This window comes from Pituophis catenifer, unplaced genomic scaffold (genome assembly GCF_029215685.1).
Source record: "Pituophis catenifer annectens isolate HBS135680 unplaced genomic scaffold, rPitCat1.0.hap2 SCAF_12, whole genome shotgun sequence".
NCBI classification, from domain to species: domain Eukaryota; kingdom Metazoa; phylum Chordata; class Lepidosauria; order Squamata; family Colubridae; genus Pituophis; species Pituophis catenifer.
Window position 1 is genome coordinate 23,828,595 of NW_027256892.1, and position 121,824 is coordinate 23,950,418.

The 121,824-nt window shown below is 41.2% G+C and overlaps 1 protein-coding gene across 3 annotated transcripts; it reads right to left on the reverse strand.

Annotated features, from left to right (window-relative positions):
- Window positions 1-43,991: 43,991 nt before the first annotated feature.
- On the reverse strand, window positions 43,992-110,567 carry ARHGEF12 (Rho guanine nucleotide exchange factor 12). Of its 3 annotated transcripts, none has more exons than XM_070952533.1 (41): window positions 110,021-110,567; window positions 90,739-90,762; window positions 90,327-90,415; window positions 87,833-87,889; window positions 82,279-82,377; window positions 81,841-81,890; window positions 80,953-81,010; window positions 79,969-80,147; window positions 79,444-79,521; window positions 76,808-76,927; window positions 75,865-75,996; window positions 73,920-73,991; window positions 72,104-72,196; window positions 71,347-71,457; window positions 70,833-70,931; window positions 70,037-70,079; window positions 69,410-69,515; window positions 68,794-68,931; window positions 67,693-67,725; window positions 66,995-67,109; window positions 65,630-65,732; window positions 65,277-65,483; window positions 64,883-65,015; window positions 64,580-64,615; window positions 63,780-63,934; window positions 62,743-62,889; window positions 61,818-61,903; window positions 60,883-61,008; window positions 59,389-59,503; window positions 58,666-58,766; window positions 58,409-58,486; window positions 57,553-57,628; window positions 57,086-57,253; window positions 55,200-55,287; window positions 54,411-54,500; window positions 54,159-54,238; window positions 53,564-53,776; window positions 52,644-53,111; window positions 51,551-51,858; window positions 49,833-49,902; window positions 43,992-44,283 (listed from the first exon to the last, which is right to left on the reverse strand). In XM_070952533.1, the coding sequence occupies exons 1-41, from the start codon at window positions 110,050-110,052 to the stop codon at window positions 44,138-44,140; spliced, it is 4,722 nt and encodes a 1,573-aa protein (XP_070808634.1). In that variant the 5' UTR covers window positions 110,053-110,567; the 3' UTR covers window positions 43,992-44,137. The 3 variants fall into 3 exon arrangements, with proteins under 3 accessions (XP_070808634.1, XP_070808633.1, XP_070808635.1); XM_070952532.1 differs by having other exon boundaries at window positions 65,277-65,486; XM_070952534.1 differs by having other exon boundaries at window positions 44,190-49,023; window positions 65,277-65,486.
- Between the last annotated feature and the right edge of the window lie 11,257 nt (window positions 110,568-121,824).

The window sequence follows — 121,824 nt, forward strand, 5'->3', positions numbered from 1 at the left end:
TCCAGTCATCCATCCTTTTATTCCCTTCCTCCTTCTTTCTTTCCTTCCTCCAGCATCGATTAGGATGTGTGCCATTACGCAGCTGTACCACAAAACTTTTAGTGGATGGGAACATTTAAGAAATCCAAAATAATCAACCTTGCTGCTTGTATCTTTACGATTTATATTGTTTTATTTAGTTTCCTACTATGATTTTGATTGCTTATTTAGTATCCTATGACTATCACTAAGTGTTATATTTTATGATTCTTGATGAATGTATTTTTTTATGTACACTGAGAGCATATGCACCAAAGACAAATTTCTTGTGTGTCCAATCACACTTGGCCAATAAAGAATTCTATTCTATTCTATTCTATTCTGTTCTGTTCTGTTCTGTTCTGTTCTGTTCTGTTCTGTTCTGTTCTGTTCTATTCTATTCTATTCTATTCTATTCTTCATTCCAATATCTATTCTATTCTATTCTATTCTATTCTATTCTATTCTATTCTATTCTATTCTATTCTATTCTATTCTATTCTATTCTAATCTTTCCAATATCTATTCTATTCTATTATTCCAATATCTATTCTATTCTATTCCATTCCATTCCATTCCAATCTTTCCAATATCTATTCTATTCTATTCTATTATTCCAATATCTATTCTATTCCATTCCATTCCATTCCATTCCATTCCATTCCATTCTAATCTTTCCAATATCTATTGTATTCTATTCTATTATTCCAATATCTATTCTATTCCATTCCATTCCATTCCATTCTATTCTATTCTATTCTATTCTAATCTTTCCAATATCTATTCTATTCTATTATTCCAATATCTATTCTATTCTATTATTCCAATATCTATTCCATTCCATTCCATTCCATTCCATTCCATTCCATTCCATTCCATTCCATTCTAATCTTTCCAATATCTATTCTATTCTATTCTATTATTCCAATATCTATTCTATTCTATTCTATTATTCCAATATCTATTCTATTTCATTCCATTCCATTCCATTCCATTCCATTCTATTCTATTCTAATCTTTCCAATATCTATTCTATTCTATTCTATTATTCCAATATCTATTCCATTCCATTCCATTCCATTCCATTCCATTCTTCATTCCAATATCTATTCTATTCTAATTTCATTATTCTATTCTATTCTATTCATCATAATAAACATATCATCCTCATCAAGAATGGGGAAAAAATGCCTTTGTAGCATAAATCTTTCTATTTGTTATTTCTGGTCGGTTTTGAAAGGTGTATCCAGAACTAATGACTAACACACTGTTAGATGTTTGTAATGGCCCAAATAATGGAGCCATAAAACGTGAAGTCCGATGAAAGTAAAACCCTAATGGAGGGTAAGAAGAGAAGAAAAAGAGACAGAGAGGATGCAGCTATAGAAAAACGGGATCGTAAAAATAGGCTAAAATAGGTGGAGGAATACGGAAACAAATGGGAAGATATAAAAACTGTGGAAAGGAAATTAGGTACCTGTTTATGTTAAATGTAAATAAAATATTTAGATTAAGATTTAGACTAAGCAGGTATATACAAAAGGATGAAGGCTATTGCTTAATGCATTGTAAGCCGCCCTGAGTCTCCGGAGAAGGGCGGCATATAAATCGAACCAATCAATAAATAAGAGAATGTATTATAACGGTATGTGTATGATATACTAGAAATATATGTATAAAAGATATATTATGGTAAGAAAGAGAAAATGTATAAATATGGATTACTGATGCGAAGATGTTGAAAAGAAGATGTAAATATTTGTTGTTGTTGTTGTTGTTTTTTTTGTTTTAAAATTTGATTTATATGCCGCCCTTCTCCGGAGACTCAGGGTGGCTTACAATGCGTTAAGCAATAGCCTTCATACTTTTGTATATTTATACAAAGTCAGCTTATTGCCCCCACAAACTGGGTCCTCATTTCACCTACCTTAGAAAGGATGGAAGGCTGAGTCAACTTTGAGCCTTGGCGAGATTCGAACCTGCAGTAATTGCAGGCAGCTGGTCTTAATAACCAGCTTAATAACAGGGTGCCTTAGACCACTGTACTACCAAGTACAGTGTTTTTTGTTTGTTTGTTTTTAAAACTGTTTAATAAAAATTATTTTTAAAAAATAATTTATATAAATTATTTTTTTAAAAAACATTTTATTTTATTTATTTTTTAAATAAAAAATATTTATTATTTTTTTTAATAAAAAAAGAAAAACGGGATCGTAGAAACGGAGCTGGGTGTGAATCAAAGCTACGGATCCAGGCATGGGCCGAGAGACGGGTTGTTTCAGATCTCCCATCAATCTTCCCCCTCCTTTGATTGGACTCCAAGCCCCAGAAGCCACAGCCCACATTTGCTTGGAATCACAGAGGCTGGGACATCGCGACCAAATGTAATTCAATAGCGACCTCGCTACGACATGACTGTGGCATCTTGATAACGTAGTCCTCGACTTATGACCACAGTTGAATACAGAATTCTTGCTGCTAGGCAAGGCGCTGGTTAAGTCGTGCCCCTTTCTACGACCGTTGTTAAGCAAATTGTCGCAGTGGTTAAATGAATCGAGGTCATTAAGCCAATCGGGCTCCCCCCCACGGGTTTTCCTTGCTGGAAGCCAGCTGGGAGAGTCGCAACTGGCATTTACGTGATTCCAGGACTCTGCAACTGTGGCAAATACACGCCAGTTGACAAGCACCCAAATCCTGATCACATCATCGTGGGGATGCTACATCGGTTGCAGGTGGGAGAACTGGGTGTAACTCACTGTTTTCAGTACCGCTGTAACAAGGTGCCCAGAATTGCTTTGAAGTGAAATAGGAGAAAGGAAGGAAGGAAGGAAGGAAGGAAGGAAGGAAGGAAGGAAGGAAGGAAGGAAGGAAAGGAAGGAAGAGGGAGGGGAAGAGGAAAAGAAGGAAGGGAGGGAGGAATGGGGGAGAGAGAGAAAGAGAGAGAAAAAGGAACAAGTGATTGAGGTGGGAGGGAAAATGGAAGGAAGGAAGAGAGGGAGGAAGGGAGGGTGGAAGGAAGGAAGGAAGGAAAGAAAGAAGGAAAGGAAGGAAGGAAGGAAGGAAGGAGGAAGGAAGGAAGGAAGGAAGGAAAGGAAGGAAGGAAGGAAGGAAGGAAGGAAGGAAGGAAGGAAAGGAAGGAAGAGGGAGGGGAAGAGGAAAAGAAGGAAGGGAGGGAGAGATGGGGGAGAGAAAGAGAGAGAAAAAGGAACAAGTGGTTGAGGTGGAAGGGAAAATGGAAGGAAGGAAGGAAGGAAGGAAGGAAGGAAGGAAGGAAGGAAGGAAGGAAGGAAGGAAAGGGAGAGAGAGAGAGAAAGAAAGAAAGAAAGAAAGAAAGAAAGAAAGAAAGAAAGAAAGAAAGAAAGAAAGAAAGGAAGGAAGGAAGGAAGGAAGGAAGGAAGGAAGGAAGGAAGGAAGGAAGGAAGGAAGGAAGGACGGACTTTGAACACTTACTAAGTGAATGGTTGTTAAGTCAAGGTCTACTTGCATCACAAAGGACAACCTGGGCTGAACTGCCTTATCCGAGGAGAACCTCAACGCCAAGAAGAAGAGCCATGTTCCCAACCCCTTCCCTGCGCTGCCTGTGGCTTTTGAGAGCAGGCCTGGCAGCCTGTGGTGCCGCCTTCGCTTATCTTGTCCCTACACCTTCGGATTTTAATTACGGGCTGTGCCGAGTGGGCTCCTCTTCGGCCCAGAGATGCCGCGGCATCTCCACCCAGCCTCCGCGCTGCGAGGGATTCTCCCCACAATAAGACAGTTGTCACCGGCTGTAAGTGGATAAGCGTGTCAAGATGGGGGGGGGAATCATTTCTTCTTACTTCTTTTTTCCCCCACTCTCCCCCTCCTTCGTTTCCTCTCCAGCAAACCAAAGATATGATTGGAAATGTCAAGCTCCAGGCATAGGAGCTCTATTCAACGTAGTTATCATTCTCCATAAATTGTTCCGTCGTTTGTACTATTTAGAAGCCCTTCTCCAAAAATCAGACAAGCTGAAAATGCTAGGAAGGCCTGAAAAACGCCAAATGGGATGTGTCATCTTGGGCCTTGTGTGTGTGTGTGTTTGTGTGTGTTTTTGCACTGCCTCACCGTTGCCTGCCGGAAGCGTGCACTGTCTCCTTCTGGGAAAAGGAAACACGTGTGTGCAAAGAACTCTGAACCTTCTCCAGGGGTGAAATGTAAAATGTGTTACTACCGGTTCTGTGGGCGTGGCTTGGTGGGTGGGTGGGTAATGTGACGGGGTGGGCGTGGCCAACTTTTTTTTTTTTTTTAACTTTTCAAAGCATTTTTTCTAATGCTTTGAAAAGCCTCTCTGGCGATCAGGCAACTCAGCTGGGATCGTCAGAGACTTTTCAAAGCGTTTTTTTTAACCACCTCTTCGGCCAAGAGGTTGCAGAAAAAAATGCTTTTAAAAGCCTCTGAGGATCCCAGCTGAGCTGCGCAATCATCAGAGGCTTTTTAAAAAACTTTTCAAAGCATTTTTTGTAATGCTTTGAAAAGCCTCTCTGCCGATCAGGCAACTCAGCTGGGATCGTCAGAGACTTTTCAAAGCATTTTTTTTAACCACCTCTTCGGCCAAAAGGTTGCAGAAAAAAATGCTTTTAAAAGCCTCTGAGGATCCCAGCTGAGCCGCACGATCATCAGAGGCTTTTTTTTAAAAAACTTTTCAAAGCATTTTTTCTAATGCTTTGAAAAGCCTCTCTGGCGATCAGGCAACTCAGCTGGGATCATCAGAGACTTTTCAAAGCGTTTTTTTTAACCACCTCTTCGGCCAAGAGGTTGCAGAAAAAAATGCTTTTAAAAGCCTCTGAGGATCTCAGCTGAGCCGCGCGATCATCAGAGGCTTTTTTTTTTTTACTTTTAAAAGCATTTTTTCGTTGGAAGAGGTTGTAGAAAAAATGCTTTTAAAAGTAAAAAAGAAAAAAAAAGCCTCTGATGATCATGCAACTCAGCTGAGCATGGTAGGGGGGCACAGGGATTTTTGCTACCGGTTCTCCGAACCACCACCGTCATCCCTACCGGATCGGGCAATACGGTCCGAACTGGGAGCATTTCACCCATGACCTTCTCCTTCCAAAAGGCCATTTTTCTCGCACGTGGGAATATTCCCTGTCTCTTTCTGACGGAAATCTCCTTTTTAAAGCATCTCAGCCAGTAAGGACACCCCATACTTTAGGGAAGAACTCCCTTTAGCATCCTTAACTTAATGAGTGCAGTTTTTCACTTCACAACTCTGGCAAGAAAGATTATAAAACCGGTGGGAAGGGGGGCAACAGTTAATCAACCGTTGTCTCGCTTAGCAACAGAAATTTCAGGCTCAACTGTGGTTGTCAGTCGAGGATCAACTGAATCTTTAAAGTAGGTGGACTTCAGCTCCCAGAATTCCCCAGCCACCATGTGGGAGAATGGACAACGCAACCTGTGCTGAGTTCAGTCAAGGTTGCACAAAACCCTAATTTGATGAGATGACCCCAGAGCTCACTGTAACAGCATTGCCAAAAAGGCATTCAGAGTTGTTAACCTAATTTTGTAAAGCTTCTTCTCCAGTAACATTGTACTGCAAACTAAGGCATACAAAACCTTTGCCAGACCAATTCTTGAATACAGCTTGTCTGCCTGGAATCCACATTGTATATCGGACATTAACACAATTGAGCGAGTCCAGATGTATTTCACAAGAAGAGTCCTCCACTCCTCTGTTCCCAATAGAATCCCTTATGCCACCAGGCTTGAAATTTTGGGTTTAGACAACTTAGAACTATGCCACCTTCAGTCTGACCTAAGCGTAGTACATAAAATTACCTGCTACAACATCCTACCTGTCAATGACTACTCGCAATAATACACGAGCACACAATAGATACAAACTTAAAGTGAACCGCTCCAAACTCGATTGCAGAAAATACGACTTCAGCAACAGAGGGGTCAATGCCTGGAATGCACTACCTGACTCTGTGGTTTCATCCCCAAAACCCCAAAACTTTAACCTTATATTGTCCACTGTTGACCTCATCCCATTCCTAAGAGGTCTCTAAGGGGCGTGCATAAGCGCACCAGCGTGCCTACCGTCCCTGTCCTACTGTCCCCATTTATTCGTATCCTTATCCTGTATTCATAATCATGTTTATACTTATATCTGTTATCTTATACGTATTTGACAAACAAACAAACAACCCGTGAAGATCAAAATATCTCCTTCCGCCTACTTTCCTCTTGGGTGATCCATTTTCCCTCTCTTACGTCATTCGCTCTTGAAGCACACGCATCTGAATTTTCATCCTATTATCGGGAATAAATCCATCAGAGCAAATGACATCTTGACATAATGAAAACAGAAAGATGCAAATTTGGGCTGCGGCTTTGCAAAACATATGCCGGAAATGCATTCACGGAAGCATACGGAAAGTCGGGATTATCCATTTGCAAAACATCAGCTTCTTGAGCATGCCCACAAAACGTGTCTACCAAATGCTCAGAAATGTAGATTAATTATCTGACACGTTAGAACTACTCCCACCAGTGTCTTTCAGGGTTTTTTTTAAAAAAAGAGATACTACAAAACAAAGAATGAGAAGTGAGCCTTAATATATTTTTTAACATATTTTTTAAATATTTTTTTAATTGGTTTGTTATCTTAAATTGGGGCCAAATTAATATATATCCTTTTAATTGTTTTTAATGTTTGTATTGTATGTTTTTATCTGGCTGTACACCGCCCTGAGTCCCTCGGGAGAAGGTGCGGTATATAAATTCAAAATAAAATAAATAAATAAATAAATATAGATACACCTTATTTCTTCTCTGGCCAAACCAAGTACGGAGGGGGAAAAAAAATAGATTCTTGTAAAATGTCCACATCTGAGACTAATTTCTTAAGTTTTTTGGGGGGGGGGTTAAGTGTAGAGAAAATAAAAACCACGGACCTCTTTCTGAATTTTGCGTAATTCACGGGATGATCTTAATAAAGAGAAATCTTTTGAGACTTCTAGGAAATGTGACCCCACGGACAGGCAATATTCGAGAGTTTAGTCAGCACAAACCTCACAAATTTGTGGTGTTAATTAAACAGTCTTTGAAAGGACGCAGCAGGAAAGGCTTATGCAGAGGTGGTATTTAGCTGGTTTGGGCCGCTTCGAGCAAGCCGGGAGCGGAGATCGCGGGTAGGCCCACCCCCTCCTGCCTCCTCCCACCCCCTCCTGCCCCCTCCCGCCACCTCCTGCCTCCTCCCGCCCCCTCCTGCCTCCTCCCGCCACCCTCCTGCCTCCTCCCGCCACCTCCTGCCTCCTCCCGCCCCCTCCCGCCCCCTCCTGCCTCCTCCCGCCCTGGCTCTATGCTGTCCTATTTAGGCATGTTTTTAAGACTGGGCGCATGTAAGAAGGTGCGCGAGTGAGCAAACTCATGCGCAGCAGGCTGGGTTCATGCGTGCACGGCGAACAGTGAAACCTACCTCTGGGCATAGGGATTAGGAACACTGGATTTTTGCCAAATACACCTCATTCAGGTTTTTTTGTAAAGCTTTTTCATCCACTTAACCATCCATTTAACCTCCTGGCAAGATCAAGAGGGACCAAAGGAGATAGAACCAACTTGAACTGCCAATTGTTAACAATGCGTTTTCAAACGTCTCTCGTCTTTCATAAACAGTGAAAGCGTTCAAAGCAACAATGTCAACAAGTCATCAACTTATCCCTGAATTACCTGGTTGGATTTCCTGCTGTCACAACAAGAAACATCTGGAAATATTGAGAGCACCATCTGAACCAAAATACTTGGTCAGAGAAAGGTACGATCCAGTGGTCCCAAAAATGCTTTTCTTCAAGAGGCCACTGGACTTCCTGGTTTTTCTTTGAAGATGTTTCACTTCTCATCCAAGAAGCTTCTTGGATGAGGCACTTCTTCAGAGCTGAAGAAGCTTCTTGGATGAGAAGCGAAACGTCTTCAAAGAAAAACCAGAAAGTCCAGTTGCTTCTTGAAAAAAAGCACTTTTGGGACAACCACGACCTGGATGACTGAGAATCTGCATAGATGTGTGATCAAGTGTAAAATTTAGATTGCTTGGAGTTTTTTTGAAAGTAGTCAAGACTCCTGTCTTGACTACTTTCATTAATGACATTTAGGAGGTACACCTCTTCATTGTTTTAATGCCGCAGCCATTGCAAATAAAGACGGGTTCGGAGGTTCAAAACTGAGCCAACATGGTCAACCTAATTATGATGGGTCAAGAAAGGCATTTGCTCTTGACTGAGATGGTTGGGAGCTGTAGCCTTCTCACATCTGGAGGTCACCAAATTGGGCAACGCTGAGGGAGCACATGGGTCGTGAAAATCAAAGGGGGACATTCACACGGAGCAACCTGTGCAAGGGAGAAGTTGCCTCCTGACCAAGAACCGCTACCAAATAGACTTTGTGTGCGTATCCATGACTTCTCCAATAGCCATCAATTGCAAGGTGAGAAGAAAGCAAAATAACAGAGTTGGAAAGGACCTTGGAGGTCTTTTAGTCCAACCCCCTGCTCAAGTAGAAAATGCTAGACCCATTTCAGACAAATGGCTGTTCAATCATTTCTTAAAAACCTACAGAGATGGAGCACCCACAACTTCTGGAGACATATTGTCCCACTGGTTAATTGTTCTAACTGTCAGGAAATTTCAACTCTGTTGGAGCATTTACAACTTCTAGAGGCAAGTTGTCCCACTGGTTAATTGTTCTAACTGTCAGGAAATTTCTCCTTAGTTCTAAGTTGCTTCTCTCCTTGATGAGTTTCCATCTGTTGCTTCTTGTCCTGCCCTCAGGGGCTTTGGAGAATAGCTTGACTCCCTCTTCTTTGTGGCAGCCCCTGAGATATTGGAAGACTGCTGTCATGTCTCCCCTTGTCCTTCTCTTCATTAAACTAGACATACCCAGTTCTTGCAACCGTTCTTCATATGTTTTAGCCTCCAGCCCACTAATCATCTTTGTTGCTCTTCTCTGCACTCTTTCTAACATCTCAATGTCTTTTTTTTGTATGGTGGAGACCAAAACTGGTCCAAGAGTGGTCTTGCCAAGGCATCGAGCAAAGGTTAAAGCACTCCGTTAATAGCAGCTTCTTCAAATATTAACAATATTAACAGATGGTCTTTAACTTCAGCAGAGGTTAAGACCATTTACGGGGGCTTTTTAGCGCAAAGAAATATAGTGCTCCAGCAAAAAGGCAAACGCTATTACTACTTCCGTGGTTTTAATGGGGCTCTTTCTTGACGCCCAGAAGATAAAAGCAAGAACGCCAGCTGTGCTTTTCATGATCAAAGCCCTCGGTCCAATTTCCACTGACCCCAGAGCAAATTCATTACAACTAATGGGACAATCCTACTATGGGTTAAAGAAATCCCATTGACTGGGTTCTATTCGAAGCGCTGAAATGGCCAGTTTCTAACCAGAGCTACTCTAATCCTATTTCTTCCAAGCACACCCGTAAGAATCGGAATAAAGTAATAACTGTGAAAACAGGAGAATGGATTTTTCAAAAAATCCGTAGCCGCCAGCAAAATGTGTCATTTTTCTCTGTTATATCCTCTCTGCTCCCCAATGTTTCATTCTCACTCGCAGGGCAAATGTTCTCTTCAAGATGAGGTCAGCATTTTCAGGACTTTGCTGTAAAAACTAGTAGTATTGGCCACTAGGAGGCAGTATAGGACAGAATTCATCCTACATTGGCCTTGTCAGGTGTTCTGGACAGATTTCTCTGGTACCAATAAAGGAGAATATTTGTAGCTCAGGGTTGAAATGAGGGGTCCTGGGTGCTCTCGGAGCTTGCTTGTTTTCTTGCAGATGTTTTATTACCCAACTAGGTAACATCATCAGTGCTAGAAGGGAGAGGTTGCAAAGAGGAGGAAGAGGAGGAGATAGATTGGATGGTTAGATAGATTAGGTAGATGATAGATAGATAGATAGATAGATAGATAGATAGATAGATAGATAGATAGATAGATAGATAGATATAGATAGATGATAGATGGATAGATAGGATGATAAATAGATGTAGATATAGATAATAGATAGATAGATAGATAGATAGATAGATAGATAGATAGATAGATAGATAGATAGATGGATAATAGATAGATAGATAATAGATAGATAAATAGATAGATGATAGATGATAGATGATAGATAGGATGATAAATAGATGTAGATATAGATAATAGATAGATAGATAGATAGATAGATAGATAGATAGATAGATAGATAGATAGATAGATAGGAAAGAGAGAGAAATAGGAGAGGGAGAGATTATAGTAGATAAATGATAGATAGATAGATAGATAGATAGATAGATAGATAGATAGATAGATAGATAGATGGATAATAGATAGATAGATAATAGGTAGATAAATAGATAGATGATAGATGATAGATGATAGATAGATAGGATGATAAATAGATGTAGATATAGATAATAGATAGATAGATAGATAGATAGATAGATAGATAGATAGATAGATAGATGGATAATAGATAGATAGATAATAGATAGATAAATAGATAGATGATAGATGATAGATGATAGATAGGATGATAAATAGATGTAGATATAGATAATAGATAGATAGATAGATAGATAGATAGATAGATAGATAGATAGATAGATAGGAAAGAGAGAGAAATAGGAGAGGGAGAGATTATAGTAGATAAATGATAGATAGATAGATAGATAGATAGATAGATAGATAGATAGATAGATAGGAAAGAGAGAGAAATAGGAGAGGGAGAGGTTATAGTAGATAGATGATAGATAGATAGATAGATAGATAGATAGATAGATAGATAGATAGATGATAGATAGATAGATAGATGATAGATGATAGATAGATAGGATGATAAATAGATGTAGATATAGATAATAGATAGATAGATAGATAGATAGATAGATAGATAGATAGATAGATAGATAGATAGATAGATAGAAAAGAGAGAGAAATAGGAGAGGGAGAGATTATAGTAGATAGATGATAGATAGATAGATAGATAGATAGATAGATAGATAGATAGATAGATAGATAGATAGACAGACGGAGATATCCTTAATGCTCTCTGAGCTTGCTTGTTTTCTTACAGATGTTTCATTACCCAACTAGGTAACATCATCAGTGCTAGAAGGGAGTGGGGCAGTGGTGGGTTTCAAAAATTTTTACTACCAGTTCTGTGGGTGTGGCTTGGTGGGAGTGGCATGGCTTGGTGGGGCGTGGCTTGGTGGGGCGTGGCTTGGGAAGAATACTGTAAAATCTCCATTCCCTCCCCAATCCAGGGGAAAGACACTGCAAAATCCCCATTTCCTCCCGATCAGCTAGGACTCAGAAGGCAGAGAATAGATGGGGGCGGGGCCAGTCAGAATTTTTACTACCAGTTCTCCGAACGACTCAAAATTTCCGCTTCCGGTTCTCCAGAACTGGTCAGAACCTGCTGAAACCCACCTCTGGAGTGGGGATTATGGAGAGGAGGAGGAAGATTGTGGGGTCCTTGGTGCTCTCTGAGCCTGTTTGTTTTCCTGCAGATGTTTCATTACCCAAAAAGAGCCTTGGTGGCGCAGCAGACTAAAGCCCTGTTAAGTAACACCAGCTGCCTGCAATTACTGCGAGTTCAAATCCCACCAGGCTCAAGGTTGACTCAACCTTCCGAGGTAGGTAAAATGAGGACCCGGATTGTGGGGGCAATAAGCTGACTTTGTATAAAAAAAGAACACAGCTTGGGGGGGGGGGCAAAAGCCCTACTAAGCAGGTATATACAAAAGTATGAAGGCTATTGCTTAACGCATTGTAAGCCGCCCTGAGTCTCCGGAAAAGGACGGCATATAAATCGAACCAATAATAATAATAATAATAATAATAATAATAATAAGAAGAAGAAGAAGAAGAAGAAGAAGAAGAAGAAGAAGAAGAAGAAGAAGAAGAAGAAGAAGAAGAAGAAGAAGGTAACATCATCAGTGCTATCCAGTGTCCATGATGAATGAAATCTGTTGAGCACTTTGGGGCTGAAAAGAGATTAATAGTTTCTAGGTGGGTAGGGAGGGGACGGAAAGCAAAGAAGCCTCTTATCTCGCAGCTCCAGCTGATCGGTCAGTTCCACCCACGATGTGTTAAGAGCCACAATGTGTTTTTTCGCCTGCCTTTGTCTTCGTCTATCACCCCAAACCAACTGCGAAGCCTTATTCAACAAACCACAATTAAGTCAACTCCAGCTTTGTTGCGACGCCTGGAAAGTGACAGTGTGTTTTAGGCATCTCATAAATATTAGCTGTTCGCAAAACAGGAGAACTGAGCATGGACTTTTCAGCAAATTCTTCCAGCGTTTCCAGAAATCCCCTTCAGAAGATCAACCGAGAAGGCAAGTTCTGAAGGTACCAAGGTAGAACCTGGCCCAAGTTTCTGTCTGGCATCTTCTCCTTGCCTCAAGCGAACGTCATGGACATCTTCTTAATCTTTTCCAAGCTCTCTCCTCCTGCCAACGCTTATGATTGCCTTCCTTCTAAGCTCCTCTTGGTCTTTGCAACATGCCATCACCTGTCTCAGGAAAAGTCAAAAATCCCATTTGTCAACTGGATTGACCTACATTTTTATAATCTTTAAGGCTCTGTGTGTTTCTCTCCTGCCAAACACCCTAGAAAGTTTAACATTTCACCTGGTGCCAACATGTCTTTTACTCTTTGTCAATGAGCTTAAGGAGGGTGGGAAGAGAGAGAGAGAGAAAGAGAGAAAGAGAGAAATTTTTTAGCCGGAATTACCGTATTTTTCAGAGTATAAGACGCACCTTTTTCCTCCCTAAAAGGGGGTGTAAATTTAGGTGCGTCTTATACACCGAATGTAGCCTCGCCCACCCACTGGCCCACACCCTTTGGCCTCTGCCTTCCAGCAATTTACCTTCTTGCAGCAAGCAGCAAGAAGAAACAGCTGCTTTCAGCTTCAGCACAGCCTAATTAGCACAAGTTGATTGGATCGGCCTCCCGACTCTCAGCTGATTTGCTCTCAGCTGTTTTGCGCGGGCCTCTGCTGCTTGCTACAAGAAGGTAAATGGCTGGGAGCAGATTTTTTTTTCCTTGTGCTAATCAAGCTATGATCAAGCTAGATTACTTTCATTTTCGTTTTCGCTAGAAAACGAAAATGAAAGTAAAGCAGGCTATTTGCTGCAATGAGGCAAAATTGCTGGGAGGCAGAGGCAGATTTCTTTTTCTTTTTCTTCTTTTCCTCATCAAAAAAGGTAGGTGCGTTTTATACTCCAGTGTGTCTTATACTCCGAAAAATATAGTACATTCGCCCAAAATTGAAAGCAAGAAAACACTCCACCAAATGCAATGATCATAAAAAAAAGGTGCTAGAATGCGCAGAAAAAAGATGTTGAGACTCTAGAAAGGGTGCAGAGAAGAGCAACAAAGATGATTAGGGGACTGGAGGCTAAAACATATGAAGAACGGTTGCAGGAACTGAGTATGTCTAGTTTGATGAAAAGAAGGACTAGGGGAGACATGATAGCAGTCTTCCAATATCTCAGGGGCTGCCATAAAAGAAGAGGGAGTCAAGCTATTCTCCAAAGCACCTGAGCGCAGGACAAGAAGCAATGGGTGGAAACTAATCAAGGAGAGAACCAACTTAGAACTAAGGAGAAATTTCCTGACAGTGAGAACAATTAATCAGTGGAACAATTTGCCTGCAGAAGTTGTGGATGCTCCAACACTGGAAGTTTTTAAGAAGAGGTTGGATAACCATTTGTCTGAAGTGGTGTAGGGTTTCCTGTCTGGGAAGGGGGTTGGACTAGAAGACCTCCAAGGTCCCTTCCAACTCTGTTATTCTATTCTATTCTATTCTATTCTATTCTATTCTATTCTATTCTATTCTATTCTATTCTATTCTATATGTATAAAACGATAGGCCTATAGATAAGTTGAAATTAAGAAAAAATTCCAATAACGGAAAGCTGTAACAGTGCAACTGTGATTTTTAAAGGTTAAAAATGTTGAATAAAAATTTAAATTAAAAAAAAAAGAGAGAATTTTTTTAAAAAATATATCTGTTCATTAGTCAAAAATCTGGCTCTTTCCTCCGCCTCTACAAGAGAGAGCAAACTTTTTTTCCCTCCCTCTCTCAAAACACATATCTGAAAACCGCTGAACCTTAGCTCATTTTCCAGAAAAAAAGCAAAATAATGCCAGATCTGTATTCAGGCACACTTCCAAAAATCTACAGTTGAGCAACTACTATTAGTGCGAGACCGACTTGTCATAAAATAGGAAGTCGGGAGTTGAGCAGGTTGAGGGGAAGAGGAGGAGATGGCTATGAAGTCTCCATTCGGTCTGGGGAAAAAAAAAGAGATCTTCATCGGATGCTCCTTGGTCTAAAAAAGATTCCTGCTGTGATTTTTGAATGTTACATCATCTAGGGGTGATTTCTCTCTCCTATATTTTGACTAGCAGTCACAACCAAACCTGAACTCGCCACATCTTCTTTCAAACCTTCTAAACTGGTGGTCTTTTCCACCTCTGGTGGTGGTAGTGGATTTCACAACTTAACTCTAGGCTGGGTACCTATAAGACAAACCCAACTTATTAACAGAGTTGGAAGGGATCTTGTAGGTCATCTAGTCCAACCCCACCCCCAAGCAGGAGACCCTACACCATTTCTGACAGATGGCAGTCCGGTCTCTTCTTGAAAGCCTCCAGTGATGAAGCTCCCACAACTTCTGAAGGCAACTTCTGTTCCACTGGTTGATTGTTCTCACTGTCACGAAATTTCTCCTTATTTCGGGGTTGAATCTCTCCTATTGTGGTTTGTGAATCCTTGGTTGTTGATATAGTGGGTTGGTTGAACCCAACTGACATCAATAGAAGAGAATAACCCAAGTAGACTTTTCCAAAACCATGGTTAAGTAACCATGGCTAAATGTTCCTGTTATTCTCATTTTCTATGGTTGCTACTCACTGCCTTGAGCTTAGGAGAGACTTCCTCAGTTACCATCGGTGTAGCTACTCTTCCTGATTTTATTGTGTGCACTCCTCACCCCCCACACTTTGCTCTACCCAGTTACAGTCGGGAGGTTGAACAACTAACCTCGTGGTGCGACCGGAACAATCTGGAACTGAACACTCTCAAAGCCGTAGAAATGGTGGTAGACTTTAGGAGAAACCCTCCCATACTACCACCTCTTACAATAATAGACAACACAGTATCAACATTAGGTTCAAATTCCTAGGTTCTACCATATCGCAAGATCTAAAATGGACACCTAACATCAAAAATGTCATCAAAAAAGCACAACAAAGAATGTTCTTTCTGCGCCAACTCAGAAAGCTCAAACTGCCCAAGGAGCTACTGATCCAGTTCTACAGAGGAATTATTGAGTTTGTCATCTGCACCTCTATAACTGTCTGGTTTGGTTCTGCAACCCAACAAGACAGACACAGACTTCAGAGGATCATTAGAACTGCAGAAAAAAACAATGGCTACCAACCTGCCTTCCATGGAGGATCTGTATACTGCAGGAGTCAAAAAGAGGGCAGGGAAAATATTTACAGACCCTTCACATCCTGGACATAAACTGTTTCGACTCCTACCCTCAAAATGACGCTATAGAGCACTGCACACCGGAACAACTAGACACAAGGACAATTTTTTCCCCAAAGCCATCACTCTGCTAAACAAATAATTCCCTCAACACTGTCAAACTAGTTACTAAGTCTGCATTACTATTAATCTTCTCATCATTCTTATCACCCATCTCCTCCCACTTATGACTGTATGACTGTAACTTTGTTGCTGGTATCCTTAAGATTTATATTGACTGTTTCCCTATGACTATCATTAAGTGTTGTACCTTATGATTCTTGACAAATGTATATTTTCTTTTATGTACACTGAGAGCAGATGCACCAAGACAAATTCCTTGTGTGTCCAATCATGAGTTACCAATCTCTAGGTAGGCATCAAAGCTAGTCTTTCTTTAAAAAATGGTCTTATTAAGATCATAATTTGTTGCTCCAATCCAGACCTAACGTAGCATAAAGCAAGTTAATATCAGGGCAGTTAAAAAGACTCATTATAAGTGAGCCGAATTTGTAAGTCCTTTAATATCTCAGAGTGTGCCAATTTCCTAAGGCATGGTCTAGAGCTCTGTGTGCAACTCCCCCAATTAGTATAATATTTTCATTAGCAGGATTTATAATCGAATAAATTGGACTTTTGTCATCTCTTCGTTGCACAGAGAGAACCTTACAAAGGAACCAGCAACTCAATTTTATTTCCTTCCAAATAGGTCTCAGGTGTCTTGAAAGTTACAGTATATATACAGTATGTCAGACTTCGATGCTATCTCAAAATAAATGAATTTCCAAACTGCCAATCTTTAAGGAAATCTTTACTTTAATTGAGCATAGCCACCGGATCGTGACTCGATGTGGACAAGACTGACCTTTTGCCCCCCAATCCCTCCCTTTCCGATCCCCAAATCTCTGCTTCTCATTGGCTATCTTCCAAGTCATTCTTCAGACTTCTTGTCTCGTCATTTCCCAGGAATGTCCCCCCCTCCTCATTTCCACGACAACCCGACTTCAAAGGGATTTAGCAGGCAAAAGTTCAGAGCTTATCTCTCTCTCCTCTGCTCTCTATGCCAGCATCGAAGCGCTGACACAGTATATAAAAAAATCAGTGGGACCCATTTCAAAGACCTCATCTGGACCAACGATTGGTCAAGCATCCCATCATCCAGAGCAGCTAAAAATAGCCTTGGCCTTCATAGACCTTATCTATACAATGATAATCCTCAACTGTGTTGGCCAAAAAAGCCAACACAGTTCTAAGCTGCATAAACAGAGGGATAGAATCAAGATCACGTGACGTGTTAATACCACTTTATAATGCCTGGGTAAGGCCACACTTGGAATACGGCATCCAGTTTTGGTCGCCACGATGTAAAAAAGATGTGGAGACTCTAGAAAGAGTGCAGAGAAGAGCAACAAAGATGATTTAGAAGCTAAAACATATGAAAAACGGTTGCAGGAACTGGGTATGTCTAGTTTGATGAAAAGAGGGACTAGGGGTGACATGATAGCAGTCTTCCAATATCTCAGGGGCTGCCACAAAGAAGGGGGAGTCAAGCTATTCTCCAAAGCACCTAAGGGCAGGACAAGAAGCAATGGGTGGAAACGAATCAAGGAGAGAAGCAACCTAGAACTAAGGAGAAATTTCCTGACAGTGGGAACAATTAATCAGTGGAACAACTTGCCACCAGAAGTTGTGAATGCTCCAACACTGGAAGTTTTTAAGAAGGGATTGGACAACCATTTGTCTGAAGTGGTGTAGGGTTTCCTGCCTAAGCAGGGGGTTGGACTAGTAGACCTCCAAAGTCCCTTCCAACTCTGTTATTCTATTCTAACCTATGGCCAAAATTGGGACTACAATATGTGTCATAAATCATTGAGGTTTAAATCATAATCCTCAGCTTGACCTCTTGGGCAAAACAAAGGGAAATAAGAGGAAGAGAAGAAAACTTTCAATGGTCCATGAAGTCAACTACAAATACCAGGTTAGACAAATCACTTCTACATGCCTGTGTTATCGGGAGAAGGAAGCACTACGGAATCCTACCTAACTTACCTACCTACCTGCCAGGTGAAATGGACGTGCAGAATTTCCTTCGCTAGCCAACTCTGTTAATTAAAGTCTTCTTAAATACCCATCTGGAAGCCGTTCTCCAGTTAATTTTAAATTGCCCATGGTATCGATCCTTCTCACTCTTGTTTAATTCTCTCCTTTGTTTTCGATTCTTTTGTGTTAATTTCCAACCTGGTCCGGTTTCTTTTCAAAGCTTAGTTACCTTCCTCATCATCATCCCCGCTGTCAGCTTTTCTTTCTTTATTTAACGTTCCCGCAAGGTTCATTCTGTTAGTTGCAAGGAACCACCTGTCCAGATCCTGGAGAGTTCTCACAGGTCCAAGGTGTGAAATCCTGAACGATGTTTCTCCTCTTTCTACTGGATCAGGAATGGGGGGATTTTGGGGGGAACCACGAGCTTTGCTTAATAGATACACCCTGGGAGATTCTAGGGCCGTGATGGCGAATCTATGGCATGCGTGCCCAAGAGACATCTTTCCAGGCACGTGAGCTGTCGCCAAACTCACTTGCAGCTGTGCAAGCGTGCGCGCCCCAGCTAGTGTTTGGGCCTCTGGTGTGCATGCGTGCAATTCAGGGGACCCAGCTGGTCTTCGGAGCTCTCCTGCGCATGTGCATGCATGCACAGATAGTGTTCGTGCGTGTGGATTGCATGTGCGAAAACCATGAGCACGTGCAGATGGTGTGATTGCGCAAGCAGTGCACCGGGGGGTGGGGCACTGCATGTGCAAAAGCTATCCACATAGGGTGTGGTTGCGCGCGTGGCACATGGGGGATGAGTTGTGCATTAGCGTGGATGGCGCGCAAAGCGCATACCTGTTCGGCAGTGAGTAAAAGGTTCGCCACCACTGGTATAGGGTTTCCTATACTTGAGCAAAGGGTTGGACTAGAAGACCTCCAAGGTCCCACCCAACTCTGTGATTATGTTATGTTGTTTTCCTTCCTTCCTTCCTCCCTCCCTCCCTCGCTTCCTTCCTTCTTTCCTTCCTTCCTTCCTTCCTCCCTCCCTTCCTTCCTTCCTTCTTTCCTTCCTTCCTTCCTCCCTTCCTTCCTTCCTTCCTTTCTTCTTTCCTTCCTTCCTTCCTCCCTCCCTCGCTCCCTTCCTTCCTTCCTTCCTTCCTCCCTCCCTTCCTTCCTTCTTTCCTTCCTTCCTTCTTTCCTTCCTTCCTTCCTTTCCTTCTTCCCTCCCTCGCTTCCTTCCTTTCTTCTTTCCTTCCTTCCTTCCTCCCTCCCTCGCTCCCTTCCTTCCTTCCTTCCTTCCTCCCTCCCTTCCTTCCTTCTTTCCTTCCTTCCTTCTTTCCTTCCTTCCTTCCTCCCTCCCTCCCTCGCTTCCTTCCTTCCTTCTTTCCTTCCTTCCTTCCTTTCCTTCTTCCCTCCCTCGCTTCCTTCCTTCCTTCTTTCCTTCCTCCCTTCCTTCCTCCCTCCCTCGCTTCCTTCCTTCCTTCTTTCCTTCCTTCCTTCCTTTCCTTCTCCCCTCCCTCGCTTCCTTCCTTCCTTCCTTCTTTCCTTCCTCCCTTCCTTGCTTCCTTCCTTCCTTCTTTCCTTCCTTCCTTCCTCCCTCCCTCGCTCCCTTCCTTCCTTCCTTCCTTCCTTCTTTCCTTCCTTCCTTCCTCCCTCCCTCCCTTCCTTCCTTTCTTCTTTCCTTCCTTCCTTCCTCCCTCCCTCGCTCCCTTCCTTCCTTCCTTCCTTCCTTCTTTCCTTCCTTCCTTCCTCCCTTCCTTCCTTCCTTCCTTTCTTCTTTCCTTCCTTCCTTCCTTCCTCCCTCCCTCCCTCCCTCCCTTGCTTCCTTCTCCATCAGAGGAGGCTGTTAAGAAGAGATTGGACAACCATTTATCCGAAATGGCATAGAGCAGTGATGGAGAACCGTTTTGACACCAAGTGCCGAAAAGGGAGCACACTTGTCTGGGCTGCAACCTAGAAGAGGAGCTCCCCAGGGCGCATACGCACCAGTGGTGAGTTGCCCCCGGTTTGCACCGGTTCTATAGAACCGGGAGTAAAACCGGCGGGAGGCTCCGCCCACTGACCCTGACGTCATCAGAAGCGATCTGCACATGCGCGATCCCATTGCGAACCGGTCGTAAAGGTAGGTAAAACCCACCCCTGATAACGCACGCCCGAAAATGAACTTCCGGTGTCTGGCGCGAGCATGCACGCCGGCCAGGTAACTCTTCCGAGTTTCTGGCGGGCACGTGCGCGCGACGATCAGCTGGCTGCCATACGTGCTCATGCAGGAAAATGGAAGACCAGCTTTTCCAGTTTTCTGGTACTGCTGCAAGCAAAAAAGCCAGTTGATCATCGTGCGCGCATGTGTACCTGAAACCCAGAAGACATCATGTGTGCCAGGCAACATGGCTCCGGGTGCCACTTCGGGCAGACGTGCCATAGGTTTGCCTATACCATTTCAGACAAATGGTCGTCCAATCTCTTCTTACAGAAGACAAAAAAAAAAAACAACCACCCCTCAAGCAATTCATAGTGAATTTCACCCAGCGTCCTTTTGATCCTGGTAGAAGAGAACTGATTGTCTCTGGAAACCCCCAGGCCGAATCCTCTCACCTCTCATCCTCTGACCCCAAGAAGGAAGGGCTGTGTGGTTGTTTTAAACACAGCTTTGGGGAGAGAAAGAAATAAGTTCTGAATAACATTTCTCATTTCAATTCTCTCTCTCTCTCTCTCTCTGTGTGTGTGTGTCTCCCTCTCCCTCTCTCGCTCTCTGTGTCTCCCTCTCCCTCTCTCGCTCTCTGTGTCTCCCTCTCTCTCTCTCGCTCTCTGTCGTCCCCTCTCCCTCTCTCACTCTCTGTGTCTCCCTCTCTGTCTCCCCCTCTCCCTCTCTTGCTCTCTGTGTCTCCCTCTCACTCTCTCACTCTCTGTCTCCCTCTCCCTCTCTCGCTTTCTATGTCTCCCTGTCTCCCCTCTCCCTCTCTCACTCTCTGTGTCTCCCTCTCCCTCTCTTGCTCTCTGTCTCCCTCTCACTCTCTCACTCTCTGTGTCTCCCTCTCCCTCTCTCGCTTTCTATGTCTCCCTGTCTCCCCTCTCCCTCTCTCACTCTGTGTCTCCCTCTCCCTCTCTCACTCTCTGTGTCTCCCTCTCCCTCTCTCGCTCTCTGTCGTCCCCTCTCCCTCTCTCACTCTCTGTGTCTCCCTCTCTGTCTCCCCCTCTCCCTCTCTTGCTCTCTGTGTCTCCCTCACTCTCTCACTCTCTGTCTCCCTCTCCCTCTCTCGCTTTCTATGTCTCCCTGTCTCCCCTCTCCCTCTCTCACTCTCTGTGTCTCCCTCTCCCTCTCTTGCTCTCTGTGTCTCCCTCTCCCTCTCTCGCTTTCTATGTCTCCCTGTCTCCCCTCTCCCTCTCTCACTCTCTGTGTCTCCCTCTCCCTCTCTCGCTCTCTGTCTCCCTCTCTCTCTCGCTCTCTGTCGTCCCCTCTCCCTCTCTCACTCTCTGTGTCTCCCTCTCTGTCTCCCCCTCTCCCTCTCTTGCTCTCTGTGTCTCCCTCTCCCTCTCTCGCTTTCTATGTCTCCCTGTCTCCCCTCTCCCTCTCTCACTCTCTGTGTCTCCCTCTCCCTCTCTCGCTCTCTGTGTCTCCCTCTCTCTCTCTCTCTCTCTGTCGTCCCCTCTCCCTCTCTCACTCTCTGTGTCTCCCTGTCTCTCTCTGCCTCCCTCTCTCCCTCTCCCTCTCTGTCCTCTCCTCTCCTGCCTAAACAAATAAATAAAGCTGATTGCATGGTTGGATCACAGAGAAAACGAGAAATATATCCAATTAGATCTATGCAAAACTACTTAACTTCATCTCATTTATTCTATTCAAATAGCTCTCTGCATTTAGCCAAGTTTATTCTGTGCATAACAAGAAAATTCACTCCCCATCCCACCCCTCCTCATTTTCCTTGGGCCCCTCAGCATTATCCCGCCAACTTGTGTGAGTTTCCGCAAATTAAGGTGCCTTTGGAGCAAAATCTGGTTTCTGGGGGAAGGGCAAATCTATTCCACAATTAAGGTACCTTTGGAGCAAATCTATTTTTGGGGGAAAGGCAAATCTACTCCACCGATTAAAGTAGCCCTCAGTTGATCTATTTGGGCTCTATTCAGCCCCAGTGACCCTAGGCCCAATTCAGTGGTGGGTTTCAAAAATTTTTACTATGGGTTCTGTAGGCGTGGCTTGGTAGGCGTGATGTGGCTTGGTGGGCGTGGCTTGGTGGGCGTGGCAGGGGAAGGATACTGTAAAATCTCATTCCCACCCCATTCCAGGGGAAAGATACTATAAAATCTCCATTCCCTCTCCAATCCAGGGGAAGGATACTGCAAAATCCCCATTTCCTCCCGATCAACTGGGACTTGGGAGGTAGAGAATAGATGGGGGGCTGGGCCAGTCAGAATTTTTACTACCGGTTCTCCAAACTACTCAAAATTTCCGCTACCGTTTCTCCAGAACTGGTCAGAACCTGCTGCAACCCACCTCTGGCCCAATGCCAAACCCAAAGAAAACCCAACTTGAAATGCATCCTCCCTATTCATGCATTCTAACAACAAAACATCCGCGATGGAACAAGTGAGAAATAATAATTTTTTTTAATGTCCTTTTTTTTTCTTCTCCTCCTTCTTCTCCAGATTAATGGAAGTGGAACAGTAGGTAGACCGGAAAGAAAATCGAACGCTTGAGCTGTCAAACTGGCAGGAACCTAAGTGGACCCGGCTAACTGTTGCTCATCTGACAAACCTGGGTTATATAGCAGATGGGGATAACCTCTTTATAGGAGAAACGGCAGTCAGATCAGCCAGGGGGGGTGCAGGACTCGAGATGATTGATGGAAGTCAAGCGTGACTGCACTAAGATTCAATCAGGAAATCCTGACCGGTGATGGTTTCTCCTAAAGCAGAAATCCGTGGCATCCTCTCCTTCTCTTCCTCTCAAACTGACTCTGCACGCACGCAAAAGCCATCATTCTCGCCCTGGCATCTCCGCAGAAAAGCTACATATCCCAGATGCTGCACACCGGGGCTTCACCCAGCACGGCTGTCTTCAGCCACCCGGTCCCAAACTGTCACACTGCAGCTGTTAATAAAAAAAAAAAAAAGGAGGAGGACACACTTCTGCGTGTCATCTCGGCCCCCGGGGATGGAAAAGAAGGTTGGTCCCTTTTGGCCTCCGAGCCAGCCTGAGACACCACCAGAAACCCAGGCAAAATGCAAGCAAAAGCCAAGTCAGAGATATTCCCGCCGGTCTCTGCGATTAAGACACTGGAGGGTTATGACCTTGAAGAACGAACAACCCAGAGGCCCATTGGGGGAAAATGCTCCGTCTGAAGGCATTGGAGGAGGCCCTTGCCAACGTTTTTGGTTGCCAGCGTGGCAGGACAAGAGACTTTGCCCGCTGGGCGTGTCATCAGTTACACAGGACAAGCAGGTTCTGTTGCACAGATCCCGAGGGCGAGTTAATCCTGGAATCCTAATTATGTCCCCCCCCCAACCTCTGTTTCAAACTCAGTACATTTTGCAATAGGTGAGCCGCTAACTTATCTCCTGCTTTCCACCCATGGAAACGTCTGCAATAAGGAAACGATTTGAGTCCTAGCCGACCTTGGAGTAATGTTGGAGGGATGATTTAAAGGGATATTGAGAGCTTTCTCCTGTTGTGATGGGTTTAGACGGCAATGGAGACTTAGTTGCAAAGGAATCAGTGCTGGGTTTTAAAAATTTTTACTACAGGTTCTGTGGGCATGGCTTGGTGGGCATGGCAGGGGAAGGATACTGTAAAATCACCATTCCCTCCCCAATCCAGGGAAAAGTTACTGCAAAATCCCCATTTCCTCCTGATCAGCTGGGACCCGGGAGGCAGAGAATAGATGAGGGCAGGGCCAGTCAGAATTTTTACTACCAGTTCTCGGAACTACTCAAAATTTCCGCTACCAGTTCTCCAGAACCGGTGAGAAACCCATCTCTGAAAGGAATGACGTATAGTGATTTGCATTAGGCCCTGGAAGCATCTGGTTAGACCTTCTGGAAACGAGGATGCTGGAACCTTTACCATTTTCTGGAGAGTTTGCCTTCCGTTCCTCTCTCTATTGCTCTCGTGAGCCAAACCTCTCTTATTTCCATACCGCACAACAGTGTCTCTCAATCTTGGTAACTTTTAAGACAAGTGGACTTCAACTCCCAGAATTCCCCCCCCCCCCACACACACACACAGCACTGCCTTACAAGGGAAAAAGAGACAGACCAATGGAAGAATTGTGCCGGGTTGATCTTTTGGGGAAGCGATGAGTTCCCGCAATGAGAAACTCACATCATCGTAAAATGTCCTAAGCGAGGTTTCAAAGCTGTGAAAAGCAACCTTGGTCTGTGTAAACCTGTGCTGTCCCATAATAAGTCTCACTCGCAGCAACGCATCTGGACTTTGATCCAATTTATAAGCAGATCTAATAATTCCAAGGAAACGGTGGATGGATGGTGAGATGGATGGATGGATGGATGGATGGATGGATGGATGGATGGACGGACAGACAGACTAGATAGATAGATAGATAGATAGATAGATAGATAGATAGATAGATAGATAGAGGGATAGAGGAATAGATAGGGATAGATAGAAGGATAGGTAGGTAGGTAGGTAGAAGGATAGAGAGATAGATAGAGGAGTGGGTAGGTAGGTAGGTAGGTAGGTGAGTGGGTGGGTGGGTGAATGGATGAATGGATGGATAAAGGGATAGATACAGGGATAGGTAGGTAGGTAGGTAAATAGATAGAAGGATAGAGGGATAGGGGGTGGGTAGGTAGGTAGGTGAGTGGGTGGGTGGATGGATGGATGGATAGAGGGATAATGGGATAGATAGAGGGATAGATAGAGGGATAGGTAGGTAGGTAAGTGGGTGGGTGGGTGGATGGATGGATGAATGGATAGACAGAGAGATTAGATAGATAGATAGATAGATAGATAGATAGATAGATAGATAGATAGATAGATAGATAGATAGATAGATAGAGGGATAGATAGAGGGGTGGGTAGGTAGGTAGGTAGGTTGTAGGTAGGTAGGTTGGGTGTGTGGATGGATGGATGGATGGAAGACGGATAGATAGAGGGATAGGTAGAGGGATAGGTAGGTAAGTAGGTAGAGAGATAGATAGAAGGATGGAGGCAGGGAGGGAGGGAGAGAGAGAATGAGAGAGAATGAGAGAGAAAGAGGACCCTTTAGCATTTCAACAACCATCTCTGGCTTTCCTTGATACCTGCTGCCCATTTTGTACCACATCCCAGTTGTAACTGGGCCCAGCAACTCGATCACACCGCTTTAATTATACTCTTCATAAAGATGAAGGAATACTTCCGAAGGAAGAAATAAGTGAAAACAGTGTCATCGTTCCAACTGGCTATCCTTTTCCTTTTGAGTGCAGATCCTGTAAAAAGTCAAACCGGGACACCCACACACACCCCATTGTTTTCCCTTCTTAAAAACACCCCGGATCGCAGTAGGTCCAGCCCCAGCCCCACACCTGGTGGGTGTGACGCAGCAACCTTTGCAAAAGGTAGAAGGGGTGGGGAAACTGCAGCTGCGCCCTTGCAATGACAGCCCTACTGCATTTACACCTGCAGCCCAGAAAGTCCGGTAAGGCAAAAAGCTGCTTTTCCTCCAGTTAAGATGAGGTGACAATTTCTCAAAGGGGCCTGCTGGCAAACACAAACTCGGGAGACACAAAACAGCACCCAGGAACCTGGCTGGCGCATGAATGAATGAATGAAGCACTCGGGAGTTGCTGAAGGGAGGTTAGAGGAAACTGAACCTAACTTAGCCAAGTGCCCTTTCCTCCTGCCCAAAGCTGCTCATGCCCATCCCTGGCTGCCATCCTCTTCTCCCGTCACTGGGCACTTCACTCCACCCCGTACCCATCGCTCGCTTCCGCCTGAGAGCTCCCACCCCCCCAATATATCACTTTCCCTACATATTTACTTTATCCCCTTTCTCTTCCACTCTACCACTCTCTGCAGTCTCCTTCCTTCCTTCCTTCCCTCCTTATCCTTCCTTCCTTTTTTATCCTTCCTTCCTTTCCCTTCCTTCCTTATCCTTCCCTTCCTTATCCTTCCTTCCTTCATCCTTCCCTCCTTTCCTTCCTCCCTCCCTCCCTTCTTTCCTTCCTTCCTTTCCTTCCTTCCTTCCTTCCTTCCTTCCTTCCTTCCTTCCTTCCTTCCTTCCTTCTTTCCTTATCCTTCCTTCTTTATCCTTCCTTCCTTTCCCTTCCTTCCTTATCCTTCTTTCCTTCCTTCATCCTTCCCTCCTTTCCTTCCTTCCTCCCTCCCTCCCTTCTTTCCTTTCTTTTCTTCCTTCCTTCTCCTTCTTTCGTTCCTTCTTTCCTTCTCCTTCCTTCTTTATCCTTCCTTTCTTTCCCTTCCTTCCTTTCCCTTCCTTCCTTTTCCTTCCCTTCCTTATCCTTCCTTCCTTCCTTCATCCTTCCCTCCTTTCCTTCCTTCCTCCCTCCCTCCCTTCTTTCCTTCCTTTCCTTCTTTTCTTTCTTTCCTTCTCCTTCCTTCTTTCCTTCTCCTTCCTTCCTTCCTTCCTCCCTTCCTTCCTTCTTTCCTTCCTTCCTTCCTTCCTTTTTCCCTCCCACCTCAACCACTTGTTCCTTCCCTTTTTACACCACTCCACTTGGCCAAAACAGAACAAGAGACATCCCCAAAGCCTCTCTCTCTCTCTCTCTCTCTCTCTCTCTCTCTCTCTCTCTCTCTTTCTCTCCCTCCTGCCCCCCCCCTACACAATTGTATATCAAATTGGTTCCTTAAAAAAAAAAAAAAAAAAAACCGAGACAGAAGCCAAAGAAACAGTTCAAAGACTTAGTCATGTCACCCTCTTCAAGGAGAGCCAGCAAAGCTCCCTTCTACAGAGCCCCCCCCCCACCTCTCCTTCCCCACTTTGCAAGAGGGGAACCTCATAAAACCCACCCCAGGATTCCCTTCTGGGCTTTCCATCCAGGAAGGGGGGCAATTCAATTTGGGCTCCCCTCTTCTTTTAGAGAGGCATCCCTTCCTCCCCCAAATATCCTCTCTCTTTCCTTTCTCTTCCCACTCTCCCCCCCCCCCCGCCACCCCCAAATCTCCTGTCTTAATCCTGTAAGGTTGGGGAGAAGGGGCCATCTGGAAAGCGATGGGGGGGGGACACACGAGAAGGGAACTTGAAGGGAAGGAGGGCAGATCACTGGGCACGATGATCTCCCCAACAGACCAGCCAAGGGAACCCATGACGTTCTGGGCACCCCTGAGCTCCCGACTCCGCGACGGTTCGGGGGAAATTGGGCGCTCGGAAGCCCATCTCTGGGGAGGGGGAGACCCTTAGCCGGACCCTTCCCTTCACCCCAAAAGAACGCAGGAGGATCAGTCAAGCCTTGGCTCCCCTTCCCATCTTCTTTTTCTCCTCCGGGGATGGGAGGGTTGAGGAAGGGGCTCCCCCAAAAGAGGCGTCCGGAATCAGGGGTGCGAGAAAGGAGCCCCCCCCTCCGAGACGCGACCCCCGAGAGGCGGAGGGTCTCGGCCGAGCGGCAAGGCTGGGCTGCGGTTGTCCTACCTGGGCGGCTCCGCGGGGTTGGGGCGCAGCTGGGCGGCCGGCTCGGAGGCGCCCCCGGTTCTCCTCCCGCCGGGGAGGGCAGCGCGGCCAGTGGGAGGGAGGGAGGGAGGGAAGGAAGGGGGCGACAGCTGCGGCGCCGCGGCTGGAGCGCTTGGCCGGCCGCGCTGGCTGGAAGGACCGGAGCGACGAGCGACGCGCTCGGCGAACCGGCAGCAGCGGCAACAGCAACAGCAGCAGCCAAGCCGCGTCCAGTGCCGGCGGCGAAGAGGGCCGAGCGAGCCGCAGGGCGCCCCCCGGTGGCCACTGGGGGGAATTGCACGGGCACGCAGCCGAATTACCGGCGGATGATGATGCGGGGCTGGGGAGAGGGGGGGTTAGTGATGGAGAGATGGAAGGTGGGGGGGGTGAAGAGAGGCTTGCAATTGCAATCATCCTTCGGTCGTTGTTGATCCATGGGAACCTCGAACTCCCCCCCCCACGAGAGGAATGACATCATCGCAGCCGGGGGTGGGGGGGGTGGGGTGGGGGGGAAGATCGCAAAGGATCGCTGCGACCGGGAAACCGGGACCTTTTGACTTCCCTCCTCGCCCGGGAAGCGTGACCTTCAGCCCGTGGTTCTTTCTTTGGGGTGGGGGCAGAAGGGGGGGGGTCTTCAGCGCTGGAGAGAGGTCCACGTGGGAGAATAGTAGGGGTCTGGAGGGAGGGGGCAGACGCTGAGGGGATGGAGAGGTCCCGTGGGGGGGAGGGGGCGACCCACGCACAGGAGACCGGGGTGGGTGGGGGGTGCAGTAGTGAAAAAAGAATCTTTGGGCATCTCTGTTGGGTGGAGGAGGGAGGGGGGAAAGACTCGGGAGGGGGGGCGCTTCTTTCTTCACTCCCCGCCCCCCCCCCGGGCAAGGGACACGTTTGGAGTCGCTTTGGGGTTCTGAACCCGGGCCCGGCAGGGATCAAAGCGAAAGGGGAGGAAGCGGCGACACTGCTGGGAAGAAGTCAGGGCAGCTGCTGCAAGAAAAAAGGAGCAACAGGTGGAGGGCGGGAGGGGAACGAAGGGAGGAAAGGAGGAAAGGAAAAGAGGGAGGGGAGGGGAAGGGAGGGAGGAAGGAAGGAAGGAAGGGAAGGAAGAGAAGGGGAGGGGAGGGAGGGAGGAAAGAAAGGAAGGGGAGGGAGGGAGGAAGGGGAGGGGGAGGAAGGAAAGGGAAGGAAGGAAGGAAGGAAGGAAGGAAAACTGAGGGAGGAAGGAAGAACAGGAAGGAAGGAGGGAAGGAAAAATAGCAAGGGAGGGAAGAAAGGAAGGAAAACAGTGAGGAAGGAAGAACAGAAAGGAAGGAAGGGGAAGGGAGGGAGGAAGGAAAGGAAGGAGGAGGGAGGGAGGAAGGAAGGAAGGGGAGGGGAAGGGAGGGAGGAAGTAAGAGAAGGGGAGGGAGGGAGGAAAGGAAGGAAGGAAGAAGGGAGGGAAGGGAGGGGAAGGGAGGGAGGAAGGAAAGGAAGGGGAAGGAAGGACTGAAGGAAGGAAGGAAGGAAGGAAGGAAAACAGTGAGGAAGGAAGGAAGAAGAGGAAGGAAGGAGGGAAGGAAAAATAGCAAGGGAGGGAAGGAAGGAAGGAAAACAGTGAGGAAGTAAGAACAGAAAGGAAGGGAGGGGAGGGGAAGGGAGGGAGGAAAGGAAGGAAGGAAGGAAGGAAGGACGGACAGACAATGCTAAACTCGTGTTGAATTTCCATGGCAGTGACCAGCTGGAGAGCGCAGGGATGCTGCAGCCAAGGCCACCGAAGCAGCTGGACTCGGTCGAGTTGGGAAGGAGGCTGGCCCATCTCCAAGGGGGAAGGAGGGTGGTGACCCAGCCTCCTGGGCTCCCTCTTCTGGGCAACTGACCTCCTCCTTAGGACCAGTTGACCGGCTGAGGTTGGGCCCAGAGCAGGGCAAGCGCCACTGTGTGGTCAGGAAGGAAACACTGTGCAGTATGTCAAGCAAATGACCAGCTTCTCTACAAGGAATATAAATCCTTCCATTCCCCGCTATCCTGTCAGAGCTGAAGAAGCTTTCTCGAATGAGAAGCGAAACATCTTCAAAGAAAAAAAGCAAGAAAGTCCAGTTGCCTTTTGAAAAAAAAAAAAAAAAAAGCACCTTTGGGAACATGAGCCAGCCGTGTGCGGCAGCAGCCAAAAAAGCTAATACAATCCTCGGTTGTATAAACTTCGAGTGATGGAGCTTCCACAACTTCAGGAGACAAGCTGTTTCGATGCTTCATCGCTTTCCTGACCGAGAATTTCCTTGAGGGGTATCTCTTTCTCTTCAAAGCTTCCGTCTCTGGCCCTTGTCCTACTTTCTGATGAGCAAATCCATTTTATTTATTTATTTATTTATATATTTGTTTGTTTGTTTGTTATTTAAATTTGTATACCGTCCTTCTCCCGAAGGACTCAGGGCGGTGAACAGACAAAATTAAAATACATACAATATAAAATTTAAAATAATTTAAAAACAGAATTAAATCGGATTTCGAATCAAAATCCATCTTGTCTTTCCTTCAGTCCTCGCTGGTCTTCTCTCCGCTCTTTTCAAATCCACAGCATCTCTCATTTTCCCTTCAGAACATTTGGAGAGTGTGTGTCGTTGCGGGGAGCAGGCGCTAATTCATACCTCAGGTTGTTGGAGGAATAAGTATTTCTCGTACCCCTAGTAGATGACACCAGAGAAACTATCTAACATGGAGGCCTCCAATCTTTTGGGCACCAGGGATCAGTTCCGTGAAGAGAGGTTTTTCCATGGACCGGAGGGAGCATGGTTTCATGTGCTGCCTGCATCCCGCAGATGGGCCTTCGCTTGTTTGTGTGGCCCAGTTTTTGGCATGACGTGGCCCGGTGCAGGTCTGTAGACCGGGGTTGGGGACCCCGATCTAACATACCATGTTTCCCCAAAAATAAGACCCTCTCTTATATTTCTTTGAACCCTGAAATAAGCACTTGGCCTTATTGCCATGCGCTCAAAAGCCCGATTGGGCTTATTATCAGGGGATGTCTTATTTTGGGGGAAACAGAGTGGATGGATGGATGGATGGATGGACAGATGGATGGGCAGACAGACAGACAGATAAATAGATGCCCTGTTTTCCCGAAAATAACACCCTGTCTTATAATTTTTTTGAAGCCTGAAATAAGTGCTTGGCCTTATTGCCATGCACTCAAAAGCCCGATAGGGCTTATTATCAGGGGATGTCTTATTTTGGGGGAAACAAGGTAGATGATAGATAGATAGATGATAGCAATAGCACTTAGATTTATATACCGCTTCACAGTGCTTTACAGCCCTCTCTAAGCAGTTTACGGAGTCAGCATATTTGCTCCCAACAATCTGGTCCTCATTTTACTGACCTCGGAAGGATGGCAGGCTGAGTCAACTTTGAGCTGGTCAGGATCGAACTGCTAAACTGCAGGCAGGTGACAGTTAGCAGAAGTAGCCTGCAGTACGGCAATCTAACCACTGTTGGGAACCCCGATTTAACATACCATGTTTCCCCCAAAATAAGACCCTCTCTTATATTTCTTTGAACCCTGAAATAAGCGCTTGGTCTTATTGCCATGCACTCAAAAATCTGATAGGGCTTATTATCAGGGGATGTCTTATTTGGGGGGAAACAGGGTAGATGGATGGATGGATGGATGGATGGATGGATGGATGGATGGACGGACAGACAGACAGACAAACAGATAAATAGATGCCCTGTTTTCCTGAAAATAAGACCTTGTCTTATATTTCTTTGAACCCTGAAATAAGTGCTCGGCCTTATTGCCATGCGCTCAAAAGCCCGATAGGGCTTATTATCAGGGGATGTCTTATTTGGGGGAAAACAGGGTAGATGGATGGATGGATGGATGGATGGACGGACGGACGGACGGACGTACAGACAGACAGACAGACAGACAGACAGACAGACAGACAAATAGATGCCCTGTTTTCCTGAAAATAACACCCTGTCTTATATTTATTTGAACCCTGAAATAAGCGCTTGGCCTTATTGCCATGCGCTCAAAAGCCCGATTGGGCTTATTATCAGGGGATGTCCTATTTTGGGGGAAACGGTACATCTGGTCAATGTTGAACATGTAAAAAATAAAACATGCTGGGGCTTTCTACTATGTAACAGATAATCTGTGAAGAAGCAAACAATAAGATTCTTCATCATCCAGGTCACAAAGGTGCTTTTTCAAGAGGCAACTAGATTTCCTTTGTTTTTCCTTGAAGAGGTTTCGCTTCCCATTGGAGAAGCTTCTTCAGTTCTGGCTGAAGGGTGGAGGATGGAAGGATTTATATTCCTTGCAGTCCTCTCGTCGTTAGCTCTAGCTGAAGAAGCTTCTTGGATGAGAAACGAAGGGTCTTCAAAAGGATAACCAAGAAAGTCCAGTTGCCTCTTGGAAAAAAAACACCTTTGGGACAAACAATATTAGGAATCACATACACATGATGGCACAAATAATTTGAAAGATCCATGTTGAGAAGAAACCAGAACTTTTCCCATTGATGGTATGTACAACAATTGCTGTAAGGTTGTTATATATATATATATGCACAATGATGGAGAGATGCTAAAACACTGACAATCAAAGGAAAAAATTGTGAAGTTTGCAGAAATGGCAAAGCTGACAGGTCTGGTCAGGGACAAAACAATAAATTTGTTTTTATAAAAAACTGGAGATCTTTTATGGACTTTTTCCTGAAAATGAAAAAGAATGAAATGATGATTTCAACTGAAAAAAGGTTGAATAAGAGGCTGAAAGAATTTTCCCTTTCTTTCTTTCTTTCTTTCTTTCTTTCTTTCTTTCTTTCTTTCTTTCTTTCTTTCTTTTCTTTTCTTTTCTTTTCTTTCTTTCTTTTTCTTTCTCTTTTTTTCTCTTTCTTTCTTTTTGCAATATTAAAGAAGAGTTTGTTTATAATTTGTTTATAATTAAAGTTTGTAATTAAAGAATTATACACAAACAATGGGTTTGTTTATAAGTTGAAAAGAAGATTGGGAGTTGGCTGATTGTCTTAGGTGTTTTTTTCCTTTTAATTATCTTTTCTTTCTTTTGCTCTACTGTTGTTGGTTTTTTTCTCTGCGCCTCTCTGATTCTTTTTCTTCTGATATTTGTTATGGTCCGAAAAATTGAAATCAGCCACATCTGATCAAACCAGGACCATTTTCATTTTTTTTTTTTTTTTACAATTAATAGATATTCAGTGATCGCGATTCAAATAGAATTTTATGATTGAGGCATTGTAGCCCATTTTATCTTTGGCAATTGCATTTGCTCCGTCTAATGTCTCCAGAACTTCCCACACAGCTCTTCTGACAGCAAAATTCAGCACTTTATTTTCTTTGAAGAATGAACTCACCTAAGTTCAAGGAAGATGCATTTGTGCCTAAGGGTGGGTAGAATTGAACAGGGGCGATGTGAAGATGGATCCATTTTGAGCTACTTTTATTTTCTCCAATTTTGACAGAGCAATGGTTGATCAAAGTTAGGCAACGATTGAAGATGATGATGTGGAGTTCTTGGTAGCCTCTGACCTTCGTTGTCAGATTGTCTAGGTAGTCCTTGTTTAGCGACTGTCTCATTTAAATGGCATATAAATCAAATTAAAAAAAAAATTAGCAACCACTCACAGTTACAACAGTGATAGAAAAGTAATTTTGCAATCAAGCCTTGCATTGAGGACCTCTGATGGTCTATGAAACAAAGGAAAGCTGCAGTAAGATCATTAAATTGAGTGGCTAAAATGGAAAGCTTGTCGATCAAAAGGTGGGCAGTTCAGCGGTTCGAATCCCTAGCACTGCGTAACGGGGTGAGCTCCCGTGACTTGTCCCAGCTTCTGCCAACCTAGCAGTTCGAAAGCACGTAAAAAATGCAAGTAGAAAAATAGGGACCGCCTTTGGTGGGAAGGAAACAGCGTTTCGTGCGCCTTTGGTGTTGAGTCATGCCGGCCACATGACCACGGAGACGTCTTCGGACGGCGCTGGCTTTGAAACGGAGATGACCACCGCCCCCTAGAGTCGGGAACAACTAGCACATATGTGCAAGGGAAACATTTACCTTTACCTTCACTTCGTAACTCCTTCACTTAGTGACATCGCCAGTCCCAATTTGGGTCCCTAATGAAGATTACTTGTAAACGTTTCACTACCCCATTAGGTAACATCATCAGTGTGAGAGAGGGACTATAGGAATTTCTCTTCGACGGGTGGATAATATTTATTTGGGTCAGTGATTTGCGAGGGGGCGAAAAAGATGGGTTAAAATCAGGTTACTTCCAATCCCCTTGCTTGCCAACAAAAGTTATAATCCCAGATATGGTTGTAAATTGTGTATACTGTGTGCAGGTTGGTTGGCTTTGAATATGGGATGGTGTTGGGAAAAAAAAAAAGTTATTTTCCCACTCAGGGTTTAAAATTGCACCCTTCATGCTGCCACCTCGAGATTATCCGACCTTTTTATTCCTTGGCATAAGCAGAGCCTGCATAAGAACAGCTCGGCTGCTGAAATGACTCAGGCTCTCGCTGCCAAGAATGTCGTCCCCTGCAATTGATGGCTCAGTCATGCTAAGGGAAAAATGCATTAATACAAAAATCTCCACCTAGCACTCAAAAAAAAAAAAAAAAACCCACTGCCTTGGCTTGGCTTGATTTCCTTTCCCCCCTCTAAAAACTGGTTCACCAGGCAGGGCTGTCAATATAATAATTTTAAATTGGGGTATTTTAATTTTTGGGGTTTTAAATCGGCCAAATCTATTTAATTATTTTAATTTTTAATTATTGTTGTGTCTTGTGTTTTTAAATTGGCTGTACACCGCCCTGAGTCCTTCGGGAGAAGGGCGGTATAGAAATAAAATTATTATTATTATTATTATTATTATTATTATTATTATTATTATTATTATTATTATTATTATTATTATTATTATTTTGCAGTGCCACTCAGAAACACCAGCACCTGCTCCGTTGGCAGAAACACCTGCAAATTGTTCTTGGGGTGGTGGTGGTGTCCCCCCCGAAAGGTGTAACGTCTTGGTTGAGGGAGAGGAAGGAGGCCCCGACTTGGCACTTTTGGCCTATTTCAAAAATTAGCAAGAAGGCGCAGGGCAGTGGTGAAATTCGGCCGGATCTATCCGGCTTGCGCGAACCGGTAGGGCCGGTGGCGGGAGGCTCCGCCCACCCGCCGGGACGTCATTACATCTCGTTTTTGACCCTCTGCACATGCGCAGAAGAGGCACGCATGCTCACATTTCTGAACCGGTATCGAAGGAAAGCGTATTTCACCGCTGGTGCAAGGGGAAGGTCACCGAAGCTTGGCCATTAAATGAAGTTATGAGATGGGAGCAGTGATGGAATTCAACTTTTTTTTACTACCAGTTCTGTGGGCGTGGCTTGGTGAGTGTGGCAGGGGAAGGATATTGCAAAATATCCATTCCCTTCCCACTCCTGGGGGAAGGATATTGCAAAATATCCATTCCCTCCCCACTCCTCCCTCCCCACTCCTGGGGGAAGGATACTGCAAAATCTCCATTCCCACCCCACTCCTGGGGGAAGGATATTGCAAAATATCCATTCCCTCCCCACTCCTGGGAGAAGGATATTGCAAAATCCCCATTCCCTCTCCACTCCTGGGGAAATGATATTGGAAAATATCCATTCCCTCCCCACTCCTGGGGGAAGAATACTGCAAAATCCCCATTCCCTCTCCACTCCTGGGGAAATGATATTGCAAAATCCCCATTCCCTCCCCACTCCTGGGAGAAGGATATTGCAAAATCCCCATTCCCACCCCACTCTGGGGCCAATCAGAGGTAGCATTTGCCGCTTCTCCCAACTACTCAAAATTTCCGCTACCGGTTCTCCAGAACCTTCAGAACCTGCTGAATAGCAGCCCTGGATGGGAGGGAGGGCAGGGAACCACACTCCGTGAAAATAGAAACACAGGAGTCCTTAATCTGTTTTTAAGTTTCGTCCCACTTTGTCCAAAAACATCAATGTAATTTTTTATCGTTAGAATAAAAAATAAAATCTTATTGTTTTCTAACAATAAAAAATTACATCAGGTTCTTTTATTTATTTATTTATTTATTTATTTATTTATTTATTTATTTATTTATTTATTTATTTATTTATTTATTTATCAAATTTCTATACCGCCCTACTCCCGGAGGACTCAGGGCAGTGAACAGCTGAGATAAAATACAGATAATACAAACATTAAAAGTCCCTTAAAATTATTAAATATTTTGGCCGAAACACAGATTAAAACACCCAATTTATAAAACAAATCAAACGATTTAAAAAATTTAAAAGGGAGAGTTAGGCCAGGCCAGCCTGCTGAAATAAAAAAGTTTTGAGAGCACGGCGTAACGTGCGCAGGTCCGGGATCTTCCGTATCTCTGGGGGGAGCTCGTTCCAGATCGTAGGTGTCCCCACAGAGAAGGCTCTCCCCCTGGGGGCCACCAGTCGACACTGTTTGGCTGACGGCACCCTGAGGAGCCCCTCTCTATGGGAGCGTACTGGTTGGTGAGAGGCTACTGGTGGCAGAAGGCGGTCTCGTAAATACCCCGGTCCGATGCCATGGAGCGCTCTAAAGGTGGTAACCAAAACCTTGAAGCGCACCCGGAAGACCACCGGGAGCCAGTGCAGCTCGCGCAGGAGGGGGGGTCACATGGGAGCGGCACGCCACTCCCATAACCACCCGCGCGGCCACGTTCTGGACCAGCTGGAGCCTCTTCTAGGACTCTTCTTCTTCTAGGACTACGATGTATATATTTATTATTTCCATTCATACGACTGAACCATGCCAGATTCTTATGCCAGGCCTCTGGATGTAATTGGGGGAAGCCGTCCCCACGATACGGTGGCTTTTGGATTTCCTGTCCGGTTCATCCAAACTGAACCAGGATCCAACCTCTTCAACATCAGCCCAGCCCAGCTTACCTTCCTTACCTGGTTGCATAAAAAACTTCAGCAATCAGGCTTTATTTCCGTAAGACTCAGGCGGAGGTGTCCCTTTTGCTTGTTAGTATTCTCACCTCACCAGTCCCTGGTATATCAAATCTGTTTGCTTTTTTTTTTCACACCGCTTGATAAGATATTTGGAATATTTCCACGGTCTATTGTTGTTTTTCTTCTCGCTTGGTCTCGAACAGCAAGAAAAATAAAAGCTTTTAAACCTTCAATTAACGAGCTATTTCGCGAGTTTCCTTCTGCTAGCGAAAGACGGCAGTTTCAAAAAAGAATTGGGGCAGGAGCGGGAAAGGCGAGGAGGTACCTGTACTGCAGACACTAGAACCATGATGGCGAACCTGTGGCACGCATGCCCAAAGTGGCATATGAAGCCATGTTGCCTGGCACACGCGACCTTACCTGTTTGTCTTCCGGGTTTCTGGAGTGCACGCTCACACAACGATCAGCTGTCCTTCGCGCGCACGGCAGTGCCAAAAAACGGAGTGCACATGTGCACCGGCCAGCTGATTGTTGGCTGCCCATGCGCACCAGAACCCGGAAGTTCAGCTTTTCCAGAGCGCGATCTCTTCACGCGCGCGGCACTACCAAAAACCAGCATGGCATGTGCACTAGACAACTGATCTTCAGGGGCACATGCGTGGTACAACTCGGAAGTTCAGCTTTTCCAGAGCGCACTCCCTTTGAGCGCGCAGCAGTGCTGAAAACCGGCCTGCGCATGTGCACCAGTCAGCTGATCATCAGGCACGCATGGTGCGCTAGAACCCGGAAGTTCGGCTTTGAATGTGAGTGCGCATGTGTGACATTTCCACGCGACCTTTTCGGCACACGGTGCCAAAAAGGTTCGCCATCCCTGCCAATATTCCGTGCAGAAAAGTTGTATTGTATGTCTGTTTGTGTGTTTAAAAAAATTTTAAAAAAACTTTACAAAAAAAATAATAAAGTAACAGAGTTGGAAGGGACCTGGGAGGTCATCTAGTCCAACCCCCTGCTCACCCCGGTGACCTGTACTAGGGATTCGAACCGCCGAACTGCCGACCTTTCTGATCGACAAGCTCAGCGTCTTAGCCACTGAGCCACCTAGCCAGGCTTATCCCAAAGGTGCTTTTTTTCAAAAGGCAGTTGGGACTTTCTTGGATTTTTTTTTTTTTCTTCTTCTTTGAAAACATTTTGCTTCTCTTTCAAGAAACGTCTTCAGTTTTGGGTGAGAAGCGAAATATTTTCAAAGGAAAAGAAAAATACCCAAGGAAGTCTTTTCTTCAGGCCCTAAAAACTTACTTTTTTCAGTTAGCCGGTCTGTCTTGATTTTAGGGTTGATTTTTTAAAATTTTGATACTGATTTTAAATTGACAAATTTTAAATTATGGGCCAAATTTATTAATTATTTTAAATCTGTTTTTAATTGTAATGTTATGTATAAATGTTTTTATTTTGGCTGTTCACCGCCCTGAGTCCGAAAGGAGAAAGGCGGTATAGAAGTTTGAATAATAAATATAAATAAATAAATAAATAAATAAATAAATAAATAAATAAATAAATAAATAAATTCCGGTTGTCTTTTGGAAAAAAGCACCTTTGGGATAGATCTAAGATAGCTTTGCTTGGTTCATGGTCGCCTCCGTTCCTTCAGCCTCTCGTGATCCCTGCATTTTGGCCATGCGTCCATTTAGGATGACAATCAGATGTTTCTGCTAGCCTCTTCTAGAAAGGCAAGGCCTGGAAAAAAACAAAAAACCAGAATTATTCGTCCGGTTAAACAACGCTGCAAGTGAGTTTTGGCATCCTGCTCCCCGCCTCCCGAATCCTAATATCCATAGCCATTTCTTGCTAGCGCATCCAAAATGAACAATTTTATAGGCAAGAACAGATCTGAGGAAACTATTGTGGTGCAGTGAAGTATATAATAGCCATTGTAAACCATCCCTTTCTCTCCTCTCCCCGCCCTCCCACATCTAATTATACACATTTCTCAGAGAGTGTTAGCTGACTCAAATGAAGTAGAAAGACGGAGTTGCATGAATGAAACGGTGTTTGGGGGGAAAGAAAATGGTTTGATGGTTGCCATCCAAGGGAAGTGTGTGTGTGTGTGTGTGAGAGAGAGAGAGAGAGAGAGAGAGTCAAGTTTCGTGGTCATCTCGAATAAAATGCATTTCAAACAGAATCTTTGCAGAAAAAAACTCCTTTTTATTGAGCACGACATCCTAACATGACTCCATACAAAGCCAACACTGACTTCCAGCCCCCAAACCCTCCCTTTCCGTTACCCACTCCCCTGCACTCATTGGCCATCTTCCAAGTCATTCTACCCCTAATCTACTCCAACTCAAAGGAATTTCCCCCCTCCCATCTCATCTCCTCGGAAACATTATCTCCAGGGAAAATAAGTAGGTGAAAAGTCAGACGCCTTCGCTTCTCCTTCTTATGTCAGCACTAAAATAAATGCAGGTTGAAGTGCTGACACAGAGACAGAGACAGAGAAACAGAGACAGAGACCAACTGACCCTTGGACTGTGGCCTGATTGGACCATGTGATGGGCTGCATGGACAGGGAAAGTAAAACTTTACTTTTAACTGAGGGGGGGGGACCCGACTGGGGGGGTGGGTGGAGTCAGGTTTCCCCAGACGTGGCAATATGACATGCCTAATAAATCTATAGTTTGAGGAGTATGCCTGCCTTGGAGTTTTGATTTCGTTGGGTGTGTTACATGACGTTGAGGACCTGTTATCCTGCACGAGTCAAAAAGAGGGCTGGGAAAATATCTATAGACCCCTCGCATCCTGGACGTAAATTGTTTCAACTCCTACCCTCAAAATGACGCTATAGAGCACTGCACACCAGAACAACTAGACACAAGGACAGTTTTTTCCCGAATGCCATCACTCTGCTAAACAAATAATTCCTTCAACACTGTCAAACTATTTACTATGTCTGCACTACTATTAATCTTCTCATCGTTCCCACCACATCTCCTCCCACTTATGACTGTATGACTGTAAATTTGTTGCTGGTATCCTTACGATTTATATTGACTGTTTCCTAATATGATTTGATTGCTTATCTGTTCCCTATGACTATCATTAAGTGTTGTACCTTACGATTCTTGACAAATGTATCTTTTCTTTTTATGTACACCGAGAGCGTATGCACCAAGACAAATTCCTTGTGTGCCCAATCACACTTGGCCAATAAAGAGAGAGGAAGAGAGAGAGAGAGAGAATGAGAGAGAGAGAATGAGAGATTGAAAGAGAGAGAATGAGAGAGGGTGAGAGAGAGAGAAAATGAGAGAGAGATTGAGAGAGAGGGGGGAGGGAGAGAGAGAGGAAGAGAATGAGAATGAGAGAGGAGAGAGAATGAGGAGAGAATGAGAGACATTGAGAGAGAGGAAGAGAGAGAGGAAGAGAGACAGAGAGAGAAAGAACAAAAGAGAGGAGAGAATGAGAGAGGGAGAAAGAGAGGAAGAGAGAGAGAGAAAAAAACTTCCTTATACATACCCCAAGGCAACCACATCCCTTCAGTAACCTGCTTTCCACCCCCAGGAGCAAAACAAATTAAAATTAAATTTATATTGTTTGGACTGTTAAATTGGCCAGGCCCACCCAGTCACATGTCCACCTAGCCACGCCCATCCTGCTGGTCCAGCCCCCCAATAGTCTGAGGGACCGTGAATTGGCCCCCCGTATAAAAAGTTTGATGACCCTTGTTTTAGGAAGACACTATAGGAGAAATGGCAAGAGCCTGTAGTACAGTAGACTAAAGCACTGTTATTAACATCTGCTACTTGCAATTACTGCAAGTTCAAATCTCTCCAGTTTTTTTTTTTTTTTTTTTAATTTGATTTATATGCCGCCCTTCTCCGAAGACTCAGGGCGGCTTACAATGTGCTCAGCAATAGCCTTCATCCTTTTGTATATTTATACAAAGTCAGCTTATTGCCCCCACAAACTGGGTCCTCATTTCACCTACCTTAGAAAGGATGGAAGGCTGAGTCAACCTTGAGCCTTGGCGAGATTCGAACCCTGCAGTAATTGCAGGCAGCTGATCTTAAGCAGCTTAATAACAGGGTGCCTTAAACCCTTGTACTACCAAGGCTCTTAGGTTCAAGGTTGACTCAGCCTTCCATCCTTTCAAAAGTAGGTAAAATGAGGACCCAGATTGTGGGGGCAATAAGCTGACTTTATATAAATATACAAAAGTATGAAGGCTATTGCTTAACGCATTGTAAGCCGCCCTGAGTCTCCGGAGAAGGGCGGCATATAAATTAAAGCAAAAAAAAAAAAAAATGCTTTTTGTTGTGTATTTCCCACTTGTTCAACCTTACTAGAAGAGGCCATATGTTCACATTAATTTAGTTATTGGATTTATACAGCCAAAAACCCAATTGAAAATGACTTAACATGTTCAATTCTAATGGGGTGGAACAGAAATGAATACAAGTTCATTAATTTTGGAAGATGGCTCCAAATTAATAAGACCTGGAAGCTGAGAGAAAGTCACCTTCTGTTAAAAGTTTTTTGTTTCGAATGTGTGTTTTTTTTTTATTATTATTCTTTTTTTGCAACAAGTTGTTGCCACTTTCCTCCAATATAAATAAAACTCCATGAAAGGGAGCGGGGAACTAGGAAAATGGTTGGGTTTTTTTTTTTTCCTGCCACGAGAAATGAATAAATTTTTTGTCCCCCTCATTCAGCTTCCTGCTAAGCTTCGAGAGAAGTAGCTTTAGGAAAACACAGAAGGCGACAATGGAGTCCATCTTACATCAGTTATGATTTTCGCTATCCTAACGGACGCGAGGAAAAAAAAATGTCCAAGATAACAGAGAAGCTTATCATCAGAAACGCAAAACACAGCTCAAATGAACAATTACGTAGAAATAAATGGCACCTTTTACAGTATACGGAGACTATGAGGAAGGGTGAGAGGGATACAGGGAAAGATTAAAAATATTTCGATAGCCTCAGACAATTGAGTTTATTGGAAGCCGCGATTCAGCTCAACAGAAAACTCACGTTCAGACTAATGGAAAGATAAACTAGATGCCGTGTCCTTAAAATCTTTTGTTTTGTTCAGATAAACAAACAGAAAGCAACGGCGATATAAACTAGGCGGGCACCAGAAGCTGACTGCAAATGTTAAAAACGTGGCCCCCCCTTTTTCCTGAATCCCATCAGAACTTTCGAATTTGTATCATTTATAAAAAAAATAATAACGGTAGGGATAAAAACATCCAGATAAATAAATAAATAATAATAAGAGCCCTGGTGGCTCAGCAGACTGATAGCATTGTGATTAACACCAGCTGTCTGCAATTACTGTAAGTTCGAATCTCACCAGGCTCAAGGTTGACTCAGCCTTCCATCCTTTCTAAGGTAGGTAAAATGAGGACCCAGTTTGTGGGGGCAATAAGCTGACTTTGTATAAATATACAAAAGTATGAAGGCTATTGCTTAATGCACTGTAAGCCGCCCTGAGTCTCCAGAGAAGGGCGGCATATAAATCAAATTATAAAAAAAAAAAAAAAAGAAGAGCAGGGAAAGATGGAAGAAGCGTGGGGGAAAAAAATTACAATGTCCAATAAATATCGAGTTTGGGAAAAATGGAAAACTGCTCAAGGCTCCATTTGTGTCATTGGTGTGGTTTCATTGTGACAAGTTTCCTTACGGTTTAGATCGGGGTATCCAACTGTGGCAATTTTTAAGATGTGTGGACAAACAGAATTCCTCAGGCTTCTGAATTCTGGGAGTTTTAAATCCATATGTCTTAAAAGTTGCCAAGATTGGGAATTCCTGGCTTAGATGACCTTGAAGCGAGAGAAGAAAAACTACTGGCTTAAAACTTAGCTTTTTTTTTTTTTAAAATTTGATTTATATGCCGCCCTTCTCCGGAGACTCAGGGCGGCTTACAATGCGCTAAGCAATAGCCTTCATACTTTTGTATATTTTATACAAAGTCAGCTTATTGCCCCCACAAACTGGGTCCTCATTTAACCTACCTTAGAAAGGATGGAAGGCTGAGTCAACCTTGAGCCTGGGGAGATTCGAACTTGCAGTAATTGCAGGCAGCTGAATGTTAATAACAGGCTATTAATCTGCTGCGCCACCAGGCTCTTTGGTGACCAGTTGGCAAAGCCATCCTTGGTGAATTCTCTGATCCATGAAATGCAGCTCAAGATTATGGATGGCTTCAAAATTCCAGTTCCCACCTGGAGCCCAAAGAAACGCTCAACGGGAGGCTGAGCATCAAATCGGCACATGGATGAATTTGGGGGAAGGCTCGAATTGCTACGGAGCCGGCGTGCCTAAAGACTTCTGGATTTTTACCAATTGCAGCATCGCTTCCTTTTGCAATTACAGTGATTATTATTATTATTATTATTATTGCTGATATTCACAGTTTTTCCGTGCTGCGAAAAAGCTACGTGGGACTTTTTAAAAGCAGAAAAAGTGAGGCGGTGTTTTAATAAGTTGACAAAGGACCTTGACTTTGTGGCAAAGTTATATCCAAAACGACACCCAGATCTTGCAAATTTTAAAGGACTGTCATTCCTTACGTTTCAGGGCAACGTGCTGTGCTTGCAAGCAAACTACTAGACTGTCCTTGAATCGACGGTGTCCCTAGTTTGTCATACATGCCTAATTCTGTCCTTTCTCCATATTTGGGCTACTCTTTCTTTTGAAATTGCTTTGGGTGGGAGGGGGAAGAGGGGAGAACAATTTATTCTGTGGATCTTTTTTCCTCTCTTCTGAACATCCTGTTTAGACGAATAAATATAGCATCATATTAGCCATCTATTGATACGTGTAAATAAAATGATTTGCACAGCTAATACACAAAGTGGATAAAATATGCATGTTTTATTACTCCAATTAATCTTATGGCTTGGTTTTTCTTGCTTGAAGAGGCAATTAGAACTGGGGAAAATTAAAAAATGCTGCAAAACTCCAGCATCATTTTTAATGCCCGGAATACCTCTGGACTCCAAAATGACCTCAGAAGGTTCTTCAGAAAAACAAAAATTAGCCATATGGGTTGTTGTGGCCCAGTTCCTAATTGGAATGTGTCCACCCCACTCACTGCCCATAAATATGGAAGCCAGAATAAAGTATTCTGACAAGTTCTTTGCCTTAAAAAGAACCCGAGAATCCAACTTAGTGATGGGATTCAAGTAATTTAACAACCGGTTCTCTGCCCTAATGATTTCTTCCAACAACCAGTTTGCCAAACTGCTCGAAAAATTAACAAATGGTTCTCCCAAAGTGGTGTGAACTGGCTGAATTCCACCACTGATCCAACTCAAATTGTTATCTCCCGGTCTCTTTTGGAAATGGTGGTCCACAAAACCGAAGATGATACCAAATGCACCAGAAGAGAATGACCTTGTCAGCCTAGTTTGGAAACCTTCTGTCTGTTCTTGTGGGTCAGCAGTTCTTAAGACTTAAAAGTCTTCTCAGCTTACAATGCAACAAGGAACTTTCAAGATCAAAATGCAGAGAAGTGACCTTGAGACTTGGGAAATGTGCTGTACCATCCAGCTATTCAGCTATTCCATGTGTTATTATTAAGCCCTGACACTGGGAGAGGAAAAAAAAAAAATAACCATGTTTCATAATTGTATTGCTGACTCAGAAAGGTAAATTGTACTGAGTTACAACCAATTTATTTGCCTGTCAATAATGCCCGTGACAGCTGCTGCTGTCAAATTCTAAAACCACATGAAAAACAGAGTCAAATGTTGGCTCTTTTGACCTTATTTACTGATATATGAATGCTTTAATTATAGGTTTCTCAAAATCCAAAAAACAAAACAAAAAAAAAAAAAAAAAAAAACACCCACAAAACTCAATACTTTTTTTAATGATCAATATTTTGTTCCAAAAACATACAACCTTATCAGCTAATAAGAGCTATTTTACAAACATACATACATCTGGATAATTAGAACAATAAATTCTTTTTTTTTCTTTCTTTTCCTTAGACATTCAAACATGATCAGTTAAAAATACAGGATATTCAATCTGTCTTATTGTTGTTGTCCTTTTGTTGGTTGGTTGGTTGGTTTTTGCATTTTCCTTTCCAAAGAGTATTTTCAGATTGCAGTCTTGTGTTTTTTCCTTAAAAGCAGAATCTGTTAAAAGGAGTAAATGCATGGCAAGCAAATAAAATACAGTTCTAGCAGTTGGAGCATTACAACAAACAATTCCATTTTTTTTTAAAAAAAAACAAAACAAAAAACAGAAGAGCAGAGTAACATTCCAGCTGCAGAATCCTTTTCCACAGCATCTGCCTATAAATTGGTGCCGGGGGTGGGGTGGGGTGGGGTGCTGAAGAGGGGAACAACAGCAAGAAGGGACTTCTTTGGAATGGAAGAGAGAGAGAGAGAGAGGAGAGGGAGATGCAATTCACTCATCAAATGTACAACCGGCATTGAGATTCTAGATGAGGAAAGCAGCACAAATAAAGTAGGTTTTTTTTTTTCTACCGAAACAAACAAACAAACAAAAAAAGTTATCCTGACATATGGCAGAGTAAAAGATAATACTGTATGGGTCTTTCACCTCCGCAACCTCTCTTTGCACTTTAGTTGTTAAGGGTCTCTTTTTTTCTCAGAAGCTATCAATATTTTCTCGGCACAACCGTCAAGAATATCCGACATCCCAAAGCAATGCAGGAACCGTTATGACCTTTCTCTCACTCCATCAAGCGATCCTATTTCTTGCCATTCCTACTCTCAAGGGTAGATCGGGGGGGAGAAATTGGCAGGCAGCGAGAGAGGACGGTTATGCAAAAGGTAAACCCCCCTACCCCCAAAAAAACCGAGTGAAGACAATCTGACTTCGATTTTGTCTCCTGCACAATGTCTCGTTGTGAATCAGTGACAAGATCGCGTCTACACAGGCGGCGAGGCAAGTCACAGAGTTGCTGGTAGAGGGTTGAGGGGTTAGAATGGGTCACTCTAAGCAGACCCCCAAGGCAGGACCGGGAATCCTTATTTTCAGCCTCTTTCAACCATCGGTGTGGCCATGGGAGAAAAAAAAAAATTAAAAATGGAACAGTCTGCCAGGCCTTGAGATGTGGCTGCTCAGTGCTGATTTAGTCAACTGGGAAGTAAGAAGCGGAGAAACTCAGAGCTACTGAGCGGTATCTGGCAGATTGTAGCACCATCGCTGCAAAATACGGAAGGATTGGAAAAACAGAATCCTTTTTATGAATTGTATCTATAACTTCTGCTGGCTCGGGACAACCCTAAGTAAGCCCAAGCAATCCACCATCCCGTCAGAATCCTCCAACTCTCTTCACCTTGGGCAATGTTTCTGAACCTTTAAGACGTGTGGACTTCAACTCCCAGAATTCCCCAGCAGCAATGCCGGCTGGGGAATTCTGGGAGTTAAAAAATCCAGATGTCTTAAACTTGCCAAAAGTTCAGAAACGCTCGTCTTGGGTGTACGGTCAAAGGACATGCAAACCAAGGAGGGAAGGAAGCTGTCTTCAGATTCAGAGTTTGCCTTCTTCAGCCCAAATTCCAATATGCTAGTCCAATAAATCCAGGTTAAAAACAAAGACATCCTAAATATGATGGTAGCATAAACGACGTAATATTCTCTGGTTAAAAAAAAAAAAGAAGTCTTTCATCGCTTATATTATTTTCAGCTAGCCAAGGGTGGTGAAAGTGAGAAAAAGAAGGAAGGAAGGAAGGAAGGAAGGAAGGAAGGAAGGAAGGAAGGAAGGAAGGAAGGAAGGAAGGAAGGAAGGAAGGAAAAAAAATGGGCCCAAGGAAGACATGATCACAACCAGTAGGGAAAGACAGGGAAAGTCTCTTTGGCTGGAATTCCTCATGGCTGTTCTAGAACATTAAGGATCCAAAAGTTCCAACACCAATAGGAATCCCACAAAGTGCATTTTTTTAGGGTTGACCCTTTTCATAAAAATGGATCTGTGCTCGGGGCCTGTTGTACAGTAGATGCGCGAGGGACAATCTCCTGCGATAGTCTACTATCGCATAGAGTCATGAGGCTGGAAGCAGTTGGTGATCCCCATTTCTCACTACCTTCTCTTTCTTATCATAAAATAATAATGCCCTTAACGGGAAATTGTGTAATAGGTGGCCTAGAGAAGCCTTGGACAAAACACACACACACACATACGATACAAAGAAACCGCCAGAAAGACAAGAACACAGGACTCTGCTTTGCTCTCCAGGAAGGGTGGGGGGAGAAGGCAAATGATCTGTCCTCTGTAGAGGTCAAACAAGCCCTTCATCTGCTTGGCAGAGCCTTTGGGCATCCTGACCCCATCTCTCTCTTTCTCAGGATGCTGAGCAGAGGTACCTCTGTGGCAGAGGTATGGCAGAGGATTGGACACTGGTCTTGCCACAATATCTGTAAAAAGTGGCATCCAGAGGTCAGTTTCAGCAGGTTCTGACCAGTTCTGGAGAACTGGTGGCGGAAATTTTAAGTCGTTCGGAGAACCGGTAGTAAAAATTCTGACTGGCCCCTACCCCCATCTATTCTCTGCCTCCCGAGTCCCAGCTGATTGGGAGGAAATGGGGATTTTGCAGTATCCTTCCCCCGGAGTGGGGTGGGAATGGAGATTTGACAGTATCCTTCCCCTGCCACGCCCACCAAGCCATGCCACGCCCACCAAGCCACACTCACAGAACCGGTAGTAAAAATTTTTCAAACCCACCACTGGTGGCATCCAAGTGTCAACAAGAATTTACCTATTTCTGGCTCCTTCACCTACTTATATTAGGAAAAGATCTACATCTATCTGGATCTGACTTCCTATGGCTCCACGGATGTGGAACCGAAGCATGGGAAGGTGAAAATGTCACGGTTCAGGGACCAAGGAAAAATGTTATTTATTAGACTTTCTTTGCGGCCCCATCTCGCCTAGAAGTGACTAGAAACACCTTTGAAAATAGAGAAATGTTTTTAAAAACAGGATCATCTGTAATACGGGTCGGATCTTCTGAACATAAATTTTCCATTTTGGGAATTGCTTGGAATTTTAGGAGGGAGAAGTTTAGAACCGAGAATCAGCAGGCGGGCCCTGATAACAAGAAACTGAAAAGAATTTTGAGTGGCTGGTGGCTTCAGACCCAAATACTTTGTGACCCAGACAAGTAGGAAGTTCCTGCCTTCAATATGCACCAGTACTTTTGATTGGAAATATTAGGGAAGGGGTAAGGGGGTGAGGATTCAAAAATAGTTCCTGCTCTTACAGCTCTTCCCTGTTAAGTGGAAATGGATCTGGATTCCTGGCAAGGGCGGAAAATGTTTCTCTGCATTTATGGAGCATATTCTATGACATTCATGCTGAAAATAAGAAGAAGAAAGAAGATATTCTACACTTTACAGTGCATTCAGCATCATTTTAAAACATTAAAGCAGGGGTCTCCAAACTTGGCAACTTTAAGGAATGTGGACTTCAACTCCCAGAATTATGGGAGCTGAAGTCCACAAGTCTTAAAAGTTGCCAAGGTTGGAGACCCCTGCATTAAAGGGATTTCTAGAATTTGGCACATTTAGAGCTGTTTTGCCAGGAAAAAGAAAGGGCCAAGGATTGGACAGCTGGCACAGAGATAAACTTTTTTCCAAGTGAGATGGAAAAACTACCCAAAGCAGACAACCCACTTAGTGTCTTAATTTTCTCCATCAATTCTATAAAGCTTGAAAAGGCCCAGCTCCATCAGGGTATCAGCCCTGCATTGAGATTATACCACCAGAGGTGCTGTCTGTTTCTCTGATTCTTCTACTGCAGACGTTCCTAGTGTGATTTCAGAGCAATTTTTTTTTGCATAAAAAGGGGGGAAAAAATAGCACTATTCCAAGCTAGGTTTCCCTTGGTCTACTACTACCCACACCAGTCAGTAAGGCACACTTCTGGATACTGAACAATTCTGACCCCTACCTTCCAAACTTAGTGGCTAACTTCCACAGCAGTTACTCCTCGCAGTTCATTAGAAACATGGTAGCCTCAGGAATTTCTGACAAATGTATTGCTTTCTCTTAACTGGCAAAATACCCACCCCCACTCCCCATCCCAAGCTACAAATATCGAGCTGTTGCTTTCAAAGGGAAGTCACCATAAAATCAGTACCTGGCCAAGGAACACAGCTCCCGAATTCTGTTCCTTATCTCTCTTTAACTCAATACAGGAAAAATAGAGGCATTCTCCCCCTCCCCCAAAGAGAAATTGCCAATTTGAAATCCTTCCCTGGCTACCTAGTGCGCAAGAAGAAAGGCTGCCCTGCCTGCTGCTAGATTTCGCTCCACACATACACACAAAAAAACCCCTTTCTGAGGAAGGGGTTATTGTTGGCAGAATCCAGGGGGAAAATCAAGACACACACATACACACACACACAACTCAGAGTAAGGGTTCAGGAGAAGAAGAAAGATGCTGGGAACCTAGCAAACTGGCACTATCATTTTTTTTTTTTAAAAAAAAAGCAAAATAAAATACAAGTTAAAGTGTGCTTTCAGTACACGGAATGAAGTCAAATAAATACATTGATTTTTTTTTTAATGTATAGATACATTTTTTTTATATCCTACACCCAGAACTTTATACATTTGGTTTCTTCTTTCTGTTCCTCTTTTTTCCTCTGTTTGGAATCAAAAAGAATTTTCTGGTAGCAAGAGGAGGGGAACTAAAATCACCCCCCTCTCCCTGAAAGGCTAGTGCAGACACCTCAAAGGAAAAACTGCCCCCTTCTCCACTATGTGGAGCCCCCTCCCGATTAAGGGTCCATTGAAAGAGGCCTAAGGCCAAAAGAGTCCAGGCAGAGGCCGGCTGAGGCTGATTCAAGGCAGAAGGCTCCGTCCAATCTCCAGCGATTGGCAAGAAGGCGATTAACTTTTATCTGAGGACAAAAATAGAAACAGAAAAGAAGTGCTGAAAAGAAAACCACCAGGGATGTCTATGAAGAGTCTCAATCATGCAGGTTGTCCCAAAAGGTGTTTCACCAACAGGCAACTGGACTTTCTTGGGTTTTTTTTTTTTTTCCTTTGAAAGCATTTCGTTTCTCATCCAAGAAGCTTCTTCAGTTCTGAGAACTGAATAGATAAAATCATTTTTACTGATTTCCAAACTTGGGTCAAAATTTCTGGAAAGACTTTGGAACCATTTCTCTCCCCCCCCAAAAAAACCCTGGTTCTTTAGATGCAATTATTCCATTAATTAAGGGGTGTGCAACCTTTTCCAGGCTGAGGGACTACACTTGGCCTTTAAATGGCACGCCAAGGACATCTCTCCACAAATTAAATTAAATTTTGTTTGATCAACATTTAAATAAGATTAAATTGTTGCCACCATGTTTATCCCTGACGCAATGTGTTTAATAATGCACCTTATAAAAATGTGGCAACAAAGACTTTTGGGAGTCCTAGACTGGGCATCTTTGTTTACACAGGGACACAAGTAGACGTTAGCAAAAGGGAAAATGCTGAGCAGAGAGGACGCCAGGCCAGAAATGCGCAATCAACACAACTAGGCATTGATTCATAATGTTTTGTAACCAGTTTTTTTTTTTAAAAAAAAAAATTAAGTGTCATGAAAACTGAAGAATTCAACAAGCATCACACAGTAGCTTCCCTTGGAGCTAAATCCTACAAATAATTAAGACGTTACTTTACTATCAGATCAGCTATCTGAGGAATAGGACAGGCATACCCGAATGCTCATCTGTGGTGATGGAGCCAGACAGCCGATGCTGAAGAGCAGCGTAGTTTTCCTCCACTTCCTGAAAAACACAATTCATCGTATACACTTGAAAGAGATTCTGATGAACTGCCGTGGGGAACTACTCTGGAGAAACATGTGGTGGCCAAAAACGCTGCTTGAAAAAGGGATGCAGACTGCCAAAACCCCTCCAGAGCAAGGAGAAATTGCAAGGTTACCCACATGTACTTTGTGAAGCATATTCTTGATGAACGTATCTTTTCTTTTATGTACACCGAGAGCGTATGTACCAAGACAAATTCCTTGTGTGTCCAATCACACTTGGCCAATAAAGAATTCTATTCTATTCTATTCTATTCTATTCTATTCTATTCTATTCTATTCTATTCTATTCTATTCTATTCTATTCTATTCTATTCTATTCTATTCTATTCTATTCTATTCTGAGAGCGTATGTACCAAGACAAATTCCTTGTGTGTCCAATCACACTTGGCCAATAAAAAAATTCTAATTCTAATTCTAATATTCCCTCTCTCTTTGTGAGCAGACACCAGGAACTGCATTTTTTTTGGGGTCACTGGCTGGGAATCAGGATTATGCTTATAGTAGCTAATATTGCCTCCATGGACTTTAAATTCAACCAAAGCTCAACTTTTCATCATTTTGGATTCAATTTTTCCCCTATGACTTGGCTTTTTTTTTTTTTAAAGACTGAGAACTTTCAGATTGGCAAGTTTTATTGAAATCACTGGGTGAGTTTCCTTCAATCCTTTAAAAAACGTTTACCTATACAAGTTTAAAGATTTGTATCAAAAAAAAAAAAGGGGGGGGGAGAATATGCAGCAAAAGGATGATTATTGTTGCTCAGAGGGGCTTGATTTAAACCTCCGAAGCTAATTGAAAAAGATCCTTTGTCAGGGGAAAATCCTTTATTTATATACTGCGAAAACTAATAAAGACAACTTTGAAGATTGGACACTAGAGAGCACCGAATGGCTATCTTGAAATAAATGTTTGGTGTTTTGAGTGCACAACACAAATTCTTAAAGCCAAAGTTAGGCAAGAATCTGTTTATAAGGTGGCGACTAACTCTTCCATTTAGGACACTATGCTCACATCAAATCTTTCTGTCTGATCTTAGTACTGTCGGCTCTGCTAGATTCCTCTAAATAAAATATTGACTCATCTCTTTTTGAGCCTCTGAGACTTGAATAGGGTTTTGTTTAATTTTGGCTCAAGAAGTTTCAACACCTTGGCTTTGATAAATCAACACTGGTTTCAACCTTTACATTTCAGTCTTCTAAACTTTAAACTGTACAATGCAGTTCTTTTCTAGAAGTCATTCCTAATATTCATTCACATTCTCCAAACATGGAAGCTTCTCTTCCTCAGGGTTATTCCAAGGTTTTCATTTTTCATCTCTGTCTCCAAAATCTAGGGCAAATCTTTAATCTTGAACAACCCAGCCAATATATATATATGTATTCTGGAGAACGTCTGATTCTCCTGGTTTTAGAATTTATAGGGCAGAACTGAACATTAGTTTGAAAAGATACTGTGAAAATCAGTCAAGAAGATAAACATACCTCTCTGGGTGACATACTCCCCACAAGCCTCTTAATCTCCAATTCTTTAAAATCTAGCCATTTTTTTTTTTTAAAGGATATATACAGCTCAAAGATCCTCCATTTAAACGAGAACACCCTACCTTCAAATGCTGAAGGCTGGCCTCTATGTTCTGGATGTAACGCATCATCAGGGTACGCGACTCGACAGAGAAGGAAGCCCTTAACGCCTCTGAACTGGATTCCTTGGCAGCTTGCCAGTGGGAGGCCAGCAATTCCTCTGCAAATGGTGAGCTGGCTGTAACTGGCTGGCCATCCCGAGACCTAGGTAGCTGGTGGGCAGAGTCCATTGTGCTTTTGTCTGCAGTGCACTGTAGAACGAGCGAAGGTACCTCTTCGTCGGTGGAGCTCTCCTGTACTGTGCCATATCCATCGAGGATCAAATAATTTCCTGGAAAGAGAACAACCTTAGTGGCCCCCCATTTATGAACAGCTCCAGCAAATAAATGGCTTGGGGGAGCATATAACCCGATCTATCTGTGTCTGTGTGCCTCGTGCAAACTTCCTTTCTCAACACACTTTTGCTGCTCTGTTACAAAGCTTTTCCACTGTCAACTAGTTCCCGCCACACTTTGCCCTTGCTCTGGAAGAAAAGAGAGGCACCGCTTATGGAAAAAATGTGCAGTTTCTTAAAAGCGTGTGCCATGTAGGGGAAGTGGCAATCTGAATGGGATTTCGGGTGGACAGAAGGGGTGTATACAGATATATATATACACATACACACACACACACACACACATATACAGATTAAGGGATCTTGTAGGTCATCTAGTCCAACCCCCCGCCCAAGCAGACCCGACACCATTTTTGACATATGGCAGTCCACTCCCTTCTTGATAGCTTACAGTGATGAAGCTCTAATTGGATTTAATCAGCCTTTTATTGCTCCAAAAGATCAGAGGGAAAAGGTCCAACCATGATAAGATAGCCAACGGATGGAACCCGACACCACACCTCCAAATTCTATTGCTTATTTCTCTCCCAATGCATTTCAAGCATATCCAGAGAAACTCCGATTACTAGGAACACGCTTAATGAGAGAATTCAGCATTTAGCAGATACTCTTTTAAGTTCTGTCATGGCTCAGAAGCACTCCATCATCCTTCCCAACAACACCCAGGAGCTTTTATAACTCAGTTGTTAGTTTCAAATTTGTACCCTGGTGAATTGACTCACCTGAGATCCGTAGCTGCACCTCTTCGACCTCCTTCCCATCTGCCACGTCACCTTCTGATGGGTTCTCTTCACCGTGAGCTTCCTGAGCATCAAAAAAGTGCTCCCCACCATCATCCGCAGCACTGGTTCCTCCTTCCAGTTCCTTGGCTGGGGGCTCTGGGTTTGTTCTCAAGGGGTCCATCAACTGCCCGCCATGCAACACAGGGTCCCCTGGGGATACCAATTCGTTCGAAGGCCATTTATCACAACTAAGTTCAAAGTCATTTGTCTTTGTCCCCGTGGGTGTCCTTCCAGGCCCAGACAGGGTAGTGTCATCGTTATCTGAGTACTGAAGTCCTCTCTTGACAATGTTCTCCTCAGGGGCCCCTGGCAGATCTCTTCTATGGTCAGAAAAAGGATGCCAGTCTTCAAGGGATGCTTGTTCAGACATGCCAAGCTGCTGCATCAGTAATTTCTTCAATAAGCCCACTGAAAGGAAATGCGAGAACGTCAAAGTAAAGTCCTGGCAATTATTCTCTCTTCTTGAAGGCGTCAGTCAAGAGGCAGGAGCCCAAAGCCCTTGGGAAGGAGCCATCGGCTCTCACTGCTTTTGCCCTAGGAACTGGAAGACAGAAGTCAGATTTCTCCACTAACTGCCATCAGCCTTCAGTCAAATGGCCAGGGGTCAGAGAAGTTAGGGGTCCAGTCACCTTTCACTTAATTTAGGGAAAGCTAAGCCAAACTGGAAAACAGTCTAAGCACAACACTGGTGTTATCATTGGAATATAGGCATAGCCTGATAATCTGATTTTCTGTTACCCGATGTTTGAAAGGCAGGTTATCTTCATTTGTTCAAGAGGCAACAGATATACCTCTAAATCCATCAGACAAAATTTCTACCTATTTCAAAATTTCAGATTCATGTACCTTCAATTACTTACAGTTTCTTAGTGCATCCAACGCCCATCGATTTTCTGAAGCTTGGAATGAGAGCTCTGGACTACTTTGGCTGTAATGTTCGGGTGACTCTTTAATCAGTAGGTCAGTTGGTAGTTTTTCTCCAAACTGCTTGTTGGCTTCCAGAAGTTCTTCCTCTTCTGACTTCTCAGACATGGTCACTGAAGGAGACGGAGTCTTCAGCCCCAAATCTTTATCTAATGAACAAACCAAATGCCAAAATGAACACGAGAGTTTAAAAAAAAGCATAAGCATGAGTAAGTAAGCATTCTCTTTGTCGCATAGTTTAAATTTTATTAGCTCTTCTTTTGGAGTGACAGCTCAAACGGCAGAACTTACATATTTATGGACTTCCAAATCTTTGGAGGCAGGGAATGTGATGTCAAACAGAATATAAAAAAGTATTAATGTACCATTGACTACTGAGTCTCTTGAAGAAAAAAGTGAAACATATCTCTGCAGAATTCTGTACCATACCCTGTCTAAGGTAATTTTCCAGAAAGGTTCATTTCAATCAAGGAAGTCTTCAAGCTCTCCAGCATAATCAGCAGTGCATTGAAATCTGCCCTTAGCTTTTACCTGGGCTTTGTTTGCTGCTATCTGGGCTCGTCTGTTCTTCCTTCAATTTATGCTGGTCATCTTCTTCCTCATGGTCTTCCCTGAAAGCCAAAGAAGGAAAACAAATCAATCACTCTGAAATCCTCACTCATAAGTTGCGTCTTTTTAAAAGGAAGACCCTGCTTCGTTACAGGCTATCTATGGAATTAAACACCAATCAAAATTTCTTTTTGTTCACACATACGGGGTTTCCCCCACCCCACCCCAACTTACTCGCATGGTCCCGATTGTGGCAATGGAATTACATTTCTGCCTCTTCCAACTTTGACGGTTCCTGCCATCTGTACTATGAGGTCCTGCCATCTATAATAATGCAAATATAAAGAAATTTGTCCAAAATACATCTTCTTCCCTGTCTCCTGAGAGATGGGCACAAGCTCTACTCCTGTCAGTGCTCCATTTAAGGTACTGTGTCTTTTTCTACGTATGTGTGGCCTTGGTGTAATGAGGGTGCTTACATCGCTTTGAAGTCCCTTTTCTGCTTGAAACTGAATAGGGCCATATCCCCAATTTTCATACTTTGGATGCTCTTCTTGAACTAATTGAGATTTAAAACTTTAGCAGAACATAGGGCAAGGGCATCCTTTCTGTCCTGCTTCCCCAATAACAGCAGAAACACAAACTGTCCAACATTTTGCCTAATGACAGATGGCTCTATGTAACTTACTAAAGCCTACAAATATTTCCTATGACATGTTTTGAGAAGCCCTGCTGTTGATTAGTATGTTATTAATTCAGGTTGACTTTAAATGTGGAATGTTACATGGACCTCAGTTTTGTTTCTTGGTTAAATCTCCTCAAATCTAATGCTCCATTTTTATCAGCAGGAGAAAAAGATGACTTTATATGCCATAATGGGAGGAAGAAACCTCAAAGAGTCCTGTAAAAAAAAAAAAAACCTTACAACTTCTAGAGGGAAGCTCCTTCACAGATTTGGAACACAAGATTTATTTTCCTCCTTAACAACTGATAAATAGTCTGCATTTTCCCAAGCCGACTTACACTGTCTTTTCAGAAACTGTCTGTGCCACCAGTTCATAAATCTGGGCTCCATTTTCCGACATGGAAATGACAAAGAATGCTTTATTATCTGGAGAAACAAAGAACAAGTTAAAGCTGATAGAACCTCTGTCGTCTTTTGATTTACTAGAATTCAGCTTTGTATATCAGATACGGTTGAGAAGAAGACAGTAATTGTTGCAGTAACTACATGAGTTTAGAATGGACTTCAGTTGCATAGGTTGAACTGATAGAACACAATTCCCCCTTTCCCTCAATCAGCTTTTCCAACAGTTGGCGTGTTCAGACTGTTTTGTAAAATGCTCTTAACTAGTTCTTATCCACTGGGTAAAATATGCAGATAAAGAAATGATAAGAAATGTCATTTCTTATCTATAAACTTCACTCAAGAATATAGTATACAGAGTTATAAGAAATAATTCCACACAGAAAAGCAGCCATGCTGTAACTACTCAACTAATTAACTGAGGTTTAATAATCCTGGGGTTTTTTAAATTCTGGTTTCTTAAATTGGGAAGAAGTTATGTGGCTCTTCAATATACTTCTTTGCTCAAGTATGACTCTCAATGTTGTATTTCCTGCATCAATCCTTGGTCGAGTAAATGCTAGCACAGGTGTCGTGACTGAGGTGGGCCATTTTGCATGAAGGATCGTCAAACAGGTAGGATAGGAAGGACAATACAGTTCACTTCTATTTGTATAAAGTTCTATGAAAAAGTTACGTCCTCCCATTTTTGTCACTAGTCAATATCAGAGCTCCTTATGGATGCTACTAATATAAATTAAGTTCTTCAAATATCTAAGACTGATTATGTTTTAATCCACTAGAAACCAAATAGCTGAAATTAGCCACTGCTTTAATCTTAGCCCAAAGGAATGAAGCAGCAATTCTCACACTTTACCTCTCGCAGGTCAGAGGTTTAATTACAGCATCTATTACACTATTTGCTGGAAAATCAATTATACAACTTCGGTATGGAACCTAATTAGGCTCTTTTCCCAAACTGGGTAAGTCAGCTTTTTAAGAGTAGTCAATTCTGGCGAGCACTTTTATTTAACTGGATTCAAACAGGGCTGCTTCTATTAAGTATAAATCTAAAGGGGAGGAGAAAGCCACAAGAATATTACTCTCCTAGGACCTTTCCCCCAAAAAATCTGAAGTGCAGCAGACTGAAGTCACAGATAGCCAACAAGATGGTAACCAAACTACATAGATTTTACTATAGCCCTGTTTGCAGCTCTGTGTGTATGGATTGAACCATTGTCTTGTGGTGTTACCTATTTGTGTTTCAACTTCAATTAACAGACACTTGGGGGGGAGGGGGAATCCTTGGGTTTTATTACCCCAAACCAGATAACATCATCAGTGATCTGATGATGTTACCTAGTTTGGGCAATGAAATGTCTGCAAGAAAACAACCAAGCACAGAGAGAACACCAAAGACCCTCGTTTCAACCCTGAGCTACAAATATTCTCCCTTTACTGGTAAGAGATACTTGGCCTGATATGCTCCTTTCCATCCAGGGTATGGAAACAGCAGTCCATTATATTACCTTCACCAACTGACATGAGGCTGTTACTGGAGAATACACTTCTCTGGATCGACCAGACATCATAATGATATCCATACAGCCTGAAAAGTTCCAATTTAGACTCAACTGCCCAGAGAGCATTCTGTCGGAAAATTGAGGGTCAGCTAGATGCTTGAGAGAAGCACCGAGGTTTTTCTTAATGAGCAATGGTTTTCAACCTGCTATTCTTCCCTGAATCCCATCCTTAGACCCCCAGGGCAATGATTGGATTAGATAGCACCATTTTTTTTTTCAAAACAGCGTTAGAATTGCTTAACCTTCTCAGCCCTACTAACCTGTAGCCACTTGGCGAACCAAGACGGTGTTCAATTTAATAACAGGGCTAAATGTGTGCTTGCTATCGGCTGTATTAGCCAGGATCTTGCTGTGACATCTCAACACCAGTCTGTCATCTTGCTTCTGCAACAATACCAGAATATCTTCCAAGAGCAACGTATAGAGATCTGCAGTGGTAGGAGAAAAAACGGAAATGGGCTATTATTTCTACCTTGTAGTTATCGAAGGCTGCACCCCAAGCAGAAGCAATAATAAGCCATAAAATTTCTCAGCCAGGCATACAAAGCATTTTAGACCCATCTGTAATTCTGAGAACCAGATTGAAAACCGCTGCGGTCTTTATTATCTTCCGACTCATTTCAAAATACTCATTGCTTAATTAGCTCTAAGGAAATTACATAACATCCTCATGTAATTTCCCCCGATGTCCTACAAGTCTCAATGAAAAGAACAGATAACAACGTACCAATAGTTTTGTCACGATTCACCTTCCAAGTCAGAGGCCCTTCATGAATCATTTTCTTCTTCGTTAGATCTAAATTCTACCAAAAAAGAGCAAAAAATAAAAATAAAAATTATCCATTTTGATTGGTAGGTCCTTGGGTGTTTTGTTGCTTTTATTGTATTTTACTTCTTACTAGGTGTTTTAGTGTTGTAACTACTTTTCTGGTCGCTGCTTGTAAAATTCAAAATATTTATCAGAAGGACCACCATTACAAATTTGAGGAACCAATATCAGAGATCTTTTAATACCTATTCACTATCTTATTTATTCATAGAAAAAGGCAAAGAGTGGTTTTGACTATTTCACTTTGTAATTATCGTAGGGAGGTCATTTTGGACCAAAGAATTCTAACCTGAGAAGAGAGACAAGAAGGGACTTCATATTTCCCTTTCAAGCCTCCTTTTCTAGACAATAATTCTCATTTTATATAGCCTGATCCAGCTTGCTGATAAATCCAGGTCCGTCTGTGTCAGCAGTGAAATCCGTCTGGATCTATCCGGCTCGTGCGAGCCGGTAGGGCCAGCGGCGGGAGGCTCTGCCCACTAGCTGGGACGTCATCATGTCCTGTTTTTTACCCTCTGCACATGCGCAGAAGAGGCGCGTGCGTTCACATTTCCGATCCGGTAGCAAAGGTAAGAGCATTTTACCCCTGGTCTGTATATATGTATAATTTTTTATTCTTTTTCCTTTGCAGTATCTTAAAATCCAAACACTGGAGGCAATACAATTGGGTAGAAACAGAAGCAAAAAGAACAACAAAGTATATTTCTGAATGCTTATCAGATTTCAGGATCCCGCTCTTCTTTCTTCCACTCACCCTGAATTCATCCAGCAAAGGGCCCTCCACCTGCTTCAGGTAGGACAAATCAAGCCGCCGCTGATAGTCCTCCAAATGCTATTGAGAAAAAACAAATTCAAGTCAGTTGAAGGCAAGCAACAATTAGTCACTCTGGGATCCCTTTAAAACAAAACATAGACAGAGACTCCTTCTCATCTTTAAAACCATAACCCCGCCCTCGCAGCCAATAATCCCCTTCAGTTTTTGAAAACCGAGTTACATCTGCCTCTTCTTACCTGCTTGTTCTCGGCTTCTTTGACAGCTTGGTTCACAAAATTGAGAATCTGCCGACAATGATCTGCTGCTTTCTTCACTTTTTCCTTCTCTAAAGGTTGCTCTAAAAAATGAAATGGGTGAAATGTGAAACAATAATAATGAAACACATAACCGCACACACACTCAATCTCCAGACAAAATGGCATTCTTTTGTCTGCTAAGACAAAATGTGAACACCCCACATGTTCAAGCTTCTTTTAAAAAGCAAATTATGAAGCTGAACTTTGTATCGATGCTTTGTGAAATTCATGCATTAATGTTGTAGGTAATAAGAGTGCAAAAAGAGAGGAATGGCAATGGCAAAAATGAATACCCAGCCTCATCATTAACAATCTAATTTTTTTAATCACAACTCATCACTTTGCTCCTTCATCTGGAGGAAAATAAGGGAATTTATTTATTTATTTATTATTTATTAATTTTATTTCTATACTGCCCTTCTCCCGAAGGACTCAGGGCGGTGTACAGCCTAATTAAAAACACAAAGACAGAGTTTAAAAATAATTAAAATTATTAAATAATATTAAATTATTAAATAATTTCAGAAAGATGAAGCGGTACTGAAATGGGGACAAATTATTTTTTGACAGAATTTGTTAATTTGAGTTTCATTTTGAACCCAAACCGTTCTCTGCAACTGCCACATCCCAATCCAGCCACAAACAAAATGGGAAACGTGGTACCTGAGTACTTTGCAATATTATCCAGCAAGAGGGGATACTTGGTGAGCCGTTGCATCTCAGTGGGAATAATATCTTTTAGCTGTAATCGGCGACACAGCGGATTGCTCTCAGCTTCCTAAATGGAAAAAGTGGAAGTGCATTTGTAATTTTTATTAAGACCATAATTACCTGAATTGATACTGCCCTATAAACGTTTTAGTGGTTTGCGTTTCAGGCTAGAAAATACAAGTTAAGGTACAACCAAGATTAAGCAGAAATGCAAACAATCCTATTTTAGTAGGCAATTAGAGGAAAGGTCCAGGGTGAAGCCTGGGAACAGCTTCCACTGCTCATTATTTCAGACTTAATATGATCAGCAATCAATCTCAGTCGCAGGCTTACAGGAGACGGTAGCTTAGTTTTTCGCGTCATGTAGAGAGTACATAATATTTTAGAATCCCAACCACCGAGCCGAGAAAATTAGCCAAGATCTTTCATAAATCAAGTGAGATACTTGGCATTTATTCTTTTTTCTCCTTCAGTTTTTTTTTTTAAAAAAAAACCAGGACAGCCTCAGAAAGGCTTTTTTTTTTTTTTTTTAAGAGCTCAATTTTGGAAATGGAGAGCTCCACTTCCTGCAGAGGCTTAGATAGGGGAGGTTGTCTTCCAGCCTATAAATTGACTCCAAGAAGCTAACATGAATCTGAATGAGCTACCAGCTCATCACAGAGCCGAGCTAAAGAGCGGGGTGGGGTGGGGTGGGGTGGCGCTATTTGGTAGCTCTTATACTGAAATGGAGCAAAGGCCACCTTCGCTGGATTAGTATATTAAAGATTCATAGCAAAAAATAGCTCATGCCTGAACAGATTAAGCACAGTTCTAATTTATAAATTACAGGTCGTCCTCAATTTATGACCACAATTGAGCCCAAAATTTCTGTGGCTAAGCAAGACATTTGTTAAGTGAGTTTTGCGCCATTTTACTTTTTTTTTTTGGGGGGGACACAATTGTTAAGTGAATCACTGTTGTTCTTAAGTTAGTAATATGGTTAAGTGAATCTGGGTTCCCTACCAACATTGTCAGAAGGTTGCAAAAAGTGATTACATGATCCAGGGACCCTGCAACCGTCATATATATATGAGTCAGTTGCCAAGCGTCTGAATTTTGATCACATGATCATGGGGATGCTGCAACGGTCGTTAAGTGTGAAAAATGGTCATAAGTCACTTTTTTTTTCAGAGCCATTGAAACTTTGAATGGCCACTAAATGAAGTAAGGATTACCTGTATAAAAAAGTATAATTTTAATTATTATAAGTCGTCTAGGGCTGCCTCGAGCTGCGAAAGGCAGCATGTAAGTTGAATGGAATGGAATGGAATGGAATGGAATGAATGAATGAATGAATGAATGAATGAATGAATGACGGACAGACTGACTGACTGGTTTTGTCCTCACCTCCAATGTCCAGCAGTCCTAAAACAAGGATCAGCTAGATGCCAAACCCCAAATACTTACCTGGACGAAAGTCTGGAAGCGAGAGTCCTTCTTTTGCCGTGACTTGATCACCTCAAGAGCAAAAGGTTGGTTGCTACAGAAGGTAGCCGTGGCTTGCTTCAATTTCTCCTCGCCTGCTTCACTGAACTGGGATGAGAATCCACAGGTACAAAAGGTTAAAAAAAAATAAATGAACTGCAGATATAATGCTAGCGTGAACGATTATTTACACAGCAGATGGACGCTTGGGAACGAGACATGTTTCTGTGTTAGCCAGTTCATGGGAAGACCCATGTGCCTCTTTCTTTCTATTCTTCTACACAAACTTTGGAAAAATAACCAACTTTAATGTACAACTCCCAAGATTAAATGATAAATTGTCACAAAATATATTGCTGCTAAATATCAGCAAGCCTCATTTTTAGTAAATCCTGATTAACTCTCTAATGCCCTGATGAATGCATTAATACTTGCTGCACTTTTGTATTTTAAATGTTCTTACCTGACTCCAGAAACCTAAAGTGAGAACTTATAGCCTGAAACTCTCCAAAATGCTTAAAAACTTTGTCTTCCTATCACTTCCAAGTTTTGCACTCTCTTGACTTTGTGAACAAATTTTAGAGGACAAGTACTCTTCTTTTTCCTTTAGGAGGTAAGGTGACCTTTAAGCTAAATTATCTTATTCACATGTTAATTATATAAGAAAGTCACTCTGCTAGATATTTCTTAGCAGAAGCAAATACATGCCCCATGCTGCTCAATCTTCCTATTTTAATACTGCCCCTGTTATATAATTCTCTCAGAATGGAAGTTTCAGATAATAGATTTCTAGACAAGATAAGAGTTGTAGCTCAGCTGATCCTTTATTTCTCAAACATTTCAATTCTTAGAGGAAGAAAAAAACCCCCTAAACTTGTGTTGTTTCTCATATGTACACACACAAACATTTAGTTTACCCAAGTTAACAAATCTTCTCCAATTTGATCAATTACGGATGTCTCGTTTCTTTTCCTCACTGCTTTCATCTGCTCATTCAGTCCAGCTAAGTAGCAAAGAAAAAGAAAGAAGGAGAGAGGTTTGGGAAAAACCAAAGCAATTGCCTGAAACCAATCATATTTAACCACCCCATGGTCATTTCAGGATCAACTTCTGAGTGGTTTTTTTTTCTTTTCTTCCTGCATTTTTCTGCAATGCAGGGTCCCCTTTGTTTTCAGAACAAGACTTGGTTGATCCATTGGCTGGGACAGAAATTGACTGATCCACCTTGGCAGATGAACCTGACATTGTGAGCTGAGAAAATGACTGACCCAAAGACACCCAGCTGGCTTTCATGCCTAAGGCAGGGTAAAACTCAGCCTCCTGATTTCTAGCCTGGTTCTTTTAACAATTAGACCAAGATAATTCTCTGTATTGTATACTATAATATAATAGAACAGAATACAATATGTATTAAGTTATTTTGCTGTTCAATGTGGTAGAAGGGAACAATCTTCTGTGGGATTATTTTCTTGGAAAATATTTATGAGGAATCAAAAATAATCAGCCCCATAAAATCTTCCTCCTCCTCCTCTGTTCCTCCTCTATTTCATATACACCCTTTTTGTCCAATAGCTTTTATAAGTGATTGACTCACAGAGTGAATTAATTTAAAGTCTGAGACAGGATAACAAGTTTGCAGTAAGCACAGATTCAAGCACCACTCTACTCTAGTGGCCAACAAAACCCTTTCTCACACATACAAACAGCTATGCAGCACAATCTGAGGCCCTAAAACCCCAGGCAGCCCCTCATGCCTTAGATGTGACACCCTCGGTGAAGCCTTCTGGGTTAGTCACTCCGATAACTGCTTTATTAACCCAGCAGTCAGGCAGCCTCACTCACTATGAAGCTGGAGGATATCCTCCAGGTTCGAAAATATTTTCCGCAGGTCAGGAGCTGTCAGAATCCCTTCGCGGGACACCCGCTGATAGAACAAGTGATCCAGGACTTTCAGCTTACGGACATGAGCACGTTCAGTGTAGAATAATTCTGGAAAGAAGGACAACAAATAAGAGTGGTTGTGATGGTCTTCGTAAGGGAGAGAGGAGATTAGATGAAGAATGTGCAGATAAATAACACCTTCGGAATAATATCAGGAGGTATTCCCTGAATTGCTGAACAATTATCTACGTATCTAACAGTTATCTACGGGACCGCCTGCTACCACCAATAGCCTCCCACCGGCCAGTACGCTCCCATAGAGAGGGGCTCCTCCGGGTGCCGTCGGCCAAACAATGTCGACTGGCGGCCCCTAGGGGGAGAGCCTTCTCTGTGGGGGCACCTACAATCTGGAACGAGCTCCCCCCGGAGATACGGAGGATCCCGGATCTGCGCACCTTCCGTCGCGCGCTTAAGCCTTTTTTATTTCATCAAACTGGCCTGGTCTAAATCTTTTCCTCTTTTAAATTTAAATTTTAAATACAAATTTTCATCTGATAAATTATGGGGTATTTTAAAATTCAGCCAAATTATTTAATTCATTTTAATCTATTTTAAATTTTGTATCTCTGTGTTTTATCTTCTGGCTGTTCACCGCCCTGAGTCCTTCGGGAGAAGGGCGGTATAGAAATTTAATAAAATAAAATAAATAAATAACTAAAATTGAACAAACCCTTTTAGATAAAGAAGAATCTAAGTGACATGCTCTAGCTGTCCTTTACGGCCCCAAATATATCACAATTGGCACTGCCTTCAGAACTATGGCAGGCCAACCTCCCTCTCATCTTCCTAGGAATTTTCCTCTGGACAATGTGACTGAAAGCCAACGTTGCAATTTTGAGGGTGGACACAGCACCTCAGTTACAGAAAACAAAGAAACAACCAAGCATTGGCATTCCTCTGGTTCTCTCCCCCTCCACCCTCCTCCTCCATAAACTCACCATTAATCACTTCCTGGCGTTTAATTTCAGATGGTTTCAAGCCAAGCAACACTTCACGGCTCACCAGCTGCTGCCAGTTGGGCTGGTCAGTCTCCATGTCGAAATCAAAGAGCTCATCTTCACTGTGGACATCCCCAGCACTCACACTGTCCACTCTAGGAAGAGGGAAAGGAAAGAGGCCCCTTTAACTTTAGCAAGGCACTTTGTGGGAAGAGTAAGAAAAACAAAGGAATCATAAGGCAGCCTGGGTCCTTGGTGACTAACACTTGCCTTAGGGTTGGAAATGATGGCTAATTAAGCTTCGTATTGAATCCTCAGTATTTTCTTTTTATATTTTAGGTGGAGAGAGCCACAAGGTTGCAGCTCAGCGAAAAGGGGAAAGGCACATTTCCCAGAGACAGCATAACAGCTAATTAAATTTTAATGAGGATCTGCCTGCTTTATACCAGGGGTCTCCAAAGTTGACAACTTTAAGACTTGTGGACTTCAAGTCCCAGAATTCCTCAGCCAGCAAAGCTTTGTTGAAGTCCACAAGTCAGCTGTGCTGGCTGAGGAATTCTGGGAGTTGAAGTCCACAAGTCTTAAAAGTTGCCGAGTTTGGAGACCCCTGCTCTGTATCATATCTAGGTTTCACAGGAAAACTTTATATGAACGTATTTGGATTTCTAGTTGTCTCTATCCGAAGTCATTAAAGATGCTGATAGTTTATGGGCCTTTTCTTCCTTCCATTATAGTCAGACTAATATAACAAACTTGCCAAATCTATTTTAAATACATGTATTTTAAACACTTGTACTCACTTGCGGAAAGGTTTTGGAGTCCCTGATTCTCCTAACCTAGAAAGGAAACCAAACTTTTATGAAAACGTTACTTGAGAAAGTGATTTTTTAAAAATTGATCACTTTAGACAGAGAGTTCAATAGTAACTCAAGATGAACTTCATACCAATGAGGAACAGAGTTACAAACGACTAAAAACAGTGGTTGACAATTGAATTGAATATCTAGGCTGTCATCTCTGTTGTCCTACAAAGACATGCTATACTTTATTCTCATATCTCTAAATTACAAAAGTTACTGCTTAAGTTTGAGACTAAGACTTGCCTATCAACTTCGCCTTCTTCTTCCTGCAAATGGTCCAGGGGAGGAGATGGAAAATCAAATATGACGCTAGGCGTACAAGGTGTGCTGTCCACAGAATCACCAGGATTAATTGCTTCTCCAACTTGTTTTGGCCCTAAATATAAGCACACAATAAATCAATAAGGCAGAGCTGTATCAAACATCTAAAGCCATCCGCTTTCTAAAGTGTTTCCCACCATTTCTCCACCTATTTTTCCTAGGACCACATATCATCTCTCGAATGAGATAAGTGGCCTTTCAGCAGTCAGAAACCTATAAAATGACAGTGACTTCCATGACAATGGAATGTTTTCCTCTTGCAACTGGGAAGTGAAAAGAGACTGTAATGCAGTTTTTGACGATGATGTCAATTTACCCGTTTCGCCATCTTTGCTCCCTTCCTGAGATGGGAACGTTCCGGAAACTGCTGGAGACACCAAGTTAGCAGGCTGGAAGGCTGAATCCATGCCATCACTGATCCCACTTTGGCGCATCTTGACCACTTCTGGCGGTTCCGGGCTGACCGAAGACGAGGAGGATAAGTGCTTTGGATGGCGTTGTTTTTGTATCTCCATGGCTCTGCCTACTGGGTGAATAAGGAGTAATCAGCAATGCAGAAAATTTAGTCTCCACTGAAATCTGAAAAATACATCCACCGTAGTCTAGCTTCAGGAAACTATGACCAAGTTAACTAGAAAAACAAAATACGTATATCTTCAGTTGACATACTTGCATAGCTGTCATGGCGGCTCGGCCTCCTTGGAGGTCCCAGGATATTTGAGAAGACTCTCCTCTTCTTTTCATCCCCTTCCTTATCTTTCTTCATACTTTGCTGCAGTTGAAAAGGAACCGAAGTAATAATGGTTGTCAAAAGTGCCTTCTCATGAAACCTTTTAAAACATGGGTGTCCAACTTTTGGGCTTGCCTGGGCCACACTGAGTGAAAAGGAATTGTCTTGAGCCATATATATAAAAAATAGAATTAATGTGTATTGTTATCGCTAAAAATCACACAATAATGTTAAAAGTTTACGATCCTGTGGGTCACATCGCTAGCTGTCCAAGCTGCATGAGGCCTTTGGGCCATGGGTTGGACATGGCTTGATTTAAAAGGAAAGTTTTAGTTATTCTGCAATTCAGATTTACCAAATGATCTTACACCTTCAAGATGGAAACAAACTGCTGTGTAAAGACTAACGAGAGACCAACACAAGTAGATGCACGGTCTCTTAGAACATTTAGTGCTCAAAGCAGAAAAATGCACAGTTCCAAAGAAAGGGAACAATTCACTGAAATTCCCTTAGCTGACCCTATTAAAAGGGAGCTGCTTTACAATGTTGTATCGACGTCCTTAGTTAATAAGAGCCTCGGTGGTGCAGCGGACTAAAGTGCTGTTAAGTGCTAGCACTTAGCTGCCAGCTGCCTGCAATTAATGCAAGTTCGAATCTCACCAGGCTCAAGGTTGACTCAGCCTTCCATCCTTTCAAGGTAGGTAAATTGAGGACCCGGATTGTGGGGGGCAATAAGCCAACTTTGTATAGAACAACACCGCTGGGGGGGGGGCGAAAGCCCTAATAAGCAGGTATATACAAAATAGTATGCAGGCTATCGCTACAATGCATTGTAAGCCGTCCTGAGTCTACGGAGAAGAGCGGCATATAAATTGGACTAATAAATAAACTAAAAATAAAATAAGTTTCAAAACTGACACTTTTCACTTTTTTGCGACAGCTTGTAAGGAATTCAGTTTCTGGTACAAGACCTAATACACTTTCAGTCCATGCAAAAAAGATGTACATAATGCTTAATTCTGTATTCTCTACCAGGGTGGCTAATTAAAGTGGCTGTACATAGGATATACTCTACTTTGTCTCTAACATCAGCTTCAGAAACTCTATTTTCTACTAGATACAATTTTTCTTCTATTGAAGGAAAAAGGCTTTTGCAATAGGCTCCAAGTGTCAGAGACACACGGTACTAATTAACATCACAGTTGTGCTTTGTTAACATCATGTTCTTAAAATATGTTACGTATCAATTTGCCAAACAGGCACCTGGACAGAAATTCTGATTTTTTAAAAAATATCCACTTTACCTTTATCTTTGGCAGGAATCCAATCCGTCCCCGTTTTTGGTCTAGGTTCCGGGGTTCTTTAACACGTACACCAAGGTGCTTCATGTAGGTGAGAATAACATACTGTATAGCTGAACTGTAGATGAGACCAAACAGAAGAATGGGAAAACAATATCAAGTTACTTCAATGATGGGATGGCAAATGAGCTTCTCTCTTTTCCAGTATATTTTTCTGACACTGACAACAATTTATATTGTTATGGAAGGAAGATGTGAAGAGCTACCTACAAATGATTATTTCTATTATCTTATTAGTGAAATAATCAACATCATTATTATCCTGAAATTGTTGATTTAAGTGGGAATTAATAATGATAATTGAAAGAAAAATTACGTGATCCAAAAAGTATTGAGTACTAGCAATTGTAAGACTCATAAACCCAAACTACAGGGAGGCATGTAGTTTTAAATTCAGTCACTGCCGTTTCTCTTAAAGGAGGATGTGGGATAGAACGGCTGTGAAAGATCCCTTGCTTGTTATTGTATAGATCCAGGTCCTGTCGGATTATAATGTATTGGTGTAAAAGAGTGTTGAGAGAAGAATATACAGAAAATAACTGTAATTTGCCTAAACAGCCAACAGAGGACTCCACCAGTTCAGCACATATAATAAACCAGAATGGAAAGGTTTAGTGTGATTGTAACCAGGGTTTAATTACCTCTTATCCTCTTCTATAGGCTGAGATGACATCCTGCAGAGGAAAGAGGCAAAAATTAATTTTAAAATGTCAGTTTCAATGTTCGATATTGATTTTATTTATTTATTTATTTATTATTTATTTATTTATTTATTTTATTTATTATATTTCTATACCGCCTTTCTCCCGTAGGACTCAAGGCGGTGTACAGTCAAGAAAAATATAGACACACAAACATCATAAAATTGCTAATTAAAATTATTACTTAGTTTGGTCAATTAAATAAAACCCAGAATGAGATCACATTTAAAAAATCATTCACATGTTCATATGTTTAGCCCCGCCTGTTGGAACATCAGGGTCTTGAGGGCACGGCGGAAAGCACGGAGATCAGGGATATTCCGTATCTCCGGGGGCAGTTCATTCCAAAGGGTTGGGGCCCTCACAGAGAAGGCCCTCCCCCTGGGAGTCGCCAGTCGGCATAATTTGACTGACGGTACCCTGAGTAGTCCCTCCCTGTGAGAACGAACTGGTCGGTGGGAGGCTATTGGTGGCAAAAGACGGTCTCGTAGGTACCCAGGTCCTAAACCATGGAGCGCTTAGACTGGCAAAGACTGGCTTGTCCTTCAACCCAAATTGTTATACTACTATAGGAATATGGCCAGGGGGTTAAGTGATAAATGGAACAACTATCAGATGTAGAGTGCATAACAATTCTACATTTTGTTGTTGAAAGTTGTCAGCAAGAAGTCTCGGGTCATGACCAAAAGGAACCAAGATTGGATAATCTAAGTTGTATCTTACACTTGAATGCAACTACCAGCGCTAGTTGTAATTAAGAGGCATACCTCTCATCTTATGGTTTGTCAAGCCGTCTTTTCCTCTGCAAAACATAGGCTCTGCTTTACGACAATTCATCAACAGAAATAATTAAATATTGCTGGGCCCCAGCTCCATTTTTTTAGAGCCGGACTAACAGCTACAACAGAACGCAATGATCTGAGCGCAGCATCTACCTATCAAATTCATCTCTGAGGGAAGATGGAGTAATTTCCTTCCTCCCCAAGTTCCCTCCTCTGCACAGGACAGCTAGAAGGTTGTGTCTGCCTCAGGCATACTTACAGCACGTCTTCAATTTTAGTCAGGATTTGCTCCGCGCACGCTCTCTCCTTCTCTAAGGTCATCCGGTCCCGAACGCGTTCTGCATCCAGCCTGGTCAGTTCTCCTTCTGCCAGCGTGAGGCCCATGCTGCGTTTCTGTCTAAAGGCACAGAATAAAGAGTGAGAAACCCTTGTGAGCACGAGAAGGGAAGCCATGGGGGCTCATCTTCAAGTGGGCCACCGATGCAGCAGGCTTTTCTTAAATACGCCTTTCATACCTCAACGAATCCAATCAGTTAAAAAGAACACATTATGCATTATGTGAAAAGAAGACTCGCAGTTCTCACTTAATAACTATTCGTTCAGTGACTGTTTGAAGTTATGGTTGTGTTGAAAAACCAGTCCTCAAAGTAACAGCCACTGTAACACCCCTATGGTCACATAATCTGAATTTGGGTGCTTGAAAGCCTGACCATATTTAAGACTGCAGCGTGTACTGACTTAGATTAATTTCCAAAAACCCCAAATCCTCAAAATGAAGATGGATACTTGGCAGGAAGTATTCCCTAAAACACCACAAATAAAAAATAACTAAACTTCAACATTTGCACAAAATTTAACCGATAAACAACATGTACCTAAAATCTTCAAGGTGCTTTTGTACTTCGAGAAACACTTTTTCTTGCATAGCTTGAATACAATGGCGGTGCAATTCTTCAGGAATTAATTCCAGCCTTCTCTTTTCTGCAGATTAAGGGGAAAATCCATTTTATTTAGAACCAAGTATTTAGCTGACTTTTATTTTAGCTTTACTTCGGCAGCACAGATTTTTTTTTTTTCTATCTAATAATTGGAAGCTTTATCTCCCCACTGGGGCTGACGTTACTCAAATACAGCGCTGGTGCTGTGGTTAGAACGCAGTACTGCAGGCTATTTCTGCTGATCACTGGCTGCCAGCAGTTTGGCAGTTCGAATCTCACCAGGCTCAAGGTTGACTCATCCTTCCATGGTCGGTAAAATGAGGAGCCGGATTGTTGGGGGCAAATATGCTGACTCTGTAAACCGCTTAGAGAGGGCTGTAAAGGACTGTGAAGCGGTATATAAGTCTAAGGACTATTGCTAATACAATTTTTCCTGCCTCCCAAGTTACACCTGTTGATATCAAAAAATGCTACGTGGATACAAAATTCATTGGAATTTCTCAAAAAGCATAACATGTCCAAGTTCTAAAACAATCTTATCTAGATTATTTTCAATAATCTTACCTAAATCACTTGCAATTTCATCTGGAACTGGGACTTTCAGGTTCTGCAAAAATGAAAGGTTAAAACGTAAGGAAAATTCTTCCTCTGACTAATTCTGAGAATGAATATACTCCTACCTCCTGATATCCACGGGGTGTACATCATTCCAAGATTCATGTACATACATAGTAACACACCTTTTCCCATATAGGTAGTCCTCGACTTACGTCCACAATTGAGCCCAAAATTTCCGTTGCCGGGCAAGGCAGTTCTTAAGTGAGTTGTCCCATTTAATGACCTTTTTTGTCACAGTTGCTAAGCGAATCACTGGGGTTGTTTAGTGAATGATGTGGTCATTAAGCAAATCCGGCTTCCTCCACTGACTTTGCCTCTTAGAAGCCAGCTGGGAAGGATACAAATGGTGATCATATGACCCCAGGACAGTGCAACTGTCATAAGTATATGCCAGTTGCTAAACGTCCAGTTTTTGATCATGTGGCCATGGGGATGCTGCAATAATCATAAGTGTGAAAACAGGTCATACTGTAAGTCACTTTTTCCGGTGCCATGGTAACTTCAAACGGTCATTAAATGAATTTGGTTAAAGTCAAGGATTACCTGTATCCAATTCCCTGGATGTAAAAACAAAATGTAATCTACCTTCAAAACATGAGTGATTTGGTCCCCCCAAAAAAATGAGCTACAAAGCACTGCGGATGATCTAATTTCAAAGGCTCCAAGCCCATCAAAACAAGGAACAGAAGATTAAAACAAGAATGTGCCTTCTGTAGCTTTTCTGTATGTGTTTGGAACTTACTGCAGCTCGATCCAGAAAAAATTGATTAAATTCAGCAAACACTCGGCGAGTCTCTTTGGAATTTGTTTGTTTGTACAGGTCCGCAAACAGGTAACAGAGCTACACAAACAGAAAACGAGAATACAGTAAATGATAAAAGTTGAGCGGAAACTTAATTCTACCTACAAATGTTTCTTTTGGGTTTTAAAGAGAGTTTTCACAGCGATGAACTCTTCTCAAAGGGTTAGAAAATGACATTTTTCCCCTCAGCCGTTCACTTCTGTGACCAAGCTTTGCACAATATTTACAATATCAGAACAAAATAGAGTTGTCCCCCACTCAAATCAGCCTTCCTCAAACTGATATCCTCCACATCTGTTGAATTGCCTGACAGATTGTAGGGGCTGAGGTGTAATCAGAATTGGTTCAACACAGCTGGGAGGTGACAAATGGGGAAAGATATATTTAGGTTGAATGGGAATTCAGAACCCATCTGATACACAACACAGAAATGAGCTGTAAAGTAGCATCTTACCAAAGAAGCAGGGTCAAACTGGGAAATAACGTGATGCAAAAAGACAGCCAGGTGAGCGGGACGTGATTTCAGTAGCTCAATATTCTGGAAACAGCTACATTGCCCGTTGATCTGTAGAGAAACATGGACATTTTCAGAATGAGCCCTCCAAGCACTCACATTTCTTCCATCATAAACTCAACATAAAACCTTCATCCTGTTATTTTCATCCTAATATGTATCTTTGATCTTTTTAAACTACAAACCTCTTTCTCTGAGACTCCCTTATGAATCTCCAGCGAACCAAAAGCATATGTAATGGGAAAGAAGTTCTTATATGCTGCCGCCAAAATTCAAACCAGATAAGACAGTTTAGATACTAAACTAAGGTAAGGTACTTTATATTGATAAATCGGTGTAAAGTACTAAGATTACAAATGAATATACAAAACTGCTTTCACAAACCCTTTAGGAAATGTAAGTTGTTACTGGAAACATATCAGTATATCTTTCAACAAATGTTAACAGAATTTCCTTAAAATGAATCCTCTATCCCTCAGGTGTCAAACTCGCCATGTCATGTTGCCGTCATGTAACGTTTTGTGATGTTTTTCCCATTCACGGAGCTGGCGTGGACGTGGCCTACATGTGAGCATCCGGCCAGCAGGCTGCCAGTTTGACACCCCTGCTCTATCCAAATTTTGGGGTGGATGGTGGTAGTAAGATAAATTAAGCTGAAGAAAGTAATCGCATGATGGTTGGCAGGCTAAGATCCTACCTGTTCTTGTTCACCATCAAAGTCATCATCTTCTGCTCCAATGATTGGAGGTGCCACACGAGAAGAAGGGCTTCCAAGGCTGGATGGAGAATCCTGGCATTGTCAGAGAAAAGAAATCAGTGTTGTTTCTATTTCAGTGAGTGTGAATATTACAAGGCCATTTTCCCCTGACAGTTCTATACACTAGAAGAAGAAAAAAAGATTTTTTTAAGAAATCTTAGGGGGGAAAAAATTGGTGGATATACATTATACTTCTTGATTCCAGTACGCTGTACATATTGTGAGCACCTATATAAAATAATTCGATCAAATAAAAATGAAGTCTTCTATCAAAAACGCTATTGTTCATTAAACCAAATGACGCAACCAGCTACTGAAAGTAAAGATAGCTTTTGTTAAACAGCTGCACAGCCTGCCCTTAAACCAAATATTTGAGCCACTACAGAAGCTGGTACTTTCACTGAAGTACTGTTATATGGAGGAGTGTAGAGTGTCGAAAGGGAAAAAAAGGCAGTGGAATTTGAGGGAGGGAGGAGGCAAAGAAAACACTGGGGGCCTACATCCTTTCCAGCTGGATTGCTCCCTCCCTACCGTGGAGCCATTAACCCAAACTGCCCTGTAAGGAAGAAAAAAAGTCAGATGTCAGGTCCCGTTTTAATGGAGCTGGCTGCTTTGTTGTGTTTGCAGTGTGTGATTCTTGCTGAATCTGTTATACGCTTATAAACATTGTCATCTGATTTTGAGGACTTTGGAAAACAGGATACACATCTGCTAAGTAAATTAAAAACTGGTATGTGGAACACCGCCGTGCCAGTCCAGTAATAAACCCTCCCCAACAAAATTCAGAACATCATGGGAAAAGCAAACTCTCTTTGCTTAAGAAAAACGGATGTTCTGCCACTTGATTTTGGCCAGAGGTGGTGGACTTTTGGAAGGTGAAAATTTGAGCTAAAAGGCCTGTTCCATGAATGTTCTCAATACAGAATTGCATGGCGTTTCTATTACAATCGTTGCTTCTTGACATAATGCTGTGAGGTCAGTATCTGCATGTCTTTGAAGCCTCCAGGATTGCCGGTTCTCTTTCCTCAGAGGAAAGAAATACATTCGCTTCCTTAATGTCAAGGCAGAACTAGTCGAGCATGGCTACTGCCTTCGCCTCTTCAGGTCAAGGGCACTCCAGAGAAAATAGATTAGAGCAGAGGTATCCAACCTTGACAACTTTTAAGACTCCCAGAATTCCCCAGCCAGCTGTGCTGCCAAGGTTGGACACCCCTGGATTGGAGCCTGAAAAACTTTGTGCATTGTTATAAAAATGCCTGCCTACCAAGTTAGGAACTCAGATCACAGATATAATGCAATAGTTGCTTGTCAAGTGTATGTACAGACTAAGAGCATTATTCTATCTCTCACATACACTTAAAATGAACCCACTGGGGGGCCCTATGTAGGGTAAGAGGCAGGCATCTCTCCCAGCTTTGCCACCAGGGACAGAAGTGCTGGAAACAGAACCCGAAAATGCCTGCAGATAAGCAAATGTCGGCGAGCCGTTCTCCATAAATTGTAATGAGAAGGTTGCACTGCCAACTACAAAATCTTAACAGATGGAAACATCCAATCAAGAAGAAACAAGCAATGTGGATTTCTGAAATCTCCGAGCTGTCTAAATTTATAAAAAAAACTAATTAAAAGTTGAGCATGCCTCTACAAGGTCAAAAATCCAGTGGCACCTCAAGAAGAGAAAAGAGGAAGAAAGAACACAAATGCTTGTCCGTGGCTAGTGCAGAAATTTCTATCCAAATATTCAGGGTACTCTTACCGTTTCATGAGTCTCAGTCTTCTCTGGGCTGTCATCCAGATAGCTCTGATCTTTCAAGACACTGCGAGGACTCTGAGGAGGAGGAGAAACGGAAAAAAACACTCCACTCAGTGTTTACTATGTTAAAAAGCAGGATCCAATAAAAGATCCTATCAAGTCTAGCAGCTACAATTTAAAGAGGATGTATGAGACTAGTTAAAAAAAAAAAAAAAACAGATTTGGGATACATATTGTTAGATGTTTTCATTTAACTTTGCTTTTGCATGTTCCATTGTATACATGCCAAATGTTGATAATTCTAATTTCAATGTCTTCTCTGACTGATCTTAATTCTGTATGAGGCGTTAAAAAACATAGCACATTCTAATAATATTTCAGTTCCTTTTGAAACACAATCTCAAATAAGGCTCAATGTTTCTTTAAGGGAATAAAAATAACAAATTTCCAAAACCAGCTCACAAGATACCTGGAATCGTTATTTTTTTTTTATTTTTTTTGCCACAGTGCATTCAAGATCTCCAATCAGATTCTACCAGATGAATGTTGCCCAATTTGGCGCTATTAGTAAGTACCACAATGCTGATTTTAATCTTCACAGTGGCAATAAGCAATTTTGGTTCACAAGAATAATTACCCCACAACAAAACCACTGCAATTCATTGGTGGGGCCAGTTGAAAGACCACACTAAGTTAACCAGTCGGTTGTAATGACAGGAAGCACACACACACACAAAGAGCAGGAATTTAACCAATGTGAGCTTATGTCATGCTCATTCCACAGTTCATATTTTGGGGAGGTCATAAGTTCTTGTGCCTCAAAGCTTCATAGAACATACATAGGATTTTACTTCTGCACAGAGTCTGACTGCCACACTTTAGTCTTGTCAGTTATCTCCGACATTTGCAGGACTGGGTCAACAGCTTTTGACCCATCCCCTGAACCCAGGTCAAATGTTTGCCTCACTCCAGTCAGAAGGAATGTCCAAAGATAGGAAACTATCTCAGATTCGTTTATTCAGATCCTTTTAGGAGGATACAATTTTCTGTCGGCTAAAATTTTCAAACATTTTCTAGAAATATTAACCAGTGCATTACAAAAATCCCTTGATAAAGGATGAATGGGGCAAAGCAAAACCCAATTTTCAATCCACCAAAAACGTTTTCTGACAAAGACTGTAAAAATCCAGGTTTTTCTGAACTACTTTCAGAAGCCCTGTTGGGCTACTAATAATTACATTTGGAGATACACAGTTGCCAAATGTTTTTTTTTTTTTTAAATGTAACAACTGAGAAAAGGAGAAGGAAGAGGGTAAGGAGAATAAAATGTCACAAATACAGGGTTGCTGTTGCGAGGACAAACAGGAAATTCCAGCTCAATCAGGAAGCTGTTTTGCTACCTGTAAACATTTCTACCTTCTTACTGTCAGGGCAGAGAATATAACAAAATAAATAAACATAACAGCATTCTGCATATACAGATAGTCCCCAACCAGTCATTTAGCATTCGTTTAAAAAAAAAAAAAAGTGACCGACAACTGGTCTTTGCACTTAACAATTGTTACAATATCCCCATGTCACGTGATCAAAATTTGGATGCTTGGCAACCAGCAAGTATTTACAAAGACTAGAGCACACCAGGGTCATGTGACCCTGCCATTTGAGATCTTCCCAGCTTGGTTTCTGACAAGCCAAGTCAATATGGCTGCATGATTCCCCTAACGGCAATTATCTGCTTAATAACCATGACAAAGGTGGTTGTAAAACTAGGTGTGACTCATTTAATAACAGCCTTGTTTAGCAATGGAAACTCTGGTCCCAATTGTCATGTTAAGTGGAGGATTACCTGTGCTAGAATCTCCCTCCTTTTAGCGGAGGAGAGACACAGAGCTTTGCCATGTCTCACTAATAAAACATCATTTTTCCCCCCTCAGTCAAGAGCTCTCACCTCTGCTGTGTCATTCACCTGGGGGCCATCACCAAAATGACCATCTCCTTTATTTGGCCCATCCCCCCTCTCAGCTTCCACCTCGGTGATCTGCAAAGATTCGGATATAGATTTGGAAGACAAAAGGACATCCTGGAAACGGACAAAAAGGAGGTTAAGAAACAGCAGACACCTTAATAAAACATTTAAACAGTCTGCCGCGGGTGACCCTGTTAAGATATTTGGTGGGGCCACCTGCTTAGAGAACAATTTAATTATCTGTAAACAAGCAAGCAAAACAAATAATAATCCCCCTCAGCTTCTTCATAATTTTCTTTTTTTTTTTTTTAATTTGATTTATATGCCGCCCTTCTCCGGAGACTCAGGGCGGCTTACAATGCATTATGCAATAGCCTTCATCCTTTTGTATATTTATACAAAGTCAGCTTATTGCCCCCACAAACTGGGTCCTCATTTCACCTAGCTTAGAAAGGATGGAAGGCTGAGTCAACCTTGAGCCTGGCGAGATTCGAACCTGCAGTAATTGCAGGCAGCTGTGTTAATAACAGGGTGCACTAAACCACTGTACTATCAAGGCTCTTGGTAATTTAAGGGATGCACCAACAGATAAAAGCAGAGACATCCTTGCCTGCAACGATCGCATAAATACCCCCAGCCAGACTCTCTTAGCAAAGTGAGAAGTGTGTAATTTGTTATCGCAAGGCTTTAATTTCTGCATATAATGCATATAATGCTCTCCCTATCAAAACCAGTTTCTGTGAGCTAAATTAGAAAGTCGGTGCTGGCATTTGTTTGCGCATCCTTTGATTTTGCTATCCCTGGAAGACCAAATGTGTGAATTGCTGCAAGGCGTGGAAGGGGAACGGTTCGCTTTCACCCGGCATTCCCAACTAAGGCAGCCCAGATCCATCCGGACCGTAAAAACCATCCGATTCCTGTTTACCTGAGCAGAGCCGGTTGCTTTGGACAACTGCTCCTGCAGTTGAGGAATATGCTTTTTGGCTTCCTGGATCTCTTTGAGCAGTCGGGGAGCCGGAGCGCGGCTGTAGTCTTCCTGCAGGAACTGAAAGGGGGGTGCGAGGATAAGAGGAATCATCGTCATCGTGGTTCCCTGGTTCATGGTTCTAAAGACCAGGTTGGACCAGCCCAAGCAAGCAAGTCCTAGGAAAGCCCTATTAGCTTTCTTTCTTTCTTTCTTTCTTTCTTTCTTTCTTTCTTTCTTTCTTTCTTTCTTTCTTTCTTTCTTTCTTCTTTCTTTCTTTCTTATTTATTTATTTATTTATTTATTTATTTATTATTTGTTTATTATTTATTTATTTATTTATTATTTATTAATTATATTTCTATACCGCCTTTCTCCCGTAGGACTCAAGGCAGTGTACAGTCAAGAAAAATATAGACACACAAACATCATAAAATTGTTAATTAAAATTATTACTTAGTTTGGTCAATTAAATAAAACCCAGAATTAGATAACCTTTAAAAAATCATTCACATGTTCGTATGTTTAGCCCCGCCTGTTGGAACATCAGGGTCTTGAGGGCACGGTGGAAAGCACGGAGATCAGGGATATTCCCCGCTGCCCTGAAAGAGGCGGTGGTGAGACCTCTCCTCAAGAAGCCGTCCCTGGATCCAGCAATATTGGCTAACTATCGTCCTGTCTCCAACCTTCGCTTCATTGCGAAGGTTGTTGAGAGTGTGGTCGCGCAACAGTTTCCACAATTCCTGGAGGAAACATCCTATCTAGATCCGTTCCAGTCGGGTTTCAGGTCTGGGCACAGCACGGAAACGGCATTGGTCGCGTTGGTTGATGATCTCTGGAGGGCTCGGGACAGGGGTTCTTCCTCTGTTCTGGTCCTATTAGATCTCTCAGCGGCTTTTGATACCATCGACCATGGTATCATGCTGCACCGGCTGGAAGAGTTGGGGGTGGGAGGCACCGTGTTACGGTGGTTCTCCTCCTTTCTCTCCGACCGGTCGCAGTTTGTGTTGGCAGGGGGGCAGAGGTCGACCTCGAGGCCTCTCATTTGTGGAGTGCCGCAGGGATCGGTCCTCTCGCCCCTTCTGTTCAACATTTATGTGAAGCCACTGGGCGAGATCATCCGTGGCTTTGGGGTGAGATACCACCAGTACGCTGATGACACCCAGCTGTACATCTCCACCCCAGGCCACCCCAACGATGCCCTTGAAGTGATGTCCCAGTGCCTGGAGGCTGTGCGGATCTGGATGGGGAGGAACAGGCTCAGGCTCAACCCTTCCAAGACTGAGTGGCTGTGGCTCCCGGCATCCCGATATAGTCAGTTGACTCCATCACTGACTATTGGGGGCGAGTCTTTGGCCCCCACTGAAAGGGCTCGCAATCTGGGAGTCCTACTGGATAGGCAGCTGTCTTTGGAGGAACATCTGACGGCTGTTACCAGGGGGACCTTTTATCAGGTTCGCCTGATTCGCCAGTTGCGGCCCTTTCTTGATCGGGATTCCTTGTGCACAGTCACTCACGCCCTCGTCACCTCTCGCCTTGACTACTGTAACGCTCTCTACATGGGGCTCCCCTTGAGGAGCACCCAGAGGCTCCAGCTGGTCCAGAATGCAGCAGCGCGGGTAGTGATGGGAGCAACATGGCGCTCCCATGTAACACCGCTCCTGCGCGAGCTGCACTGGCTCCCGGTGGTCTTCCGGGTGCGCTTCAAGGTGTTGGTTATCACCTTTAAAGCGCTCCATGGCATAGGGCCTAGCTATCTCCGAGACCGCCTGCTGCTACCGATGACCTCCCAGCGACCCATGCGCTCCCACAGAGAGGGCCTCCTCAGGGTGCCATCAGCCAAACAATGTAGGCTGGTGGCCCCCAGGGGGAGGGCTTTCTCTGTGGGGGCTCCCACCCTCTGGAATCAGTTGCCCCCGGAGATAAGAAGAATCCAGGACCTCAATGCCTTCCGTCGTTCCCTGAAAACCTATCTTTTTCAGCAAGCCGGGTTGGCTTAAGAAGAAATTTTTAAAATTTTTAAATTCTTTTAATTAGTCTGTGATTCTTAATTTTTGGGCCAAAATTTATATATATTTTTAAATGTTTTAATATTTGTATTCTTTGTTTTTTATCTTGGCTGTACACCGCCCTGAGTCCTCAGGGAGAAGGGCGGTATATAAATTCGAAATTAAATTAAATTAAAATTAAATATTCCGTATCTCTGGGGGCAGTTCATTCCAAAGCTTTCATACAATGGCTGCCCCCCCCACCCCCCACCCCGTGAAATTAGAACTCAGCCTCCCAAGGAGTATTGCTGAGATGTTTTCACTTATTCCTCTAATACTCGCGACAGATTTAATCTAAGACATGGTGGATGGGAAGACGGGTTTCTAAATGGGGTTGATTACAACTACGTCATTGAGGTCGTGGACTCCCCGATCTTGGCTTAAAGGGAGCAGCCCTTCTACCGATTTGTACAAGGAATTTCACAAAGTCATTCCACCCGCCCAAGCTTTTTACCAGGAGCATTTTCTATTTTGCAACCAGAACATGTAAATATTACGTTAGGTTAAATGGCCACCCCTGAATTTTTTCATAAATTTCCTTTTTGGTACCTGCAGTCGTTCCTGTTCTTTCTGCAGCATCTTCCTCAAAATCTCTACTTTCTGGTTGTGAACAATGTTATTTTCCTCCTAAAACAGAAAAGATGGCCAGTTGTCATTTACAAACACAGTCTGCCTGAACTTGAACAGATTGTCTACAATGTACAAGTCTAACAACCTTATTAAGCATGACAACAACAAATCTTAACTAAGTTTTAATCAGATTCGACTATTAACTCAATTTCATTCCCATATGTTCTTCTCTCTCCTACTGCAACAGAAAATCGTGAACATGAAAGGTTTATGGGCTGGATATATAAATACCCAGAGCAGCAGATCAGACCGATTGCAAATACCCTCTCTAGTGCTATCCTAGTTCCATCTTCTCCTCACACTTTCATATAAATGATTCTGCTGTGATACATAAAACAGTCAACAGAGCGATGAGTTCCAGAATGGGTCTCTTAATCACAAGCAAAATAGGACAAAGAACCTTTTCCGGCTGTAGAGAATAATCAAAACCAATGAATATCTTACCCCCATCAGCACCGGACTGGTAATTCTCTCTGTGTTTCCATAGGATCCAGGGGAGTGAGGTGAAGTCATGATGGGAGACATATGCCCAAAGGCAGCTGAGTCCACCTCAGAATCAGCCAGTGGAATCTGGGGCGACCCAGGTGGGCGCCCCTGCACAGTGAGCGCTACATAGGAACCCGCTGCAGAGGGAAGAGGAAACGCCATTATTTGAGAGACGAGGGACAAGGAAGACTGAATCTATATTTCCTGTTTGTTTCAAAATAAAAGAATGGAGTTCACGGAAGGACATCAAGCACAACATACAAAAGCCAGTTTTTCCTCCACAAGGAAGCAGAATTGTACAGGTATTTGAGAAAAGGCAAATAGTTGTTTTGCATAAGTAGATTAATTCAGTACAAAGACTGAGATGTGTCAGTGATCCAATCTGCCTGCCTGATCATAAATTCAAGTATGTCAAATTTATTCAGCTCGTTTATAGTCGTGGTATTGAACCAATACCCACAGTTTCAATCGTTGCTTTGAATCAATCTGTTGTTATTTAAGCTTCATCTTCTTTAAGAGAAACTGAGGAAGAAGGATGCTAACACTTCTGGAAAGAAGTAAAATGGAGAAGACTAGAACGATGAATCAGAACAGCATCAGAACAGCAAATCCCTAATATGGGCTCAATAAAGACAGGCAACTGGATCGATTGTGGATGATCGACACAACAAAAATAGAAAGTGGGATAACACAGTACATAGTGGAAGTCAACTGTCAATCAAAATACATTCCACAGGCTTGAAGGTTTCTTGGAAATGTTTTCCAAAACTACACTCTTAGTTTTTCAAATATGGGATATTTCAATACTATTGTTAAATCAAATTATTGGAAATATCATGACAGTTTGACTTTCATCATCTCTTGTTGAAATCTCTTAAAAGAATATACATAGTGTAGCGTAGCATAACATAACATAAAGCAGCTTGAAAAGCATTTACTTACACTTTATCAGCTTAACCACCTCTAAATGGTTGGAATGTGTTACCAGAGTTCCATTCACCTACCAAAAGATAACAAAGGATCTTATTTTGATTTTCAGCTTAGGTTAGATGACGGAACTCCTAATCTACAGAGCTAAACTGATTTAACGTCCACTATGCTCTTTATTAGGAAATCTGTCCCAATATCATGGTAAACAGAAGTATCGTCCAGGATTCAGCCACCTCTTTTAAAAAAACAAAATCAGCATATAGAGCACATATTTGTAAAACAACAGAAAAAGACTATATTTTTTTCTGCGGGCACAGTACTCTGCAGCTACAGTTTAGGGATTCTGAGGGCTAGTTAAGAAAAAAAAAAATCAACTGTACAGTTATAAGCAGGAACTCTGGCTTTGCTTCCATGTATATGTCATTCAGGTTTCAAGGCCTAGGGCATGAAGTTGGAACCGAGTGCCATTTTATATCAGCCTACAAAGCAAAATTATTTTAAAAAGCAGCTGGAAACAGGCACTTATTGCTCACAGTAAAGGACTAATTTAAGTTCAATGGACTTCAGATGCTCCAATACCTATGCTTAGACTGCCTCTTTTTGTCTCTAATTCAAATCCCCCCTTTTTTGTATAGGCCTGGGTTTTTTTTTGTTTGTTTGTTTGAAAAAAAAAATTATTTGCCACTTAACATTCAGCTTTAATGAACACCCCTCACCGCACCTGCACATCAAAAGAAGGGTTTATTTGTATTGCTAATTCTAAATATAGACAGACAGCCTGCTTTCAAACTGTTCCCGAGAGGTTAGGTTTAGCAAAATATATACAGTGATGAAAACTACTGAAGCATTCCTAGTTCTCACCTCCTTCAATTTATTCTTCCAGCACTTAATGATCCTTACCTTAATGATTCGGTCACCAGTTTGAACCCCAGCCCGCATGGCTGCTCCATCTAGAGAGAAGAATCAGCTACTTAGAATTCAATACATTATTTCTAGCATTTCCAGTTATGCAAGGTATTGTAGAAAAAGAGTCTTGTTAGCAAGAAATTAGAAAAGGGTGTGGTAGCATCTTTTCCAACTAGCACGTTTTACTAAAAGGCGTAAGCTTTTGGGGAACTTCCGCTCACAAAAACTCATCCCTTTTAATAAAATGTATTAGTTGGAATATGTTCTGCCAGATTCCTTCCTGCTGTGCAAGGGCCACACTGAACGAAGAATGACTTAAGCATGTTTTTACAGCACACAGTACATTTACATTCCATGCATTACAGTTGCACACAACTTCCATTGTGTGATGGAACTGTAACAGGCACAGCGGTCCTGTATCAGCCTACTTACCTTCCTTGACAGATTGTACAAAAACTGGATTGTCACCACTGACTGTTAACCCAAATCCATTTTCATCCCGCTGAATAATAACGCATCGTTGAACTAGACCTGAAGGAGAAAAATAAAAAAAATGACAATGAGACGTCAGTGTAGTCATCAGAGAAAAATCGTATGATGATGATGAAAGTTTCTCAAAGTCCACCAAATGGAAGAAAACCAAACAGAAGATTTGGATAGAAGGCAGAAGATAGTAAGTCAGTTGCCTTTGAAGGACTGATTATATGAAATAGAGATAGCAAGGAGAAGTTTGCTTTGTATACTGATCGTATTAATAAAGGAGAATATTTGTAGCACAGGGTTGATATGAGGGGGTCCTTGGGGTTCTTGGTTGTGTTACTTGATGTTACTTAGTTTGGGTAATGAAACGTCTGCAAGAAAACAACCAAGCTCAGAGACAACCAAGTCCCCCTCATTGATCATATTCTAAATATAAATATTTTCAAAATTGTTCTTTAAATCCGTAGTTTGGCACAGTGATTAAAATGCAATATTGCAGATAAACTCTGCCCACTGCCAGGAGTTCAGTCCTGACTGGCTCAAGGTTGACTCAGCCTTCCATCCTTCTGAGGTCGATAAAATGAGGACTCAGATTGTTGGGGCAAGAGGCTGACATTTATAACGTGCTCAGAGAATGCTGTAAAGCACTATGGAGCGGTATATACATCTAAAGGCTATTGCTATTGCTTTTAAATCGTTCCATACATATAACCTCTCCAAATAAAATGGATGAAATGTCTTATTCTAAAAAATGACAGAAGATTCACTCAAATGGGCATGATTCGTACATCTTTCCACTAGCAGGAAAGTAACCACTAATAAGCAATTTAAATTCTCGGGGAGTGGAAGCTGATCATGCTTTGAACTCATTATTACAAAGTAAATTACAGCCTTGCACATTCAACTGCGAGGAATGATCAGTCAAGTTGCTAATCTATTAAATGCCATGAAGATCCATTTTGTACTCATTCAGATATTGCATCTTTAAAATATTATCTATATTTCAACAGAGCCTTAATTACAAGGGATGCAATCTGTTTCTCCTCCCCCACCCAAACAGAAGCCAATCATTTCAATCAGATGTGGGCTACACCAATGAAAGACCATCAGGACTTCTTTGGTGTATCTAACTCCAAATACCTTTCTTTGTGTTTATGTTCAATGACAGCTCGGATTCAAAAATCTTAATTATCAAGGATGTATCTCACTAATTGATAGTAAGCTCCTACTTTGATGCATTTGGGAATCATAAATTATGGGACTCAGCACACAGTGATTGATTCCACTCATATTCTCTCCCATTTATGGATACAATTGCGTTGAATCACACTAAGGAGCTGAGGGCCTGGGCTGTTTTTTGTTTTGGTATGACTTTAAAATTGACAATCCAATCGTCAAAGTCTAGATTTGTTCCACGGGGTGTTACCTTGGCAACAAACTTCCAAAACAGCTGGTTATTTAATTAATATCATTTCTTATAAACCGTGCCAGGCTTATCACAGGGTAATATCATTGCATGTCTGTAATGCAAAAATTCTTTAAAGATATTGCCAATTCCAGATTGAAAATTGCCTATTGCATTGTCTCTTCCCACTGTGTGGGAAAATATTGTCAAGGTAATAGGCTCTTATTGCCTAGATTCTACTGAGAACAAAGGGGTATTATTTATTAGATATGGTGTCCAGATTGCTCACTGTTTAGCTTCTTTTGTCATAACATTAGACATAATAGCTGAAGGCTGTAATAATTGTAAAGGGGATTTCTCTATTTAATGAGGTAAGTACTATGTAAACTCAGTGAAGATTAACTTTAATGTTTTGTCTCTTGCTGTGGGTAAACCCTGTGTACCAGTCCATTGATACATGGATAATAAAGTAGAATAGATACAGATTGATTTTTTTTTATTAAAATGTGACCGTATATTTAAGAAGCTACTTCATAACTAAGACAAATAATTGACCTGAATAAGAAAGTGGGAGAAAAGTGCAAAAGCATCAAATTGCTCAGATAATTGGCCAATTTTCAAATACAAAATTATGTAATACTAGAGCAAAATTAAAGCATTCATCCAAACATCACTGGATATAGCTCTATCAATTCAGCTATTTAGAGCACATATGTGATGGATAAAACAACTTTTAATAAGAATAAAATTTGATACAGCAATAATTCTTGATAAATACAGTAGATTGCAAATTCATTATATAAGCAATTGCTCACACATAATGAAGAACTGCAGGATTTTTTTCTCTGCCTATGCACTAATTTCATTTTTTAAAAAAACCTCTAACAAAATATAGGGAATAAAAATGCAAGCACAAGCTATTTATGGACTATTTCCTAAAGAAGGCTAATTGTATAGTCTATTCTGGTTTGTATTCTTGGTTTAACCATACTATCAAGGCAGTGGTGAAACTCAAATTTTTTTACTACTGGTTCTGTGGGCATGGCTTGGTGGGTGTGGCAGGGGAAGGATACTGCAAAGTCTCCATTCCCACCTCACTCCAGGGGAAGGATACTGCAAAAACTCCATTCCCACCCCACTCCAGGGGGAAGGATATTGGAAAATCTCCATTCCCACCCCACTCTGGGGCCAGTCAGAGGTGGTATTTGCCGGTTCTCTGAACTACTCAAAATTTCCACTACCGGTTCTCTGAACTGCTCAAAATTTCGGCTACCAGTTCTCCAGAATCTGTCAGAACCTGCTGGATTTCACCCCTGTATCAAGATAGTGTCAAAGCTGCCCGATAAAGAATAGAACTGGTTATATTTCTGATTTTTAAAAATCCAAAAACAAAAGAAAACTTGAGTATCACTTCACCTCCAATTTTAAGGAATTAAATATTATTAGCCTTGAGTCAAAGGTAGTTTGAGTCAAAGTTAAAGGTAAGGTGTAGAGAAGTAAAGCCAAATAAATGAACCACTACTCATATAAAATTGCCTAACAGACAATTTCAAACATGATCATGAATAGTTTCTTTTTCTGTGAATATCTTCCTAATTTTGTTTCCAAAACTGCTATTGATTAAATGTTTTGGAATAGATGCCTTGTGACACTTTCTAGAAAATTCCACAATTATAATTTAAGAGAATATCCAAAAGAAAGCTTTAAAAAAAAGGAACTGGTATTGATCCAGATGAAGATCTTTTATTGACTGAAATTGCTCATTCATGCCTTGATATTATGTTATCCTGTGGTTATAAAAGCAGAACCAAGAATTTTAAAGTATGGTTTTTGCTTATAGTTATTGCTTATAGCTATGATACAGAAAGACCTAAGTAAATGAAATGGAATAGCACAATGTATCCATCTGGAAAGTAATGCAAACAAGTGTATAAGAGATTTATGAACCTCAGTTTTTGTTTTCGTGATGTCTAGCATATGCAATAGTGTGTTTTAAAAGCTGTAAAATTCATTGAAATAAATAGTAATCTTAATGGCTGGGTGATTAGAGTTCCTTGATAACTAAAAAGTAAAACTAAGTCATTTTGACTTATGTCAAAAATGTTTGCATGTAACTCAAGAGCTGTATGTTTTTTTTTTGTTTTGTTAGGAAACTACAATTTCTGTAAATAACTTCAACTTCAATTTCAACATGCCTTCTTAGAAGCATTTAAATGCCTAAAATTACTTTTCTTGAGGTTCAAACCAGGACACAGCTTGGAACTGGTCCTGTAGATCTCTTTCTTCAGAATATAAAGGAATATAACATTTAACCCATTTTATAGCAAACATCCGTTCAGGTGTTAAGAAACAGAAAGACTGAAAAAAAGATTGACGCCCGCTAAAATGGTATTCCTTACTTACTTTATATCTTTCCATACAGCAATCAAGCTCTATGGACCTTTCATTCAGGAAAGGAATTTCAATAGTTTTCACCTCAAAAAGGTAACTGCCACACCTTTAATCCCCTTTGACACTTTTAGATATTTTTTTCCCAATGCCCAAAAGCAAGCAGAAAGACTGCAGTCATCAGCAATATAAAGCACAGCATTTTCTGCTGGAAGGTTCTTAAATAACTTCCCCCGTCCAAAGCAAATATTGCAAACTTTCCATACAGATTTCAGGACTGGAAAGAAGAGGGAGAAAAGGAAGCAACCTAGGAAAGCCAATGACTACTGCAAAGAAAGGAGAGGAGCTTTCACAGTTAAACTGTAACTGAACATAGGAAGTCTGAGAGGAAATGGGTTGCATTATGAAGTCATACTTTATTATACATGTTTATGAAAAATCAAGATATAGCATGCAACAGAGAAAACAAACTATGGATAGATTCTAATTGGCGTACTAAATATTCCCACCAACAAGATAGATTAGTTATTTCACACACAAAAAGAACTTCGTTATGCAGTGGTTTCTCCCAGTAGTACATTAATAAAGACTAAAACTAGTAGTTACACTTCTATACAATACAATTGCATTACAATTTATTTATTTATTTTATTTATTTAGTTTGTCAAACATGTACAAGATAACAGGAATAAGTATAAACATGGATATGAATACAGGAAATGGGTACGAATAAATGGGGAATGTAGAAAGAGATCTACAGCACAGTTCCAATTCTTAAATTGTTATGTAAATGTTTTTTCTCACTGTACAAAATGTGCAATAGCTGCAAAGGAACTATATAAAATCCCCATAAAGGGATTTTAATGTGATAAAACCACCCATTGTTGCAAACACAGTTTTTATTTTTAAAAAGATGTTTTAAAGATGGCTAAGATTTCTTTTAGGGGTATATCTGCAGCCTCCACTACAGGTACTTCTTACCTATCAATCAAAGGGACAGAGATATCTATTTTATAAAACTTTCTGTCTCCATAAAGAAGAGATAGGATTTTGTTTGTTTTTTGGGGGGAGGGGGGAAATCTAAGGAAATCTTTGGGAACTGGTTATGAGCAATAATCTTAACAGTTTTGGGTGCTTCAATTTAAGCTACTTCCAACTATTCACAGGGTTAAATAGCAGCAGACAAAAAAATTAAGGCAGGCTATGAAGGTTTCTATCATGCAATTAACTGAAATGTCATTGTAGTTAGAAAACCATCCATTCCATGCCACAGTTCTATGGAATTTTTAAAATATTTCATATGATAAAGAGGTACCTACACCACAAGTAATAGTCGAGAAGCTAAAAAAAATAAAAAGACTGTTCCTTTTTTCAAGCAAACTGCTATCATATTCCACAGAGTACAACTCCACACTTTCAGAAAATTGTTTTACCTACATAATGGTTAGTGCCAATTCCTCAAACTTTCCAACCCAAAGAAAAGATGTCATTTAGATCCTGGAAGACAATATAAAAAACATCTAATATTCGCTACAAAGGTTAGTATCCACCAGCAAGCTTGCACATTTAAGCCACATTAAAAGCTCAGTCCTTTCCCCTGATGCAAAGCTAGCCATGCATAGCAGGGAAAAGGCAGAGGCCTTGAGCACACAGAACAATTGAACAGAACACACCGAACAAAGGCACAAGGCTACAGTGGCTGCTTCAGCTTACCATATGTCTCGGATCTACTCTCCTCTGAGCTATACTTTGTCTTCCTGGAGGAGCTATCTGCACGAAAGCAGGAGAAAAGGAGAAAGAGATATAGGAAATATGGAGACCAACATGGAAAAACTTCATTAAAAATGATTTCTACAATTGGGTTAATTCATGCAAAACACAAACAAGATATGAGCATACAGAGATGGTAACATCTGAAATCAGAATGTGAAATAATAGTAGTTGACTGTATAGATAACATCAAATGTAAAGTTCCAGAAAAAAAGAAGGCATCATAATCAAGCTCCCTCCTTTCTATAGTAAAGAGTAATTGGAAAAGATGTTTTATAAATATAAAAATATAATGCACAGCCTTTTATATTGGCAAAGCCCTATATTTGCCAATGGTACCCAGAAAATAATTAATAGTTGAAGTATCCCAACCACAATGGGAAAGGGAGAAAGTCTTGGTTAGTTTGAAAATATTTTTTTCCTCCATCCTTGAAATAGCTAGGGATGATGTGTTGCTTCATGGATATCTCTTCTTAGGAGATATACTGTCAAAGGATTCTGAATATGTCCACTCATAATGCTGTAGGGACATACGAAAGTATAAATATACTTTCATTTCTTTGGCTATTCCTATTTCAATTATTTTTAATGTCTGTTTGTACTAATTTGGCAAAATTTGGAAATATCAGCTACTTTTATATTAAAAGCCCAACTCTTAAAAAGATCACACTTCATTCACCCTCGCAGTCAAACTCTAAGGAAATATTCTTTTTATGTTACAGATGGGGAAATGCTACCGGAATTATTTCCCCGAAAATAAGACCCTGTCTTATATTTTTTTTGAAGTCTGAAATAAGCGCTTGGCCTTATTGCCATGCCCTCAAAAGCCCAATTAGGCTTATTATCAGGGGATGTCTTATTTTGGGGAAAACCGGGTACATTATGTTATGCAGGGAATAGCCAATTCTCCAAAATTCAAGCCTTAGAACTTCCTCCAAGATCTCATCTAGTAAAGTATCAGCAAAGAGAAGGAATAAACATTTCATCCCAACACAGTATGGTTATTGTTTTTTTCCTCTGTAGTTATACATCTTCCTGTATCACACACTGCGACCTTCAAAGTTATTCTCATCTGTGCTAAATTCTTGGAGGATAACAGACAGAATAGCTAAATTGCACAAATGAAAAGCAACACACCATGTGGGGCCAAGAGGCTCACCCGCAAGCCAGTCACACAGTTAGGAGCATACAGCAGTCAGTCTGGGTTAGTAGGTTGGGGTGGGTGGAACCTTCACATGCAGACTAATTTCCAAGACAGCATTAGACTCTGAATGCAATACAGATGGTCTACAAGTACAGGGAAACAAAAGAAAAAAAATGAATGTGTCCAGTTAAAGTTGATAGAAATATAAAATAATTGAGCGCAATTTCACTCAGAAGAAAACACTCCTCAGCTCCAGAGCCGGGGAATGTTAAGCATTTGCTCCATAGACAAGCAAACTAACAGACAGTACAATCCATCTAGCTCCGTTATCTATAGAGCAAGATCGAGTACTGAAGAGAAAATGGAATACAAGACCCACCCATAGGAATTCCCAAAGACAGGTGAACTGAACAACAGTGCACCATAATCAAGAAAAAGCCTGCAAAATAAATATAAATTTGTGCAGTTCCTCATTTACATTGGCCCACATGGGCTAATTGCTAGTAATATGGCTTTTTCTTTAAGAAAATAAGAATGATCTGCTGGATCAGACTTCTGGCTTGTCTACTCCAGCAGCCTGATTTCATAGTTTCCTAGCAGATGGCCCTGAGAGGAAATAACACTGCCATATCAATGCTAATACTGTCAATCCCTATTAATTCGAAGGAAATATATATACAGATTAGTATAATCACAGGCAAATGAGTAAAATTTAATGCAGTTTAACACTGTTGGATAGGCTTCATACATCTGTTTCCTGAAGCTACTATACACTCAAGCAAAGCTGGAGTTTCTAACGCTTAAAGAAGTCACAATGGGTTCTGTGCATAAGTGCAGAAAGTGTACTACAGGATGCTACATTCACAACACTAGTTTTCCAACGAAAATAAACAGAGAACAGTCACAGAGTCTCAAACTGAATCAAAATAAGAACTACAGGAGAAAACTAAAACATATCTGTTATATAATCTGGCACATAAGGGTTCAAAAATATCTCTTCTTTAATGTGTCGTTTTCTACCTTGGTCTTCAACTTTCTAAGTAGATTTAAAACAAACAAAAGTCCCATCTACTATGCAACTCCAGAAGTATATAACTCAAAAACACAAGGATAAGGAAGAGTGTGCAACCCCACTGACCAAAATTATGCCATTAAAGTGGAAAATAAAAAATGTAGAAAACCTGTTATTGCCCTTGAATATAATATTGGCAAAAGAGGTTAGGCAACTTTTTAATTCCAAAGCTGGACAACAGGAAGATCTGGGTGTTCTTTGGGATGTGAAGGTAATTCTACCTGTTGGGTCAAAATCATGGGCACTAATGCAGCGCTCGACCTTCTGCTTCTTGTCTGCTGGAGACTCTCTGTTCAGAATGCTGCCATGCCTGAAGCCAAACAGAAAGGGGAACAAAATCATTTTTTTACTGCATTACATAAACTGAGCTAATTTTAAGAATCCTATTCATATATTTCATTAACATATTTAATATAATTAATATATGCCCATTTTCTGTATTATTTCTATTTGGGAAAACAATCTACCCAAAGGCAGGAATCCATGGTTCATTTCCTAGGTCTCAGATAATGCAATCTGGTTAGTGGTGTGCAGCTAAATATATCCAGAACCTTTCATATTAGCTTACTGGAAGCTGGGAGAGGACCAGAACTTTCTTAGTAGATACAGAAAGTCAAATGCTTAGAAACTTACCTTGTAGGTTTTTTGAGGGGAAACCTGAAAAGCAAAATAACAAATAAAAATAGTTAGCATCATATAAATTGTTTTCAGATTACAAGAAATCAATGTCAGCCTCCATGTAACAGATTTAAGGATAAAATTACCGGAATCCCTAAAATGAGAGGCATCGTTAAATTCATCAGGACAACTAATATTCTAGTATATAGTTCAATCATTCGTTCAGTCAAACAACAACTGAATTCCTAAATTCAGTAAATGTAGGAATTTACTCCTAAATTCAACGTAATAGATTTTAACAAATATACACTGTATCTTAAGCTATTTAAAGCATCTATTAGAAAAGTATTTAAGAATCTGTTGCACACAAAAACAACTGAGTAACTCATTTCACTCTACACAAAACTCTCAACTGAAAATTGGCTATAAACTGTATAGCATTATAAAGCAATTAAGCAGCTTTGTTTCAAAGCTTTAAAAACTTTATTAATAAAACCAGTATTAGCATTTACAGCATTTTTCAATTCTGTTACTAAAATGTAGGGCAAATTTGCTTCTAGGTTTACAGGTAAACACTCAGAAATGCATTACTGAGAATTCCATACTTATTCTCTCTTTGCCTTCATCTTTCTACATGAAAATCTAGCTTCCAAGCAAGACTGCATATGGCAAGAGGGCAAATTTTACACAGGGCTTCTGGGATAGATTCTCAGAACATGATTATATGCTGAATCCACAATTTAATACTCAAATTACCATGGAGGTAAAACTATCTTTTCAACATGATACCACATTAAGAATTATTTAGGCAGCATCTAAGAATATAGGCAGTTCCATGCAGCGTGTTTTTATGTAAAGTTAGGGTGTTCTGGTTCAATAAATTAAATAGTTCCAGATATCAAGGAAGTCCTTTATCACTCTAAGGGCTTTAAATACAATTGGTATAACAACAGATTTCTTTTTCCATAAGTGTTCAAGATCAACCTCAAGCCTCAGTATTTCATAATTTTTTCCAATGCCTTGACACTAGCATCATCTGGTATATCAACAAGGATGACCATACTTTCTTCTTTTCAATAACTGTTATGTCAGGTATGTTTTGAACAAGAGGCCCATCTTATTTTAAAACTGCACTACACCTGAGTGAACACTGTATCATCCCACTCTCCTTAGAAAGAGGCTTTGTATTTATTCAAGGAAAGCTCTATAAAATAAACTCTATTGCACTGAAATTATGTGATGATTCTTATAAAAAGTAAAAAAGGTTTTTCATACTGTGCTAAGTTAAAAATTGCAACTGCTATTGCATTGCTTATAACAATGAACTAAAGAAGCAGAGATAGTCAGGACTATCAAAACAGGAAATCAGAGAAGGGCAGCTAACTGACAATCCTTACAAATTATCATGAGATGACCACATCAGATGATACTGTATGAATCATCCAAAGTACATGTACAGTATTTATCTTTTCTTCAGGGAGAACTTAACACTGGAGGCATTATTGTATGATGTCTGAAAGGGGTTCAAAACTGGCACAACATATTCCACTAACTTTTCAGCCCATTTAAAACATTAGGTCTTACTCAGCAAATTATAAAGACAGTATGTTTTTCAGACTATAAGACGCACCTGATATTAGACACACCTAAATTTAGAATAGGAAATCAACAAAAAAAAGTTTTTAGCCTCCGTGCCCCCCATTTTCAGGCCCTTTCCAGCCTTTTTTTGGCCCATTTTCAAGGCTTTTTTCTGCCTGTTTTCTAGGCTTTTTTCAGCCCATTTTTAAGGCTTTTTTCCGGCCCATGTTTGAGGCTTTTTTCCGGCCCATGTTTGAGGCTTTTTTCAGCCCATTTTTGAGGCTTTTTTCGGCCTGTTTTTGAGGCTTTTTTCGGCCTGTTTTTGAGGCTTTTTTCAGACCATTTTTTCCAGGGGGAAATGGCCCCAAAAAGCCTCAAAAATGGGTTGAAAAAAGCCTCAAAAATAGGCCAAAAAAGCCTTGAAAACAGGCTGAAAAAGCCAAAAAACGGGCTGAAAAAAGCCTTGAAAGTGGGCCGAAAAAACCCTCAAAAACAGGCCAAAAAAAGCCCCGAAAATGGGCCAAATAAGCCCTGAAAAAGGCTGAAAAAAGGCCTGAAAATGGGGCATGCAGAGGCAAAATAACGGCCGATGAGTGGGCAGGGCTTCGGTAATATTTGGTATATAAGCCGCACAGACATTTTCACCCCCTTTTGGGAGACAAAAAAGTGTGTCTTATAGTCTGAAAAATACGATGAGTAGCACTTAGTTAATGACTACAGTTGGGACCAGTAATTCTGGTCAAGATGTTACAGTTATTAAGTGGGTAACCATGTCATTTTACTTGATTTTCGAACCATTTTTGCGACAATCAGAGTCGCAAGGGTCATTAAGGAAATCACATGGCTGTTAAGTGAACGTGGTTGTTAAGCAAATCCATTTTCCTTAATGAGTGGTTTTGGTTTGGATGCTGCAATTAGTCCCAAATGTGAGTCGGTTGTTAAGCACACATATGCAATCATACGACTGTGGAAGGGCGGCAGCTGTAAGTTCAAGGATGGGTTGTAATTTATTTATTTTTTTAGTCTGTTGTAACTTCAAATAGTAGCTAAGTGACTGGTCACTAAGCAAGGACCACTTGCTTAAGGACTATCTTGGTGGCATTTTCAGGAATGGTTTTTGCCACTACCTTTGTAGGGCTGAGAGAGTGAGAGCGACCAAATTCACAAAGCTGGTTTCAAGACTGAAACTCACTGCTTCCCAGGTTCTAGCCTTGTGCCTTTAATCACTACCCTGAAGTGGTTGTCAACTGAAGTATAAATACAGTGAAACTGTAAGAGTTTAGTTACTAAAGGTTCAGCTATAGTCTAGCCATTCAGTCCTCGTTCAAGCAAGCTCTTTACCACTGTTCCATGACACTGGTCCTTGGATTTTTCCAAAAGCTGATGTCAGGATATTTCACAGAGAAAGAACTGCATTTACAAAATCAGCAGGAAAGGAGGGCTTCCCCAGCAGCTAGACTCAATGTAGCCATTGTGCTGGACTGTAAGTGGGAGCCAGAGTGTTGTCAAAGGCTTAACTTGCTGCCGAACTTGTGCTCGCTTAGGAAAAAGGATTTTCAAACACAACAAAAAATGACAAACATTTCTCCTACCAAATACTGTTCTTCCCAAAGGTATTCATTTTTTTATCATTGATAATGCATTCTACAAACTGGGTAGTAAACTACTTTAGTCGTAACAAACCTATCAACAGAACTGGCTTCCATTTTCCTAGTTATTTTTTAATTTGCAAATAATTACTGGTAAACATCATGGCATTGAAGAGTTCCATTTTATAGATTTCTAGACACTAAGATGCGGCTGCATTGGGCAAAACCTGAAATTCTGAACCAATACAATTAAGTTAAGTTGAGAAAAATCCCTTTTCTACTAACAGAGAATACAACTTGATAAACTGAGTCTATAAAGTATGTTATTATTTATATATAAAATTTGTATAGTTGCCCATCTCATTGAAGACGACTATGGGTGGCACAAACAACTATTCTGGGAAGCAAACAACATTTCATTAATAACTTTAAACAAATGAAATAATTCTACAAGTTTTCTCTGTAATTATGACTTTGAGAAACTGGAAGACAAAGTAAAGAATATAAATATATCAATTACATTTAATAATTTGAAACTCAAGTATGCTTAATGTAAGATTTACCTAGAATCTTTTGTTTCAAAACAACAAAAGTATATAAACTTCCATGCAGAGATAATCTAAATAATCAAGGGAAGGCTTTATAACTCGATGATTGAAAACCTATGTTTGATGCAGGAGATTTGAAATTTCGAGCATCTTTGAAGGGGCTGGCAAAGAACCGTGTCTAAAAATAGGCAACACTGAGCTAGGTGGATCAAGCGTCGGTTTTCATATAAAGCACCTGTTTATTTTACCTACCACAGTCATAACTATAGTAAGCCCAATAAGCTTACAGCAATTTTAATTGTTGTATCTATTAGCTGTATTTCACATGCTTTGCATCATTAAACAGCTATTAAGATCTTCTACTTCAAATCTGTGCAAGAAACATTTAAGATAATTTTAGACTGTACTTGAAGCAGTTGAACAATTAATTTCCCCAGTACCCAAAATATTTTCATCTTCTATGTAACATGGTACTGAAAATCAAAATCCAACAAATATGACTACAGGTTCACAGAATAAGTTTCTGAGATTCCTAGTCTCTATTTTTACTATTTCCTGCTGTATAAGCACAGAAAGCTGCCCTACATTGTAAGGAATAAGAGTACATTTGCTAAAATACATGAAATACGCATTGGCATACAGAGAACACTAGATATGATTCTCCCAACATATTTGACCAATCAAATAGAGGCATATAGCAAGAAGAATTGGCCTTCCATAGCTTAAAATGTATGACTGAGAACTAGAATCCAAAATCCTGTTAAAAGCAAAGGATAAACCACAATTACTGACTCTTCTCCATAGAATAATTTTATAAATTATTCTTATAATCTTTATGGTTTGACCAGCAGGCTGAACCTTTACCTTAATGAAGTATAAAGTTCTACTGATTATTTCATTCATCTTCAATTTAGTTGCTATAATCAGCTGTACTGCAGGATCTACTACAGTAACTCCTAAGGAAAAAAGATCTGTTAAGAATTTCTGGATAGTCGACCGTTTTGTGATATAGGAATAGGATAATTTATTTAAAACATTTATATTTTCATTGAACCCTAATATATTTATTACATACGTGCTTTGGTAAACTTAATTTTAAAACTGAGCAATTCTTTTTAAAAAGGATATTTCTTTAAAATATAAATTTTACCATAATATAGATTGATTGTTCTTGTTTTAAAGTCTACCTATTTTATTGCATAGTATATAGTATCCTGTTGAATAACCTATGAATAAAACAAAAAGAGGATTTTGAAGACAGAGGATAAGGTAAGAGAGGCAAAACAATCCTACTACACTAATGCCCGAATAAACCATAAAATGTAGGATATAAAGAGCATATTATTTCATTTGAATAATACCCAAGATCTTCTCCTATCAAGTGAGATCATTGGTCTGTTTAGACCAGTATTTTCTGCCCTGAGTGGCATTTCTCTAAAATTCAACACCGACACCCTATCTAGCTTTGCCTGAAGATACTGGAACTGACATTTAAAAAGCATATGATCTCTAACTCAGGCTCAGCTCAAATTTATTTGAGCTCTAAAGCTTTAGTACTAAAAAGCTTTAGTACTAAAATAGTACTATACTATTTTCACGACGTTTTCTTTTCACTGTCCGTGCTTTATCTGGTTATAACTCCAATTCTATTCTATGCTCAACTAGACTTTTGCCAGGCTCCCAATGCTGCTTTTCCCTCAATTTCTCTCATTTAAACCTGTTGAATATTTTTACATGGCTTCCCAGTTGAGAACATTTTATTTGTTTGCCTACTGCTGCTTTCCTCCGGTCTGCCAGGTCTTTCAGAAATTAACGCCTGCCAACTATAAACCACATTAGGAACAATATTCAGGAATCAGGGCCTTCCTCTCGCAAGAGGGAATGAATAAAGGTTAAGGGATCAGTTCAAAGAGGAGTTAGCAACTTAACCAACGTGGGGAAGATAGAGAGCAGTGGAGGGACATGTTTTCTTTTTCTGCCCCAATAAACCTAATTAGGATTGTGAGCAGTGCTGGCAGGAGAGAAATTTCTTCACGCTACACTGTCTGTTTGTGTTTGATTAATGTAAATCTTCTCAAGACTCTAACCATGCCCTCGGCAATATGATGGCTGTAGTTCTGTTAACCAGCATCTATGCAACTGAAGAAAGTAAAACACAGGACAGAAAGAGGACCTTCTCAAGATTCTCCCTTAATCTATTCTGGTGACACAATTTCAACAATGGGCTTTGAATGTTGCTTGAGTGAATGTCACTTTGTCACAATACTAAACTAGACATTTCTATCAGGAATAAAAAAAACTAAAAAAAAACCCCACAGAAATAATAATTAGCAAATGCAGAAAAGGGAGGATAGACACTGTCTGTTGCAATGTTCATATATTTCACAAGATGTAATTTAAGGGAGAATATAATTACATTTTGAACAGAAATATCAATTTTCTGCCAAGGTAAGGTAGATGATCCAATTTATTCCAATAAAGTTACCAGAATATTGGAAACAATTACTATACAGTATAATGGATTTTTGTTTATATTTCAGTTTACCGGAAAATACGTCAATATGTGTCAGCATATCATATGTCAATATGTGTCAGCATATCATTCAGCACTTCATTTCTGAATGTTTCAATGCATGGAATGACACAGATATTGCGATGAGGAAGAAAAACACAAACCAAATCTGGAAGATCTGTTCCTCATTCTTTAAATTTCTCTTAAGTATTAAGTAATCAAATCACCTTAGGTCCCTCTCCATAAACAAATATGGTGTTACTTAACTTTTGTTGAACCTGACATTACACAGTTTGGGCCAATATTTGTTTCTCGCCTTTAAAGTTGAGATATTTAAATGGGAATAGGCAGCACATAAATTTTTAGAAGAGATAAGGTAGCTTACCTCCTATCTTTCCAGGATAAAATATTATTTAAAATATACTAACAATACATTTATCATGCAACATAATATAAAACAATATAAAACAATGACCCTATAAACAATAATTAAAATACCAGAGCATTAAAATCTCTTGTAAATTTTAAGTTATTGATAAAGCCTGATTTGGACTAACCAATGCTATTGCTTTTTAATATTGATTTTGCTATAACGCAAACGATACTTATAAAATATTCTGCAGTTCTAAAAACAAAGCTAGCAAAAATCTGAACATACCTGAATTACTGCATTTACCAGCCATGCCACCTATCAAGCAATTATTATGGAGAAACGGTCAAATTCTAAATGTGCAGAAATGAATTCATACATTAGATTAATAAATAAACAAACCTTCCCTTTTCATGAGTTTATGAACATGATAAATAACAAAAGAACTTAAGAAACTTGAAAAAGTGTTCTTTGGTGCAAGGCAAATTAATAAATAAATAATTTTAGTTTTATTGCCATGTTTTTTTTATTTTTTGTTTAATTTTGCCTGCCTATTTAAGTGAAATAGGAATTGCTACATTCCTAGTTCAACAGCTTGTATCTCCATTTATAAGGAATATTTTGAAGTAAATTGTATATATTAGTTTTAGATTGAAGAAACCATACTTTTAAATTTTATAAATCATACCTTTGTGAGCAACCAATTCATTTTACAAAGCCACAAAGTAACTTTACATCACTAAAGTGTGCTAAAATCAATATTACATGTATTTCAAGCTTTCTCAAAATGGCTTCCCTTCCCAAACCCTCTCAATTCATTTTGCTTCATTGCTTCACACTTTCAGAAAATATATGTGTCTATCAACAAGAAATCCAGTATTACCTTGCTTTTATATTATAGGTTTTTAGAGTGTTAGTCACACAATTAATATCCTTTTGTTTATTGATTTAAGTTTGATTGTTTTTTTAAATCAGGCCGAGCTTGAAGAACACTATAGAGGTATAGATTGTTATACAGGTGCCTATGCACATTAAGTTTTTAAATCTTACTTTATTCTTTTCTGTTTCAGTTTAATAGAGACATTATTCTTTGCAAGAACTCACTAATCAGAGCTTTCTGACATAACAACAAAGTAGCTGTAAATATTTATATGGAATTCACAGACCTTTACCCTAAATGAAAAGTCAGGCATGGGAAATGAGCAGATTCTCAGAGCTGTGCACAGCAGATATGGACAAATCTCCAAGGAACAGAGGCCTCATCACTAATGGGAGTTGAATGGCAATGAATACATACAGTGCTACTAAACAGCCTTAGATTTCCCTTTGGCAAGATTTATTATCAGTGATACTATATGAACACCCTGAGAATACCAAACAGCTCACAGAAATTCAATTTCTTAATGAGAAATGCAAAACAATACCTTGGTGTTGACAATAAAGTTTATGGCTAAGAGTTTAAATGCTAACATTCAATACAATTTATCACCAGAGGAGAAGGTGAATATATTCAGCCAGAAGGAGGGGAAAACATATTGTAGATGTTCAAAAAGAACCAATTTCTGTGTGAAAAGGTATATATCTATATATTAAAAAAAGTCTGGGGTACAAATAAAATTGACTCCATCTCCTATCTTTTTTCCAAAGCTGCAGTTGCCAGAGAATAATTCTGCAATATTGCCTCATTAATTCTGGTAAGTGGAATTCCTTTTCCACATAGTAGTTAAAACAAATATTGTGGCAAATAAAAACATAAGATTTAAACACTGTTAATTATATAATTTCTTAAACAAAGGACACTCAGGTGTTCTCTAACATTAAATAAACAAAAGTCAGTTGGTCACTTGATAACTAAGCATAGTAATCTTGACGTACTTCTTTATACAGTAGTTATGTGATAAGAATGTAAAAGATACACCATAGAATAATATATGAACTTCTAGTTTACAAGGTTTCTCTGCACAAAAATTTACAAAACTATTTTAAGGAGAGGATACAAATGATTTGGAATCAATATATACATTATGGATTTCTAAATGTTTTTCAATTTCTCAGAGATTTCTAAAGTTAAATACTCAGCTGCTATGGTAGTTAATTGGTCTACAGTTTATTGCAAATACGCTGACATACAAATTCATACACAGTAATCAAATTGAAGTTAATGTCTATACAGCAAAAGGAAAAAAAGAACAGTAAAGGAATGTTTGAGAAGGAAGTTTGCGGTTTTACTCTAGTGACTGAATACTTTTAAAACATCTCTAAACCCAGCAGTAACAGTTGTGTTTATTCCAACAATTTGCTATTTAATAAATAACATTTTATTTTGTAGTATGGAAAAGTTAATATACACTTTTCTAGTCTTAGTCATCTTTTCAGTTATTTTCATCTTAATATTAGTAAAATTTCCAGAGTACTTATGAAACCCTGCTTACTCTATCTCTTCTTCCCTGCAACTAGTAACCACACACAAGCTCCAGAAACAGAAAAAACTAATTTATACTATTGTTTTTTCACTGCTGGGACTGCAGTAAAAAGGCAGGACCCAATATTTCTTAGGAAATAAATATTTTAAAGGGCTGCTTTCAATTGCAATGACTTTCAAGAGATATTGAAACTTTCCTGACATTATATCCATATACTTTTTAGAGGCAAAATCTCATTGCCCAGTGCTCATGGGCACAAATTCTATTTATCTTCTAAGTCAATTACAATTCAAGTCACATATTAATGCTCATATCATCCCCTTATATTATACTGCAAGGATATCCAAATGAAAAAGATTAAAAATAATATTACCTCAAACATATATTTTATTTTCTTCTATTATTGCACTACATTCACTTTGCAAAATGATCATGGTTATTTTTTTTTAAAAAAACATGTCCAGATACACAAATATATGTGGATATACTAATAATCTTAATTCTAACCATTTTCATCAGCAGCTGGCATATTTATATTTTTTCAATATTAATGGACACGATCCTATATCTTTTAAATATTGAGTGCAACATAAATGAGACACACTTCAGAACATTAGTAAAAACTATTCAAGTTCACATCAGGAAGTTTTTAGTGTCAAGGAATCAAGATCAGGGGGAAATATTTTGGCAATATGAACAAATGGGCAAACCTCAGATTTCTAGCAAAGATGTAGTTTTTAAAATACATTGTACAAGTGTTCAAGAATCAGTTGCTTTTTCAAAGGAGAGAAACAAGATACCTAAAAATAGTTTACTTGTGGTAACACTGTCAAAGCTTTCTACTCATCCATGAATTAGGAATCCATGGGTATTTTAGTCCATCATGCCTTGTGCACATATCAGTGTGACAGAACGTAAAATGGAAAGGTACACATACCGCTGGGGAAACAAAACAATCATACATTTTACTGCTAGCATTTCTATGCTGCTTTATTTAACCTCATCTTTTGATCAACAATCCGTTGAACAATTGCACAAGCATTCCAGGGTCATAGACCTGAGCACACAGAAAGAACCTTTGGCCTGAGATGCAGTTGTGATCAATGAGGCAGCTACATCTGGCCAACAGAGGACAGGGTGCAGACTTAAGCCTCTATTTGTCCACCACAAAGGAGCATAACATGTATGAGCAATGCAGGGGAATGTACATCAAATACTTTATGTATTTGATGATCATCTGTGCTTCAAATGAGAATTTTGGGTGGATTTGTCTGAGGATCTATTTGTTTGTTTTCTTGGCTGTCCACAGTATTCTCAGGTGTTTTTTCCAACACCAAATTTCAAAAACATCAATAATTTTCTATCCTATATTGACATTATTATTAGGATCTATATTGCTATAGTTGTATAGTTATATTATTACAGTATTTATTACTGTGAACTGTGTTGGGTCCAGTTGGATTGAGACAGTGCATTAACTACATATATAAAAATAATATTTAAAAGGATTATCAGATGTTCCTTTTACTTAATATCTGCCAATAACAATTGACAAACCCCAGTAGTGAATAATAATACAAAGAGTCAAGACAATTCTAAAATTCTCACACTACATGGGAGATCACTGAGTTATGATAGCTGGAAACATTGCTATCTTTTGCCATTTCCCATCTCCCAAATGAAACAATTTCAAATAAGCTATAAAAAAAAAAATCTATTCTAAAAATAGAAAATTTACAAATAATTCCCTCATAAACTGAAATGTCAAGAAATATTTGATGTATATTCCCCTCCATGGAAAATCAGTTTAGGACGCTAGCATAGGTTAAGAGTGGGCAAAATAGTTTAAACAAGAGTAGACTAATGACTTTGTGAACTTGGTTTTATAAAACCTAGCTCTAGATAATCACTTCCGCTTCTGAAACCACAATGGCTTGCACAAAACTAACCACAACTTTTTTTGTTTGCATTTTTTCATCGAATTGTAGAAGCGTTGAGAGTTGCATATTCTTTTAATGACAAAGTACTTCAATTTTTGGTTAAATCAGTGCAGAATGACAATGAATTTGCTCAAATAAGTCAGTCACATCTTTGTAGTCCTCATTTTGCTAAGCAGCAAATTAAATTATTCCACATGCACTGTCCTTGCAAAGCCACACCTCATTCATGTGGATACAAGCACACAACTAAGTTTTCCCTTTGGCAATTTTCACATGTCGCTTCTTTATCCACATTGAGAGGCCCATATTGTTAATTCACACCTTGTGCTTCATGCCACATCGCCCAATGAGATCATAAAAAAGACAAGAGTAATTTTGCTGAGTTGTTTAAACAAGAAGAGGTTTAAAGTGCATATCCCAAAATCAGCACATCCTGCTGCAAGACTAAAGATAAAAATAACAACCTTATACAGGTAATCCTTGACTTACAACAGTCCATTTTAGTGACCGTTCAAAGTTATAACGCCACTGAAAAGAGTGACTTATGACCTTTATTCACACTTAGGACCACTGCAGCATTCCCATGGTCACGTGATGTACAATCGGATGCTTGGCAACTGGTTCATATTTATGACAGTTGCAGTGTCCCGGGGTCATGTGATCCTCTTTTGCAATGTTCTGACAAGAAAAGTCAATGGGGAAGCCAGATTCACTTAACAATCGTGTTACTAATGTAACAACTATGACAAGAAAGCTCGTAAAATGGAGCAAAATTCACTTAATAACTGTTTCACTTACCAGCCGAAATTTTGGGCTCAATTGTGGTCGTAAGTCAAGGACTGCCTATACTTCAAATGTCAGTAGGACCACAGCCATTTTGCAAGGGAGTGGGAGTCATAGGTTTTAAGAGATAAACTGGACATCACATGCATATGCAAAACATAATCTATGTATTTTGCTTTCCAAACCCCCAAAATGTAGGAAGAAAAAACCCCTGCATATCCTAAGGGGCCCTTAGGATATATATATGGTCCTCAACTCATTTTCTGTCCCTCTGACCTACTGGATAGAAACTTACATGTGAAAGGGAAGCACATGTGAGGGGGTCAATTCAAACAATCCAATGGGAAATATAAAATTAGCTGCCTATAAATGGAGGATATTTCTTCTTGTAGTGGAAATGAGTACATGAAACTTTTGTTGTCAGAAATTAGGATACCAAGACTATTTTATTTTTATTACAAATCCACGGGAGCATTATAGGCTACTAATGCCATATAAAGATCAATAGTTTGGTCAAAACCTTTAAAAGTCTGCAAGAACATACTCCTATAAGCTCTTTTCTTTACAGGAGGCCAAGTTCTTGTAAGATATTTCCAAAGGATAAAAAAAAAACCTCCAAACAAAAAAGCAACCCTAAGATCAGACAGTCCACTTCCTTTTCCTGTTTTTTTTTTTTTTGTAACTGTGTTCACAATACACATTATGAAAATCCAGCTTGTTTTCCCTTAGTAATTTTAAACAGTATCTATTTTTATTTTTGCTGAAATTTGTCCCATATAAAGCTTGTATTTTCCTTGATTTGCTCTGGATTTGCTCCTCCTTCTGCCACTTTAATTAAAGATTGTGCTTTCAAAACAAAAGTAATTAATGTACATATATACATACTAATTAGGCTACTCCCTTAGGGTAAGTAAATACAAATAACAAGCCAAAGAAATTAAAGGCATGAGGTTTTTTAAAAAAAGACTTGTTAAATCTGAGGTTAAATTATAACCTTTCCATACCCTTTTCTAATCTTGAAAACTATCCTCCATCAGATGCATACACATTTTCATACATTGCATTTTATTCTTTAAACAGTGAATATACAACTTCCTATCTTTTTATTTAATCTCTGGCTGCTTCTCATAAACAAACATGTATTGTTTATTTATGCAACATCCTCTACAAATTTCATGGCGGGAAAGTGCTGGGTTAGAGGGAGAAAAAAAATTAACATAATCCCCCCTTTAAATTCATCTGAACAATACTGAGGCTGTTAATAAGTAGGCTGGGTGTGCTGTGTATTTTATTAACACTGATTTTCATATTTTTTTAAAAAAACAGATTATTCATCACGTATCACAAGATACGTTCAACAAATGCTAACTTCAAAATTAAAACCAACATCAATCAGGAAAGAGCAGTATAAAGCAACTGTAGATTGCTTCACAGCATATAAAGTTGTTTTATAGTATTGTTAACAAAACTTACTAAGCAAACAGCCAAGGCATCAGGAGAATTATAGTTCATAAAAGTGTAGTAAAGTTTTGTAAAAATTTAAAACTAACGCCCTGAGGTTATGAACAGTGACAGTCCCAGCATTCAAAAACATGTTATAGAATAGCCTTAATATCACTATCTCTGAAGAGTTTTACTTAATTTGGTATCTTGAAATATGTTGTGATTGCAAGTCCTGGAATCCTCAGCCAACTGAGTTGGGGAAAACGTATCAGGGAAGTTTCCGCTTGAGCAACAGTACAAATCTAAGATTGTATTCAAATACGTTAATATAAGGAGGCCATCATTGGAAAGGACAAGTTCAGAAGTTTTGGTTCACATTTACTTGAGAAGAGTGTATGTCCTTGGGATTATTTTTAACATTAATAGGAAATTAACCCAGTTTAATCTTCACCAAAAGCCATTTTTTCATCCACAATGAAATTCAATGATTTTTTTGCTAAAATGTGCAGTATGATCTTGCAATTCTGAGTTGCAGGAACAGAGCATCACACAAGGACAAAATGTGCCACCGGGGGTGGAGGGGAAATGCCCTTAATTTCATTATGCAATCCTTTAACAAGAATCACTCCTACATCACTACTTATACTTTATAGATATAACTCCCTTGCTCGCATATTTACCATTAAGTTATTTAAGACTGGACACCCAAAGGTGCTTTTCAACTGGACAGCATTTGTCTGGGATGGGATCAGCATTCTTTTCCTGGGCAGTGCATTGAACTATATGACCTCCAAGATACCTTCCAACCCTATAACCCTAACTTTTAAATAAAGAAATGTCTATGGCTATTTTTTTTTTTTTTTTGTTTTAATCAAACATTAAATCCACAGCAAGTTGCTAACATCAACACAAACTTAATCACCTCCAATTTCCCTATATCTACGAAGCTGTTAGTTATAAACTACAGAGGGATTCGGGATAATAGGTGTATCTGAATAACTACAGATTTTAATACAATTCTGAAAAAAAAATCATAAAGCAGCTCTCACATGCAGGTTTTGGTACAAAAATCTGTCCCTCTGGTATTTGGCAGCCAATCTGAAATATGAAAATTGAATAAGTTTCCTTCGTATGGTGGTATATCCCAAAAGGATGTTCTGAATGCAATGAAAATAACTGAGTATATCATTTCTCTGAATCTTTTAGTTCTCTGTAGATATTAATAAATTTATGTCATAAGTTCAATGCAACCAAACAATTACATATATTGGGTCAGCAAGTATCGTGTCTCCACCCAAGCAATTATCTCAGCTTTCTTCAAAACCAGAAAAGCAAGATCTAGCATCAGCTACTGACAGAAGCCTAGACATAATATAACCATCTAGTTGTAACCAACAGAAAACTTTAAACATTTACTAAGAAGGGAAGGGGAAGGGGAAGGAAAGGAAGAACTAAGCAAAAATCAAGGTTATGCTCATATTTTAATTAGCAATTTTATGATGTTTGTGTGTCTATATTTTTCTTGACTGTACACCGCCTTGAGTCCTACGGGAGAAAGGCGGTATAGAAATATAATAAATAAATAAATATAATAAATAAATATTCCTGGTGTTTGTTCCACATCACATATGGCGTTCTTGAAACTTTGCTAAAGAAAAGTGAACTGTTCATTAGATAAGAACAAACTTTACTGTAATATCTGATGCCCCACTAAAACAAATTATCTAGATATTCGCCCAAAGTTTTGTACGGAAAAAGCTATATTGAAGTCTTTAGATTTCTTCTTGCCAATTGGTTTCCAAGCCAGCTTGATGCTTTCCTAAATTTTAAAAAGTGGCTCTAAGGCAACATAACTTATTACACACTTCAAGGGTCCCTTTCCCATGGAAGCCAATGCAGGGCTGTTTAATTACCTTGCCTGAGAGATGTGCCCTTTTTCAGGTCACTCATTTATAGCTTCATCTTCCTCTCAAGATTGTTGTGGTAGGAAGCTACATATACACTGTGAACTATCTGACCAAAAAATGGATTATGCTAATTGTTTCACAACATGGTAGTAACATTTTAATGTGTACTTTGTGGTATTTACCTGATAAATTGAATTTAAGTAACTAAAATGCATCAATTGCCTTATGATCTAATTTATAGTCTTCAATGGGTTTTTCTGATGAGTCAAGGAGACTGTGATTAACAATCTGGGTTAAAAACACTTTTATCCCGCTGTTCAAATAAAGAGCAGTTAACAATAACTTACTTGCTTGAACACTACAGATGATCAAGATGAAGAAAGTCCAGCTTTGTGGAAGTAGAAAAACAACAAACTTAATTTCTTGAACTGAGTGATTCCTGACTGTGCAGCTGAGTATCAGAAATGATATATGGTGTATGAACATACACTCAGAAGACAATAGAAGTTAATCAAGTAAATTAATAACAATTGCACTATAATTCTATACATGTCTGTTATGAAAGAAGTCCCTAGAACTCAGCGGAGCTCATTCAGAATATGAGGATGGCTGCAACCTCAATCAATTTCAGCATCTAGGCAGTGGGGAGAAAGCAACAATTAAAAAATCCACTGGAAGTCATTATATAAATCCTTTCCCATTCAAGTAGATTTCACAGAAAATACCCAAGAGAATGGATATCATTTTTTTTTTTAAAAGTACCCATAAATTCATTCCAGGATTAGTCTTTATTTTCTATAAAATAAAAAACATAAAACATGCCATGTCTATAAAATGTTTTAAAAGAGCATAGTTTGGAAAATGCATGAAAAGAATGTCTAGGTTGCAAATTTTAAGAAGGCAGGCACATTCAATGTTTCTAGGCTGCAGCAACATAATATGCCAGAGTTCACATTTTAAGATTTTTCTAAATTCCATCCGAGCCCCAGCTTGCCCAGCAATGAAGAATAAAAACTTGTATCTAACTCAGCTCAGCTATGTATTCCCTATCACAAATGACACAAGACAGAAAATGTCCAAAGTTTGTCTGCAATCAGGCTGGAATCACTGTTTTTATCCGGTTACTCAGTGCTGAAGAAATATTTTATTGTTATATTCCAATTCAATTCAACACATCTACTCAAGCATAAGCCACACTGACTTCAATAGGCCTTATTACCAGATAAATGTTTAAAGAACTGTTTTGTATTATCACATTATTGTTTAATCTGAGAATAAAATATTTTAAAAGAAGCAAGTCATTCAAGTGTTCTAAATGAATTGTATGGGATCATACAGATATTGAATGAACCTAATAGAGGGAGACAAATTTCATACTCTTGAGAAATATTAAGCAGGAATTTTATTAAGTGTAGCTCAAGAGGCAATAAGATTATATATTTTAATGTCACTGAAATAGCAAATACCCTGCCTTAACATATAAAGACTATTAAACTCATTTCATATTAATGACAGCAGTAATGTCCAAATAGTCGTCCTTCCTATTTCTAAAAAGATCAATAAAATTAGAGGGATGATATGATTTCAACTACATAAAAATTACAGGCATACTGAAAAATCCCAATGAACTGGATGAAATGGATGGAAGGAACTGGATGGAACTGGATGAAAATAATTTGTGAGGCTATTCCAGTTATCAGCAAAAATGTGCCACAACCCATTTCTGAGCAGTTCAAGCCTCACCTACATATGCCTAAACCATACATAAAATATAAAATTAACCAATTTCCTTGGTTAATTTCCTATACTACAGCAAAATAAAATTTCCATTTGCACTTCCTTTTTTACTCCTCTCAAGACACACTGCTTAAAACAGAATTTCAGCAATCTATAAAATGAGAAACATTATAAGCAGATTCTCAAAATATAACATTATTAATCAATCAGCCTCATTAAAATTATAGAATAAAAATATGCACTTTTGAACCAGTTTGGTTAAACAACATTTGCTTTAGTGAATATACTCTTTTACTGAAACAAACTGGACCTATTTCCCAGAACACAATGTCAAGGGATAGAGAAAGTTCACTAGAAGTACTGCAACTGCAAAAGCACTCTCATGCAATCCCACCAATCTGACTTCTAAACTAAGTTTCTGGAAGACTTCAAGGCACAGAGAAATTAGTGATTTTAACACAAAGCCACTACTACAAAGTTATCTGGAACAGATGCAAGTAGTTTAGGCAGATACAATTTTATCTATTGCATACTGACTCAATCCACAACTGAAGAAATATCAAATTGCCAAAAGTAGCAATCAGGTAATCTTGTCATTGCATTACAGAGACCATTATATACAGCTTGATATTCTAATTAAGGCTTACAAAGGAGAGAGTAGCAAAATATTTACCTTAGAAAAGGAAGCTCCACTAGGATAGTCAAGGACAATAGCAAGGAAAGTTATCAGCTTCCTATACATTCACTGTTGCTATATAGCATCTGAGTTGTTACTAGCAATATTTTAGAACTGACTTACAGAGTAAAGAGACTATAAAAGGAATCAGGAAAAAATGTATTCCACTATTACAACATACTTCCCACCTATTTTGGTGTTAACTATTGGTTGCATTAAAGTATAACAAATAGTCCTGCAGATCTTCTGCTGAGCCACAGAAATACACATTTTTATATTACAACCTTCAAAAAGTCTTATATGAAGAATAATCATCAATGCTTCAGCACATGTTCTCTACAGAATAAAAACATCTGTATTATTCTATACTATATTTTAGAAGATGAATCTAATTAGGAAAAACATCCAGAATTCCTAATATTCACAATGAAATTATATTAAAAGGAACCAGATATCTATCCTCATTTCAACTAACATTTCCCATCCCCCAAACAGATTCAGCATTTTAGAAATGTAAGAATGTACCACATTCACCTTATTTTGTAGTCAGCTTGAGAATCCAGAAAATGATTCCATGGATCATAAATAATCTATGTTCCTACTGACTCCATGACTCTTTTACAATATGTATTCTTCAGACTGTTGCAGTGATCCCCAAACCAAACATTTATTTCTTGTAACATCTAAGTACCTGGATGGCAAACTAAATGTTATTGGTTATCTGCTAGGGGGGAAAAAATGACTAGTGCACTTTTTCTGTTTATGATATTGCATCTCATCATCATCATACAGGCCTGTGGTAGCCCTAGATTTTGCACTTATATAATATTAGATGAAAAGTTCATGCTTTAAAATGATCACATGACCCTGATCAACATCCAACACACTAGGAGACCCAGCTAACTGGGCCCATCCCCAACTACCACAGAATGGAAGTTGATTGTAGTTCAATTCCCATCAGTTCCAGTAAACTTAATCAATAGTGTAGAATGAGAAATGCAGTCCAGACCAAAGTTGTTAACAGGTTCCTTTTTCTACAGGGGAAGAATATCTTATAGATTCCAAGACTACACCATTCCCAAGTCTCCAACTGCCAGAGAGGAAATGGGGTGGGTAGAAATATAAATTGGTAAGGGAGGGGAAACAACATGGCCATAGGCCAACCATAACATCTCTCTTCTATTATACGAACAAATGTTTTAGTATTTAGTCCTGGAGAGCCAAATAAGACCAGCTACTAAAATGACTCCAAAGGTAGACATAAACAAACCACTAAAAAGTGCTCCATCACTGGAGATTTTTAAGAAGAAACTGGACAGTCACTTTCCTGAGATTGTATAGGTTCTCCTGCTTGAGCAGGGGGCTGGACTAGAAGACCTCCAAGGTCCCTTCCAGCTCTATTCTATTCGAAGTGCCACTAAACCATTTGGGACATAGGTAGGCAACTTAACATCACCCTGAATGACCTTTGCTGCTACAGTGGTAGAATAGCACCTAAGAACGCAAGGCCCTTCTGCGCAACCCAAACCTTCATTGCATTTATATCAAGTTTCCAATTGGAATTCCTGTCATGCCAATCTGGTGGCCTAAAAAACTACCAGGCTAACACATTTGGGAAAGGAAAATCCAGATTGTTTGATCAGCAAATCCAAAGCCAATTCCAGAAGTGCAGCCCAGCCTCACTCATGACCACCTATGTGCTTTCCGCGTTTAAGCCACCAGGTTGAATATATATATATATAATTTTACCCAAATCCCAAGCAAACAACAGCAGCAGCAGGTCCCACTGACCTGTCCGTGATTGCGGACTGTGTGCCACTCATTGGAGCCCCCGGCAACAGGACGATTTTTTAGCCAATCTGCATCTTACGGGCGATTCTTTAGGCGACTGTCACTTTCCCACACTCCACACCCGAGTTCAGAATCCAGCCGTATTCCAAAGGAGAGCAGAATCAAAAGCCACACGGGGTTGGTTTGTTGGTTTGTTTTTGTTTGTTTTCAATCTTCCAAAAGATCCACCTCCCGCGACACTCGGGGAAAAGCCACCAGGATCTTCTGCCAGGAAGCAAGGAAGGCCGTCACAGCCATGATGAGCTCCTCTGGAAACCCAGCCGTCGCCTCGGTTCGAAAGGAAGACCCATCTCGGTCGAAGGACAGTTAAATCAGCCGAAGAAGAAGAAGAAGACGACAACAACGAGGACGATGAAGACGAAGACGACAATGGTGCCTCTGGTTCAATTCCTCCTTCCCAGCCCTTAGTTCCCTCATTACAATCCTAGGATCTTCTCCAAGTCTTTTACGGCATCCAAGGCAGCCAGGTGTAGGTCAAAGCCAGGAGTCCTCCATAGGCTGGTGGGGGGGGGGGAAATGGGGGGGGGGCTGTTCCCCTTCCAGAAAAGACCCAAAGGGAAAAAAAAAAACAACACAAAAGGAACTGGGGGGGGGGGGTTTGCAAGAGGTGGGGGAGGGGGTTTTGATGTATATATTCAGCAGGGCAGGGAAATCAGGAGGAAAAAAAAAGTGAGGATTGGGGGGGGAAAGAGAGAGGGGGGGGCTTTCTATCTTCTTCCCTCCAACTTTTTAAAGATTTCCTCCAGGGGTCTCTTGCAAGGTTGAGAAGCCCACCTGACCCTCGACCTCCTCCCCCCCACCCCCAAAAAACAAACAAACAAAAAAAAGCCTTTATGGGGTGGCCTTTCCAATCTCCATGGAAAGCAGCAAAAACACCTAAAAAACACCCCCAAAAAAGAAGGCAAGTGAGGCCTTTTCCTTAAAAAGGGGATGGGGGGGTATCAAAAAAAAAAAAAGAGGGGGGGCACAGCGGGGGTCCCCTTCCAAGGAGGGGGAGGGGGGAGGAAAGCTCACACCATACCTTGAAGAGAGAGAGAGAGAGAGAGAGAGATTAAAAAAAAATAAAAAAATAAAATAGAAATTCCTATATATAGGCGGCGGGGGGGGGGGGCGAAAGGGGGGCTTGCAGAGGCCTCCCCCCCTTCCACGAAGCCAGGCGCGCCCCTCCCCCCCTCCGGACAGGCCGGGTCTGAGGGAGAGGAGCCCACTTTGGCCCCCGGCTCGCTTCGCTTCTTAGGCCTCGGCGGGCTTCATGCCGCCCTCGGGGCTGCTGACAGGGCGGCTTTGAGGCGGGAGAGGCGCCCCCTCCTCCTCCACCACCACCACCACCACCACCGGCGGCTCTTTCCGGCCCACTCGGCCCGTCCCGCCTGAGGAGATTTGGAAGCAGCAGCGACGACGAAGCAGCCCAGCCGCGGCCGGTGAAAAGGAGGAGAAGCGGCTCTCTCTCTCTCCGCTGTTTTGCTTCCTCCGCCGCCGATCCTGAGGAGAATTTTTTTTTTTTTTTTTTTACCTCAGGCCAACGGTCCCCGCCGGCTTCCCTCAGCCAGGCCTCGGCTCCCCCTCGGCAACCTTCGGCTTTTTCCGGCACTCCCGGGACTCGTTTTATTCCCCCCCGCCGCCCCTTTCGGCTCTCGCTTCCCTTTGCGACGTTGGCCGCCTCCGCTCTTCCCCCCTCCCTTCGCGCTCCAGCTTTTTTTTTTTTTTTTCCCTTCTCTTCCCTCCACCCGACCTCGCGAGATCCCTCCGCCGGGACTCCGCCTGACGTGGTTGTGTGGCTTTTCTTTTTTTTTTCCATCTCTGCCTCTCCTCCTCCTCCTTCTCCCGTAGCCTTGTCGCCTCCGCCGTGGTGGTGGGAAAAAAAATAAAAGGGACGCGAGGAAAAAGAGTCCCTTTGAAGGATGGGGGAGGCTTGGAAGGCAGGAGTTGTTTGAGAATAAAGGGGGTTGTGGGGGGGGGACTTTGGGGGGAGAGGGAGATCCAGGTTTCCAAAGAGGAGAGATTTATATAAGTGCAGGGTGGCGTGCAAAGAGAAAAAAAACAAACAAAACACAAAAGTGAAGTTGGGACCAAGTTGCGAAGTCGCTTCCACTTTTGTGAATGAACCAACTGGGAGCTCATCTCCTTCCTTTTTAAGAATAGAATAGAATAGAATAGAATAGATATTGGAATGAAAAATAGGATAGGATAGGATAGGATAGGATAGGATAGAATAATAGAATAGAATAGAATAGAATAGAATAGAATAGAATAGAATAGAATAGAATAGAATAGGAAAAGAAAAGAAAAGAAAAGAAAAGAAAAGAAAAGAAAAGAAAAGAAAAGAAAAGAAAAGAATAGATATTGGAATGAAGAATAGAATAGAATAGAATAGATATTGGAATGAAAAATAGAATAGGAATAAAATAGAATAGAATAGAATAGAATAGATATTGGAATGAAGAATAGAATAGAATAGAATAGAATAGAATAGAATAGAATAGATATTGGAATGAAAAATAGAATAGGAATAGAATAGAATAGAATAGAATAGAATAGAATAGAATAGAATAGAATAGAATAGATATTGGAATGAAGAATAGAATAGAATAGAATAGATATTGGAATGAAAAATAGAATAGGAATAAAATAGAATAGAATAGAATAGATATTGGAATGAAAAATAGAATAGAAGAATAGAATAGAATAGAATAGAATAGAATAGAATAGAATAGAATAGAATAGAATAGAATTCTTTATTGGCCAAGTGTTATTGGACACACAAGGAATTTGTCTTAGGTGCATATGCTTTCAGGGTACATAAAAAAAAAGATACGTTCGTCAAGAATCATAAGGTACAACACTTAATGATAGTCATAGGGAACAAATAAGCAATCAGGAAACAATATCAATATAAATCATGATACAAGCAACAAAGTTACAGTCATACAGTCATAAGTGGAAGGAGATGGGTGATAGGAACAACGAGAAGATTAATAGTAGTGCAGACTTAGTAAATAGTTTGACGGTGTTGAGGGAATGATTTGTTTAGCAGAGTGATGGCTTTTGGAGGAAAAAACTGTCCTTGTGTCTAGTTGTTCTGGTGTGCAGTGCTCTATAGCGTCGTTTTGAGGGAAGGAGTTGAAACGGTTTATGTCCAGGATGTGAGGGGTCTGTAAATATTTTCACAGCCCTCTTTTTGGCTCGTGCAGTGTACAGGTCCTCAATGGAAAGCAGGTTGGTAGCAAGACAAGATTTCAGAGTAATGAAGCAGACAAGGACAATAACTGCTCAGGGTCTTCTGCAGCTAAGACCCCCCCCCCGGAAAAGTTTTGGCCCTAACACACACTTCCAACTGTGTGAAATGTCTTTTTGCTTGCTAACTGCTTTTGGGGAGGTCTGCGAAGAGCCGAGGTGATGCTATTTATTATTTTCCCTTCCTATGGACTTCCTTCCAGAGAGGGGGAAAAAAAAAGACCGACGGGGAGAGAGAGACCAAATGTGGCCCAGCCTTTTAATGCGTTTAAGCATTAAGTGTACTTAATGTCACAAAACCGGTTCTTTAAATACAAATATACATCGTGTACATACACGATATGTAAAAACATCCAGCGATGGAAAGCAGGGCTGGCAAAACAAATGATGCATCTGGAGAACCATCTTGCTCACAAATACAGAATTTTTAAAATGTCTGGGGCTTCCCCTCCCCCCCCCTCTTGGTGTTTTTGCTTGGCCATGTTCGAATAAGATCTGTTGTGGCCCGTACGCGGCCTGTGCAGCTAGTAGCTGATTCCGACAGCGAGGAGGTTGGTGTGGTGCTGCGCCAGCAGCCTGTGCAGCTGGCACTCGAGTCAGACAATGAGGCTGGAGAAGATGTGGTGCCAGAGGCAGGGATTCAGCCAGACTCTCCAGAAGCTCCCTTAAGTGAAGAGGAGGAGCCTCTTCTCGATGCACGGGTGCGCAGAGCTGCCAAAAGGCAGGAGTAGCTCCTCAGGAGGAGGTCTCCTCAAGAGTAAGGCTTGGGGCTAATTGGCCACTCCCTTAGCCTATTTAAAGAGGAACGCCGACTGAAGCAATTTGCAGGGAACAACTTCATTCACATACCTTCGTGCCTTGTCCTGCTTATCTTATCAGCTTCCTGCAAATTGCTTCTGGGCATTCTGCCAACCACAGTACGCTTTCAGTTATTATTCTTTGAATTCTTGGCGGCTGTTAATACAGTTAATTAACAGCCGTTGTTGTAAAAGACTGATTTATTTAGTAAACCAAGGTTTGAACGGACTTTGTGTGTGCTGCCTTCTTTGGGGTCCGTAGCTGGGGCAGAACAAGATCAGTTAAAAAAATTTGCAGTCTTTTTAAGATAATTAAAACTTTAAAAGCCAGGAGGAATAAAAGCAAACGGTTGGTTGGAAAACTCTGAAGCTCTTGAGGGATTTTTCCAGCACGGATCCCATCGTTTGGCTATGCAACCCAACAATAAGATATTTGATGTGAATCAAAAATTTTGCCCCCTCTGAGCAAGTGAGGTCATTCTACATACAGTATGTTGCTGTCTTCTAAGGTTGGTTTCATCCTGTTGGTGTCGTAAGTCCAGTGATCATTGCACTAAGTGGACACAAGGAGAATGACTTGCATTAGAGAAGACCTGTCTATGGAAGTTCTCCGTCATCCAGATCAGGGATCTCCAACCTTGGCAACTTTAAGCCTGGCGGACTTCAACTCCCAGAATTCCCCAGCCAGCAAAGCTGAGGTTGACTCAGTCTTCTACCCTTCCGAGGTGGGTAAAATGAGAACCCAGATTATTGGGAGCAATAAGATGACTCTGTAAACTGCTTAGAGAGGGCTGTAAAAGCACTATGAAGCGGTATATAAGTCTAAGTGCTATTGCTATTGTCCTTCCTTCCTTCCTTCCTTCCTTCCTTCCTTCCTTCCTTCCTTCCTTCCTTCTTAGAATGCAGTATTGCAGGCTAACTCTGCCCACTGCCAGCAGTTCGATCCTGACCAGCTCAAGGTTGACTCAGCCTTCCATCCTTCCGAGGGGGGTAAAATGAGGACCCAGATTATTGGGGGCAATATGCTCTGTAAACTGCTTAGAGAGGGCTGTAAAAGCACTATGAAGCGGTATATAAGTCTAAGCGCTATTGCTATTGTACACTCTGCAGGGTTGAACGTGCAATACTCTGTGCAAGTATCATTTTGCGTGCGTGCGTGCGTGATTGTGAGAGGCATAATAAGGATATGTTTAGATTTATTCATGGCATGGAAACAATGGATTGGGTTTTCTGTTACTGCCCTTGCTCCCAGAATGAAAGCCAGCTGCTGCAGAAGGCAAGCCGAAGAAGCTGTGGCATCTGTGTGGGTTTCAGACTGGTATTTGGCTTGTCGTGGGATAGAGAGAAAGGGAAAGATGGATGACAAAAGAAGCCTTGCTTTTCGGTTCTTGATTGTTAAAGTTGTTTATCCCATGACTTTTTTTTTTTAAAAAAAAAAGTCCTTTCCTTTGCAATCATGAGGACTAGAGGCTTACAGTTTTAAGGCACGAAGTTGATTCTGAGGCAGCCCCTCGCTGTTGGATTGGTTCTCGTATTTGCATTTATCCACGATTTGTTTAAGCTTTACTGTAGTGGCTGAAATATGTTTGAATATTAGTAACTTGGGGTGGTAGTTAGGCTGTTGGTTTGAGCCCGATTAATTTGCATCTGATAAAAAGGCATTGAAAGACCAGTGCTCTGACAGACAAGCCCAACTCAAAATGCACAGACGATGTCTCCTCGAATGGTGATGAAACATTTGCAATCAAATTGCCAAGCTCGGAGCTCAAACCGACAGCCTTACTTCAAGTTTGCTAAGTTTGCATAAAACGCTAAGCGACAAATCAGAATTTAAGAGCTGGAATTATGCAAGGAGTCTCCTTGAAGCAAAATGTGCAACAAATCAAATCAATAAATAAAGATTCTAAGTCCATATTCAGCCATTTGCCTCACGGCTCGGTAATGTAAATGGTAGGAAAAATCCAAAGTTATATATATCAGAAGCGAGACATTTCTTCAAGCTGTAGCTGTGGCCTGTGTCTTTCACGAATGAAAAGCAAAGTTAAGTACTGAAACACAAGTTATCTTCTTTTCCCCTTGTGACATTAAAATACAGTAGAACTTCTGATCACAACCATAATTCGTTCCATAACTTTGGTTGCAACCCGATTTGGTCGTGACCTAGAACCTAATTTTGGAAATTTGGCACTTATAAAAAAAAAAAATGGTGCGGAAGGGAAAATCGGCCGCGAAAAAAAAAATTGTGAATTTTTTAGGTCGGAACATGATTTGGTCATGATCAGAAGCGTTCGTGACCAGAGGTTCTACTGTATGAAGGTTTTCAAAAATAAAAACTGTGTACCAAAACTTCCCACATGGTAGTTTAGATCACTGTTTCTCAACTTTGTTAGGGACACGGTGGCTCCGTGGCTAAGATGCTGAGCTTGTTGATGGAAAGGTCAGCAGTTCAGCGGTTCGAATCCCTAGTGCCGCGTAACGGGGTGAGCTCCCGTGACTTGTCCCAGCTTCTGCCAACCTAGCAGTTTGAAAGCACGTAAAAAACGCAAGTAGAAAAATAGGGACCACCTTTGGTGGGAAGGGAACAGCGTTCCGTGCGCCTTTGGCGTTGAGTCATGCCGGCCACATGACCACGGAGACGTCTTCGGACAGCGCTGGCTCTTTGGCTTTGAAACGGAGTTAAGCACCGCCCCCTAGAGTCGGGAACGACTAACACAAATGTGCGAGGGGAATCTTTACCTTTACCTTTTCTCTACTTTAAGATTTGAAGACTTTAACTCCCAGAATTCCAGATTTCTGGGAGTTGAAGTCCACACATCTTAAAAGTTGCCAAGGCTGAAAAACACTGGTTTAGACTTTAAGAAAGAGTCCAAAAAAGAGAATGGATTTTTTTTGGGGGGGGGGTATTTTCTTACATTTACATGGCAACGACTCCCATATATATACTTCACCGACGGGGACACCACTCGAATGTATTGACTCAGGGAAAAAAGAATAGCTGAGCGGAAAGTCCAGGATCCGAACGGTTTCTGAGAAACTGTCTACTCGGAATAAAAGGACTGCAAACGCTTATTGACTTTTGCAGCTCTCTTTTAGATCCATGGCCATCAGGGGGAAAACACTTTGGCTAGGCTCAGCAAGGTTTCTATGGCAGGACTCCTGTCTCATTTATTTCCCCTTGCCAGGAAATCCATGGGCAACCTGAGCTCGGTTCATTCTCTAACGCTGCAATCTGTCACCATTAAAGCTTCGTTGCCCCACGAGTTTCTTTTAATTCACAGCAATCGGGTCCAAAATGCACAGCCTGCACAGCATCCATTGGGATGTCAGGAACATTTCGAAGCGGCTCTAAATTTCCAAGAAACGTTCTCAGAAGGAGAGCAGAAAGATAAAAAATAGCAGTTAAAATTAAAGACGGCTGCGTTGCATGATTGAAGCAACACAAAACACTTATTTTGTAATAAATACGATTTACACACTCCTGCAAAACAAGCAGGCTCCTCTAGTGCAGTGTTTCTCAACCCTGAACGCTTGAAGATGGGTGGACTTCAACTCCCAGAATTCCCTGGGAGGAAGGCTGGGAATTCTGGGAGTTGAAGTCCATTGCCAAGATTGAAAAAATACACTATTCTAGTGTACAGTATAACGAGCTATTCAAAATAGATTGGTTTTTTGGGGGGGGATTTTAAATATTCTCTCATTTTTTGTGTCAAAGAAGGAAGTTTATAGAACCTGCTACAATTTTTACAGAGACCCCAGAGTAAAAAGATTTAGTTTGCTAATCAACATTCATGCCACAGACATATAGGAAGAAAAATTGGATTTTTGCAAGCCATTAGACCGTTGTTGTTGCTTTTAATAAAAAAAAAAAAAAGCTTGCAAAAACCTCCTTTTTAAACGATTGTGTCTCTTGTACAGAGAACTGGCGAGAGAAAAATAGTATAACTGTGAAAACACAAAGGCTGTGAAAATGGAGTATTTCGATAGCAGCGTTTCAAGAAACAATTAGGATTATTATTATTATTATGTACAACGTCTGGGTTTGTGGAAAATGAATTTGCTCCAGAAACAGCGACCTTCTTCACGCACCACACAAACCGTAAACCATGATGCTTGATTCCCCCTTCACCCGCGTGGCTTGTTCAGTTTTGGCTTAGAGGGATGTGCACATTTAGCAAACTAAATCCGGCAATACATAGTTAAGTGAAACATGTCTTGATACAAAACTTGACTTTACAGATGTGAGGTACTGATGTGTCTTTGTTGGCTTTCCAGAATGCAGCAGCTTTCCAATTTTTCTTGACGGATCTTTCTTCCAAACTCCCCTTCCCTTTCTGCCTTATCAACAGATCATCCCCTGAAGACTTGCAACATTTGAGTGAAGATGGGGAATGCTGGTTTGCCTATGAAGGCTTGGAAAAAGCCCCACGGTGAGTCGTGTTTTCATTTGTTTGGATAACAGAATAACGGTGTTGGAAGCAGTGGTGAAATCCAATTTTTTTTTACTACCGGTTCTGTGGGTGTGGCTTGATGGGCGTGGTGTGGCTTGGTGGGCGTGGCTTGGTGGGCATGGCAGGGGAAGGATCAGAGGTGGATTTCAGCAGGTTCTGGAGAACCGGTAGTGGAAATTTTGAGTAGTTCAGAGAACTGGTAAATACCACCTCTGGCTGGCCCCGCCCCCATCTATTCTCTGCCTCCTGAGTCCCAGCTGATCGGGAGGAAATGGGGATTTTGCAGTATCCTTCCCCTGCCACGCCCACCAAGCCACACCCACAGAACCAGTAGTAAAAAAATTTGAATTTTTTGAACCACTGGGAAGGATACTGCAAAATCCCCATTCCCTCTCCACACCTGGGGGAAGGATATTGCAAAATCTCCATTCCCTCCCCACTCTGGGGCCAGCCAGAGGTGGTATTTTCCAATTCTCTGAACGACTCAAAATTTCTGCTACCGGTGGTCCAGAACCTGTCAGAACCTGCTGGATTTCACCCCTGGTTGGAAGGGACTTTCGAGGTCTTCTAGTCCAACTCCCTGCTCAGGCAGGAAAGCCTACATCAGTGATGGCGAATCTTTTTTGACACCAAGTGCTGAAAAGGGAGCGCGTACGTCCGCATCTGGGCCAAAACCTGGAAGAGGAGTTGGCCGGGGCGCATGCGCACGCCCGAAAATGAACTTCCGGTTTCAGCCAGCTACTCTTCCGGGTTTCTGGCGCGCATGTGCACACGGCAATCAGCTGGCTGGCGTGCACGCTCACAGAGGAAAACGGAAGACTAACTCTTCCAGTTTCCAGCACTGCCGCATGCAAAAAGTCCAGGTGATCATTGCACATGCATGCACACCCGAAACCCAGAAGAGTAATGGGAGACGCAGCGCGTGCCAGGTGACATGGCTACATGTGCCACTTTGGGCATGCCTGCCATTGGTTCGCCATCACGGGCCTATACCATTTCAGACAAATACCAATCTCTTAAAAAAACTCCAATATTAGAGCGTTATTAGTATGGTTGTGGTTTGTTTTTTTTTCAAACGGTCAAAAAAAACATGATAGCCAGAAGCTTTAGTGTTTTTAAGGGGACTGGACAAATTTGAGAAGGATGAGGGAAATCCTGCCGATATTGTGTGTCACATCCCTGCTTCATCCTTTTTACACGTTAATAAAAAGAAAACCTATATATTGTTGGCTTTTTAAAAACGAAAACAGCTTTGTGTGTGTGTGTGTGGATGCGTACAATGGTGGAGCCGACATGTAACACACAAAATCATGACCATCCCAGCTGCCTCTTCTACATGGGATACTGTGTTTCCCCGAAAATAAGACCCTGTCTTATATTTTTTTGATCCCCGAACTAAGCAGTTGGGGCGCGTGGAACAAGATGGGGCTCCTCTTGCCATCTTACCTGATTTCCAGCTCTGTCTCCCTAACTCTAACCAGAAGAAATGGCAGGGATCGGCTGCATATGCATTTAAATATTTTCGTGGAGGGCTTATTTTCGGGGGTGGGGGGTGGGGCTTAGTTTAGCGCATGCGCTCAAAAGCCCTTTTGGGCTTATTATCCGGGGAGGTCTTATTTTGGGGGAAACAGGGTTTTATCATGCCTGCCCCAGACGCACATTCTGTCAATTTTATGTCCGTAAAATCTTTTTTTATTATTATTATTATTTGTTATAAAACATAATACAGTTTTGCTGCGCCCATCATTGGTGGGACATTGGAATCACTGTTACATGGTAATGCCAAAGACGTATACAGGTTAACCGCTTAGTGACAACTCTTAGTGCCTTTTTAAAGACCAAACCCCCTTCGCCCTCTGGGAAAGGCAAAGAGTTTTGGGGAACAGAGCAGCATCGAAACTGTGGCAAAGGAAACCATTTGTCAGTCCGTCTGTCAATAAATAAAATAAATATATAACTCATCTCTTTAAAGATGGACGCTCTTGCTTCCTTGTCTCTCAAACCTGGCCCTTTCGCAGGGAAGAGATCAGTGGTGGGATTTAGCTGGTTTTATGCGGTTCGGGCAAATCGGTAGCGGCGGCTGTGGGAGGTTCCGGCCACCCGCCGGGACGTCATCACCAGTGGTGGGTTGCTCCTGGTTCTGTCCGGTTCTTGCGAACCGGTAGTAAAAGCGGCGGGAGGCTCCGTCCACCTGCCCTGACATCATAATAGATGATCTGCGCATGCACGGAAGCGCTCCCATTGCGAACTGGTAGTAAAGGTAAGTAGAACCCACCCCTGGTCATCACATCCCGTTTTTGACACTCTGCACATGCGCGCGCTCACATTTGCGAACCGGTAGCGAAGGGTGAGTGAATACCACCCCTGGAAGAGATGATAACAGGCCAGGTGAGCCAAGGAAACAAACCTACTTCAATACCTGAAATGTACACCTGAGATGAATATTTGCAGGTTCCTCTGTTTGAAAACCAAAGCAGATTCCATGGGAAATCTAGCACACCAAGGAGACTCATTTAGCTCCATTTTCTTCCCCATAGACAAATCAGCCTGGCATGGAAAGGAGAATCAGGCTGCATTGTATGAAGAGGTGATGACTCTTAAATTCTGCAATCTCCCCGTGGGAATCCAGACTGGTCTCTAAACTGGTTTCTCCCCCCCCCTTTTTTTTTTTTTGTTGTTAAGTCTTAGTTGATTCTCCTTTGCTTAGTGCAGATGATAACGGAAAACATTTTGTGGTGATTCAGCAATAGGATTGGCAAGGAAAAGATAATAATGCAGAAGAGCTCCCAGTTTGTCTTCTGGAAGGGGGCAGCTATGGAGAAAGGGATCTGGAGGATATCTGGAAGGAGACATGAATATGGTTGGATGGATGGATGGATGGATGGATGGATGGATGGATGGATGGATGGAAGGAAGGATATGTGGATGGATATGTGGGTGGGTGGATGGATGGGTGGGTGGAAGGATGGATAGAAGATTGAATGGATGGATGGAAAGTTGGATGGATAGAAGGTAGAAAGCATAGATGGATGAAAAGTTGGATGGAAAATGGATGGATGGAAAAATAGATAGATAGATAGATAGATAGATGACAGATGATGGATGGATGGAAGGAAGGAAGGATATGTGGATGGATATGTGGGTGGGTGGATAGAAGATTGGGTGGGTGGGTGGAAGGATGGATAGATAGAAGATTGAATGGATGGATGGAAAGTTGGATGGATACAAGGTAGAAAGCATAGATGGATGAAAAGTTGGATGGAAA

Excerpts from the sequence above, each read along its gene's own strand:
- ARHGEF12 (XM_070952532.1), bottom strand. The coding sequence starts at position 110,052 with ATGAGTGGCACACAGTCCGCAATCACGGACAG. Across the intron at positions 69,516-70,036 it reads TGAAATTGCAAGTGATTTAG|AAAAGAGAAGGCTGGAATTA; the intron begins GTAAGATTATTG and ends CTTAATCTGCAG. Across the intron at positions 54,501-55,199 it reads ACAGTTTCTGAAAAGACAGT|ATGGCAGGACCTCATAGTAC; the intron begins GTAAGTCGGCTT and ends GCATTATTATAG.